The 142,379-nt window shown below is 47.2% G+C and overlaps 4 protein-coding genes across 7 annotated transcripts; 2 read left to right on the top strand and 2 right to left on the bottom strand.

Moving 5' to 3' along the window:
* Window positions 1–22,047: 22,047 nt before the first annotated feature.
* Window positions 22,048–39,567, top strand: TSEN2 (tRNA splicing endonuclease subunit 2). The gene is made up of 12 exons (XM_049766294.1): window positions 22,048–22,085; window positions 23,786–23,978; window positions 24,713–24,794; window positions 28,062–28,098; window positions 29,565–29,958; window positions 30,819–30,896; window positions 31,842–31,892; window positions 32,009–32,147; window positions 35,954–35,990; window positions 36,912–37,026; window positions 38,088–38,177; window positions 38,973–39,567. Exons 2-12 carry the CDS (start codon window positions 23,793–23,795, stop codon window positions 39,030–39,032), a joined length of 1,269 nt encoding a protein of 422 aa, XP_049622251.1. The 5' UTR covers window positions 22,048–22,085; window positions 23,786–23,792; the 3' UTR covers window positions 39,033–39,567.
* A 2,573-nt stretch (window positions 39,568–42,140) lies between these two features.
* Window positions 42,141–50,085, bottom strand: MKRN2OS (MKRN2 opposite strand). The gene is made up of 4 exons (XM_049766362.1): window positions 49,834–50,085; window positions 46,157–46,206; window positions 44,759–44,921; window positions 42,141–42,362 (listed from the first exon to the last, which is right to left on the bottom strand). Exons 1-4 carry the CDS (start codon window positions 50,049–50,051, stop codon window positions 42,149–42,151), a joined length of 645 nt encoding a protein of 214 aa, XP_049622319.1. The 5' UTR covers window positions 50,052–50,085; the 3' UTR covers window positions 42,141–42,148.
* Window positions 50,086–52,549: 2,464 nt separating this feature from the next.
* MKRN2 (makorin ring finger protein 2) lies at window positions 52,550–73,778 on the top strand. The gene is made up of 8 exons (XM_049766295.1): window positions 52,550–52,709; window positions 62,510–62,638; window positions 64,884–65,068; window positions 66,037–66,341; window positions 67,629–67,843; window positions 69,134–69,244; window positions 72,584–72,728; window positions 72,848–73,778. The coding sequence occupies exons 1-8, from the start codon at window positions 52,684–52,686 to the stop codon at window positions 72,983–72,985; spliced, it is 1,254 nt and encodes a 417-aa protein (XP_049622252.1). The 5' UTR covers window positions 52,550–52,683; the 3' UTR covers window positions 72,986–73,778.
* A 204-nt stretch (window positions 73,779–73,982) lies between these two features.
* On the bottom strand, window positions 73,983–98,586 carry RAF1 (Raf-1 proto-oncogene, serine/threonine kinase). 4 transcript variants are annotated; one of them, XM_049766271.1, is made up of 17 exons: window positions 98,357–98,586; window positions 97,038–97,150; window positions 95,104–95,206; window positions 94,323–94,480; window positions 92,187–92,285; window positions 89,348–89,501; window positions 88,502–88,561; window positions 84,594–84,621; window positions 84,364–84,491; window positions 83,973–84,090; window positions 79,112–79,196; window positions 78,588–78,764; window positions 76,727–76,773; window positions 75,493–75,611; window positions 75,209–75,340; window positions 74,988–75,122; window positions 73,983–74,894 (listed from the first exon to the last, which is right to left on the bottom strand). In XM_049766271.1, exons 1-17 carry the CDS (start codon window positions 98,561–98,563, stop codon window positions 74,751–74,753), a joined length of 2,007 nt encoding a protein of 668 aa, XP_049622228.1. In that variant the 5' UTR covers window positions 98,564–98,586; the 3' UTR covers window positions 73,983–74,750. The 4 variants fall into 4 exon arrangements, with proteins under 4 accessions (XP_049622228.1, XP_049622229.1, XP_049622230.1 ...); XM_049766272.1 differs by lacking the exon at window positions 88,502–88,561; XM_049766273.1 differs by lacking the exon at window positions 97,038–97,150 and having other exon boundaries at window positions 98,357–98,433.
* Window positions 98,587–142,379: the final 43,793 nt, after the last annotated feature.

Genomic DNA, 142,379 nt, shown 5'->3' with positions numbered 1-142,379 from the left:
TCTGTATCCTACTTGTACCCTTCTTCCACCCCTGCCTTCTTGGACTTCCGGCAGACCAGGCAGCCAAAACCAGGCCCCATAAAAGTGGGGTATCAGCAATAGTGCTTAAAATTCCTGGGCAATGCAGCCACACAACTCCATATTTGTTTGGGGTTTTTGCTTTTTGTTTTGGGGAGGTCACTCCCAGCGGTGCTCAGGGGTTATTCCTGCCTCTGTGCTCAGAAATCTCCCCTGGCAGGTACGGGGGACTATATATGGGATGCTGCGATTTGAACCATCATCTGTCTTGGATCACTGCTTGCAAGGCAAGGCAAACCCTACCGCTGTGCTATCTCTCTGCCCCATGTTTTTTTTTAATACTGTCATCCCTATAGAAAATACCAAATTAATTGCCAATGTGTATCTAAAGCCACCTAATGTTCATATATGAAATAACAAAATGACCAACTAGCAATAAGAACTTGGGGCAGGGAAGGTGGCGCTAGAGGTAAGGTGTCTGCCTTGCAAGCGCTAGCGTAGGATGGACCGCGGTTTGATCCCCCGGCGTCCCATATGGTCCCCCCAAGCCAGGAGCGATTTCTGAGAGCATAGCCAGGAGTAACCCCTGAGCATCAAACAGATGTGGCCCCCCCAAAAAAAAAAGAACTTACTAAACCCTCTGACAATGACTTAATGACCTCATTGCAAGATACAAAAATTTTCACAAATTTTCTTGTTGACGTACTCTTTTTTTCTTGTCTTCTTTTTATTTATTTTTTAATCATTTCATTTCCATTTACCTGGAAACAACTGTGTTATGACCAACTACGTCAACTATGTGATACATGATCTTTAAATAATGTTAATTATATTTCAAAGAAAACTAATGTACAGAGACAAGAAGTAAATTAGGGACAGAGAGCTCAATGGTCTGAGCAAGGCCTAGCGTTTAATCCCTGGTATCATGTGGCCATCCACCAAGTAAAGCCAAATGGGACCCCCCCCCCAAGAATGGCCATGTGTGGTTCCAAAGCAAAATAGAGTAGATTAATGACCATAGCCAGAAAAAAAGAGAGATGAAATGTGACCACTAAAATAGCAGAAATTTCTATTTGGACTTCTGGAATGTTCCCACATTGACTGTGGTGAGAATTACTGCATAAGACTGAGACTATATTTTAAAACAATCTAGTTTGGGGCCAGAGTGATAGCACAGTGGATAAATCACATGCCTTGCATGTGGCTGGCCTGGGTTCTATCCTTAGCATTCCAGCTGGTCTCCTTGAGCCTGCCAGAAGTGATTTCTGAGCACAGAGTCAGGAGTAACTCCTAAACACTGTTGGGTATGGCCCAAAAACAAACAAACAAAAAATAAATAAACTTTAAAAATAAATAAAACAGTTATATGCCTTAGTTCTTTATAAATCATCAGGTTTTTTATTTAATAATTTATTTTTGGGTTGGGGTTCCTTCCCAAGAGTACTTGGGGGAACACCTAGTACCCTCTTGCAAAGCTGGACTCTTGGTCCAGAGAACTCTAGGTCCTTTTTTTAGTGGGGGGGAAGGGTTTGGGTCACACCCAGAAATGCTCAGGGGTTTCTTCTGGCTTTAAGCTCAGGAGTTACTCCTGGCAAGTGCTTGGGGGAACCATATGTGATGCTGGGGATCAAACGTGGGTCAGTTGCATGCAAGGCAAATGCCTTACCCACTTTGCAATTGCTCCAGCCCCCATCAGTTTCTTTTTTTTTATTTGTATGTTTTGTGGTATTAGGGATCAAACCCTGGGCCTCTCTTATATGAGACATGCACTCTCTTGCTCTCTGATCCTCAACCCCCACTCCAATTGTATGTACCCTTCGAACAGGTAAACAACATATCTGTGAAGCTGTCACATGTACACAGGTGCATAGTGATGAGGAACATGGGACTCTGGTAAAGAAATCTCAGAGGTCCCCTTTAGGGTGGCAAGCCCTCAGAGTTCACAGGGTCTACTCTTTGACACTACCTGTCCAGCAGGTACCCCTGGGAGCTCATAAAGGGGAACATGGCCCTGCACTTCCCTGAGATCCCCCAGTAGCTACAGATCCTTGCATGTTCCCAAGTTATATCATGAGAGGCAGTGACACTGGTACCAGAGGCTGGTAAGGACATGTGGGAGACTATAGCTAAAGATAAGTGATCCCCCTACCCAGAGTGCAAGCACCACAGCTAAAGGGGTGACTCCAACCCAGGTTGCAATCACCAAAGCTCAGCAAATTCTAGTCATCACAATGGGAACAAAGGAAAGAGAAAAGAAAGAGATCAGATCAGCTGGGTTAACTCTCAAAGATGGCGTCACTCAGGCCCTTCCCTCCTGCAATAATTGCTCATACCCTTACTACTATGCATCTGAAATTCTCCATCACAGGTGCCCACAGGCACTCTTTGAGCTGGGTTCTGTGAGTCCTGTCTTCCTGTATCCCCATGTTTTTTGGGGGTTGGTTTTGGGGTCACACCTGGCATCGCTAAGGGGTTACTCCTGGCTCTGCACTCAGAAATTGCTCCTGGCAGGCTCGGGGGACCCTATGGGATGCCGGGATTCGAACCACCATCCTTCTGCATGCAAGGCAAACACCCTACCTCCATGCTATCTCTCCGGCCCCACATATCTCCATGTTTTCTATCTCTGTTCCATGTCACATGGGAGCCCCCCTCCCACCCTGGCATCAAACATAAGCCCACATGTAGCACTCAGCTTCTCCAGGCTCTGAGAACAAAAGCTTCCTTTGGGATCTGTCCTGTTCTTGGGATATAGCTGACCCCAAGACTTTCTATCCGAGGACCACTTTCCTGCTTGGCTCTTATAGATCTTCGGGTGGACTTAGCGTGGTCTTGTTCATTTCATCCATGTTGCAGCCTAAAAGTCAAGCACACTAGAAACTACATAAAAAGTCAGAACACAGGGCTAGAGAGATAGCATGGAGGTAGAGCGTTTGTCTTACATGCAGAAGGACAGTGGTTCGAATCCCGGCATCCCATATGGTCCCCCCAAATCTGTCAGGAGCGATTTCTGAGCATAGAGCCAGGAGTAACCCTTGAGCACTGCTGTGTGTGACCCAAAAACAAAAAACAAAAACAAGTCAAAACTCAACGGTACTGTTCAAAAGAAGTTTGTCAATGTAGGGGAGGGTGGCATACCTAACAGTGCTCTGGAATTACTCCTTTCTCTGCACTCAAAAACCACTCCTGCTGAGTTTAGGAGACAATACGGGGTGCTAGAAATTGAACCTGGGTGCACTGCATGCAAGACAAGTGCTGATATTTTTAAGACTCCAAAACTAATTTTTTATCAATTTTTTAATATTTATTTTTCCTTAATTTTTTTTCCAAAACTAATTTTTTGTTTGTTTACAGTCATTCTTTATTGTTTGCTATAGCTTACAACTTTAACCCATACCAGCAAGATTATATCATCTGTGTGTGGACTGCTTTCTTTCTTTGTTTTAACATAATTTTTATTTTGATCATAGTGGCTTACATATTGTTGACAATAATATTTTAGGTACATATTTACATAAAATCAGGGGGGATTCCCATCACCAATTTGTCCTCCCTACACCTCTGTTTTTGTCCTACCTCCCATATCCTCTTCCCTCACCCCCAGGGCTGCTAGAATATGTGGTTCCCTCTGTACCTAGCCTGCTACTTAGTAGTCTTGCAAAACTAATTTTTAATTAAATTTCTTTATTTTAAATACCTTGGTTTGCAGAGTTGCTCATAATACAGTTATTTGTGGCATTCATTCTCAAATACCAAATCCCACAACCTGCAAGATCTTCCCTCTACCATTGTCCCCAGTTTCCCAACCTACCCTCCTGTAGTTTTTCTTTTTTTTTTTAATATGTTGCCATTTTTGTTTGTTTGTTTGTTTGTTTTGGTTTTGGGGCCACACCCGGCGGTGCTCAGGGGTGACTCCTGGCTGTCTGCTCAGAAATAGCTCCTGGCAGGCACGAGAGACCATATGGGACACCGGGATTCGAACCAACCACCTTTGGTCCTGGATCGGCTGCTTGCAAGGCAAACGCCGCTGTGCTATCTCTCTGGGCCCCATATGTTGCCATTTCTTTCTCTCCTGCCTTGAGTCAGGTCAAAGGATGGACTTTACTAGACCAAGAGAACAGCTGTCCATCATTTCCTAATGGTCAGTCCACATGTTTATGGTTATCCTGCCTAGATCCAGGTATGCAGAGAAGAGTAAAACCCAAGTCATGGGGACTACCAGCTGCTTGTTCCTTAGCAGGCCCTGCCAAGTCAGAGAAAGGCTGGGATATGGTTCCGGTGAAGGGCATCTGTTTGGAGGTCTAGCAGGACTGAGGGGCACAGAGAATACACCTGAAGCCCCTCCTTTGCCCTGAGTAACTGCATGCCAGCCCCCACAATACTTTAGGTTGTGCATGCCCAACTGCTGCGCTTGCTGAGACACCCACTTCTCCTCCTTTCTGTTGAACAGATCCAAGCTCCAAGCACTTATACCATTAGCTCAAGGTCACAGAAGTTTCCAGAAAAAAGGCTTTGAGTCCAGGCCTATTGGAAGCTGGAGCTGTTTCAGACTTTCTACCCTTCCCTTTTCAAAGAACTTTAAAGTGTAGAGTGCCATCTAATTCTCACATTTGTGTGTGTGTGTGTGTGTGTGTGTGTGTGTGTGTGTGTGTGTGTGTGTGTGTGTGTGTGTTTGGCCTGGCTCTCCACTCAGGGTTCACTCTTGGCAGTGCTCAGGAAACCATATGGGATGCCGAGGATTAACTTCCGGGTCAGCTACATGCAAGGCAAGCGCACTTTCCACTGTACTATTGTTTCAGTTTTGGATCCCCCAGTTCTTGAAGTTTTTCCGTCTCATCTCATCTCCTGGCCCATTAGCACAGATGGGAACCAATTCCAATTCCAATTCCATACACACACCCCTGCCTCAGTCCTCATCCCCATTCCCCAACCCCTACAAAGATTCAGAGGCCCTGGCAGGAGTCCTTGGGGTTTCTGGAGTCTCCATTCCCCCAAACTTTTTCCAATGAAAGTTAAGGACAGTCCCACTGCCCTATCCAAGTGTAGATCCGCCATAAGAATCCTTCCCCAGATAGCTGGGCAAGCGTGAGGTAGCCAGCTGGAGTGAGGGGGTCAATGTGGCTCTAACATCAGTGCCATCCCTGACATATCTGTCACCCAACAGTGCTCAGGGATTACTCCTGGCTCTGCACTCAGGAATCACTCCTGATCATCTCTGACAACTATATGGGATGCCAAGGATAATGCCATCTGTAAGACAAGCACACTACTCAATATATTATTGCACCAGCCCTGCACAATGTACCCCTGAGACACCTGGAATGCTTTTGAAAAATTATCTGGTGAAGCCCAACCCCCTAGAATCCTTGGCTGCAAGAGTGAGCCCAGTTTGAGGTTCTGATCTACCAAGTTCTGTTGCCTCTTGGATCTGGAACTAAAGGGGGTCTGAAATATGGGGTTCACTGATTCCTAGATGACCTCACTTTCCTACCATCTCTTCATTTCTGCACACCCAGAAACTAGCCTCAGCTTTTCTCCTGGGCCAATGGGGTAGGCATCTGGGACAAGAATTCTTATATATTAGAGAAAAAAGAAGAATTTCTATATGACCCAGCCTACATGGTATCCAAGATGGTGGCCAACACTAGGTGAACAAAATCATTGACCTCATCCAGTTGCTTCTTGGGACAAATGAGGCTGCAATGATTCATTCTATGGAGTCCCAAGAACATCCTTGGGGGGACAGGGCCACCCTGCCAGCCCTCTAAAACAAGCCACCCAGTGTAGCTGGGTGGAAGGAGCATGTTCACTCTGCTGCTCAGCCTGCAATTGCATCTCTTTAATTTGGTGTGGATGCACATTCTTTTCCTATGATTATTAGTCTCTTGTGTTGCTTCTGCTGAGAAGTGTCTGTTCCCAATTTATTAATTCACAGCCAGAAATATAACTGCCAATCGGACAGGATACACATGGCCCTGCGCCCTGTAGGCACACCCCACAGAAAGCCAAACTGTAATCAGGATGCTTGGGAGCACAGAGTAAGCAAAGGGAGGAGTTTGTCCTGGGACTGCAGGGCCTGAGCTCCTTGAGCTGGGGTGGTCCAATTTCTTGGGGTTCCTGGATTCATTTCTGGACACCGCCTTCACACACACACACACACACACACACACACACACACACACACACACACACACACACACACACACATTGCCTTAGAAACTCCACTCAGGTAAACTCTAAGAATGAGATTCCTTCCCAGTGCCTTGACTGTCCCATTCTTCCAAGGACTAATCAAGGATTGTTGGTATATTTTGGGGGAGTCTCAGAATTGCCCCTCATAGTAAAGGCTACCATGGGGGTCCACCAATCCCCAGGAACACATGGTCCAATGAAAGAAGACACACTTGAGCTTTTTTCACAAATGCATGTAAAGGCTTCCATGCACAGTCCTTCCTTAGGGCAGAACTGCAACCACTGTGGACTATGAGAGTGCTCAGGAAGGTGCAAATGGCCTGTCCTAAAGAGAAAGAAGGAGCAGAACTGGAAACAGGGGTTCTGGCATGTGGCTTGGGAGGTTCCCAGAGCCAAACCTCAGAAAGGAGAATGAGACATGACAAGGCAAGGCTGAGGTATCTTGTTCCCCGATTCCACAGCAGCCTACTTTCTGATGGCCTCCAGATTCTCCTATCCCTCTGTCTCCAGAACTAGAGGGACCTTCCACAGCAAACCTAGCCCTGTCATGGCCGCTTCAACCCTTCCATGTCCCCACCCATCATCCTAAGGAAGATTCGAGAACTCTCTTTGCTAAGCCCCAGACTTTTTTACAGCTTTGCTTCCCCACCACACACACACACACACACACACACACACACACACACACACCACAATTCTCCTGCCATATCCTCTCTTGCTCAGCAGAACCCGCTGCCATGTTGTGCCCTCCCTGAATGAACCAGCTTCTCTTCCTGGTGCTTGTAGACACTGCTACAAGGTCCACTGGGGCAGGATGACTTTCCCTCCGCTCCTCCTGCAGTGGACCTTACAGCTTTGATGAGCTCGCACAATGCTCAGCATCCTCCTGGCAAGACCAAGGGAATCTGGACAACAAAGACCGAGTTTGGTTGTTTGGATCTGCTGAAGGCCAGCAGCAGGGCCTGACAGAGGAAACCAGGTGGGCACTTAAGAAAGGGTCCTATCATCTCTCCATCTCAGTTCCCTCTGTAGAGGAGGGGGAACTCAGTTCTCTACAAAGCTGACTTGCAAGGTTTGCTTGGCTTAAGGAAAGGGTCTTTGGATTGGACGATCAAGCTTGCCTGTAGCCTAGAGTTGGTCTTATGCCAGGAAACTTCAGGGGTAGGGTCTCTTTGTATCTAGGCCAAGGTTATTCCTTTCCATGCCCCTCATATTTTTGGTGGGCCTATGCAAACAACAATTGCCACTCTAACACCGTTTTACTGTGCTCCTTTGACTCTAAAAAAAAAACCACTTAAACTTTTGAGGTTAACTTAAACTAATAAGCATGTGCCTTGTGTGCTGCTAAGAAATATTATAATGTAGGGTCCGGAGAGATAGCACAGTGGCGTTTGCCTTGCAAGCAGCCAATCCAGGACCAAAGGTGGTTGGTTCGAATCCCGGTGTCCCATATGGTCCCCCGTGCCTGCCAGGAGCTATTTCTGAGCAGACAGCCAGGAGTAACCCCTGAGCAACACCGGGTGTGGCCCAAAAACCAAAAAAAAAAATTATAATGTGTTACAATCTGGGGACTTGAGGGACAAAGTAATTGTACATGGATTCTGTTTTATTTATCTTAATGTTCTTTGGCTGAAAGTTCAAAGTTAAGATATCAGCAAGGGGACTTCTTCTAAGAATTATGGTATGGGTGATTGTCCTTCCACTGTAACTTTACCTTGTCCTCTTTCTCTGCATCTTTGTTCTCATAATTAAAAATAAAAAGAACTTAAAAAAAAAAGAAAAAAAGAAAAGGGTCTAGGGGTAGGAGAGCTAGCATGGAGGTAAGGCGTTTGCCTTGCATGCAGAAGGATGGTGGTTCAAATCCCAGCATCCCATATGGTCCCCTGAGCCTGCCAGGAGTGATTTCTGAGCATAGAGCCAGGAATAACCCCTGACTGCTGCTGGGTGTGATTCTCCCACCCCCCCCCCAAAGAAAGGGTCTAAGGGCTGGCAAGATAGCACAGCAGTAGGGAGTTTGCCTTGCATGCCGCTGACCCAGGAGGGACCCAGTTCAATTCCTGGCTTCTCATATGCTACCCCAGCCTGCTGGGGGCGATTTCTGAGTGCAGAGCCAGGAGTAAACTCTGAGCACTGCTGGGTATGGCCCAAAAACCAATCAATCAATCAAGTTTAAAAAAAAAAGTCTATGGGGCCGGCATGGTGGCGCTAGAGGTAAAGTGTCTGCCTTGAGAGTGCTAGCCTAGGACGGACCGCGGTTCAATCCCCCGGCATCCCATATGGTCCCCCAAGCCAGGAGTGACTTCTGAGCGCATAGCCAGGAGTAACCCCTGAGTGTCACCGGGAGTGGCCCAAAAACCAAAAAAAAAAAAAAAAAAAAAGTCTAGAAATGAGTATTGCCACATAGTGATAGAACTGTGAAACCACCAACAGGATAAAAGTCCCATATCCTGCTTCTAGGAAGCAGACAAGCAGGAACCTGAAACTCTGGAGGGAGTTTTAAATTTAAAATGCCATCAAGGGGCCTGAGAGATAGTGCAGCTGTAAGGGCTCTTGCCTAACACATAGCTGACCTAGGTTTGATCCCCCCCAATCCCATATGGTCCCCTGAGTACCTCCAGGAGTGATTTCTGAGTGCAGAGCCAGAAGTAACCACTGAGCATTACCTGGTGTGGCAATAAAACAAACAAACAGAAAGATAAGTAAAAATACTGTCTAACTGTTCTAGGTCCCAATTAGGGATGCTTTAAAGGGAGATAGACTGAGGGAAAGTCAGGTAGGCTGCAGCTCAGACACCACATCTGCCCCCCACTTAGCTATGTGACCATTGTCAAGTCACTTGACTTCCCTAAATCTTGAAATATGAATATTGTCTAGCTATCTCAGAGACTTGCTCTAAGGTCTCAATTGAACCTAGGACTCTGTAAGTCCAGGGATCTTTGCCTGCTAGATCCAAAGGCTGAGAACTGCAAGTCTCAATATCCTCTTGATCTGTCCAGCAAAAGCAAAGTGGACACAAAATTAGATGAAGGATTCAGAATTGTCTGGATGTTGAAAGAACAGCAATGTCCCTTCTAGTCTGCCAGATACTCTATAGCCCAGGTCCATCTATCTTCTCAGCACAGAGCTTGGAAGCAGACATTCTGCCCAGAAGAGACTGACCAGAAAGCACAGCTAAGAAAAAGCCAGGGGGACCAGAGAGATAGCATGGAGATAGGGCGTTTGCCTTGCATGTAGAAGGACAGTGGTTCGAATCCTGGTATCCCATATGGTCCCCGAGCCTGCCAGGAGCGATTTCTGAGTGGAGTGCCAGGAGAAACCCTTGAGCGCTGCCAGTGTGACCGCCCCCCCCCCCCAAAAAAAAAGAGGCAGGGAAGGTTTAGGAGCAGATATGACATGAGTCCTCCCATCAGAAACTGCCCTAAAACAAACAGCAAGTTTCCTCAAGTCTGTGGAATGCAGAGGAGATTTTTTTTCCCTCCGTTTTTTGCTGATTAAGTTCCCCCAAAAGCCCCTTCAGAAATTTTAATAAGAAATGCAAAAATCAACAAAAGTCTAGCAAACCCTTTCCTGTTATTAAATAAAGGGAAAGTAAATATTGCAAATTAGACATATTTCATAAGAGGATGTTTTGTTTGGGGTGGAAAAAAATGAGAAAGAAAAGAAAAACCTATTTGCTTTTTGGGCAGCTGATTTGGGGTTTCCAATTTGATGCCTAGGACAATTATTTTTGGTTTGCCTGGAATTCAGGCCTTTTGACATTGAAGGCAAATATCACCGGGAAAGGCTTTGGGGCCAGGCGTGATGGCGTGAGGATCAGAGTCCTCATAACTCCGGCAACTCTGATGCTGAGCCCAGAGAGGGGTGTAACACAAGGCAAAAGCAAGTTGAAACAAAGAAGATTGGTCTAAGAAAGAGAGGAAGAAGACCAAACCAAACACCAAATCTTGTCTCTTCCTCTATAGGATAAGATCTGAGACCATAAAACTCAGTGTAGCAATCCATCACGGCTGTTACACAGAGGCCCAGCATGCAGGCAGGTCTAAACCAAAATGCCACCTTACTTAGCTGGGTTACCTTGAGTCGAAGAACTCTTTCAATTTCCTTTCCTCATCCTCAAAATGGGGAGAGTAACTGTCTTGCCTGATAGAGATTAGGAGAAAAAAATAAGCAGAGAAATGAGCCAAAGCCAAGAAAATAATTGTCTCTGGATATACCCTTTGTGATTTATTGTTAAGAAATAAAATATGGAGGGAAGCTAAAGAGATAGTAGGGGGGTCAAGAGCATGATTTGCATGCCCAGATATACTCCCAGAAACCCCCATAGGATCCCCCTGAGACCCACTAGGAGTGACCTCTGAGTGCAAAGCCAGGAGTAAGACCTGAGCACTGTCAGGTGTGGCTCAGAAAAAAAGAGACAGGAAAAGAAAGAGAAAAAAGAAAGGGAGGAAGGAACAAAGGGAGGGAGGAGGGAGGGAGGGAAGGAGGGAGGAAGGAAGGAAGGAAGGAAGGAAGGAAGGAAGGAAGGAAGGAAGGAAGGAAGGAAGGAAGGAAGGAAGGAAGGAAGGAAGGAAGGAAGGAAGGAAGGAAGGAAGGAAGGAAGGAAGGAAGGAAGGAAGGAAGGAAGGAAGGAAGGAAGGAAGGAAGGGAAAGAGGGCTGGGGAGTGAGCTCAAAGAGTTGAATATGGGCCTGGAGAGATAGCACAGCGGAGTTTGCTTTGCAAGCAGCCGATCCAGGACCAAAGGTGGTTGTTTGAAATCCCGGTGTCCCATATGATCCCTGTGCCTGCCAGGAGCTATTTCTGAGCAGACAGCCAGGAGTAACCCCTGAGCACCGCCAGGTGTGACCCAAAAAAACAAAATAAAACAAAAAGAGTTGAATATATATATGGTGTATGCACAGCCCTGCTTCAATAGGCCCTGTGTGGTCTATTCATTATCACCAGATATAGACCTGAGGACCCACAAAGCACCCTCCCTGAGCTCCCCCCAAAATGAAAGGAAATCAAGCATGGAGACGATGCCAAAGTTCTTCCCCACTAGCCTCAGCCCAGAGCGCTGTCACGTATTGCTGAAGGACTTTTGCATTCACAGTGGATCTGAGCTAGGGTGGCAGACCCAAGAGGCTCTGCCAGTAGCATTGGTGGCACAATAGGCTTTGTGTAATGCGGGTTTGTGTAATTGCGCTTAATGACATTTGCACAATGATGAAATCCCCAAGTGACACATTTCTCAGAACGTGCCCTGTTCTTAAACAGCGCATAGGCTGAGATCATAGTCTTCCTGTCATTTTAAAATAGTTTCGCTTAGGAATACCCACATTCAGTATTTGATATTGTCTGTATATGTTGGGACGTATACAAACCACGTCACAGCATCCAGATTGTCCACTTCTTGCTTCTATCAAGAAACACTCCTTTCAAATGGCCTCCTTGTTGATACCTGATACGAGGCAATTTGTTCCTTTTTAGTGCTGCATAATATTCCATTGTAGGCACCATCATTTATGGCTCTATTGTTTCCTTGGTCGGTAACAACCCGCCATGCTTTGATTTTTAAAACTTTGTGTGTTGGGGACATTGGTGTGGGAAATATGCACCAATGAAGGGTGTTGTATGTCTGAAATTCAATCATGAGCAACTTAGCAGTTGTGAAAAAAAAAAAAAACCAGTGGTATTATGAACAATCTTGTAACCATGATATTTAAATAAAGTAACTAATTTTAAAGATAAAAATAAATAAAAATGAAAACTCTGCATAGGTCTTTTTAGATATTTATGCCCAAGTTCCTCTAAGAAATGTATATATGACTGGTCATCTTCCCAGCAGGAATCAAGATGCACTGGGATCCAGTGCCCTCCTAGGGCTCTTACTCCCGTGATCTTTCTTTTTTGTTTGTTTGTTTGTTTGTTTTTGGGTTACACCCGGCAGCACTCAGAGGTTGCTCCTGGCTCTATGCTCATAATTCGCTCCTGGCAGGCTCGGGGGACCATATGGGATGTCTGGATTCAAACCAATGACCTTCTGCATGAAAGGCAAATACCTTACCTCCATGCTATCTCTCCGGCCCCACTCCTGTGATCTTAAGCAAGTCATTTCATCTCTTCCTATCTCTTTGTTTTCCTGAAAAGATGGGTGTGATAATGCCTCACCCAGTGCTGGGAGAGAAGTAAGCAGGTCTATTGCAGAAAAGCCCCTGCAACATCAGGAGAGATGAAGTCATGAAATTTTCCTATACATGGATGTATATGGAATCTATACTGCTGAGTGAAATAAGTCAGAGGGAGAGAGATAGATGCAGAATAGACTCACTCACCTATGGGTTTTAAGAAAAATAAAAGACATTATTGCAATAATGCCCAGAGACCATAGAAATGAGGCTGAAAGGTCCAGCTCACCATATAAAGCTCACCACAAAGAGTGGTGAGTGCAGTTAGAGAAATAACTACACTGACAACTATCATAACAATGTTAATGAGTGAGATAATTAGAATGCCTGTCTCAAATATAGGCAGGGGGAGGAGGAAAATGGGGGACATTGGTGATGGGAATGTTGCACATGTGAATGGGGATGTCCTTTATCTGACTGAAAGCCAACAACAATCATGCCTGTAGTCAAGGTGCTTAAATAAAGATATGATAAAGAGAGATCTCTCTGCAAAGGAGTGTAAACAGGGGCCGTAGAGAGAGTACAGTGGGTAAAGCACTTGCCTTGCATGCAGCTGACCTGGGTTTGATCCTTGGCATTCCAGATGGTCCACTGAGCCTGCCAGGAGAGATTTCTGAGTTGCAGAGCCAAGAGTAAACTCTGAGCACTGCTGGGTATGACTCAGAAACAAAAACAAACACCACCACCACCCAAAAAAAAAAAAAAAAAAAAAAAAACAACAATATGAGCAGGAAGAGACCAGAATCTGGGATGGGAAGGTTACCAACCATTTTGGGAAATGCTACTCTAAAGTGCTACACTTCACTGGTCCTAGTGCCATGACCTACAATCGGGGTGGGTGGGGCTATAGTTCACTCTGCACATGTATGAAGTTGTTAAAAGTGTGCATCTTAAAAAATTATCAACAGGGCCCGGAGAGATAGCACAGCGGCGTTTGCCTTGCAAGCAGCCGATCCAGGACCAAAGGTGGTTGGTTCGAATCCCGGTGTCCCATATGGTCCCCTGTGCCTGCCAGGAGCTATTTCTGAGCAGACAGCCAGGAGTAACCCCTGAGCACTGCTGGGTGTGACCCAAAAACTAAAAAAAAAAAAAAATTACCAACAGAGGGAGCCAGAGAGATAGCATGGAGGTAGTGTGTTTGCCTTGCATGAAGAAGGACGTTGGTTCGAATCCCGGCATCCCATATGGCACCCAGAGCCTGCCAGGAGCAATTTCTGAGTGTAGAGCCAGGAGTAACCTCTGAGTGCTGCTGGGTGTGACCAAAAGAAAACAAACAAACAAACAAAAATTATCAGAGTCTGGAGAGATACTATAGGGGGAAATGGGTATTTTGTTTGTTTGTTTGTTTGTTTGTTTGTCTTTGGGTCACACCTGGAAGGCTCAGGGGTTACTCCTGGCTCCGCACTTAGAAATTGCTCCTGTCAGGCTTGAGGACCATATGGGATGCCAGGAATCAAACCACCATTCGTCCTGGGTCAGCTGCATGCAAGGCAAACGCCCTACCACTGTGCTACCTTGCCTTGCAAGTTGCTGAACCCAATTCAAACCCCTAGCATCCCATTTGGCACTCCAGTACCACCAGGGGTCATCCCTAGCACAGAGCCAGAAGTACTACTGAGTGTGGAGTACAAATCCACCCCTCAAAAAAGAAATCTCATCGCAAGCATAAACATTTGTGTAACTAAGTATGAATGACAAATATCACCAGGCTTACAGTGTTGACTCTTTAGTCTGTATAAGAAGCCACTCATGACTGAAACCCAACGACAATCATGTTTGTAATCAAATTGTATAAATAAAGATATTAATAAAGAAAAAAAGAAAAAGAAAAAAAAAAGAATCCACTCATGGGGTCGTAGAGATTGCACAGAGGTAGAGCGTTTGTCTTGCATGCAGAAGGACGGTGGTTTGGTGGTTCGAATCCCGGCATCCCATATGGTCCCCCGAGCCTGCCAGGAGCAATTTCTGAGCGTGGAGCCAGGAGGAACCCCTGAGCTGTGCTGGGTGTGACCCAAAATCAAAAATACAAAACAAAAAAAAAAAATTCACTCATGAAATTCTACAACGGAAACTAAATGTTACAAGTCAATTATGTCTCAGAATAAAATAAGTGCATGAAGACAAAAGTGCATGAAGAAAGACCTGGCCCAATTATACCAGGTACCCCAAGCACATCAAAGCATTACCTTGGGGTGGGGAGTGCTTTGCAGAGAACCCCATTACCACAAGTTGTCAGTTCTTTCCCCAGGCCCACCCTGGAATAGCTCAGATAGCTTCATCACTTGCTAACATATCTAGAAAGTGGAAAACTGACTCTCAGAGGCACAGCTGAGAGACTGAAGGGGGCATAAAAATTCTGCCAGCCTTTTCTGACTCCTGCCCACCCTACACCCCTTCCCTTCGAAGCTATGATATAATAGTCACTGGGGAGCTGCCTCATCTTCATAAGCAGCATGAAGCAGAACTGTGTCCCTGATTTCACTTCTGTTTCAAATTTCAGATCACACATACACACAACATTGCATTTTTATTGAGAGTGCTGGGTGTTAACAAGGGGAATCTTGGGGGGGGGGATGCTGTCCTTGCAATTTTCCCAGGGGAGGACCCTGTCCTTGCTATTTTTCTCTGAAGAGTCTTGACCTTGCTTTTTTTTTTTCTTTGCTGGGGCCTTCAGTGCTTTTTTTTCCTTTGGGGTCCCATCTTTGCTTTTTCTTCCCAGCAGAGCCAAGTCAGCCCTAGGGCAGGATGGTTTAAATTTGTTTAAATATCTCCATCTAGTGGTCACACTGCTGTCTTGCAGGTTCCCTTTCGTCTGGGCATGACAATGCAGAGGCGTCAGCGTGTGGGAGGGGGGAATAGAGGGGGGGCCTAACTGCCCTGCCCAGGGTATCAGGCTCCCCATTGTCTGGGGGGTAAAGTCCAAACGTCGGCCTGGAACTGGGGCACCCCACAACCCACCCTGCTATCAGACCACAGACTTATCTTCCGCCTTGACCTCCTGTCCCCACAAGTCCAGCTCCTCCCCACTGCAGCCCCAAAGCCCACACCTGCCTGGCATGGGGCCTAAAGCCAAGCCACATACCTTCCTTCTAGTCTCCACTGCCTGCTGCCCTTCTCCTGATCCAGCGCAAAGTCCACCTCCTCCCAGAAGCCTCCCAGGCAGCCCAGCCAATCTTCCTTGATCTCTCTCTAACACTTGCTGGAACACTTGTCTCTTTATTTTTTTTGAAATTTGCATTTGTTTGTTTGTTTCCTGTGTTCAAAGCTGTGTTTTCTCAACCCAGTGCCCTCAAGTATCCAGCTTGATGTATTAAATTAAAAAACCCAGGGGCCGGAGAGATAGCACAGCGGCATTTGCCTTGCAAGCAGCCAATCCAGGACCAAAGGTGGTTGGTTCAAATCCCGGCGTCCCATATGGTCCCCTGTGCCTGCCAGGAGCTATTTTCAAGCAGATAGCCAGGAGTAACCCCTGACCACCACCGGGTGTGACAATAAATAAATAAATAAATAAATAAATAAATAAATACCCAGGGTCCAGACAGATAACACAGTGGTGGGGCGTTTGCCTTGCACGCAGCTGACCCAGGACAGAAGGTGGTTTGAATCCCCGCATCCCATATGGTCCCCCATACCTGCCAGGAGCGATTTCTGAGTGCAGAGCTAGGAGTAACCCCTGAAGACCACCATCTGTCCTGGGTCGGCTGCGTGCAAGGCAAATGCCCTACCGCTGTGCTATCTGTCCAGCCCCAAATATTTCCCTTGTATGCAACATTCTAAATAGGAAGCCATTTGGATTACACTCTCTAAAAGTGTGAACACTTTTTGCTGGGCTGCAAAGGACTGGCAGGGAAACCTCTAAATGCCCTGTGTCATGTTCTGGTGCTATGGGACACTGATGGCCGAAGGGGCGAGCTTCACAATGGTTGCAGTAGAAAACTAAGCCCCTAAAATCCCCCTAAAATAATATTGTAAAGTATTATTTTAATGAAAAAGAAATTTAAGAAATCTGTTTTGTGTTCCTTCTACCATAAACTCACCATTAAGAACCCCGGGGCTGGAGAGCTAGTCCAGGCAGTAAGGCACATGCTCTGTATGTGGCCGAGCCAGGGATAGATAGACCCAGGTTCTATCTATCCCTGGCTCTGCATAGAGTTTCCAATTCACTGCCAGGAGGGATTCCTAAGCAGAGCCAGGAGTAAGCACTCAAAACAGAACAGATCAGGGAAGGCTGACTTGGTGGCACAGTACAGATCTCATATGTATGAGCCCTGGCACTGGTCCCAACAGTGAACACTAAACAAGGAAGCAGAGACAGCACAGGATGTGTCAGGCTGTGTGGTGTGGAAACAGGCTAAAGAAAAGATACCCGAGCTAATAAATTAAATAATAATAATCATTTAATAAATTAAAGGCCACCTGGAATCCCAGCAGCAAACTGCAGGGAGAAAGTCCCAAGCAAAGGTATATACAAATGCCAAGAGACAAGAAAAAGTTGAGAAAAGTCTCAGCATTCAAGTTGGTCACACCTATCCCTGTGAATGTAGCATCATTGCTTTTTCCTATCCCCTCTTGGGACTCACACTTAAGAGGACATGTGAGACTTTCTCCCAGGATTTCTGGAAAATAACCAGGTCAGTAGACACTTTGGCACTGCCTGTGCTCTTTTGCTTTGTATCTGATCATCTTGGCAACCGAGATTTCAGTAGAGGAAACAGGCTTAGAAAGGTCCAAACAGGGGATCAGAGAGATAGCACAGCGGTAAGGCATTTGCCTTGCATGTGGCCCAACCAGGAGGGACCTGGTTCAGTTCCCGGCATCCCATATGGTCCCCCAAGCTTGCCAGGAGTGATTTCTGAGCACAGAGACAGGAGTAACCCCTGAGCATTTCTGGGTGTGGCCCAAAAACCAATCAATCAGTCAATCAATAAATAGAGCTAGTTCAAAAAAAGGTCCAACCATCAGACCTGGAACCACATAGACGGGCACAGGGAAGACTCAGGTGCAAGTCTTGAGTTCCAAGTATGCGGCAGGGGCTGGAGAGATAGTATAATTTGTAGGCACTTGTCTTGTACACAGACAACCCAGAATCAATTCCAGCCATCCCATGTTGTCTCTCAGCACTAGAAGGGGTGATTCCTGAGTGTAGAGTCAGGAGTAACCCCTAAGTACCACTAGCTGTAGCCCAAAACCAAAATGAAGTAAGGCACACTTCAGTTTTCAGACACTCTGAGCTGATGTTGGCTGCAGGGCCAACCACTCCCTCTTCCCAGAAGTCAAATCTCTGCAGTGATTTAAGATCTGGGACCCTGGTGTCACTTAGTCGCTGCAGGAGTGTTTGGAGAAATAAAGAACAGTCACAAGGGGCCTGAGCAATAGCACAGCGATAGGGCATTTGCCTTGCACGCAGTTGACCTAGGTTCTATCCCCGGCATCCCATATGGTCCCCCAAGCCTGCCAGGATCGATTTCTGAGTGCAGAGCCAGGAGTAATCCCTGAGTGCTGTCGGTTGTGGCCCAAAACAACAACAAAATAATAATAATAATAATAAATTTATTTATTTATTTAAAAAATAACATATAAGAAGGGGCCTCTCAGGAAGTTTGGCCACCTGGTGGACAGCACCTGGACTGTGGAGGGCAGGGTCCTCTGACACAGTTGTCTGCTCCAGACCCAGGACATGGTTGGGGGGTGAGTTGTGGCATATATGCACAATGGAATACTACGCTGCACTAACAAAGAATAAAGCCATGCAATCTGCCGCAATATGAATGGAACTAGAGGATGACATGCTGAATGCAGTCAGTCAGAAGGAAAGAGGTCTATCCCTGGCATCCCATATAGTCCCCATTGCACCACCACAAATGACCCCTGAGTCTGCAGAGCCAGCAATAACCCCTGTACATCACCAGGTGAGGCCAAACTCACTCTCTCTCTCTCTCTCTCTCTCTCTCTCTCTCTCTCTCTCTCTCTCTCTCTCTCTCACACACACACACACACACACACACACACACACACACACACACCAGCATCTACCTAATGGTGAGTCGAAACCAGAAGACATCATACACACCGCACAACCTTCAACATAGAACCTGTGCAGAAGTCAGGATCTATAATTACAGAAACCCGACAGCAACAAGAACTATTTCTGGGACCACAGAGAATGGTAGAAGAGGTCGAACAACCTAGTAGGCCTGGAGCCTGGAGTTGGTCTTATGCCAAAACACTTCAGGGGTGAGGTTTCCCTATTTTTAGGCCAAAGATTTCTCCTTCCAATTTCTCCCATATCTTGCTGTGCCTATGCAAAACAACAACTGCCACACACTCAGATACACATTTTTTTCTTTTCTTCTAGTCCATCTACTCCCTGAAAAAAAAAAGAGTATAGTAAATCTTTTGCTATTGTATGAACGACTTTATTGATGATACAATAATGGCCATGAATATATGTGCTCATGAGCACTCCTTTTCTTTTTCCAATTCTTTATTTTTTATTTTATTTTAGATCTCCTACTTTCTTTTTTTTTGGGGGGGGGGGTTTGGGCCACACCTGGCGGTGCTCAGGGGTTTCTCCTGGCTGTCTGTTCAGAAATAGCTCCTGGCAGGCACGGGGGACCATATGGGACACCGGGATTTGAACCAACTACCTTTGGTCCTGGATCGGCTGCTTGCAAGGCAAACGCCACTGTGCTATCTCTCCGGGCCCAGATCTCCTACTTTCTTTATATTTTTTGATAACTTGGCTTCCTGTCCTCCTGAAACAAATGCATTGTGATCAGGTATGTCAATTAAGATGCATTTTCGTTTAATAAATTTATTTTGAAAGAAAGAAGAAAAAGAAGAGAACACTCCGAATGCCAGGATTTCTTGGTGTGTTTGCCTGGTATGTTGGGGGCTCTGGGAAGGACAGCTAGCCATAGGACCCCTGGGCTGACCACTTAGTCCAGGGGAACAAGATTCCCCCCACACCAGGCGGGTCTTCAGGGCCACGCCTGGTTAATCGGGCCCTGGGGGGAGGGGTGAGAAATTCCTCCCTAGGCATCCAGAAACTACAGAGGCTTGGCTGGGCTCAGAACACTCCACATGCCAGGATTTCGTGGGCTTTTGACTGGTATGATGGGGGCTCTGGGCAGGACATCTAGCCATAGGACCCCTGGGCTGACCACTTAGTCCAGGCGAGCATGATTTCCCCCACACCAGGCGAGTCTTCAGGGCCACGCCTGGTTAATCGGGCCCTGGGGGGAGGGGGTGAGAAATTCCTCCCTAGGCATCCAGAAACTACAGAGGCTTGGCTGGTCTCAGAACACTCCGAATGCCAGGATTTCTTGGTGTGTTTGCCTGGTATGTTGGGGGCTCTGGGCAGGACAGCTAGCCATAGGACCCCTGGGCTGACCACTTAGTCCAGGGGAACAAGATTCCCCCCACACCAGGCGGGTCTTCAGGGCCACGCCTGGTTAATCGGGCCCTGGGGGGAGGGGGTGAGAAATTCCTCCCTAGGCATCCAGAAACTACAGAATTGCGCGGGGGCTCATGCCCCCACGCGTACTTCATGTACTTCATGTATTCAGAATATTCCTTATTCTTATGTTATGTTTTCCGTATACAGAATGTTTATTTTGTATTCTCCCCTTTCCCATACCCGTACAAAGCTCTTTTTTTACTCCTTAACTCTCTAACCCCCTCTCAAACATCACTAACCTAGTTTACTCTTTTTAACTTCAGTAGTGTACAATCCTAATCACAGTCCAAATCTGTGCATTGTGTGTGACAACCCCAAACTGTTTTAAGATACATAAAATGGACACGTATTTCTTTAGAATATTTTGTGTTTTTTCTCTGACAGATATAATTCTTACTAAATGTTGTCTTATACAGTGATGATTCTAACCACTTTTTATCTTCTCTTTTTGAGCTGTTTAACAAGGAATTTTGGTGGAAGAGTTCCCCAGTTTAATGCTTATGATTGAACAATGTCATGGGAATCATTGTAATTGGCCCCCATATGCGCCAATAACAGCATGTGGCATTGCTTCTTATTTGCATAGGCACATTAAAATGGGAAAATAGTATAAATACAAATAAGATCCTATCTAATAGAGATTGGAACACACAAATCTTGTAGTTCAAAGGGACCTTACACCCTGAACATTGACATAACGACCTGGCACAGACCTCAGAAGAAAGGACATATTCCATTCTCACCTGAACCAGGAAAGCCATCCACGAAACATCCAGGCTGGTCTATAACATCACCTGGAAGCAATCCTCTACCAAGGAAGTCCTACACTGCTCAGACTTCGACCTGCTCAAAAGAGACTTCCCTTAACACTGAGAAGACTTAACAACAACAATGACCTGCTTACAAGACAGGGCTCCCTGCATTGCCCTTTGATTGTGAGGTGAAAGGAGAGGATGCTCCACATCCTGACTTCAATGTAAGATATGCAGATTCCAGGATCTTTAATACAGAAACATGATACCAACAACAGAGACTGTGTGAAAAATAAAAGTGTGTTGGCACTACAGACAATGTCTTGGATTGGACGATCTAGCTTGCCTGGAGCCTAGACTTGGTCTTGTGCCAGGAAACTTCAGGGGTCTGGTCTCTTTGTACTTAGGCCACCGTTATTTCTTTCCATGTCCCTCATATTTTGGTGGGCCTATGCAAACAACAATTGCCACTCTAACACCAATTTTACTGTGCTCCTTTGACTCTAATCCTTAAAAAGAACTCACTTAAAATTTGAGGTTAACTTAAGCTAATATGCATGTATATGGAAATGTAAGAAAATACTATGCCTATAATGTTTAAGGAGTTACGTAAGTTTTATGGCTTTAGATTGCCATGTGTACTGTTAAGAAATATTATAATGTTGGTCCCCCGTGCCTGCCGGGAGCAATTTCAGAGCATGGAGCCAGGAGTGGCCCCTGAGCACTGCCGGGTGTGACCCAAAAACCACAAAAAAAAAAAAAAAGAAATATTATAATGTGTTACAATCTGGGGACTTGAGGGACAAAGTATTTGTACATGGATTCTGTCTTATTTATCTTAATGTTCTTTGGCTGAAATTTCAACGTTAAGATATCAGCAAGGGGACTTCTGAGAATTATGTTATGGGTGATTGTCCTTCCACTGTAACTTTACCTTGTCCTCTTTCTTTGCACCCTTGTTCTCATAATTAAAAATAAAAATTAAAAAAAAAAGAAGAAAAAGAAAAAAGAAAAAGAAAAAAGAAAGAGAAAGAAGAAAAAGAAAGAGAAAAAAGAAGGAAGGAAGAAGAATGAATGAGTGAATGAATGAATGAATGAATGAATGAATGAATGAATGAATGAATGAATGAATGAATGAATGCAAGAAGCAACCTTCACTTCCCCTCATCCTCCCCTCCCAACCCATGAGGTGTGGCGGAACACAAAGTATCCAGCCTCCAGGACACACTCTCTCACTGCGCAGGCGCACTGTCTTCGCTCTGCCCGCTTTCCACTTATGCGCCTGCGCACTCCCCGACTTTGTGCAGGGGAAACACACAAAGCACCCCTCCGCACTCGTTTACTGCGCATGCGCGCTGACTGTCGCTCCGCCTACTCTCACTTCTGCGCTTGCGCGTCTCCGGTTTTTACGACTAAGCTGCTTGACGGCAGCTAGGTTCCGCCTCTTCCGGCGGCGTTGCTGGGGTAACAGCGGGCTGTGTGTGAGGGGCGCACTAAGGTAAGAGGCCGAGCACTGTAGGTTGTGATGTCTCGGGGTACCGGAGTGTGGCGCCCCCGGTCTTACGAATAGGGTGTCGCCCAGTCTATCCCGGAATCCAGGAACCAAAGCCCTAACCCTCGAGCACATCGGGTGTGAGCTCAGCTTCTATGGTGCTGGAAACCGGAAGTAGGGAACCGGAAGTACGCTCCAACTTCCGGTTTTGCTGGCTCCAGCCCCTCCTGCACCTTCTCTGCCTTTGCTCCTGCTGCAAACACAACTTGCAGGGCCAGAGGCACCCCATTTTGTGCATGAGGGGCGCTGAGACACTTGGGGACATTAAGGCAGACTCAGCACCTTGAGGTGCAGGTGTCCCAAAGTTGCTTCCATCAAGCTAGGGAAGCCTCATGAGACACCTCCCCTTTTTTTGTGCAGTGACCCCCCTCTTTAATCTGAGCAGCCCCCCTCATATGGCCAGATCCTTTTCTTTGACTCGGGTTCTCACTTTAAAGTGCCCCAAAGGCACTATTGCACTCCTTCCTCTCGACTTGGGGGTCTCAGATCTCACTTGGGGCCTCAGAGATCTCACTGGGGGCCTCAGAGATCTCGCTTGGGGCCTCAGAGACCTCACGTGGGGCCTCAGAGATCTCGCTTGGGGGCCTCAGATCTCACTTAGGGACCCAGAGATCTCACTTGCCTTGTACAAGAGTAACCTGGGATCAATCCCCAGTACCCCAGATAGTCCCCTTAGCACACCACAAGTGGTTCCTGAGTACAGAGCCAGAAGTAACCGATGAGCACTGTCAGGTAAAGCCCAAAACACAAACCCCAAAAATTTTTGGAATCTGAACTGAAACTACATTATAGTCTTGCACACAAATGACCCCAGTTCTATCCCTGGCATCACATATGGTCCTCTAAACCCCACCAGGAGTAATTCTGAATGCAAAGCCAGGAATAAACTCTGAGCGCTGCCAAGTGTGACTTCCCCAAACAAAAAAAGATATGGGACTTGGGGAGATGGCTTGGGATCCCGGGGTGCAGAGTAGCCCCCAGAGTATGTTCAAGTGAGCCCCCCAAAATTGGCAATGACTGACCTAATGTTTGGGGCAAATCTGTAGGGTTCTTCCCTGGACTGTGAAATGCTGTCCCGGCTTAGAGTTTTGAGTTGCTCATTTTGTTTGTCTTTGGGCCACACTCGGCAATGCGCAAAGATTACTCCTGGCTCTGCACTCAGGGATCACCCTCCTGGTGGTGTTGGGGCACCATAGGAGATCCCAGGGATGGAACCTGGGTCAGCTGTGTGTAGATTGTGCTCTTGTTCTGGCCCTGAATTCCTCTCTTGGGCTGAGCATAAGGCGACTGTGATGCCATATTATCTCTGTCCCTGCAATCTGTTGCTAGAATCTAATGGCTGAGGGACCCAGGGAGAAGGGATTAGCATGGAGAGGAAGCAAGATGTCCTCGCAGACCTCCAAGTAGTGCTCCCTCAGGAGCCTTCATGTGGTTTGTAACGTCACCTTGTCACTCTTGAGTGTCAGAAATTCCCCAGGAGTTCCTTGAGGTGACCATGAAAGCCATTCTTGCAACTCTGCATTTTCATTCCCCACCTTGGGAACGTTTCCCGCAGACCACCACATGTTCTGAGTCTGGATGGAAATTAGAGTCATTTTTCTACCTATAGCTTTCACCAGATCACTTCCTTCTCCCATCTACCCTAGGAGAAAGATGGCCGAGGCAGTTTTCCACGCCCCAAAGAGGAAGAGACGAGTGTACGAGAGCTACGAAGCTCCCTTACCGCTGCCCTTCACTCAGTACCAAGGAAAGACAGAATTCCGGCCATTCCAGGCCGAACTGGTACACAACTACGTGATCGTGAGGCACACGGAGGATATGGAGCAGCTATACGGGAAGGTAAGTGCAGGCTACGACATCACCTCTGTGTTCCAGGTTAGGGAACAGTATGCGAGGAGCAGGATTGTAATCGCTCACCTCAGAATCCCATGGTCATCTCTACTTCAACCATGAAAGCAAGAAAAATGGGTAGGCTGGAGCCAAGAAGATGATCCTCCTCTACATGTGTGTGCACCTGCGTGTGGCCAGTGACTCTAAGTATCATATAGCTCTCCCAGCATCACATTGTAACTTTTGATATACAGAATGTATTCTGCATTTATTCCATCTAGGTGCTTACATCCTACATCTTTCCATCTTTCAATTTGTAAATGGAGGAAGTAGCAGGAGGGATAAGAATGACTCTGACTCTGTCCTAGTTATAGAGGAATCCAAGGGGGTGCTCCCAGCACCCATTCAAAGTAGAATCTGCTCCCTGGTCGCATAGCCCTCTGCTCCCTTGGCAGGGCCACCCACGTGAGTGAGATCATTTGGGGAAGGTGGCACGACACTTGTGTTTACTCAAATAATGTCTTGAGTGAAAACCTGATGACTTGGGGTTATGGGGGAAGGTCGAGCCATTGAGCATGTGCCTTGTATGTTCAAGGCTCCAGGTCGAGTTCCACAATCCCACTCAGCAGCACTAATTACGTCCCTGGTGACTCCCGGGCACCACCAGGAATCACACTCAGTAGTATTTAACAACTCCCAACCAAATGGGAGCAAACATTGTTTTCTCTCTTGTTTCCTCCAAGGGTTATTTTGGGAAAGGTACCCTGTCAAGAAGCCGACCCAATTTCACAATTTCAGACCCTAAGATGGCTGCTAAATGGAAAGGTAAAGTCATGTTGGCAAGCTCTCCCTCCCTCCTTCTCTCCTTCCCTCTCTCCCTTCCTGCTATTCTTTCCTTCCTTCATTTCTTCCTTCATTCCTTCCTCTTCTCTTTCCCTGCTTTTCTCATTTACTTCCCGCCATTCCCTCCCTTCCTCTTTTCTCCCTTCCTCCTTCCTTGCCTTCTCTCTTCCCCCTTTCCTTTCCTTTCCTTTCCTCCCTCCCTTCCTTCTCCCTCACACATGCAAGGCAAGTGCACTATCACTGAGTTACTTTCCAGACCCCATTTAAACTTTCTTTTCATCTTGAACCTCAAATTATAGAATAAAATTCTAGAGAATTGACATGTACACTGGCAATTTCTTTGCGAAAAAATAGTGATTCTAGGGGCCGGAGAGATAGCATGGAGGTAAGGCGTTTGCCTTTCATGCAGGAGGTCATCGGTTCGAATCCCGGCGTCCCATATGGTCCCCCGTGCCTGCCAGGAGCAAGCAATTTCTGAGCCTGGAGCCAGGAATAACCCCTGAGCGCTGCCGGGTGTGACCCAAAAACCACAAAAAAAAAAAAAAAAATAGTGATTCTAATCATTCCAATAAAGTAAGAGGGTTCTTCTGATTGGTGTAAATGAGTTTAATGCAGGGGTCTCAAACTCAATTTACCTGGGGGCCGCAGGAGGCAAAGTCGGGGTGATCCTTGAGTGCAAAGTCAGTAGTAAGCCTTGAACATTGGGGGGTGTGACCCAAACAACTAAAACAAAACAAAACAAAAGAAGATTCCTCTAGGGCAGGGCCACAAAATGTTGTACGGAGGGCCATTTGTGGAGTTTCTCTGAAAGAAATTAAAGTCGTGTCAGGCTCTCTCATTACTGAACATGGCCACACCAAGCGATGTGCAGAGGGAAGGTTCTGGCAACTCAGAACCTCATCACCTGGCTGTGAGTTTGTCCCTCTAGTTCCAGAATTAGGACTGTGAATATATATGTGTTTGGGCCACACCCAGTGATGCTCAGAGGTTACTCCTGATTCTGCACTCAGGAATTACCTGGGGACCATATGGGATGCTGAGATCAAACCGGGGCCAGCCATGTGCAAAGCAAGTGCCCCACCCGTTGTGCTGTCACTCAGGCCCCACTGATATGGTTTTTCAATCTACTAACATGCGTTCTTTTGACTTGCTGGTCCTCTACTTTCATTCACAAATCTTGCATCCAAGTATATCTCCTAGGAAGTCTCTTGGAAATTATTTAACCAATGCCAGAGATCAAAACATAATTAAAGGGTCCAAAGAGGTAACACAAGAGTTAAGGCACTTACCTTGCCTTCAGCCACCCCAGTTCAATTTCCAGTACCAGATGTGGTCCCAAGGAATGACCACTGAGCACAGAGCCAGGAATTGTCACTGAGTGTCACCACGTGTGTCTTTGTGTCTTTCTTTGGGCCTGATTGTGTTGTGTCTTTCCCTTCTCTGGTCAGATAATATCCCATCAGATAATTGTACTATGTGTATCCATTCATCCAGTGAGAAATGCGTGGGTCCCTGGGCTTAAGCCTCTTTTCCTGTGGGCCAGAATTTGAAACCACACTCAGGTCAAGGAGATGCCTGGAAGGGCTGGAGCACCCACTCTGCATGCAAGAGCCCTGAGTTTGATTCCCAGCACAGCCCCCAGTGTAGCCACAAAACAAAATAAAACTCAAATTGACGGTGAAGTGGAAGCAATTTCCGAACACCTGCAGACAGTTTCCAGGGACTGACTCTTGTCCAGAAACCATTGCTTTGAGTTGTTTTTAGTTTGGAGCTGTTTCTCTGGACATGGGCTTGCACAGTTCTCAGTGAACACACAGTTCTTACTTTCAATACCCACATCATCATACGTTGCCATCCGCAGTGTGCCTGCATCCATCTTTCTGTCTCACCAGCACTTATTGTCTCTGGTTTTCTTTTTTTTTTTTCTTAATCTTTTTTATTTATGCATTCATTTATTTGTTTATTTGGGGCCATACCTGGCAGTTATCTGGGTTTACTCCTGGCTCACATTCAGAAATCACTCCTGGGGCCCAGAGAGATAGCACATCGGCGTTTGCCTTGCAAGCAGCCGATCCAGGACCAAAGGTGGTTGGTTCGAATCCCGGTGTCCCATATTGTCCCCCGTGCCTGCCAGGAGCTATTTCTGAGCAGACAGCCAGGAGTAACCCCTGAGCACCACCGGGTGTGACCCAAAAACCAAAAAAAAAAAAAAAAAAAAAAAAGAAATCACTCCTGGCTGGCTTGGGGGACCGTATGGGATGCCAGGGAATAAACCCAGGTTCGTCCTGGGTCTGCTGTGTATAAGGCAAATCTGTGCTATCACTCCAGCCCCTCTGCTTTTCTTTTTATGGTAGTCTAATGGGTATGAGGTGGTAACGTTTAATTTATCTCTTTCCTTTGTGGGCTCTAAAATATAGTCTCAAAGACTGGAGCAACATAACAGTGGAGAGGGCACTTGCCTTGTAGGCAGTTGAATTCCCTGCACCCCATGTGGTCCCCCGAGCCTGCCAGGTGTGATCCCTGAACACAGAGCCAGGCATAAACATTGAATGTTGCCAGCTGTGGCCCTAAAATCAAAAGAAAAAAAATAAAATGAGTAATAAAATATAGTCTCATATTTTAGAAACCATTTCCAAGCTCAGACTCATATAGATTGTCCCTCTTCTCGTCTAAAACTTTTTTGGGGGAGTGGGATTTGGGCCACACTTGATGGTATTCAGGGGTTACTCCTGTCTTTGGGCTCAGGAATTACTCCTGGCTTACTTGGGGGACAGTAGGATGCTGGGATCAAACCTGGGTCAGCTACATGCAAGGCAAATGCCCTACCCTCCTAAAACTTTTATTATTTCCTTAACATTAGAATCATTTTAAATGCAATACATTTTATATTGATTGTTTGTTTGTGGTGTCAGGTACCCATTTTATCATTTTGCTTGTCTGTGTTGATGACTGGACATTGCCATGTGCACATGTTCTTCTAACCAACAGCCCTCTTCTAGGAATGTTATCCTAAAGATACACTGATAGAACTATGAAAAGAAATGTTGTATGACTGTACATTATTACACTATGACTAGTATTGAAAGACTGAAAAGAAGGAACCAGGATGGTAGCACAGCAGGCCTTGGCGACAGGATCAACTGGCTCTCTGGGTGTGGATTTTCTGATCTTGGGGTTCTCTCTCTTGATTTGTAGTGCTTTTCCCACATAAAGAAAATGTGTCTGAATAGAACGTGTTTGTTGTTACAGATCTGAAGACGAACATGCCCATCATCACATCAGAGAAGTGAGTTGCACAGGGCTTTGTCCCTGGTCAAACTGACAATTTCCATCTAATTGCTTTGAAGCTAGTCCTTCTGTTTAAGGGTGGGTTTGGGAGTGGGCGGGAGAGTGGTTTATATGCCCTTAAAAAAATTACCTTTGAGACTCACCAACAGTGAAAACATGAGCTCTAAACTGCAGCCACCGAACTGCAACGTGCTTGCCAAGGTAGCAGGTGGTGGGGTGATCAAGTATGGGAGCCCTGGTGACGGAAGTGACCCTGGGTTTGGTATTGAAATAGTATATGCCTAAAACTCAGCTATCAAAACTTTTCAAATTATGGTTCTTTAAGTAAAAGTTAACATTAAAAATACCCAAAAAATACATACTGGCCTTGCACATAGCCAACTTAGGTTTGATCCCCAATATTTCCTATGGCTCCCCAAATGACACTTCAAGTGATTCCTGAGCTTAGAGCCAGGAGTAAATCTTGAACACAGCTGCATGGGTCCCCAAAACAAAAGAAAAAATTTTATCTTAATTTCATATGAATCATATATATGATTATATATATGGATTATAGTTTTTAATCGTCTTAAAGGTTGGGGGAGTGGCTAGAGTGAGCACAGCACAGCAGAAGGGTGTTTGCCTTGCACGCGATGATTCAGAACGGACCTGAGTTCGATCCCCAGATTCCCATATGGTCCCCTGAACCAGGAGCGATTTCTGAGCACATAGCCAGGAGTAACCCCTGAGCGTCACTGGGTGTGGCCCAAAAATCCCAAATAAAATAAAATATACTATCTGTAAATTGTAAAAAGGGGAGCTGTTTCCACGTCTTGGAGAGACAAATGAATATTCTGGAAAATGTTCAAATTCTCACTTTGTTTACAGATACCTGCAAGAGGTCTCTGTATAGTAAATGGTCTCACTACTTGGGAACATTGTGATTTCCAAAATGGAAAGCATTTCAGCGAAAGCCAGGATAAAGGATGGTCATTTTTCTCCTGATGTCTCCATCTCAAGGGCCATCACTTTAAACTCTGTAAATATTTATACCTATTAAACTGGAGATCGGTTTGTTTTTTTCCAAGTTAAGCAAATGAAATCTTGGGAGGGGGCCCTCAAGTGGCAGTGCTCAGGGATTATTTCCTCGTGGCTCTGAGCTCAGAAATCACTCCTGGCAGGCTCGGGGCCATATGAGGTACCAGGGATCAAACTGAGGCTGGCCTTGTGCAAGGCAAATGCCCTACCCGCTGCTATCGCTCCAGCTCCCAACAAATAAAACGTTTTAATATTTCAAAAGAGAAACAGGGAAACATGCAGAACACAAGAAAAGTCAGGTCAAAAGACAGACATTTGCTGTTGGCCCCGAAGTCTGAAGAACCATTGCTTCCTTCCAGATCCCTGGCTTCCTGCCCACCTGTCTGCTCTGCTACATGCTCAGTGTTGAATGCCTGTGATCCTCCCGGTGCTGCTTCCATTCGGCAGGTATCGGCGTGGGCTGGAGTGGGCCTCCGAGCACCTTCGGAGGCAGGGACTAGACGAGAGTGCTGTGCAGAGCGCCCTGCAGGACCTCTCCCAGCCACTGGAGCATCCCTGGACAGAAAGTCACCCTGAGCTGCAGCGGTGTGAGGAGCCCAAGGCTGCAACGGCCAGGAGAGAAGCCCCTGCTACGAAGAACGGGGACCCCATCCAAGACTCCCAGACTCCCAACAGTTTGGCAGGAAGCAGGGAAGCAGTCCCAGCTACACCAGCCCCAGGCTTGTCCCCGGCTGGTAAAGCCAGCAGCCCACTGGCCAGTCTCCATCCCAGCTCTGAATACGTGCTCGTGGAGGAGGCCTGGGGTGATGTCTGCAAGGGCCAGGAGATCCCTGGTGAGGACGTAAGTAGAAGAAAAACTGAGTCAGCTTCCACAGCAGCCTCCTCTCCCTCTGCCCTTGGCCATGTTACCACTCAGAGTATGCAGCACCCACCACACAGACTCCACAAGGGGACCCGGGGTCCATCTCCATGAAATCCTCAAAGCCGGTACTGACTCCACTTTAGAGCAGATCCCTGTGAGTCCGCAGCCTGGCTGGAGAGGAGAGCACTGTGATCCATCACTCCAGGGCTGCAGTTTGGTGGGAAACAGGTTCCGAGCCACTTCTCTAAGGGAAGGAGGCACTTTCCTGGGTGCCAGCAGCCACAGGGACACCCGGGGGTGGGGGAGCTTCATGGTGCATGAAATACTGACTTGAGCCCCAAGGTCTGGCATCCACACAATAAGGCCACTTTGATTGTGAGATGCAGCTTGGATGTGTCGCAGATCTCACAGGGTGGCCAAAGGGGCCTCACTTGAGGGGAATACCTGAGAGAGACAGGAAGAACCCAAACCATCAGTAGGAGTTGGGAAATGAAAATGTCTTGGGGGCATCAATAATTAATAGTTTACTTTCAGGGCCGGAGAGATAGCTCAGCAGTAGGATGTTTGCCTTGCAAGCAGTTCAAATCCCGGCATCCCATATGGTCCCCTGAGTCTGCCAGGATCGATTTCTGAGCACAGAGCCAGGAATAACCCCTAAGGGCCACTAAGTGTGACCCCTCCCCCCCAAAAAAATAATAGTTTCTATTGGGAAAATGTCACAAGTGTGCCTCTGGGAAAGTGAGATGCAAGTGTCCTTGGAAGCACCCTCACAGTCTCACTCTCTTTCACCTGAGTACTTCCACTTCACTTTCCATATCTGTGGGTTTCTTTCTCTTCAGTTGGCGCCAATGAAGAGGCTCACTTGCAGACGGAATCCCTACAGGATCCTGGAATACCTGCAGCTCAGCCTGGAAGAGGTGCGTTCGCTGAATAGAACCTTTCCAGCTCATGAGCCCATGGAGGAGCCCCCTGCACCTCCCAGTTACAGCCTGTTGTAATCCAGCAGATCCTGGGAATTGTGGCAAATGCTACAAGGCCAGCTCTTCACAGACCGACCTCCACAGACTCCACTTCAGCAGTCCTAAGATCAACCGTTAGGGGAGACTTGGTGCTTCTTTCACACCAGTATTCCACATGGGGATCAGAGACAGCTCAGCAGAGAACATATGCCTTACACACATGAGGCCCTGAGGTCTGGCTCTGTACTGGCCCCAAAATTAAGGTATCAAATTGGCCAAATAATCACGTTACCAATTTTCAACAGCTTAAAAAAAAAAATGTAGGGGCCAGTGAGATAGCCCGATGAGCTGAGCACAGGCTTTGCATGCAAAAGACCTGAGTTAAGTCCCTCGTACCACATGGTCTCCAAGCACCTCTGAGAGTGACCCCTAAGCACTACCAAATGTAGCCCCAAAAATCCAAGAGCATAGGAATAACGTTACTGAACGTAGTTCATACATTGGTCTCTTTAAAGTGGACTGTCCAGTGACTGTCACTCTGGTCACAGAGTGGCCAGATCCTGCCTCCCAGATCCTTCATGGGGATAAATAGCTTCCCCCACTACATCTGGGGCTGCTCCCATAGCTACCCCATCTTCCCACTCTGGCACTGTGAACAAGAATAGGCATCCTGCTGGGCCCCAAGGACTGCAAAGTGGCAGCTGTGGGATCGCCAAACCACCCTGGTGGTCCCTGAGCATTGAACCACTCATCCTGTACACTCAGGCTGAGCGTCACCATGGTCCCGAATCCCTGAGCACTGCCTGGGAGGCTCCACCCCCTAACCCCCCCCCCCCAAATAAAGGAAACAAAAAGATCAAAGAACAGTTTTCAATGCACATTTTCTGCTTCCTCTGTTTGCAGGCCTTTTTCCTGGTGTATGCACTGGGGTGTCTAAGCATTTATCATGAGAAGGTAAGAGGTTTTATTCAGAAACGGTTCATTCAGAATGTTCCAGAGTGTGCAAACACTCAGCAAACAGCGGAGTATGAGAACCCCATGGCTGAGTGTGCCTTTTCTCTCTTCACCAGAAGCCTTTAACTATCCTGAACCTCTGGAAAGTCTTCACATCAGTGCAGCCCACATTCAGGACCACGTACATGGCGTACCATTACTTCCGGAGCAAGGGCTGGGTGCCCAAAGTGGGCCTGAAGTACGGCACCGATTTGCGTAAGTGAGTGGAGCCTAGGCTCTGGGCTCCGGCCCTCCTTGACTCAGATACAGGAAAAGCTGGATTGGTGACCTGAGCAGCTGCTTTTCTTCCCTGAGACCGAACCTGTCTCAGGCTTGAGCACAAAACGGGAACTGGGGGTAACCATGCCTATCTCATGTAGAACCACCAGGGTCCAGATCTGATGATCCCCGGATCTGGCAATATATCCCCACTGCCCCAAAGAATAAGGATTATTTGGATGGGGACATAGGAGATAATAGAAGAGAAAGGGCATCCTGCGGAAAGCCTGGGGTTAGACTCTTTTACCCCTGATAGCTTTTCCTCTAATCCTGAGCAGGTTTTCCAGGACCCTGTCTTATAACTAATGACACAATGATGCGGCTGTCCCTTACTGCACTCCACCTGACTCTGGTGGGTTAAGGGGATTGCTGCTTTTCCACACCCATCATTTAATCCTCTAACCAGCAGTTGTCTGCACAGAGACCCCACACCCTCCACTCTTTACAAGGGAGACAGATTTCAGTCTGACTGAAGAGTTCATTTGACCCCATATATTCCCCCAGGGCCAGTAACTCAACACTAGGCTGCAAAGTTGATCCCAGACCCCTGGGCCCTCCTGCCCAGTGTCACCCCCTGATCTTTCTTGGAAGTGGAGGTTCCTGAAGCAGGGGGCCCCCTCGTTCAGTGGATAACCACAGCCTGTGATTGCTGGAGAGGGATGCTGTTCGGCATCACCCCCAAAGGGGCAGAGAAGACTTGGGACTGAAGGACTGAGGAAAATTCACCCAAGTAAATAAAGGAATTCAGTCGGCTGGGTCTAAGGAAAATTACCTGTTTGTTATCTCCGCATTCTTCTTCACTTTGAGAAGTGAAACCTTCATCCAGCTTCTTTTTGGTTTTTGGGCCACACCTGATGGCACTCAGGGTTTATTCCTGGCTCTAGGCTCAGAAATCGCTCCTGGCAGGCTCAGGGGACCATATGGGACGCTAGAAATCAAACCTGGGTCCATCCCAGGTTGGCCACATGCCCTCGGCTGTGCTATCCCTCCAGCCCCGAGCTTCTCAATTATCATCAGCCGCTTCTCTTAATTAACTTCTCTTGGGCCAAAGAGAGCAGAGCAGGGGTGCTACATACCCTGAGCATGGCCCACCCGACTTGATCCCAGCATGACATTTGATCCTCTGAGCTTTTGCAGGACTGAACCCTAAGTACCACGTGGTGTAGCCTAAACTGCTTCCCCATACAAATAATTAGGCCTCTCTTTGAGCAAGTAGACAGACCCTGGAGTCTTACGTCCTTCTTCACTTGTGTTAGGGGCATTAAAATTTTATCTCGGGACCGAATTTTGTTCACACCTAGGGTAATCCTGCCTCCCCTTAACTGCAGGCTCTGATTTGCCTGCTAGGATGTTGGGATTACTGGGAACCCACAAGGAGAAATACTTGGTTTCTCCTCCTCTTGCAGATGTGAATTTCTCTGTTGGAACCACCTGTATATAAAACAAACATAAAACGGTCAAAACCCAAAATCTATGCTTAGGTTGGCAGGCCTCTGGGTCGGGTTGCGTAAGAAGAAAAGTGGAGGGTCAGTGGAGTGTAGGGAAAGGTAAGAAGATCAAATACCCTCAAATAAATGCCTTTGACCCCCCAGGGTAGGGCAAATATTCAAAGCCCTTGTCTAAGGTTGTTAGCAGCTTTGGTCTCTGGCCCCGAAGCACTATAAAAGGTGCCTGGGTCCAGCAGGACTGTCTGGGCCCACTGGTCTGGGCATCAAATTTGGGTTCTCGCACATGGACCCCAGCCCCTCTTGTCCCTCTTTTTATCTCAGGTTCATCCTTTAGCAGCCGGCGCCCGCTGGCTTTTGGGCCTACCCCTTTCATTTGGAAGGCCAGTAGCCTAGTGCCACAGGTTAAACCAGAATAGCTTCCCCTTAGTTAGCAACTGCTTGTGCTCGAGACAGGGCTCTTATGAAACCCCATCTTATCGGAAGGTTCCTCTTCTGAGCAACCATGTCAGTCATCTTTCCGGCCTGTAGCACCTGTTGGGACAGATGAGGTAATTTCAAGTCAGATGCGTGTGCCAGGCCACTGAGCATGTTGGCCCAGAGAGAAGCCTTAGGTGCTGCCTCAGGCTCCGCACGAAAGCCCAATGACCACAGTTGCCCATGGGAGCCCACACCGGCCAGGCCGGTCTGTCTCTCTTCTCTCCCTCTCCCCTTTTGTCTCCTGTCTCCTAAACCTCTTTCTCCGCTTTCATCTCTCTCTCTCTCCCCACCCTTCCCTTTCTCCTAAGTTGAAGCCACAGAGAAGTGAGAGGCCTTCCTCTTGTTGTTTCTCTTAAGGCCAGCAGTAGCCACAGACTGTCCAGAGCCAGAGGGAACCTCCTTGTCTCCAGGGGAGGCCTTTTACCAGTCCTGTCCTTGGTGTAGAACAAGGGGGAGCTTCCTTAAGGCTGCGCCATGACTGACTTTTCTAACAAACCTTTCAGGTGCTTTTGTTAGAACATTTGCTTGCAGCCATGACCCAGATGGTGCCTGGGCTTCCTAGAGAGGAGAATTCCCAGCCCTCGTTGTCTCGCATGACTCTCCAGCCCACGCTGGCCTCACCCCAGCTGTACCCAGATCTTTGTGTGGTTTTTATCTTTCACTGGAGTCCAAGTTCTGGCCCTTTCGGCTGGATCTAGAGATGCCCTCACTGCTTCCCACAGGCTCAGGGGGTGAGGGTAGGGGTCTGTTCTGTCTCTCCAACCCTTGGCTCCTGGTCATATCTCAGCCACTTCACAGAGACCCCCGAGTCCTACCCAGTTCATGCACATGGGTTCCAGGTGTAGGTGTGCCCTTGGCGACACCAACCAGGCAGACTTTTTCATCCAGGAGGGCCCTGCCTTCTTGTCTCCTTTCCCTGGGCAGATCCAGGCAAGGGAGGCACAAAGGGCAGACTGTTCTCAAATGCTGTATTTCTCTCCCCTTCAAATGAATTTCTTAAAACTAGGCACAAGTCTTGTTCATTTCTCCCTCCAGCCCCTAATTCAGCATCTAGCTAGTACTAACATTCACTTACATTGCCCTGTATTAAATCAAGAAGTGTGGGTTCTGGGCCAAAGAGATAGCATGGAGGTAAGGCATTTGCCTTTCATGCAGAAGGTCGGTGGTTCGAATCCTGGCATCCCATATGTTCCCCTGAGTCTGCCAGGAGCGATTTCTGAGCATAGATCCAGGAGTAACCCCTGAGCGTTGCCGGGTGTGACCCAAAAAACAACAAAAAAAAAGAAATGTGGGTCCCCATCATGTGAATTTAGGGATGGGGGAAAAGCCATGTTTTTCCCTTGGAGAATCTCTGAGGGACAGTCAAACCAGTGCTCGCTGTTGACCCATTTGCAGGTGGGTGGACAGGATGGGAGGGAGTCTGGGCTCTTGGCAACGAAATGGCTTCCCTGACTGCATTTATCCCTGGAAAGAAAAATTATAGACCTCAGGACACATTGCGGGTCACCTGTATCAAGTTCACTGGGTTTCTTTCCCTGTGGAGAAGAAATCAAGATGGTATGAAAGTTAAGTTTTGGGGCCGGGCGGTGGCGCTCGAGGTAAGGTGCCTGCCTTACCTGCGCTAGCCTAGGAGACGGACCGCGGTTCGATCCCCCGGCGTCCCATATGGTCCCCCAAGCCAGGAGCGACTTCTGAGCGCATAGCCAGGAGTAACCCCTGAGCGTCACCGGGTGTGGCCCAAAAACCAAAAAAAAAAAAAAAAAAAAGAAAGTTAAGTTTTGATTTTCAGATCTGAGTCTTCATTTTTTCTCTTTTCAGTGTTATATCGGAAAGGCCCTCCGTTTTACCATGCAAGGTTAGTCTGTCTTTCTGCCTGCCTGCCTGCCTGTCTGTCTCAGGATAGGGAGGCCAGAGCCTCTTGGAATGAGTTTTAAATGAGTCATTCATTGGCTTGAACGGAAAGAGGCATCTGGCCTGTGTTTCAGTTCTCAAGACCACTGAGTTGCGTTCCTCTCAGAAGAGAGGCGCTGTGTCTCTACTTGGTTATTCTGCACAGAAAATAATAAATGGGTCATGACAGTGTGGTTTTGTATTAGATACTGAGTTGTCTGGTTATTGTTCACCTTAATATTAATTTGTGTTAGTACCTAAATTTCATATTGGAAGTTGTTTGTGTTTGTTTGGTTTTGGTTTTTGGGTCACACCCAGCATGGCTCAGGGGTTACTCCTGGCTCTATGCTCAGAAATCACTCCTAACAGTCTCGGGGAACCGTATGGGATGCCGGGATTCAAACCAATGACCTTCTGCATGAAAGGCAAACACCTTACCTCCATGCTCTCTCTCCGGCCCTGGAAGTTTTTTTTCTTTTAAGACAGTGGATTGGATTTTTTTTTGGGGGGGTGGGGGGTGGGGAGAAGCACAACCTGTACTCAGGGTTTACTCCTGCTCTGCACTCAGGAATCATTGCTGGTGGATTCACTCCAAGGATTCTGTGGTGCCTGGGGTTGAACCTGAATTGGCCACATACACGGCGAATTATCTGCTATACCATTGCTCTGGCTCCTGGGAGTTTTTGTCTGAGAAAAATGATGAGAACATTCTGAAGGGTTTAGAAAAATGTGAATTGTTCATTGCTATTTTCTCAGAATCCCCCTAGGGGAGTTTAGAGTGAGATGATGTAAATTTTCCATCCTGGTTCTTTGTTCTTGGAAGGTTGGGGGGTTCACTCAGGCTGGCTTCAGGCTCCTGACTGAGAGCACCTGTCTGTCTTCCCAGCTACTCTGTCATCATCGAGATGGTTGATGACGAGCGCTTCGAGGGAGCCCTTCGCAGACCCCTCAGCTGGAAGTCGCTGGCGGCCTTGAGCAGAGTGTCCATTAATGTGTCCAAGGTAAGCTCCTGTCACTGGATGGTTTCCTTGAATGCAGCGGGCACCATCGTGGGAAGTTCACAGAGTCCCGTCCAGTCAGGTTCCAAAGTAAGGAAACTACTCTCTTGCCATTGCCCCCAACAATTGGTGCTAAACTCCCCATGCTGAGCTTCTTTGTTCCTGTTACAAGTGACTCACAGGCATGATCTTCCCACCAGGTATGCTTAAGCAAGTACAACCAGCATGTCCACCACAGCCATACCTGCTCCTCAATCCCACCTGTTCCTTATTCACACTTCACCTGCTCCTCAGCCACATTGTCTTCATTCACATCTTTCCTAGATCACACCTGGTCCGAAGTCACACCTGTCCGCAGTCACACCTTTCAGACCTATCCTTGATCACACCTGCACCTCAGCAACACCTGTCCTTGTCCACACCTGCTCCATGGTCACATCTGCATAAATGAAGCAAAACTTTCAACGTTAGCAACGTTAGGAACTCCTGTTTCCTTTTCTGTCTGTTTTTGTATTGGGCCACACCCAGTGGCGTTCAGGGGTTACTCCTGGCTCTACACTCAAGAATTACTCTTGATGGTGCCTGGGGGACCATATGGGATGCCAGGGATTGGACCCACCTGACTGCCTGATGCCACCTAAATTGGAGGGATAGTTTAGCACACAGAGACTAGGGATTTACAAGCTGAAACAAATCCTGGCTGGGTCCCAGGGCCGGGGAAGCTGCTTTAGCTTTACGTCTCCTTGTGGCAACGGATATTCCGCACCATATCTGGTGTTTATGCTCATCTGTGGACTTGTTACATATATTCACTGATGTATTTGCACATATTTACATGTTTGCATATTTTTGCATGTTTTCATTAGCATGTTGACGATTTGCATTTTCTTACTCTATCATGAATGACCTGGTGGCCTGAGCCAGCCACACCTCTAAGAAGACCTCACATACTCGGGACATACTCTGGTGTTTGTGAAAACCTGGGAGGGGTCAAGACCACTGCAGTCATGTGAGCACTACCCTTCTGGGGTGCAGAGATGGTCACCATGGTTTTCATCTCCCAGGAGCTGATGCTGTGCTACCTGATCCGACCCTCTGCCATGAGTGACACAGACATGGACTCCCCAGAGTGCATGAAGCGCATCAGAGTCCAGGTGGGTGAGGTCAGGCCCGTCTGTCCCTGAGCAAGGTGGTCTCTGGAGCCTCAGATCTCACCACTGGTTTCTGCCCCACCACCTCTGAGGCTGCAGCCTCCAGGCCACGCCAGCACTTTCCAGTAACCTCCCAGAGATGAGGAACTTCTCCCAAACTTCTCTCTGTATCAAGCTGCATCTTCTGTCTTCCTGATGGACTTTTCTGCAAGGGTACTGTCAGGTTCTTGGTTCCGCCCAACTCCAAGCGCAGGCGGATGTTCCCCACTTCTCCATCTGTCCCTCCCCAACACCCAGGGGCCTCACATCATGTGAGAAATCTCACAACATGCCCTTCCTCCTTCCCACTGTCCCCATTCTCACCACCAAGGCAAGCCTCTCATGGTCCCCAAGAGGCCAGTGAAGGTCTTCTGCATGCTCTCCCCCACCCCATGCTAAGGCTATGCCCACTTCATAGGATCACTGCTCCGGGGCGCAGTGCAGCAGAGGCCAGGTGGCCAGGGTGGCAGTTGTGCTTGGAGTGGTTCCCTCCTGCTGTTTCCTGTGGTACTGCTACCTTTGAGGGCGGAAACTCCTCTCCGTGCCCCCACAGTGTCTGTTTCGGGGGGTCACAGTCTAGGAGTTCACAGTGACAGTTACACACGTACTTCTCTCACTTCCATTTGAGAGCGGGCACCCCATTCCTGTCCCCACAGTGTCTGTTCCTGGGGTGTAGGCCACAGTCTGTCACCACACACACATAGACTCCCTCTCTCTCTCAGTTTGAACCACTCAGGGCTTTTGTCTTGCTGTTCCCAGGAAGTGATCCTGAGCCGCTGGGTCTCTTCCCGAGAGAGGAGTGATCAGGACGACCTGTAACCAGCCAGCTACCTCAGTTCTCCAGTTCCCTGCATTTTGGAGAGATACATGGAGCATGTGAGCACACGTGTGGATCGGAGTCTGGAAAGGGCTCAGTTCACCACTCTAGAAGGGTGTTTCCGGGTAGTACAGCCTATGCCTGAACTCAGATTCTATCCTGGAATGTTCGGTGGGCTTTGGGCTCCATCCTTGGCCACGGAGAGGCCATGAGGCTGCACTCAGACTCAGAAGTGAGTGGGACTGGCTATGAGGTTTTGAGCCCCCATTGGCCAGCACTCCCAGCTCACTCCCAAAAGAAAGCAAAGGGATTGGGAGGCACAGGACTCCAGGCTCCCTTCTTGGAAATGGGGAGACCAGAGACCTCATTGAATACTAGAACTTCATCCAGTTGCATATCAGAATCACTGCTTGGGAAAGACTGCTGCTCATTAGAAGAGCATCTGCCTCAGCAGGTGAGGCAGTCCATGGGTATGACCGTTGACACTGCGGACATGGGAATGGTGATCTCAATAAATGGGGCCATTGACATCTACCATTGACTTCTCCCCCACACAAAGTATTTGGTTTGGTTTTGAATCACACGCAGTGGTGTTCAGAGGTTACTCCTGGCTCTGTACTCAGGAATCACTCTTGGATGACTCTGGGGATCAGATGAGGTGCTGGGTCCGCCATGTGCAGGGCAAACACCCTGCCCACTATACTATCGTTCCTGCCTCTATCACAGAAAACATTTAAGGTATTAACTAACTATAGTTCAGGTGGGAGTGGTATGTGTGGTGCTGGGATGAAACCTAGGGCCTCACACATGTAGCATCAGAGCTTGACCACTGGGCCATCTTCCTGGCCCGAACCCTAGTTATTTATCTTCCATCCATTCACTGCTGGCACTTTTGTGCATGCTGCACAATATTGCACACTCTTAGATAAGGGTTACACGTCCCTTCAGTGAACTTCTAAAACCAAGTGCTGAGGGTCAGGGCGGGGCCAGTGGGACAGCCCCTGCCTTGTGCATGTGAGGCCCTGGGGCCCTTCCTTCCATCTCTATATCACAAAAATAAAACATGGAGAAATGAGAGCCGGAGATATAGCGTGGAGGTAGGGCATTTGCCCTACGTGCAGAAGGATGGTGGTTCGAATCCCGGCATCCCATAGGGTCCCCTGAGCCCGCCAGGAGTGATTTCTGAGTGCTGCTGGGTATGACCCCCTCCCCCCAAAATGAAGATGTGACACACAGAGATCCATAATGAGTATAGTTAACATTTAGATAAATATCAGCACAGCCTTTCCTTAGTGGATCTGGAAGCACTGAAGCATTTGCCTCTGGGTCAACCTTGGAGATAAAAGGAGGGGATCAAAGGGGTGAGGAATGTGCCAGAGGAGCCAGTGAAGGCCAAGGAGACAAATTCATTCGCTGTTGTGAATGAATGAATGAATGAATGAATGAATGAATGCATCCTGGCGCTAAGACTCCCAACAGTGATAGTGTCTTTGGGAGTGGGGAGGCCAAGCAGAGCCAACTTTGGCCATCCCCCGAGACGTGGTCTCAACCCCAGACCACCCTGTTTCTGGTCATGGCCACCTGCTGGCATACTCCAGTTCAGCATCCACCTGACATAGATGGTACATCCAGTCATCACACCCATCTCCCCCCTCTACCCCAGACCAGCCTTGACCACTGTCTGAAGACTTCCAGAAAGTTCTTTGCTCTTGCTAAGAGTTGTGCCTGCACCAGATGGGCAACACTGCTCTCTGCTGGTGGGGGAGGGCTGTGCATTTCCTATAAGGCAGTGCTTCTCAAATAGTGGGGCGTTTGACCTCAGCCAACACTGTCATAACAAGCTAAGCCCCATGTTTATGCCTCTGTAAGTCTCTGGAGCTGAGAGTTGCTGTGTCCTGCTTCAAACCCCGCTTCAAAAAGTTATCATTCCAAAACGTGCTCATTGTAGCCATTAATCCAGACATCGCCTCTGATTAAAAAAATCAGCTCACAAAAAAAAAAAAAAAAAAAAAAAAGGGCCCGGAGAGATAGCACAGCGGCGTTTGCCTTGCAAGCAGCCGATCCAGGACCAAAGGTAGTTGGTTCAAATCCCAGTGTCCCATATGGTCCCCCGTGCCTGCCAGGAGCTATTTCTGAGCAGACAGCCAGGAGTAACCCCTGAGCACTGCCGGGTGTGGCCCAAAAACCAAAAAAAAAAAAAAAAAAAAAAAATTCAGCTCAAATTATTTTATATATTTTTGTTTTGCAGGTTAAAGTATTTTTTTAATAAAGATACTATTTACAGTCGCTGGGGGGGGCACAGAAAATGTTTTCTTCTTCCTGGGGGGCATGACAGAAAATAATTGAGAAGCACTGCTATAAGGGGAGGTTGAGGAGTCAGGCAGGAAAGAACTGGCCATTTGGGTTCAACTCCTGGCTGGAGAGCCACCCACAGAAAAGGGGATGGGGGCCCCTTCTCAAACTCTCCTTGAGGACATCAAGCTGGTTCAGTGGTCCCAAGCACACACTTCGCAGGTCACCCAGAAACCAAAATCAAAGCAGTGGAAGCCAAAGAGAAAGGAAGCCCAAAAGATAGATTGGCGGTCAGCAATTGGTACCAAGATCTAGTAGTTCACTGCAACTCACTCTGCAGAAGGAGTCTCTGTTCCTGGGACATCTCTTGTTTGTAAGTAGCCTCAGCTTCTTCCATAAGTGACCTTTCTCTTTTTAAACCAGCCCATTGAGGAGAAGGTATTCATTGCTTTCTATGACATCACATGTCCCTCTCACCCGCATGAACCCCTACTGATGGATTCACCTTGAAAGGGGAATCACTTTTCCTTGGGGTTAGATATAACGTGGGTTCCAGTTCAGTCTCAAACCCCCAGGGAGTCTCAACACTCCCCAGGTGTTGCATAATAAATTGCCCAGGCAATTTTTATTAACTTTATCAGTTCTTCCACAGCAGTCAGGATAGCCAGGGCATGTTCGAAAATTTTGAAGCTTCATCCTCTCCAACCCAAGCTCCTGGGAGGCCCATAGGCCTTCAGCTGACCTATGTATCCATTCAGCAGACTTTTGCATCAGCACAAAGCCAACTCCATGAAGGGCACCCCCTGCTGACGATGCGCCCAGCAGCTCAGCAAGCAGCAGGGTTGGCCGCTGTGGCATGGAAGCCTCTCACCTCCACCGCACGGTACAGGGCAATGTACTTGGAGGTCAGCCTGGTCCTCGGGAGCACGAATTTCTCTGTGAACTCACACTTGTCCAGTGGCCCCAGGCCCTCGACCCTCAGGACCCCATTGATGAAGGCCAGCGCGAAGGTGGAGCAGTTGTGCAGGTTTTCTTCATACCTAGCAAAGCACCAGGTGCCAAGAGGAGCAGGTTGAGCTCCATGGAGGTGCAGCCTTCCCTCTATCTCTATCTCCCCCCAGGGAACCCTCCCAGAGCTGGGCCCCTGATTCCCAAGGTTCAGGCTTCCCAGTGGGGCAGTTCTGACCTATTTGCAGTCTGAGTCCTTGCTGCTGGCCATGCTCCTACAAACAGGAGCAGCTTCCTGTGCAGAGCTGAATTTCAACCCCAGATAAATCTTTCCACTCCGTTTAAAAGTGGATTCCTGGGGGCCGGAGAGGTGGCGCTAGAGGTAAGGTGTCTGCCTTGCAAGCACTAGTCAAGGAAGGACCGCGGTTCGATCCCCCGGCGTCCCATATGGTCCCCCCAAGCCAGGGGCAATTTCTGAGTGCTTAGCCAGGAATAACCCCTGAGCATCAAATGGGTGTGGCTCAAAAATACTCCCCCTCAAAAAAGTGGATTCCTGGGGCCAGAGAGAGAGCACAGCGGAAGGGGTTTGCCTTGCATGTGGCCGACTCGGAGGGACCCAGTTCGATTCCTGGCATTCCATATGGTCCCCTAGCCTGCCAAGGGCATTTTCTTAGTGCAGAGCCAGGAGTAACCCCTGAGCACCACTGGGTGTCCAAAAAACCAAACAATCAATAGATATATAAATTAAAAAATAAAAGTGGAGGGGCCAGAGAGATAGCATGGAGGTAAGGCGTTTGCCTTTCATGCAGGAGGTCATCGGTTTGAATCCCGACATCCCGTATGGTCCCCCCGTGTCTGCCAGGAGCAATTTCTGAGCCTGGAGCCAGGAATAACCCCTGAGCACTGCCGGGTGTGACCCAAAAACCACAAAAAAACAAAAATAAATAAAAAAAATAAAAGTGGAATCCTTTTAGGATTTAGGAGCATGCCCTAATATCAGAGCTTAAATCCAGGAGGCCTCACAATTCCCTCCCCCACCAAAAAAAGAAAATCAAAGCTTTTATTTACTCCATGACAATACATCTAAAGTGCTGAGGAGCAAGATGAGAAGTTTGTTTTAAAACAGTCAGTGAGGGGCCGGGTAGGTGGCGCTGGAGGTAAGGTGTCTGCCTTGCAAGCGCTAGCCAAGGAAGGACCGCGGTTCAATCCCCCGGCGTCCCATATGGTCCCCCCAAGCCAGGGGCGATTTCTGAGCGCTTAGCCAGGAGTAACCCCTGAGCGTCAAACGGGTGTGGCCCAAAAACAAAAAAAAATAAGTCAGTGGCGGGGCCGGGCGGTGACGCTAAAGGTAAGGTGCCTGCCTTGCCTGCGCTAGCCTTGGACGGACCGTGGTTCGATCCCCCGGTGTCCCATATGGTCCCCCAAACCAGGAGCAACTTCTGAGCACATAGCCAGGAGTAAACCCTGAGCATCAACGGGTGTGGCCCAAAAACCAAAAAAAAAAAAACCAAAAAAAAAAAAAACCAGTCAGTGGCACGTAAATCTCACCCTTTTGAATATCCATTTAAGATATTTTGGTTTGGGGCTGGAGAGATAGCATGGAGGTAGGGAGTTTGCCTTGCATGCAGAAAAGTGGTTGTTCAAAGGCCAGCATCCCATATGGTGTGTCCCCCCCCCCCCCCCCCGAGCCTGCCAGGAGTGATTTCTGAGCGTAGAGCCAGAAGTAATCCCTGATTGCTGCTGGGTGTGACCCAAGAAAACAAAAACAAAAAAAGATATTTTGGTTCATAGGTAGCTGGCTTTGCACACAGCTGACTTGGGTTCTGTGTATCTCATAAAGTCCCTGAAGCTCACCAGAAGTGATCCCTGAGCACAAAGCCAAGAATAAACCCTGTGCACCACTGAGGGTAGCCAAAAAAAGAGATCTTTTGGTTCATAGCAGGAGAGGCAGTTCTCTGGACTACTCTCTTTAATGCAGGACCAGGGATCAAGGCCAATTTCCGTACCACATGGGCCTCCTGAGTAACCCCCACATATACCTGCAGGGCTAGGAGTAGCCTGGAGTATCGACAGGTGTGGTTCCAAAACTCAATATTTTGATTTAAAAGGGAGAAAAGCGATGGCTCTTGTATGGTAAGTACAGATTGAGGTAAATATCCAGAATTTCTTTGTTGGGTAAATACATTCTAAGAAGGTCTGTTTTTTAGCCTTGCCACACTCAAAATGGTTTGACCTTAGCATCCGTGCAGGCAGGTTGGCCTGCAGAAAAGCCAAAATCGTTCAAGTCGACTTGAGATTCTTTTACAGGCAACCTGCCTTCACTCATCCTTCACATGAACTGCGCAGTTTATAGAGTCCCCCCTCCCAGCTGGGGTCACAACCTTACAGTCCCCCCTGTCCCAGTTGGGGTCACAATCCTTACAGCCCCTACCCCATGAACTGGAGCCAAGCTTTTGAGAGCCAAGGCCTCCTGCCCTGCTGCCCATACCTGTGAGGCAGCCAAGCATCATCAGCAGAGAAGTCTTCCAGGTACTTGTCCCACTGGTCCAGCAATGCCAACATGCCAGGCGGCAGTAAGGGGACACTCACACTCTGCTCCCAGCCCACTTGGTCCCGCTGCATACCATATGCTGTATAGTTGTACACAATCCCTGCAACTCAGATGACCACTGTCAGTCACTCGCGGTGGGGCCCTTCTGTAAGGCAGGGACCTTAACAGGCTCATTTCCAGGACACGGGGCTTAAGACTCGTGCCTTGCCAGTTCGATCTCTGCCACTCTGGGAGATCTCCCAACCCCACTTGGATTAAATCCTGAGCACCACCAGATGTGACCCAAAATCAGAAAACAGGGCACGGAGAGATAGCACAGCGGCGTTTGCCTTGCAAGCAGCCGATCCAGGACCAAAAGTGGTTGGTTCGAATCCCGGTGTCCCATATGGTCCCCCGTGCCTGCCAGGAGCTATTTCTGAGCAGACAGCCAGGAGTAACCCCTGAGCACTGCCGGGTGTGGCCCAAAAACCAAAAAAAAAAAAAAAAAAAAATTTAAAACCCAAAATCAGAAAACAAAACCATAAAATACTCTTATTTCTGACTACTGAGAAGGGCCTAGAAAGATGCTAAATTCATACAGACACACATGCAATGTTGGAATAACTAGTCTTCATTCTATCTAGGATAATTCTTTGCTGGTGCTTATCACTCATTGGATTGGAAGCACCTTTGGATAGAAGTATTTTTAGGATTTGTCCCATACCCTACCTGTTCTCTAACCCCAGGGTGTAGTCTCGCTTCCCAATAAAGATCCCCTAGACTCAGGGAGAAACTGCAGTTTCAGTTTTCCACAACTGAGGTATCTACCTTCTGGCCTTACTGTTAAGAGTGAAAAGCTTGTAGTGGAATATTCCTGGACCTATACCATTCCCTTCAACTTTGTGTGGATTATTTCCTGTGTTGGCATTTGCTCCCAGACCCGAGTGTCCCCAATCCCCTGGGATTGGGTCATGTGGCTTCTGTTTCACTGCACCAGATGGCTTCTCAGAGCTCAAGCAGGCAAGAAAGTTCCCATCAATGCCCCTGTGTCTGAAGTCCAACTGGCTCCCAGACAAACTCTTGAGCTACTGACCCTCAAATGTTGACACAGGCATCCTGAGACACTGGAAGAACCTAATGTACCTCTGAGGACCCAAATCCCTGAGAACTAACACACCTCCAGGGAGTAAATGTAGCTTTGCTATTGGGTCCAAGACTTGCCCTTGGAGGTGAGGAAAGCAGCATTAGGGATCCAGAAGACACACTGAATCCAGCCACTATCACTGACAGCTGCTCCTAACTCGTATGCACTGTGGTGGTTTTCAGACTAAGGAACCCCTGAACCCACATACTCACCATGTGTATTGCTGATGCCCACATGAAGGTCGGACTGCCCATCATAATCCCTGAAAGAAATCACATCTTGGTTTAGTCTTGTTTTGGTGCCACATCCGGGAGTGCTCTGGACTTATTTTGGCTCTGCACTCAGGAATCACTCCTGGGACAATATATGGATGCCATTGATCAAACCCTGGTCTACAGCATGCAAGGCAAATGCATTACTCCAGGGGCTAGAGCAATAGCGCAGCGGTAGTGCATTTACCTTGCACATGGCTGACCCAGGACAGACCTCGGTTCGATCCCTGGCGTCCCATATGGACCCCTAAGTCTGGAGCAATTTCTCAGCACATAGCCAGGAGTAACTCCTGAGCGTCACCAGGTGTGGCCCCAAAACAAAAGACAAACAAGGAAATGCATTACCCACTGCCCTATCACTTGGCTGGATGCTCATTCCCATTCTCATCTGCGTACTTGACACCAAGCATTGGGCCTTGAAACAGGGAAGAGCGAGTGCCTCCCCGCTCATGGCTGGTGCCAGAACTCACCACCCATGGCCAGGTGAGTGGAGCCAGGGGTACATTTCAGGCAGAAAGTGATCCTCTGCCCCACATCTGGCTTTATCTGATCTCCGAGACAGAAAATGAGCTGCACATCTAGATCAGCTGAGCTTCCAATTAAGTTCAGAGTCTTAGGACCCAGGGCCCAGTTTGACTGTTATGGAAATCCGGATCATGTTTCCTCCTTGACATGTGGTGCCACATGCTGCTCTGGTTCCCATGGAAACACCTGGATGAGTCTGCCAGAGCTTCAGCTCAGTTCTCCACCATTTCTGGAACCGGACCACCATTTCCTGGAATCAGTCTACACCCGAGACTGTGCATTCCCTGTCGAGTTCCGAATCATTCCCCTCCAGTGCATTGTCCCAGCCATCCACTGCCATCCTGAGCCTGGCTCTGCCCACCCTGAACAGATCTCTCTCCGCTGTTTTCTTATCAAAAGAAATAGGAGCCTTTTCCAAGTCTCCAAGCAACTGCCAAGAAGAATAAAATGCCTGAGCCAAGCCACATGTGGAGTGACTCAGTCAAGTGGTTTCTCAGGGAAAAAGCTCCATCGGGTGACTCCTCACTGACAGTTCTGGGCTTTCGAGTGGCCAAGGACAGAGCAAGCTGTCCCTTCCTTCTTCAGGGCAACCCAGTGCCCCAGTATCCTTGCTGCAGCCCTTTGAGTTTTTTTGTTTTTGTTTTGTTGTTGTTGTTGTTTTTGGTTTTCTGGTAACGCTCAGGTGTTACTCCTGGCTATGCATTCAGAAATCGCTCCTGGTTTGGTGGACCATATGGGACGCCCGGGAATCAAACCACTGTCTGTCCTAGGTCAACTGTGTGCAAGGCAAATGCCCTATTGCTGCGCCACCGCTCCAGCCCTTTGAGCATTCTGAGGTTGAAAATCAGTAGGAAACAGGGCCCATGAGGGTAGCTGAGGAAGGTTCTGGTCTGCTCATTCACTCCCTGGCATTTCTCACCTCCTTTCCCTTAGCTGAAGGATCTGCTGCATGTGGAAGGTTGGTATTTCTCCAGGAGGGGCCTGGCCCCAGAATATATTTGCATCAGGAGACACCCTCTCCTTTCATTCCTTTTTGTTTGTTTGTTTGTTTTGTTTTTCGGCCACACCTGTTTGATGCTCAGGGGTTACTCCTGGCTAAGTGCTCAGAAATTGCCCCTGGCTTGGGGGGACCATATGGGACGCCGGGGGAATCGAACCGCGGCCGTTCCTTGACTGGCGCTTGCAAAGCAGACACCTTACCTCTAGTGCCACCTCACCGGTCCCCTCTCCTTTCATTCTAATTCTTGTAGCCAGCAGTGCCAGAACTCCAACACAGAGTATACCCTACCACGTGGGTTCATGGCTGGCCATAGGAGGAGACTTTCCGGTTTTCCTTGAGTAAGTTTGTATTGGCTTGATGAATGCAGGAGAGGAAGGAGCAGAGAAGGTTATAGAGCATGTGACCAAGAGGCAAGGAGTAATCCCCTGTCTAGAACCCTCAGTCCAAACTAAATCTCCCCTTCTAAGAAGCAAGGTAATGAACAGGCTGTGAGAACAAACATTGGGCTCTGAAAGGAGATCTGAGGGTTTGGGGTGGAGGATAAATTGCTTAGGGGAGCACTTAAGGGATACCTTGAGGTCATTCTGCTGCTGCTTTTCTGAAGTGAGTGATGAGAAAGAAGGTTTGGAAAGTGGACGAAAGGAGAGAGAAATCACAGGGAATTTTGCCTTCAAGGTCTGAGTAGGCAGGGCGCTGCTTTGGAGTGCTTGCTGCATTAGGGGGTGTTGGGGGAACACACAGCAGCCCCAAGCTGGCTACAATCCTCGGTCTCTCACACTGAACCCTCAGCCCAATTAGCTGAGAATCACCAGTAGGATCCTCAGAACCCCTGAGCATTGGGAATTGCCCCCAAAATGGACCAGCTCCAGCCTTCAATCGAATCCACTTCATGCAAAACGAACTCTAAGCTGGCTGTTCTCTAGGCTCTGTCACAGAAACTACAATGTACACTACAAAGTAACTACAATGTACACTTCTACTACAATGTAATTTGTAGTTTGTGTGGCAGAGGTCTTATATTGATAAGAAAAATTTAAAAAAAAAGGTGTGATTTTGGGGGCTGGAGAGATAGCATGGGGATAGGGCGTTTGCCTTGCGTGCAGAAGGACAGTGGTTTGAATCCTGGCATTCCATATGGTCCCCCGAGCCTGCCAGGAGCCATTTCTGACTGTAGAGCCAGGAGGAACCCCTGAGCGCTGCTGGGTGTGACCCCAAAACAAAACAACAACAACAAAAAGTTTTTATTTTGATCATAGTTGCTGCTAGGTCAATTTTTTCCTACATTCTCTTTTATCACAAAATTTATGAGTAAAGGGTCTCCAGGTTTGGGTTAAAGAGAGTAGGGTGATTACTTTGCACATTTTTTGTTGTTTTTTTTGGGGGGTGGGGCTCACACCTAGCAGCACTCAGGGGTTCCTCCTGGCTCTATGCTCAGAAATCACTCCTGGCAGGCTCGGGGGACCTATATGGGATGCCAAGATTTGAATCACCATTCTTCTGCATGCAAGATAAATGCCCCACCTCCATGCTATCTCTCCGGCCCCTACTTTGCACATCTTGACCCAGATTCAATCCTCAGCACCCCATATGGTTCCTGAGACCCTCCAGGTGTGGTTTCTGAGAGCGGAGCCAGGAGTAAACACTAAGTACAGCTGGGTGTGACCCCTCCCCTCCCCCCCCGCCCCAAATTCCAAGCTCCAGGTTCCATTTCTCTTTCATAAAATGGTTCATGCAGGTTCAGTCTTCCTCCCTTCCTTGAGAATTTTTTGGGGAATTCCACAGAAGCATATCCTGTTTTATCAAACAAACAGGCCAGCCAGCATTAGACCCTCATGCAAAAACACTGGAAGGATCATGCTTACGGGGCTGGAGAAATTCTACAGCCTTGCATATGGCCAACCTGCTTTTGATCCTGGCCTCCATCAGATCCCTGAAGACCCCAGGAATAATCCCTGAACACAGGGCCAGAAGCAAGCCCTGGGCACTTCCGGGTGTGACCCCAAAACAAACAGATCATGCAAAAAAATTTCACACTCTAAAGGCTCATGCTAGGAAAATTCACAATTTGGGGGAGCGCAGAGAAGCACAGTACCTAAGGAAAGTCCCTTGTGTCGGCCTGAGGAGGAAAGAGCATTTCTCCTGATGCCCGTTGGTGAGGGGGCTGGCGATGCTCAGGGCTGCCTCCTCCAGTCTCCGGGCACCCAGGTCCTCCCCGCAGAGGGGGCAACGTGGGGGCAGACTGAAGCTGTAGATGACCTGCTGGCAATGCTGGAATCTCACCAGCCGCCTTCCTGTCTCAGCCCCCTGCATGGCTCTATCAGCAGGGCAACCAGGGGCCAGTGGGTCCCCCCACTTCCTTTTCCTGCTCAGGTAGCAGGTAGTAGAAAGTCCACCCCGTAACCTGACCAGCTATGATGTCACTCGATTGACAGCTGCAGTGGCCACACCAGACTGGGGTAACCTTTAACCAGGCTGCTTAAAGAGCTACATGTGGAGGCTTCCAATATCTCCCCTACGCCCTTGCTGCTTGTTGCTTCCTCGTCCTCATCCTAGAAAGTTTCCCTCACCTACCTCGAACCCCGAAATCCCCTCCCCTGAACATTTCTTAGTTCTCTCCTGCATCTGTACTTTCTTCCTCCCAGGGCTGGCCTTTCCATTCATTTGTGAGTTTGTCTGTGAAATGCCTGAAGACAGGGCCCATATATACCTTGAAGTTTCTATAATAGTTCTTCACTTTTGTTTTGGGGATTGGTTTGGTTTGGTTTGGTTGTTAGTTTAGGGGTCACACTAGCTGTGCTCAGGGCTTACTCCTGGCTCCACACACAGATTGAACCTTGATCAAGTGTCTCCTTACCCGCTGTACTATCACTCCAGTTTCTATTTCCTCTATTAAAAAATAATCTTATTGTAGAGCCAGGGCAGTAGCCGGGTGCCTGCTCACCTCACAAGTGTGAGGCCTGGGTTAGAGCCCTAGCAACAACACTTTTTTTTGCCCCCTCCCAAAATGTCCACTCATGTTCTTCACATAAATATCCAACACTTTATCCGGCCGTTAGGCTACTTCCAGTTCAAGTCAAGGGGCCTGGGAGGTGGCGCTAGAGGTAAGGTGTCTGCCTTGCAAGCGCTAGCCAAGGAAAGATTGCGACCACGGTTCAATCCCTCGGTGTCCCATATGGTCCCCCCAAGCCAGGGGCAATTTCTGAGCGCTTAGTCAGGACTAACCCCTGGGCATCAGATGGGTGTGGCCCGAAAAACCAAAAAAAAGACAAAAGAAAAAGAAAAGAAAAAAAAAGAAACTATGGTATATATACACACACCATGGAATACTATGCAGCTGTTAGAAAAAATGAAGTCATGAAGTTTATTTATACGTGGATAGATATGGAGACAACTATAAGTCAGAGGGAGAAAGATAAATACAAAATAGTCTCATATGTGGGATTTAAGAAAAATAAAAGAGAGATAGCATGGAAACATGAAGGTAGGGCATTTGCCTTGCATGCAGAAGGACGGTGGTTCGAATCCCCACATCCCATATGGTCCCCCAAGCCTGCCAGGGGCCATTTCTAAGCCTAGAGCCAGGAGGAACCCCTGAGCGCTGCCGGATGTGATCCAAAAACCAAAAAGAAAAATAGAAAGTTCTTAAATATAGAAAAATAGAAAAGCGGGGCCGGAGAGATAGCACAGCAGTGTTTGCCTTGCAAGCAGCTGATGCAAGACCTAAGGTGGTTGGTTCGAATCCCGGTGTCCCATATGGTCCCCTGTGCCTGCCAGGAGCTATTTCTGAGCAGACAGCCAGGAGTAACCCCTGAACACAGCCGGGTGTGGCCCAAAAACCAAAAACCAAAAAAAAAAAAAAAAAAAAAAAAAAAAAGAAAGGAAAAATAGAAAAGTATAGAAAAATAGAAAGTTCTTAAATATAGAAAAAGATAGAAAAATAAAAAATATAGAAAAATAGAAAGTTCTTAAGTACAGACAAATAGAAAAATATAGAAAAATAGAAACTTCTTTTTTTTTTTTTTTTGATTTTTGGGCCACACCCGGTAACACTCAGGGGTTACTCCTGGCTATGTGCTCAGAAGTTGCTCCTGGCTTGGGGGACCATATGGGACACCGGGGGATCGAACCGCTGTCCGTCCAAGGCTAGCGCAGGCAAGGCAGGCACCTTACCTTTAGCGCCACCGCCCGGCCCCGAAACTTCTTTTTTTTTTTTTTTGTTTTTTTGTTTTTGTTTTTGTTTTTGGGCCACACCTGGCAGTGCTCAGGGGTTCCTCCTGGCTGTCTGCTCAGAAATAGCTCCTGGCAGGCACGGGGACCATATGGGACACCGGGATTCGAACCAACCACCTTTGGTCCTGGATCGGCTGCTTGCAAGGCAAACGCCGCTGTGCTATCTCTCCGGGCCCGAAACTTCTTAAATATAGAAAAAAATAGAAAGTTCTCAAATATATAAAAATAGAAAATTATGGAAAAATATAACAAAACAAACAAAAAACCCTAGGATGTGGGGCTGGAAATAGTGGGTAAAAAAAAAAAGATAAACTGAGGCATCTGCTATGCTAGAGGGAGACCTCTTTTGGAAATGCCCCGCAGAGCAGCAGCAGCAGCAGCAGCAGCAGCAGCAGGTGGCAGGTGGCAGGTGGCAGGCAGGTAGACAGGCAGGTAGGTGGGCCTCTCTTTCTCCTCCCTCCTCCCTGGGGCGGAACCAATTGTGACGGGGGACTCGGTTTCCGACCGGCGCTAGAAAGGCGCCCCACGGGAAGAGGCGGGGGAGCTCCTCGTCGAGCGCATGCGTGACTCGTCCGGCGCGCATGCGCGGTGCGTCGGCGTGAAGCCGGGCCGGGCCCGGGCAGAGGCGCCAGTGGCGGCGGCGGCGGCGGCGGCGGGAGCAGAGCGGACGCGGCGGCGCCTTCCTTGGGGGCGTCCATCCAGCGCGGCCACCATGAGCACCAAGCAGGTCACTTGCAGGTCGGTGCGGGCTTAGCGTGGCGGGGTTCGGCACTCGCCCGCTGTGGGGGGCTCCTAGCCTCCTGGGGGGGAGAGAAACAGGAGCCCGGAGCTGATGGGGGAGGGGGAGGGGGAGGGGGATGGGGATGGGGAGGGAAGTGGGGGATAAGGGAGAGGGGTGGGGATGGGGAGAGGGAGGGGGATATCGATGGGGAGAAGTGGGGAGGGGTTGAGAAAGGGGGAGGGGCTAAGGGAAGGGGATGGGGGTGTGAGGAGGAGGAGGAGGAAGGGGCAGAGGTGAAGCAGGGGGAGGGGAGTCTGATGGAGAGGGGATGGGAATGGGGGGATGAGAGAGGGGGATGGAGGTGTGGGAAGGGGCAGGGGTAGGTTTATGGGGGAGGGGGATGAGGGAGGGGGGAGTGGGCAGGGGGTTGAGGGAGGAGAGGGGTAGGGGTATAGGAATGGGGAGGGGATGGGAGGTTATGGGAGTGGGGAGGGTGTGATGGAGGAGGGGGATGGGGATGGGAGTTTGGAGAGGTGAGGAAGGGGGAGAGGAATAGGAATGGGGGTAGGGAGAGGGGATGGGGGTGTGAGGAGGAGGAGGAGGAGGAGGAAGGGGCAGAGGTGAAGCAGGGGGAGGGGAGTATGATGGGGAGGGGGTGGGAATGGGGGGATGAGAGAGGGGGATGGAGGTGTGGGAAGGGGCAGGGGTGAAGCAGGGGTAGGTTTATGGGGGGAGGGGGAGTGGGGAGGGGGTTGAGGGATAGGAATGGGGAGGGGAGGGGAGGTTATGGGAGTGGGGAGGGTGTGATGGAGGAGGGGGATGGGGATGGGAGTTTGGAGAGGTGAGGAAGGGGGAGAGGGGCTGGGGAAGGGGGTGAGACGGGAGGGGTTAGGAAGGGGGAATGGGATAGGGATGTGATGGGGAGGGAGTGGATGGGAGTGGGTGGAGGGAATGAGGAAGGGGAAGGAAAAGGAAGGAGGGGTGAAGCAGGGGGAGGGTGGGGAATAGGTTTGGGGAGGGGGTGGGAGTGGGGGAGAGACATAAGGAAGGGGGTAGGAATGGGGGTGTGGAGGAGATGAGGGATAGGAATAGGGGAGGGTATAGGAGTGGGGGAGGGAGATGAAGCAGGGGGAGAGGTATGGGGGTGGGATGGGAATAGAAATTGGGAGGGGGATAGTAATGAGGGAGGGGGACAGGGAGATTGCTCAGCTGGGTTGGGTGGGGTGGTCCCAGGCTTGTTTTGGGGTTCTGGGAGGGGTGAAGCATGACCCCCCCCCTCATGGGCTGGGGCAGCAAGGAAAGGGCACCCCAGATCTTGCAGGGGCCCAGCCAGGTAAGGTGGGTCTTGAAGATCCTGCCTGGAGGGAGATGCAAGGCCTGGCTTGCAAAATCAGGGTGTCTTGTCCAGGCTGGGCCCTCCTCCCCCAAGTTTGCAACGGTCCTGAGGGGTCCCCTCAAAGGAGCCGAGATGCACAAAGCGCAGATGGGATTTGTTACACTAATCACATTATTTTATTTTTTATTTATTTTTTGATTTTTGGGGTACACCCTTCCAGCAGCCTTCAAGGATTGGTTACTCCTGGCTCAGCATGCAGAAATTGCTCCTGGCAGGCTCGGGGAAACCATATGGGATGCCAGAGAATCGAACCCAGGCCTGTCCTGGGTTGTCTGCTGCATGCAGGGCAAACGCCCAGCCCCTGTGCTGTCTATCCCTCCGGCCCCCCCAATAATGATGTTTTAAAAAGCTGGGGGGGTGGGGACTGTTACCACAGCAATATGCATCATCAGAGGCTGGAGAGGGAGCCTGGGAGCTGAGCACAATGATGGGGGAGTCCGATGAGGTGTAATCCCCCTAGCACCCGACTTGGTCCCACCCCCCCCACCCCAGACTCGATGAACCCCTTTCCCGCAAAACAACAACAATAAAATTCAATGATATCACTTTTATTATTAGTGTGAATAATTGAGATGTGATTAAAAAGTCTTGTTATGATGGATTCAAACCCCCCCTTTTTTTTGGGGGGGGGGAAGATCCAGGTGGTTCATTGTTAGCAGTTGTCAGGAACTTGCTTATTCTTGTCGTCGTCCCCCCCCCCAAAAAAAAGGACTTTTCATTGCACGAGGTAATTTGAACCAAACAGAAGGCCTTCTGTTTGGCTTTGTTTGAAAGAAGGTTCCCTGGAGCAAGCTTGCTGCCTGCCTGTGGATTATTCCAGCCTAGCCTAGCTGCGGGTCGTGAGATGCGTGTGCTCAGTTGGACACGTGTCCTGTGGTGCTTCAGAGATGACGCACATCAGATTGATTCTACAGCTGAAAAAAATCTGACGCCCTAAAAAAAAAAACAGCCTGAGCCCTGACGTCATGTCATGTTTAGCTGCAGGAGGGAAGATTTCAGTCCATTCTCCCAGGCATGGCAGGGTGAATTCTGTCCCCCTCAGTAGCTGAGTACCTACTGGTGGGTTTTTGGTTGGGGTCACACCGGCTTTGCTCAGGGCTTATTCCTGGCTCTTTTCTAAGGAACCACCACTCCTGGTGGACTAAACCAGGGATCAAATCCAGTTTGGCTGTGTGCAAGGCAAGCATCTTACCCGCCCCCCCCCCCTTGCTGATCTTTTTTATTCAGAGGTGTGACATCAGAGACTATTCTCTTTTTTGTTTGTTTGTTTGGGTTTTTTTTTAGGGGGGCACACCCAGCAGCATGCAAGAGTTAGTCCTTAATCTGCACTCAGGAATTTCTATATGGGATGCTGGGGTTGGCCACATGCAATACGAACACCCTCCCCACTATGCTACACTTTGGGCCCCCCCACCCCCAAAGTCTGTTCTTTTGTAGATTGCAAGGTCCCCAAATAAGTCTGGGCATTAAGTTTTGTGAAACTAAGCTTTGTTGTTAGTGGGGTGCTCCACACTGTTGGGGCAGGTAACCTGGGGACCACTTAGCAATCTTGGGCTGGTCAGGCTATGTGAGCCGGGGGGGGGGGGGGGGGGGGTGTCATTGTTTGTGCCATAGTGCCAGGTCAAACCCAGCCACGCCGAAGCATAAATTCAGAGCCTTTAATGCCGGAAATGTGTTCCCAATCCTTTGTGTTTTCTTCCCTGCCCTCTTCACTGCCATAATTTTATGTTCACACAAAAGGAAAATGTAGGGGCTGGAGCAAAAATACAGGAGGTGGGGCGCGCTTGGCACCACTCCACCACCATCACCACTGAGTTTAACCCCCCCTCCATGCAAAACAAACCAGAAAATAAACCAAGTTACTTGCAAATTAATGCGAGTCAGCCTATATAAAACTTGGCTAACAAAAAAAAAAAAAAAAAAAAGAAGCAACCAAACAAAAAAAGAGCCTTAAATATCAAGAAGTGCCAGGAGTTGAGTGGGGAAGCTTTCCTTTTTGGGGGGAGGTGGGGTTGTGTCTTTTTTTGTTTTTTATTTTACTTTTGGTTTTTGGGTCACACCCAGTGGTGCTCTGGGGTTTACTCTTGGCAGGCTTGGGGTGACCATATGGGATGCCAGGAATCGAACCAGGCTCCATTGGTGTTGGCTGCTTGCAAGGCAAACACCTTGGCACTGTTCTATTGCACTGGTCCCAGAAAGCTGTCTTTTATTTATTTATTTTTGGTTTTGGGGTCACACCGGCAGTGCTCAGGAGTTATTCCTGGCTTTCTGCTCAGAAATCGCTCCTGGCAGGCTCAGGGGACATATGGGATGCTGGGATTCTTCCTGGATCAGCTGCGAGCAAGGCAAATGCCCTACAACTGTGCTATCTCTCTGGCCCCAAAGCTGTCTTTTAATCTCACCACTCAAGTGTGATCCGCTACACTGGTAATCTAGGATGTGTTGAAGGTGTGATTGCAAGGTGGGAGGGCAGGGTAGGGTTCTCCTTGGAAGAGCAGAGTGTTAGAGGCTGTGACATGGGTGTGTCCCCGTCACCTTGTGTGTCCCAGGAAAGGATTAGAGGTGTTGTGCTTTCCGGGCTGTGTGGATGGCTGAGGAGGCAGGAAGGGCCCACCGTGGATCATCACTCTTTGGCCTGGCCCTGGACAGCCCTTGTGGAGCATTTGCTGACTTTTCTTGGTGTCCCTGTCTGTCTCCTAGGCCCTCTCCTCGGCAACTGTTTCTTCATCCTCCTCCTCATGTGGCGAGGCCCCTGTTTTTATCACTTCAGATATGTGGCATCACCAGTAAATGGCCAGAAGAACTTGAGTTGAAAGTCTGAATTCGGGTCTAGCAAAATCACCCCATCCGACTAAGGGGGGATCTCTTCCACCCTTTCCGTTATTCTTCCTCTCCCACCCCACTTCTCCCAGTCCCAGCCTCTCTCCCAGCTTTTCTATATAAAAATGATTCTATTTGGAGCTGGAGAGATTGTATGGCGGCAGGGCATCTGCCTTGCACGCAGCCAGTCCAGGACAGATGGTGGTTCAAATCCTGGCATCCTATGTGGTTCCCCCGTGTCTACCAGCAACAATTTCTGAGCCAGGTGTGACCCCAAAACAAAAAAATTCACTTCACTACAAAGTAAATAACAAACCTTCTGAGCCTGTTTGTGGATGTCAGATACCCCCCTCCCCCATTGCCTCTGTTGTGTCTGTTGTGACACCCATTGCCTCTGTTGTGTCTGGGCTTGTATCGTAGTAGCTTGCCAGAGTTCAGTGACTGTCATTAGATTACAAGTGGGGGAGAGTTGAGGCTTGGAGACTTAAATAACATGCTCCAGGTCAGATTACAAGTGTCCATCTCTGGTGCATTTCAGCCCTTGCTCCTCTTCGTCCCACTGTCTGAATGGATGGGAAAGAGTGAGGAAAATGACTGAAAGACCTAGTCCTACCCACGCCCCAGGAAAGTGAGCTGCAAATGCCTCTTGCTGGAGGCAGGCACCTTTGAAAAGCCAGTGAGAAACTGGAACTGATGTAGTGATGGTCCTTTCTGCAGTCGTGTTCAAACTGCCTGAGAAACAATCTTTTGTTAGGTGGGAGGTACAGACCCTTTTGGAATGGCCCTTGGAAATAATCGCTCTACTTGATTTTTTTTATTTTTTTATTTTTTATTATTTTATTTTATTTTTTTATTTTTATTTATTTTATTTTTTGGTGCTCAGGGGTTACTCCTAGCTGTCTGCTCAGAAATAGCTCCTGGCAGGCACGGGGGACCATTATGGGACACCGGGATTCGAACCAACCACCTTTGGTCCTGGATCAGCTACTTGTAAGGCAAACACCGCTGTGCTATCTCTCCTCTACTTGATTTTTTAAAACTTTATTTTTTGGGCCATACCGGCAACATTCAGGAATTACTCCTGGCTCTGCACTCAGCAATCTCCCCTGGGCACTGGGGACCATATGGGATGCCGGGATTCGAACCACCATCAGTCCTGGGTTGGCTGCGTGCAAGGCAAATGCCCTATCGCTATGCTATCTCTCTGGCCCATAATTGCTCTATTTGAACCTCCAGTTGTGGGTCTCCCTCCCCAAGTCCCTTAGTCAGTCTCAGTCCCCAGGCAGGTCACACAAGGATGACTCACCCCTAATGTGACATGAAGATTCCTGATGGAACTCCTGTTCACAGAGATGAGGGACAACCACGAGCCATGGATGGCATAGGAACCCCCTGGACAGATTGGGCGAGCTCACGTGACTCGGGGCGTTTGTTTTGGGGGATTTGGGCCACATCCAGTGGTGCCTAGGGCTCTATACTGGCTCTGCACTCTGGAATGGAATCATTCCTGGCGGTGCTCGGGAACCGTATGGGATGCTGAGGATTGAACCCTCCGTGGGCTAAGTTCAAGGCAAGCACCCTCCCTGCTGTGCTGTCGCAGCAGCCTCATTTACAAACCTCTTTATGAACCTCTGCAGATCTCAGCTCAAGTACTCAGAAAGTGAACGCCTTGCCTCAAAATTACAAGTGGCAAAACTGCTTCGAGGCTGTGCTGGTGGCTGAATGGAAAAGATGATGAGACAGTGCAGCCTGGGGACGGTGAATGTTCTGGATAGGATCCTGGAATCATTGTCCCCTTCCCCCCACCCCATCTTGCTTCCTTCCAACCCTTCAGTCTTCTGGTCTAGTTCCCCCCAAGGACTTGGCTAGTGAGTTATTTGCTAGATCTTACTTTTGTGATTAGCCTTTATTGCCTCTTTGAACTGGTTTTCCCATGTGGTTTTTTGTTTGTTTGTTTACTTGTTTTGGTTTTTGGGTCATACCTGTCTGCGCTCAGGGGTTAACTCCTGGCTTTGCGCTCAGAAATTGCCCCTGGCAGGCTCAGGGAACCATGGGGATGCCAGGATTTGAATCACCATTTGTCCTGACTCGGCTGTGTGCAAGGCAAACGCCCTACCACTGTGCTATCTCTCTGGCCCCTCCCTTGTGGTTTCTTTTTTTTTTTATAAGTTTACTTACCCTCCTACTTTTTGTCTTTCAGAGCGGTCTCTCGGCCCTGAGTTTTTATAATTTCCTGCATATGTTCAGAAATCAGTGTCTACCCCATTTGAGGGTGGTTGAAGTTGTGAGTTTCTCAGAGGCAATGATCAAACTGTCCGAAGTCTAGGATATGTCTAGGGTGCCTAGGATTGTCCCCTACATCCCCTTTTGCTCATGGGCTGGAAGGGCTCATGGCACTCAGATTTCTGGACCCAGACCAGAGCCTGGGCTTTCAGGGTTCCAGGCTCCCCAAAACTGAGCGGATGTTCAAATCAAACCATGCTATTTATACCAGGGCCGGATGGGGTCTTTTCCTGCCAAGGACCATGTGGGGATTTCTAACTTCCTTCGAAGACCATGCAGCATAGACATGTACTCCTTCACACAGCGGGGCCACACACCCCTCAGGACTTCACAGCCCTCTGCCCTGCAGATGGACTTAGGTGTCACTTGGGGAACTTGGTCTTTGCACCAAGGTGCTGAGCAGTGGCTCATTTTCTGGAGCCCTCTCCCACCTCTCCTCAGCTCCCTGGCAGTGCTGAACAGCTCCAAATGTGGTAAATTCGTATCTCAAAGCCATTTGCAAGTGGTAATCAGTGACCTCTGTTGCCATCTCCTCACAGTCTCCCCTATTCACCTGTACCTTGGGTTGGGACAGGACACCCACCTGCTCTCAGTTCCATCCTTAGATCGCTCCAGTGTCTGGATAGGTGGCTAAAATGTGCCTTAAAGGATGCCTGTCTCTTTGTGGGACATTCATTTGACTTAACACGTCTTCCTGTCTGGGGGCACAATGTTCAGTCTTGGCTCTGGTTTTTTTGCACCACTGGAGCTGGATGACAGCATTCCTGTCCAGATCAAGTTCCATCTGTCCGAGCGTGGAGGTTGTCTGCACTTCTTGGTTGCCGTGAATAAGTAGGTTCTGTATCAGGCTCTGAACAGAACTACCAAACTGACTAGCTCCGTGTGCATTCAGTGCACACACAGACACACACGACTCTGGTGCTCATACATGTGGCTGTGGCATCACATACCGGTTTGCTCACAGGCCTGATGTTGCTATAGGCAAGATGCCCTCCTTTTCCTCGGCCTTGGTAGGTTCACACTGTCAGCAGACTTGACCTTACCTCAAAGGATTTCTTTGGCCTTTTGTTTTGTTTTGGGGCCGTACTCTGTGACGCTCAGGGGTTACTCCTGGCTATGCGCTCAGAAATCGCTCCTGGCTTTGGCTTGGGAGACCATATGGGACGCCAGGGATCAAACAGCAGTCCGTTCCTAGCATAGGCAAGGCAGGCGCCTTACCATTTGCACCACAGCTCCAGCCCCATCTTTTCAGTTTCTTACCCTCCCCCTGACCTACTCTGACCCCCGAGAAGGCACAACATTTTTAGGGTTGGCTTTTGTTTTAGTTTGTGCCATACTTGGCAGTGCTCAGGGGTTACTCCTAGCTGTATACTGAGAAATCAGGCTCGGGAAACCATACCAGGTGCCGGGAGTGAGATGAACTTCAGTGAGATGCGTGCAAGTCCCCTACCCACCGTACTATCCCTCCAGCCTCAAACTATTTCAAATTGTTTGTTACAATAAAACCTAAAATGGAATTAATCAAACACTCATAATGGTATTGAAGTCATTCATGATTTACTGAACTGTTTGTTGCAAGCTGGGCTTTCTGTTACTGGTTTCACTTCTTGAGCTTAGTGGGCTTCAGTGCTACTTTCCCATCTATTTTGTGCCCCTACTGGACTGTCAGTATTGTAGAATTTGTTTTTTGGGGATTTTTTTTGGGGGGGTCACACCCGGCGATGCTCGGGTTCCTCCTGGCTCTGCTCTCAGAAATCGCTCCTGGCAGGCTCAGGGGGACCATATGGGATGCGGGGATTCGAACCACCATCTGTCCTGGGTCTGCTGCATGCAAGGCAAAGGCCTTACCACTGTGCTATCTCCCTGGACCCCAGTATTGTGGGATTTGAAGGGTTAGAACTATATGATTCAATCCAAAGACCAGTGTCCCTAGGAACTCATGAGACTTCTTTATTTTTCTCTTCAGTGACCTCACATATGCATGCAGCACATGTTCTCCACCACTGTAACCTTCCCCAGCCCATTTGCTCCATTTTTGGTGGGGGGTATTTTCCTTCCAGAAAGACTCGTTGAATTCTACTTCAATCATTGTGGCTTAGAATTCAGGAACGAAGTCTGTCTCTGGCACTTACCACAGCTTCGATCCATGCTGTTTGTCATGGATTTTACGTGCTCAGACAAGAACCTGGTGATTTTATAGCAAGACTTGCCTTTTAGATATTTTTGGGGGGTGGGGAACACCCAGCTGTGCTCAGGGCTGACTTCTGGGTCTGTTCTCAGAGATTACTCCAGGTAGGGCATAAGGAAACAATATCAGGTGCCAGGGATCAAACCTGGGCCAGCTGCATGCAAGGCAAGTGCCTACCCACCTTATTATGGCTCCGGCCCCAATGCTTTTTATTTTTATTTATTTATTTTTGTTTGTTTGTTTTTGGGTCATCATACCCAGAGGCAGCGGCGCTGAGGGGTTACTCCTGGCTCTGTGCTCAGAAATTGCTCCTGGCAGGCTCGGGGAACCATATGGGATGCCAGTATTTGAACCACCGTCCCTCCTAAAATGGCTGTGTGCAAGGCAAACGCCCTACTGCTGTGCTATCTCTCTGGCTCCGCCGATGCTTTTTTTGTTTCTTTTTTTTCTTTCTTTCTTTTTTTTTTTTTTTTTTTTTTGTGGTAGTGCTCAGGGGTTATTCCTGGCTCCAGGCTCAGAAATTGCTCCTGGCAGGCATGGGGGATCAAGTGGGACGCTGGGATTCGAACCGATGACCTCCTGCATGAAAGACAAAAACGCCTTACTTCCATGGTATCTCTCCGGCCCCTCCCCCAATGTTTTTGATTTATTTATTTTTGTTTTTGGGTCTTTTTTTTGGGGGGGGGGGTTTGGTTTTTGGGCCACACCTGGTGGTGCTCAGGAGTTATTCCTGGCTTATCTGCTCAGAAATAGTTCCTGGCAGGCACGGGGGACCATATGGGACACGGGGATTCGAACCAACCACCTTTGGTCCTGGATCGGCTGCTTGCAAGGCAAACACCGCTGTGCTACCCCCCAATGCTTTTTAAACATCACTGTCTCTAGTGGAGGGGAGCAGACCTTGGAAAAATGGAAGCAGTTTTTTTTTTCTTTTCTTTTTTTTGGGGGAGGGGGGCCCACAGCTGGTGATGCTCAGGGAAGTCTGTCTCCTGGCTTGGGGGACCATATGGGATGCCGCGGGGGGGGGGGGGGGGAGATTGAACTGCAGTCTGTCCTAGGTTAGCTCGTGCAAGGTGCCTGTGCCACCACTCCGGCCCCCAGCAGTTTCTTATCTCTTCTCATCCCTATAGGTATTTCATGCATGGCGTGTGTCGGGAAGGGAACCAGTGTCTCTTCTCACACGACTTGGCAACCAGCAAGCCCTCCACTATCTGCAAATACTACCAGAAGGGCTACTGTGCCTATGGGACTCGCTGCAGGTAGGCACGACCCCCACCCTCACTCCTACCTGGCGTGAGACCTGCTGCGGGCTGAGCCCTGCTCTGGAGTAGACCAAGAGCATTAAGCCTTTGGAGCAAGAGGGCCTGATGGAGGGAGGACTTGCTATGACAGCACATGGCATACAGTGCCCTAAAGTATGGCAGAAAATTTGGAAAACCCAGGCTTTGCACTTCCAGTGATATTTTTGTTTGCTTGTTTTTTGGGGTCACACCCGGTGGCACTCAGGGGTTACTCCTATCTCTGCACTCAGAAATCACTCTTGGCAGGCACGGGGAACCATCTATATGGGATGCATGAATTCGAACCATCATTCGTCCTGAATCGGCTACATGCAAGGCAAATGCTGTACCACTGTGCTGTATCTCTGGCCCCACTTCACAGTGATTTAAGAATTCTCAGTTCACCTTTTTTTTTTTTTTTTTTCAAATTAATCAATTGATTGGTTTTTGGATCACACCCGGCGATGCTCAGGGGTTACTCCTGGCTCTGTGCTCAGAAATCACTTCTGGCCAGCTTGGGGGACCATATGAGATGCCAGGAATCAAACCGGGTCCATCCCGGGTCAGCTGCATGCAAGGCAAATGCCTGACTGCTGTGCTATCTCTCCTGCCCCTCAGTCCACTTTTTTTTTTTGCCAGATCAGTACATAGTGATAAAAGGGGTCTTACGAGGCTGGAGGGATAACACAGCAGGTAGAGCATTTGCCTTACACATGGCTGGCCTAGATTTGATCCCCGGCATCCCCTGTGATCCTCCGAGTCTGCCAGGAGTGATTCTCTCTTTTTTTTTTTTTTTTGTGGTGGTGGTGGTTGTTTTGCTTTTTTTGGATCACACCCAGCAGAGCTGAGGGGTGTTAACTCCTAGCTCTATGCTCATAAATCACTCTTGGCAGGCACAGTGGGCCATATGGGATGCCGAGATTCGAACCACTGTCCTGGATTGACTACATGCAAGACAAATGCCCTACTGCTGTGCTATCTCTCTGACTTCCAGGAGTGATTCTTTTTGTTTGTTTGTTTTGTTTTGGGGCCACACCCGGCGATGCTCTGGGGTTACTCCTGGCTGTCTGCTCAGAAATAGCTCCTGGCAGGCACGGGGGACCATATGGGACACCGGGATTCGAACCAACCACCTTTGGTCCTGGATCGGCTGCTTGCAAGGCAAACGCTGCTGTGCTATCTCTCTGGGCCCCAGGAGTGATTCTTAAGTGCAGAGCCATGAATAAAACCTGAGTGCTACCAGGTGTGACCTAAAAAAGAAGTGAGCAAACTAAATAAATAACTGGCCTCACAGTCAACATGGTGTGATTTCCTCCTGTTGTCCTGTTGGCCTTTATCTGCTGATCGAGTCACGAGCTTTTCCTTGTGCCTCTGTGTTTCACTTGGAATTTTTGTTCATTGGCTGCTCTGCTCCATGTCAGTGCAGCCCCCAGTGTTCTGCTGGGGATATTTCTGTTCTGGCATCTTCCTCTCCCCATCGAGTCCCCTCTGCCAGTCTGGTCACCTATAAAGCCAGTCTCAGTGCTTCCCTATTCTTTTTCTTAGTTTTTTGAAATCACACCCAGCAACGCTCAGGAGTTACTCCTGGCTCTATGCTTAGAAATCGCCCCTGGCAGGCATGGGGGACCATATGGGATGCTGGGATTCGAACCACCAACCTTCTGCATGCAAGGCAAACACCGTAACTCCATGCTATCTCTCCGGCCCCTATTTTTTATTTTTAAAAAACTATTTTACTGATTGATTGATTGGTTTCTGGGCCACACCTAGTGGCGCTCAGGGTTACTCCTGGCTCTGCACTCAGAAATCGCCCCTGACAGGCTGGGGATGCCGGGAATCGAACTGGGTCCCTCCTGGGCCTGAGCATGCAAAGCAAATGCTATTCCGCCTCAAGGGTCCTATGGGCCACTTATTGCTGACCACAGGCACTGCCTTGCTGTTGCACTGACTAACAGTCTGAGAGTCCAACCCCACCACACACACACACACTTCGTTGGGTTGTCGGGCATTCAGTAGAATCTATGCTCCATGTGTCCTTGGTCAGTTTGCTGGCTACTCATGCTCCCCTCCAAGAGCCCTTTGTCTCTAAATGCAGGTACAGATGTCACCTGGAATCAGTCTCTTTCCTAATGACACAGAGAAAGACTCTCAGTCTCCATCCGGGTGCATGCATGCTTGCGGGGAACCTGACGCGGTGGCCATGATGCCTCTGTGTTCTCTTTAGATACGATCACACGAGACCCTCTGCTGCAGCTGGTGGTGCTGCGGGCACCGTGTCCCATGCCGTGCCCTCCTCCCCTGGCTTCCACAGCACCCACCCTCACGCCAGCCACACGGCACCCATCGTGAAGACGAATCTCCATGAACCCGGGAAACGGGAGAAGAGAACCTTGGTGCTGAGGGACCGAAGTGAGTAGGCAGAGTTCATGGGGAGCTTCTGGAAAGTTCAGGAGAGCCAGGGAGTGGGGGGAACGGGGACTCCCTCAGTCCTGGTAGGCTCAGGAGCCTGTACAGGCTACCAGGAATTGAACCCAGGTTGGCCACTCGCCAGGCAAGTACTTTACCCGTGTACTCTCTCTCTGACCACTACTCTCTGTGTGTGCTCACGGATCACTCTTCATGGTGCTTGGGGACCATTGGGGGCCAGGGATTGAACCTGGTTGTCACTGCTAGAAGGCCAGCACCATCCCTGCAGTCTCTCTCCAAACCTCTCTCCTTTCTCTCTTCCTTTCCACTGTGTGGTCAGAACTCCCTCTTGGGGCTGGAGAGATAACACAGCGGTAGGGCGTTTGCCTTGCACATGGCTGACCCAGCACGGACGGTGGTTCAAATCCCGGCATCCCATATGGTCCCCCAAGCCTGCCAGGAGCGATTTCTGAGCGCAGAGCCAGGAGTGACCCCTGAGCTCCACCGGATGTGGCCCAAAACCCAAAGAAAGAAAAAAGATGTATATCATAGTATTTTTCTGTCGCCCTATGTTGCTATTTATGCTTCTTTAAAAATATATATTATAAATAATGTTCTTGCATTTTTGTTTTGTTTTGTTTTTGGGCCACACCCGGCGATGCTCAGGGGTTACTCCTGGCTGTCTGCTCAGAAATAGCTCCTGGCAGGCACGGGGGACTATATGGGACACCGGGATTCAAACCAACCACCTTTGGTCCTGGATCGGTGCTTGCAAGGCAAAGGCCGCTGTGCTATCTCTCTGGGCCCGTTCTTGCATATTTTATGCTGCTCTTCTTCCCACCCCCAGATTTGTCTTTGCTTTTTCTCTCTGTGCACTCAAGAGTGGGGGTCAGCCTAATCTGCTCTTAGGCCTGGCCTCCCTGTGAACATCCGGCACTTATCACTTGGCTGTGCTTTGTTTTTGTCTTAAGATCTTTCTGGCCTGGCCGAGGAGAAGACGTGCCCTGGTGTGGTGAGCAGCGCGGGGGGCTGCAGCGACCCCCAGAGCAGCCCCGAGGTAAAGCCACACTCCTACTTGGATGCCATCCGCAGTGGCCTGGATGACGCGGAGGCCAGCAGCTCCGAGGGCAGCGATGAGCAGTTGTGTCCCTACGCGGCCGCCGGCGAGTGCCGCTTTGGGGACTCCTGTGTCTACCTGCACGGGGACATGTGTGACATCTGCAGGCTCCGGGTCCTGCACCCCTTCGACCCAGAGCAGAGGAAAACTCACGAGAAGGTAATGCCGCCTGCTTTTGTGGGAACTTGTCTTTCTTGGTGCTACCGCTGCTGGCATCATCCTGCCAAAGATGGTCAGAAGCCATCCCAGGGGCCGAAAAGATAGCACAGTGGTTTAGGGTGCTTGCCTTGCTCACTGCTGACCCAGGTTCAAGCCATGTTAATGCATATTGTCTCCTGGGTCCTGCCAGTAGTGATTCCCTGAGCGTAGTTGCATGTCACCTAAAAAAAAAGGAGGGACTGGGGCCAGAGAGATAGCATGGAGGTAAGATGTTTGCCTTGCATGCAGAAGGACGGTGGTTCAAATCCCGGCATCCCATATGTTCCCTGAGCCTGCCAGGAGTGATTTTTGAGCGTAGAACCAGGAGGAACCCCTGAGTACTGCCGGGTGTGACCCAAAGACCAAAAACCAAAAAAAAAAAATGGAGGGGCTGGAACGATAGCGCAGTGGTAGGGCGGGCGCTGGCCTTGCACTCGACCAACACAGAATGGACTGGTTTGAATCCCGGCATTCTGAATGATCCCTGGAGCCTGACAGGAGCGACTTCTGAGCACAGAGTCCGGAGTAATCCCTGAGCCTGTCACCAGGTGTGACCTAAAAACCAAAACTAAATAGAATGAGAGAGAGATCACAAGTTAGAAAACGAGCTTAGGATGGGGAAGGTAGGTTCTTGCACCTGTGCGCCTTACATATATGCGCGTATGCACACACACGCATGTACACACCCATGGGAGCAGCCCTCCCAGGCTTCTTTGCCTCTGGGACCTGCCAGGCTGAGTGTGGGGACATGATCACAGCCCCTGGATAGCTAGTTAGAGGACATGCTGCCTCACCCTGGCCTCTGTGCTTGGTTCAGGGCCCCACGATGGTGGTAGTGGTGGTAGGATGAGGGGCATCTGGGAACAGAGTACAGGGCCTGCACATGAGGGCAGCATTGACTCTGCTTACCATGCCTGTCTAGGAGAGCTTGGGCTCTACCAAGCTTAAGTGCAGGCACTTAAGTGGTTCATGTGTTGTCCCAATTTGGAGAGGAATAGACAGTGCTCAGGGATGCCTCGGGCTTTGTGAACTCTATGGTCCTAGCTTCTGGGGCCGTCTATGGTCTTGGCTGTATAGTGCAGAGGTGCAAGTCACACTAGGACAACAGGTGCCCGGTCGGGGTCGGTGGCTGAGGGCTTCTATCTGCCGTCTGAGCTCCCTGCTCCTGGAACTGCTTGGACCTGTAGGGCGCTGCTTGGCCCACGCCTGCCTCCCCGGGCCCCAGCTGCCTCCCCTCTCTGTCCGCAGATCTGCATGTCCACGTTTGAGCATGAGATGGAGAAGGCCTTCGCCTTCCAAGCCAGCCAGGACAAGGTGTGTAGCATCTGCATGGAGGTAATCCTGGAGAAGGCGTCGGCGTCCGAGCGGCGGTTCGGCATCCTCTCCAACTGCAACCACACCTACTGCCTGGCCTGTATCCGCCAGTGGCGGTGCGCCAAGCAGTTTGAGAACCCCATCATCAAGTGAGTACTGCGGGCCCGGTAGGCTCTTGCCCTCCGGAAGCAGTGGAGCCCAACCGAGGAAGGACCTCTTGCTCTGGAATTGCGGGTGGTGCTCCCAAGCACTCAAGGATTCGGGGGGGAGCAGAGCTGCAGGAGCAGGGATTGTCCAGAGCCCAAGCTCATTTGGTTTCTGCTGCCTCTTCCTGGCCTGTTTAGACATCAGCTCTCTCCCTTGGTGACTGGTCATCACTCCTGGCAGGCCCCCGAGTGCAGCCTTGAGAAGTCAGTTACTCTGAGGAGCATCTTGGGAATGCACGGTTCTCTGGCCACGTTCCTAGGAGAAAACAGTCAGGATCTAAGGCTGGGCACCCGACCCCTATCAGTGGTTAGTCAGCTGCAGCTATGGCGGAGGGGTGGTTCCAGGAGCTGAGCTCAGACTGGGTGTGCTGAAGGCCTGGGTGTGATCCCTGGCATGGGGGATGAGGGAACCTGCACTACACTCAGAGTAGCCCATGAGGTAAGAGTACCCCTAAGGGTAACACAAAGCTAAAGTGTATAAAATTTGTGCCAGGGTGTGGCTCAGTGGTGGGGATCCTGCCTCATTGTTTGAGGGCCCAGATTTGATCCTCAACATACACACACTGTATTTTGTTGGTTGGTTTCTGGGCCACACCTGGCAGTCCTCTGGTTTCTCCTGGCTCTTCTCAGAAATCACTCCTGGCAGGCTTGGGGGACCATACAGGATGCTTAGGGCCGGATCCAGTTTGGCCTCATGCTAGACAAATGCCCTTCCCACTGTGCTATTGCTTAGCCCATCCACACAGTGTTGTAATTCATATACAGTCATGGCTCCAGCCGATTTGAGTTTTTTCCTTTAACCCAGAAAGGCAGCTTTAATTTTATTCCCTTCCTGTCCCTGCTGTGGTGTTGACAGCTGCTAACCAGAGGGTCCACTCCTCGAGCTTCGCACACCAGTAGACTTCTGTGTCCGTCTGGAACTTTGACTTCTTTGTGTGGAAGACCATGGGGACTAATTGGGTTCTTGTGCCCTGCCTGTCCCGCTGTCCCTTCTGTGCTGTCTCATCAGCCCTTTTTTTTTTTTTTTGGTTTTTGGGCCACACCTACCTAAGCTGTCTCCCTTGGGCAGGGCCCCTAGAAGTGTTCCACTTGGTGAGAGAGCAGATGTTCAGGATAAAAAGTTTCTGGTGCCAATGACTGTCCCTGCAGTGCCCATACGCCACGCAGAATGTTCAGGTGGCTTGTGTGTGCAGGGTTTTCCATTTCCCCTCTTCCAGCCGATTTTTATTTCAGGTCTTGTCCGGAATGCCGTGTGATATCCGAGTTCGTGATTCCAAGCGTGTACTGGGTGGAAGATCAGAATAAAAAGAATGAGCTGATCGAAGCCTTTAAGCAAGGGATGGGGTGAGTACTCGGGGCTTCATTCCCCACCTGGCTCTTCGGGCCCTGATGCTATCTGCACAAACCCCCCTCGGCCCCAGTAGTAGCAGTTATAACCCGTGAACATAGACTCTCACCAGTCAGGGAGCTGGCTTGGAGGGCAAGAATGCATACTTTGCTTAGCCCCTCTGACCATGCCTGGAACGGCCCCCAAGAACTGCCAGGAAGGGGCTGGAGTGGTGGCTCAAGTGGTAGGACGTTTGCTTTGCACACACTAACCTAGGATGGACTGTGGTTCGATTTCCCCGGTGTCCCATATGGTCCCCCAAGCCAGGAGCAATTTCTAAGTGCATAGCTAGGAGTAAATAACTCCTGACCATCACTGGGTGTGGCCCAAAAACCAAAAAAAAAAGGAAAGAACTGTGCCAGGAATAGCCCCAAGCATAGTCAAATGTGAAACAGCCCCCCCCCCCAAGAATTCATTTTCTCTCTCTCTCTTTTTTTTTTTTTTTGGTTTTTGGGTCACACCCCGCAGCACTCGAGTTTCTCCTGACTCTACACTCACAAATTGCTCCTGGCAGGCTCGGGGGACCATAAGGGATGCCGGGATTCGAACCACTGTCCTTCTGCATGCAAGGCAAACTCCCTACCTCCATTGCTATCTCTCCATCCCCTATTTTCTCTTTTTTCCAGTTTAGATTACACAGCTTATCTGTGATGTACAAGGTCATCATAACACCTTCTGTTTATAGACCTCATTCACCTCTTTGGTTCACCTCTTTGCTTAATTAAGGAGAATTCTGGGGAATTTTCTTCCTCTGGTAATTACTTGCCGAGGTATAGAAAAGTGGCTGATCTGTTTTTGTCTTTCCTGCATTTTTACTGTTTTATATGGATATGACATTTTGTGCACATTTCTGCAAGGACAGTTTATTTTTTAGAAATAAAAAAGATTTTTATTTCAATTTCTAGTCTGTCAGTTGGACTTTTTTTTTAGTAGGTATGATTTCTCTTCGGCTTCAACATTTTGTTAATATGCTGGTGACTCATGCTTCTGACTCTTTACCAGAAATAATGTACTTGATGGATTGTTATTAAATACATTAGGCAGTCTAGACTGGGCCACTGTCCGCTTTGTTTCTTACAATGAATAGAAATCCAAGATGACGATGAAGTTGTTTTCTTTCAGCACTCAGCACTTTATTTTGTTTATTTGGTTTGGGTTTGAGTTTGGGGCCACACACACCTGGCGGCTGCTCCTGGGTTACATCTGGCTCTGCGCTAAGAAATTACTCCTGATGGTACTGGGGAGACCATATTGGGTGCCAGGAATTGAACCCAGGTCATCCACATACAAGGCAAATGCCCTCCCTGCTGTGCTATGTCTGCCCCCTTTCAGCACTTTGGCTGAACCACTTTCAGTGTTCTGCTATAATTTGGCCTCTGATCATTTCTGATAATTAAAATGTCAGTGCATCATTTCTTATGTCAGCATCAAGATTTTCTCCATCTCCTAGTTTCCAGTTTTCTTAGGATAGACTTGAGGTATTCCATGGCTTTCAGACTGTTGGCTTTCTTTATGCTTTGGGCCTCTTTAAGTGTTTGAAATCCTCACTCCCTCAGCATTGATCTCTGTTGGTGGTGTTACCCCCAAGGGGTGTTTTCACTTGATTTTGTGTTGAGCCACTTTGGATCGCTTGGATCAGTTGTTTCAGTGCAGCCGTTGGCCGTCGATGGTTCTTATGGTCTGTCTGTCTGTCTGTAAAGGATTGGTACTTTCTTGGCGAGGGGAGAGAAGTCCCAAGATAAGTATGAAACTCTCAGGGAACATTTAAATGGTTTACTTTTTGTTTTTGTTTGTTTTGTTTTTGTGTCACACCCAGCAGTGTCTGGAGTTACTCCTGGCAGGCTCAGGGGACTATATGGGATGCCAGGATTTGAACCAGGGTCTGTCCTGTGTTGGCTGCATGCACGGCAAACACCTTGCCGCTGTGCTGTCCAGCTCCAGCCCAAATGGTTTCCTTTTTGAGGCCCCCTACAGGTGGTGCTCAGAAGGTATGGGGGGGCCCAATAGCAAGTCACGCTAGTGAGGGAGGATCCAGTAAAAAGGACCTAAGAACGCTGTGATGCAGGCCCTGTTAGGTAAGTACTGCACTCCAGGCCTGCATCTGCCAGAGCTCAGGATCATGCATATGCCAGGCACGCACCTAACTGCCTGCCCTTCAGCTTCTTGGTCATAATCCTCAGTTGAGCTCCCTGGGTTCGTGGGGGTGGCAGCATACCGCCTCCTTTTTAGACAAAAACCCTCCCACATCTGTAAATCCACCTTCTTTAGGAACCAGTGACTCCCATTTGCATCTGAGGTCACCACTCACCACCTGGATTCTTCTGGTGCACTCAGTTTCACCTGCTTTTGATAGTCTGGTTCAGGCATGCACAGCCAGTCACTGGCTCTGATGGGCCATGAGGTCTCCTTCCTCTCCAGCCATGGCTGGTTCCCTCCACCTCTTCTGACAAAGGCAGAGGATATATCACAGCCTTTTGCCACAGACCACAGGGCTCTGGCAGAAAGCCGTTTCTTCTCAGAGTGACCTTACAAATGACTTGAATCTTCCTGTTTTGGGCCCTTTCCCAAAAGTGCCTTCTCACCTTTTAAAAGTCTGGTACTTGGGCCAGAGCCATAGCACAGCAGTAGGGTGTTTGCCTTGCACACGGCCAACCCAGGACAGACCTCAGTTCGATTTCTGGCATCCCTATGATAACCCGAGCACCGTCCCCCCCCCCAAAAAAATCTGATGCTTATCTTCAGGAGAGTGTATCAGTGGAAGTGAACTCACCTGTATTGGGAGCAAAGCTGTTACCTTTTTATAAACGGTTCCTATAAATTGTTTGTCCATGCCCAACGCTTCTCCATTTTCCTTTCGCCTTCCCGTGGTGGATCATGTGTCTACCACCAGGCGGCAGGAGTGAGTCTGGAGCCCAGTGTCCTGCCACTGTTCTTGGTGTCCGCTGTTAGCAGTGATGTTCACCTCCATTGACTGTTCCTGACCTGGGCTGTGGGCCTGGCTTCTTCCACGGGAGACGGAAGGAAAGACTAGAAAAGACTGTCCATGGGAAGATGCAAAGGCCCAATTATGATACAGGTTTCCTGGTGACGTTCTTTGTTTCCCCCATCCCCGGGCCAGATGTCAAGACGTGACAGAAGGGACACACGGACACCTCAAGTGTCTAGGGAAGAAGTGGAGGGTCCTGAGCCCGTGCTGCCTGGGGAGGGGGAGCAGAGGGTGGTGGCAGCCTCTGGCATTCTAGGCAAGAGAATTCTTCTCTTAGGGCCCTCTCAATTTTTTTTTTTCTGCCTTACAGGAAAAAGGCTTGTAAATACTTTGAGCAGGGCAAGGGAACCTGCCCGTTCGGAAGCAAATGCCTTTACCTCCACGCGTACCCTGATGGGCGGCTCGCGGAGCCCGAGAAGCCACGCAAACAGCTCAGCTCCGAAGGCACCGTGCGGGTAAGGACATGGCCCAGAACGGGGGCTAGGGGGGTACGAAGCAGCTAGTGAGTCCCCCACCCCAGAGGTCTCCTATGCCTCAAATGCTGACTCGGCTTGCCCGCCATCTATTTTCACAGTTCTTTAACAACGTGCGGCTCTGGGACTTCATCGAGAATCGGGAAAGCCGGCACATCCCCAGCTCCGAGGATGTCGACATGACAGAGCTCGGCGACCTCTTCATGCACCTGTCGGGAGTGGAGCAGTCTGAGTCCTGAGTGGCCCAGCCCCCCAGATGAGGGTGGCAGGGAAACTTCCTACTGCAGCCCTGGGAGGTGCCCCAGCATTGGTGTCCTCACCTCTCAGTTGCACAGGAAGTGAAGGCTATAAAGGACGGAATGAGTAGGTGGAATCAGTTGATGTCTGCGTTCACCTTATGCTACCTGACGGGGCAGCGCAGCAGCGAGTTAGGGTCTCTTAAACCTGACCCGGCTCCAGCCCTTCTTGAGTTCTAGCTCCCTAGAAAAGTCAGTGTGCAGGTGTCCCCGAAACAGTACGTTCATTTTCCTACCAAAGGCCTTGGTGCCCTGAAAGAACCCTCCATAGTGAGTCTCCCCAGTGTAACTAGTGCATGGTCAGCAACTTGGCTTTCCAAGTGGGTGCCGCACCCCTCACAAAGCTTTCCTTGATGTGTACCAGTGGCCCCAGTGGCCCCCAGTGTTCCCTTGTCCAGGAGAGGGGCCAGAGTGCAGCCCCTCGTTTCCAGTTGGGGCCACCAATTGGAGGAAGCCTTGTAATGTACCTTCGTCGTGTGTGCAGCTCAAACTAGCTCTTCTCATCTGTAAAGCCCGACTTTGGTCCCAAGTTGTGCAAAAGTCAGAAGCATCCAGAAACTGTCTGGTTCTGGCCCAGGCAAGGTCCAGAAGAAACAGAACCCATGTCTTCTGCCATCAATTGTGATTTCGTTTGAAAGAACATCACCTTGTGAATCAGAACACACATCCGCTCTATTTTTGTACACAGCTGTAGATACCAAATGTGTGATAAAGTGTGTTCGCGTGTGAGTAGGAAGTCTGTCTTGCCTGTTGTTTTCAATGGATTTTTATGCAATTTTAGTCATTAGTGCGGAGTGGCAACAGTAAGGTTAAGGTTAAATTCAGCCCCTGCCTTGGTACAGGGGCCCATTTCTTGGACCTCAATGGAGTAATAGAAAAAAAGAGGAAAGTTTGAGAAGTTCATGCTGTACAGCAGTCGCAGTAAAGGAGGAAACAGCCATTAACCTACATTTAATTTATTTTATTAAAATAACATAATCGAGGAACCATTGAATAACTGTATTTTGTCAGGCGCAATAAAAACAATTAAAATCCAATTTATCTGGGAAACCTGTCCTCTTGGCTTCCTTGCACAAACATAACTGGCCCCATCAGGGGCAGTTTCTGGAAGCCCAAATTCAGCAGAGAGACAGCCTCTCCCTGAGGGCAGGGTGGGATGAGGGGGAGTGGCAGGACACCTCCTGGTGATAGAAATGCCCCCTAAAGTCAAGTTCCATAGTACCAAAGCAGGGCCCAGCAGGCAGCCAGTGTGGACAGTCCTGGGCTGTTTGGTGCGTTCTGTGCAAAACCCCTGTCTGGCACCAACCGCTGTCTGCAGTGAAGTCCTGGGACAAGTGTCCCTCCAAGGAGCAGATTGCCAAAATCCTCATGTCTGGGTCACCTGTCCACGTCCCTCCACTGTCCCTCCAAGTGCTTCCCTCCCTGCACCCCCTCCTCCAAAACACACATTTGCCAACAGCTGGGGCCTAGATCATATCTTGCCTTCAGCAGCCACTGGTGCCCCGGGAGAAGGCTCATAGCTCAGGAGCACAGGGAGGAGCAGGCCGAAGCAGCATGGTGAATGGCTTCCTTCTCCCAGGGCCAGACGGGGAGAAGAAAAAGGCATCGTGAAGTTAAGGCCCTGTGAGTTGTCAGGAGGTCCTTAGCAGCAGCGAGTGGCGCCTGCTGAGCCCTATCTCCCCGTGGCTGAGTGCAGGGGTGCAGTCAGCTAGAAGATGGGCAGTCTCGGGGATGTGGTCAGCGTGCAGGCATTGATATCCTCAGTATGGGCCGCCCGGTGCAGGGATGGCTCGGAGGCGCTCCGGTTGATTTTGGGCAGAGAGTGCTGGAGCAGCTCGATGGAGGACAGGATCTGAAACAAGGACCCCAGCCCTGATGAGTGCCCTGGAGGATGGCTGCCCGGCCGTACCCTTTTTTGATCCGAGGGGCCACGCCAAAGGCTCACCTGGGGGAAGAGCGGCCTCTCCTCCTTCACCTTCTTCACACAGTCGGCCACAAGTCTCTTCATGGCTTTGGGGCAGTTCTTGTAGAGCTTACTAAGATCGGGGGAGGCGTAACCTCGACCCACCATGAAGATGATCTGGGGCAGACACACAGCAGTGAATAGCCCAGGCCCTTGTGCCCAGGCCCCACCGCCACCGCCTCAGCAGCAGCAGCCGCACATACCTGGTCACGGTTGTTGATGTGTGAGTAGGGCAGCTCCCCCGTCATGAGCTCGTACAGGACAATGCCGTAAGAATAGACATCGGACTGAAAGCTGAAGGGATTGTTGTCCTGCATCCGTATCACCTCTGGAGCCTACAAGGAAGGACAGAAGGTGCTGAAGGGTCCGAAGCCCAGTGGTGGGGGAGGTCCCACCCCGTCTGGAGGATCTAAAGCTGCCCAGACCAACACTAGGCAAGGCATCCCCGGCACTTGTGCGAACAGGTTGCCATGAAGCTCGTGCTCACCATCCACAGGACAGAGCCAGTGGGTTGTTCAACCTGCTGGGAGCCACTCCAGCGGGACTTGACCGTTGCCAGGCCGAAATCTCCGATTTTCACCGTCAGGCCTTCGTGGAGAAATATGTCTCGATGCTTGTTAAGGACTCTGGTATCAGGGAGTGGCCACATGCATTCCAGTCAGCAGCAGAGTAGTCCAGAAACCACCCACCCACCACAAAACATGCAAGGTGTAGGGGTCCTAGATTTTTCAGTCAGAGGCACTTTCTCTTTTTTTTTTTTTTGTGGTTTTTGGGCCACACCCGGCAGTGCTCAGGGGTTATTCCTGGCTCCAGGCTCAGAAATTGCTCCTGGCAGGCACGGGGGACCATATGGGGTGCTGGGATTCGAACCGATGACCTCCTGCATAAAAGGCAAACGCCTTACCTCCATGCTATCTCTCCAGCCCCGGCACTTTCTCTTTCAATGCTGTCCCCAACCCACCACCACCACCACAATGGCAAACCGTCCTATCGCTGCAAGTAGAAGGCTGCCCCTTTATTTCCTTTAGTCAGAAACTTCAGGTCAGTGTGTAAGCTTATGTCTCATGGTTGTACCTCTTTAAAACTTGTGAGGCCAAAACCTCACAATTAAGAGAGGACCACATGCCTCAGACATGTACCGCAAATAGGCCGTGTCTCACAATCTAAGACCCTATATGTCTCAGCAGCTAAGGCGGACTGTAGAGCAGCTGAGGGAGAGAGAACATAAAATGGCCACACTGCTGGGCTGAAGCAAGTAGAAAGTGCTTTTCTTACATGCAGCCAACCAGGTTCCATCCTTAGCACCACAAACGGTCCACAGAGAACCGCCAAGAATAATTCCTGAGCGTAGAGCCAGAAGTAACCTCAGCCATCACAACATAAAGCATGCACGCACGCACGCCATGACCCTGCCACTTTTGTCCTGCTCCTCACCAAGATCAGTTTCCAGAGTATTGCAGGGCCTTTTGGAACAATGAAAGGAGACTGAATCTGAAAATCTTGTGGACTTTGCTTTGCATCTACTCAGACCAAATCATTGTAAAGAAACTAGAAATACATATAAACAAACGAACCCTCCCAACCCTGCAGTTAAGTCTCCTACTGAACAGCACACTACAAAGAAACCTATTTTAAGCACAACCAAAAGTCCTGTGGGGGTGTTTCCAGGGCCTAGTCTCAGCTCATTCTCCAGATGTTTTTCACCAGTGGCCAAAGGATACTGTTGGATTTCATGTCTCTGTGGATGATGTTCTTTGCATGCAAATAGCTGTGAAGGGAGAATAAATATATGTCAAGTACTCAGGAGACAAAGGGATATGGATAGAAAGTTATTTTTTTGGTTTTTTTTTTTTTTTGGTCACACCCAACAATATTTAGGGGTTACTCCTGGCTCTACGCTCATAAATCGCTCCTGGCAGGCTCGGGGGACCATATGGAATGCCAGAATTCAAACCACGTCCTTCTGCATGAAAGGCCTTGCCTCCATGCTCTCTCTCCAGCCCCAGAAAGTTATTCTTTTTTTTTTTTTTTTTTTAATTTTTTTTTCGAAGGACAGGAATTTGACCCCACCCCAGGCCAGTGTCCGGGCCTGGCCTGGGAGTGGGGAAAACCCAGGGTGCCCCGTCAACTCCTTCCAGGAACCCACCTGGAGATCTGGAGGAATGGGGGAGAGGGGGGTCGGGTGACCCAGGTCCGGGCCCCCCTGACCCTAGGCCGGACCAAAAGGCCGCTGGCACATGGGGAGGCCTGCCAGCTGCCCGTCCGTGCCGGCTAAAAATCCTGCTCCCAGAAAGTTATTCTTAAGCAAAGCAAAGAGGTGGAGCACCCGATGTCCCAGCTCTCGAGCTGGGTCTGCTCTGCCTTGGCTTTGCTAGTGCTGGCTGGCCCATACCATCTTACCCTGAGGTGAGGTGAGCAAGTAAGAGATCACACCTTTTTTTTTTTGGGGGGGGTTTTGGGCCACACCCGGCGGTGCTCAGGGGTTACTCCTGGCTGTCTGCTCAAAAATAGCTCCTGGCAGGCACTGGGGACCATATGGGACAGTGGGATTCGAACCAACCACCTTAGGTCTTGCATGGCAAACACCACTGTGCTATCTCTCCGGGCCCGAGATCACACTTCTAAAGGGGTGACCAACTGTAAGTACAAATTTCCACCAAAAACAGCTATCAACTGATTAAAAAAAAACAATTGAATATTTGAACTCGGTTATAGAGAGCTGAAGCACCAAACATCTCAACCTGAACATGTGTCAGAAAAGGCTGAGTAGAAGCGCCAGATACACAGACACTAATTCATCTTGAATCTTGAAAATGGTCTAAATTTAGGGTGATCCCGTTGTACATGGCCAAGCTGGATTCAATTTTGGTGCCCTATATGGTTCTTGAGCCCCACTAGTAGTTATCCCTTGGCACAGAGCCAGGAATAAACCCCAAGCACCACTGGGCTGGCCCCCACCCCCAAAAATCTAAATCTAGACTAGTAGTTGCACAAGTCTCTGAATATACTCCATTCACTGGCACATATTATATATACAAGGGCTGAATGTCATGTGAATCATTAATTTTCTTAACATTTGAGCTAGTAATTAACTTATGGAATTAAAGAAAATTTAGATTCCATACAAATTGGCATGGTAGCTGTGAGATTTCTGAGGCATTTTCTGCCTTAGCTCTCTGACATCTGTAGTCTGAGAGCTCCTCCCCCTACATAGAAGGGGAAGCTTAAGAGGAAAAGCTTGAGCAGAAAGAATGGCACTAGACACATGTAGATAGCCCACACGGAGACACAAAGATATATGCAGACACAGAGATACAGGCACAGACATGCAAGCAGAGATGCAGACACACATGCAAGCACACACGAGCACTCTTCATGTATAAGCAGGGTCCTCAATGGAGGACTAAGGGAGACCAGGAAATAGCAGCAGCAGCAAGGTGCCTGCAGGAATCTGATCCCTGGCCTCCTACCCCATCCCCACAGCACAACCAGCAACCAGTGTGTGCAGTCCTGGCCAGGGCAGCGGGAGGAAGGACGGAACAAGGCGGACCTTGCAGTGTCTGCTCGGGACCCCGTACTCACTCCATGCCCTGGGCTGTCTGCCGGGCGATGTCGATCAGCTGGAACATCTGGAACTTGGTCTCCTGGACGTGCAAGTGTTTGTAGAGGCTGCTGCCCTCGCACCACTGTGTCACGATCGCCAGGTTGTCCTTGGTCATGTAGCCCATGAAGAGCAGGATGTTCACGTGCCGCGTTTTGCTGGGGGAGGCAAAGAGAGCAAAGAAAAGGTTCGTCACAGCTTGGGGCTCAGGGCCAATGTGTGGACAGGTGCGATGCTGTCCATTCAGTTCAGTCTATGGGGTTCCAGACACTCCCCTCGTCTAGGGACACTGGCGCAACTTCTCCAAGTCTAAACACTACTAACTCCCACACAGCCTTGAGTGAAAGAAAGATTCTCAAGTACAACAGGTCCCTCCTACTGAGGAAGAGTTCTCAAAAGCATTGTGATGAAGAAGCTGATTTGGGGGGTCAAGCACGTGCTGAGCCCTGGTGCTATGGCAGAGGCAGGGCTCGTCACTGGAAGGAGCTCAGCACCACGTACTTACCGAAGCACGGCCACCTCATTCCTGAAGGCCTGGAACTGCTCTGGCGTGGGGTCGACCACCTTCAGGATCTTCACTGCAACGTCTCCTGCAATGAGAGTGTGATCAGTGCCATCAGGCAAGTGACCTAACCTGCTGCTTTTCAAAATATACTAGAAATCACCCAGTGGTATACTTACATAGATGGGACAAATACATTTCTAAATTATTCACGTGGCAAAGAAAGTGAACAGGCTGTACTACTAACATTAAAATACCGCCCACAAGAGCCAGAGAGATAGCACAGCAGGTAGGATGTTTGGCTTGCCAGACCAACCGAGGTTCAATCCCCAGCATCCCATAATATGGTCCCCTGTGCCCCAAGAGGAGTGCTCCCTGAGCACAGAGCACGGAGAAAACAAGGAGCCATACCAGATGTGGCCCCTTACAAAGAAAAAATTTAAAACACTACCCACATCCCTGAACAAGCTTAGTCTGAATTTTCCCATCTTGTACATGGAGGGAAGAGAGGTAAAGAAGATGTGTACATCAACACTGGCTATGAAAAACTTAAGGACATTTTGCTATTTGCTCCATAATGGGAAGGAGCACAAAGGGGACCAACTGCAAAGCAGTGTACCAGAAGCAAAAGGACAGGCAATGAATGTTCTGCCCATATGCACCACTTCTCGGCTGTCAATTTTATTAAATTCCACCTTCCTATGAACGAAGCTGGAGCTACCAATGGTTCCTGGAAGGTCACTCAGTTCTTCCATGCACAGAACCTCCTTTTAGAGTTTCCCCTAGAAGCGTATGGAAACTTCTCATTTCAATTTTGGGACACATTAATTGCTGAAATTATTCCAGTGACAGGGCCTGAGCTGTTGCCCTGTGGTCCTTGTTTTAACATGTAAAGTCTGTATTTAGCAGCTTCCAATGGGAGGAGGCACCTAATTCTACCGAGACCGTGGGAGACCAGGCTGGAGAATCCCTGGGGGCCCCCAGAGAAACAGGTCCCGCCCCCCGCCCCCACATCCCAGGGCTCAGGAGGCAGACAGTCTCGCCTCCCTTCTCACTTTAGATCTCAGCCAGGAAAGGAGTGGAAAGGCAATAGTGAATCTCAACACAGGGAGGAGGCAGTAAGCGTTCCTGAAGCCAACACAAAGAATTCACCAGACAAAGGCATCCAGAGCAGCAATGTGGACCCCAAAATAGGCAAAAGTACCGCCTATCTTGCCAGAAGGAAGGTGGGGCAGGAGAAACCTGAAAGGAGAGGGTACACATGGTTTGCCTGAGGGTGAACCCATCAGCAGACAAGGAACATAGTAGCAATGCCTATGGCCCAGCCACCAGGCCGGCCAGAAAAGGGGAGAACAGAGCTGAGGGAGACAAGAAGCAGATTCTGGGAGAGCATCGCTTTCCAGTGGTCACTGAACTAAGCCTCAGAGCCCCAGTCTGAAGCTGACCATTAAGCAACCTCCTAGTTCACACAGCAGGTTCACGGCAAAGTTAATTCAAAGTTATGTTAAGGTGACTCATTCTGATCTAGAGTCAGTTGAGTTTTCTCCACCTCAGGTTTCTCCTTTTTGCTGCCACCACCAGATCAGATCGTTCCTGTAAAAGTTCATCTTTCCCCGGAGTGGTGGCACAAGAGGCAAGGTATTTGCCTTGCCAGAGCTAGCCTAGGATAGACCACAGTTCGATCCCCCGGTGGCCCATATGGTCCTTCAAGCCAGGGACGATTACTGAGCGCATAGCCGGGAGTAACCCCTGAGCGTCACTGGTTGTGGCCAAAAAAAGAAGAAAAAAGTTCATCTTTCCTTTGTTCCAGCAACAGGGCAATTCATATCCACTCAATCTTACTTAATCCTATTATACAAATTCGCACACACGTCTGTACAACTCACTGATAGGAACAAGATGAAACCAAATCCAGCCATGGTCCACCAGAGCCCTCTGTAGCAAGCTCTCAGAATCACCAGTGTGCAGGAGATGCAGCACAACCACCAGCAAGCTGGCCAGGAGAGGCCTGACAGAAGCCAGGCTGCAACCCCAGAGCCAAGCAGAGTCTACACCTGCCGAGAGAGGACCAGACAACACGGGAAATCTAGATACTGCACTCTCTAGCAGGACCCCCTCATTCAGATGGGAACTCTGTTCATACAGGAACACTTTAACCACGGGAATGTTACAACAAGGACTGAAACTTCAATGAGCCGGTACGACACAGAGAAGAGGCTTGTCACTCGCAGCCACGCACTCAGGCAACACTACTGGAGGCGCTTAGGCTCTCTCCCGCAGTACCAGGGACGGAACTGGGAGTGCCATAGAGAACCATTTTCTACTGGCCTGAGTCGGAATAAAGAGCCGGTGGCAATAAGCAGCTCCCCAGCACTCTGGTGTGTGAGAGAAGGATGTCCTGGCTGAAGCTCAGGAGCCAAACAATTCACATCCTGCAAGTCTCACCTTCACCCAAATAATCTTCAGGGCCTTCATCTGACCCCACTGCTACTGGCCTCCCCAACTGCTCACATTAAAGCCACCCAGAATCCTTTAGTATCGGGTCAATGGAACAACCTTCACCCACAACTGCTGCCTCCCCAAGTATGTGGCACAAGGTGGAGCCACCAAGCCTGTTATTCCATTCTAGTCTCCATTTTCCCTCTCTGCAGGATGAAGGGGGGTATTTTTTTTTTGGGCCACACCCGGTAACGCTCAGGGGTTACTCCTGGCTATGTGCTCAGAGGTTGCTCCTGGCTTGGGGGACCATATGGGACACCGGGGGATCGAACTGCGGTCCGTCCAAGGCTAGCGCAGGCAAGGCAGGCACCTTACCTTTAGCGCCACCGCCCGGCCCCAGAAGGGGGGTATTGACATGGGAGAGGGCAGAGGATGGGGACAACTCTCAAGCAGTGCTTAGGAGGCCAGGAGATACTAGGTCATCCCAGCGGAGGTGGGGTTCTCCAGGGCTGAACCCAGTGATGCTTGGGAACTGTGTGGTGCCAGGAATTAAACCCAGGATGGCTGCAGGCTAGACAGGCACCTGGAATGCTCCCCTAGCCTCTGTTTTTCTGTCACTCATAGCACACTGTAACTGCTTCTCAATTACTCTCCCCACAGAACCATTAATGCCCTAAGAGAAAGAATTTTTTCATCTGTTTCGTTCACTGCTTCAATCTTAGTCCGCAGAAACAAAAAAGAGTGAAACGGGCTAGAGAGATAGCATAGAAAGACAGCATTTGGGGCCCGAAGAGATAGCACAGGACCAAAGGTGGTTGGTTCGAATCCCGGTGACCCATATGGTCCCCTGTGCCTGCCAGGAGCTACTTCTGAGCAGACAGCCAGGAGTAACCCCTGAGCACCGCCGGGTGTGGCCCAAAAACAAAAACAAAAACAAAAACAAAAACAAAAGAAAGACAGCATTTGCTTTCAAAAAGCTGACCTGAACTCCATCCCCGAAACCCCATCTGTCTGAGGCCCTCCTTGATATCCTGATACTGAGCATGGAACCAGGAGTGGAAGCCCAAGCATCACCAGGTATGACCCCAAAATAAAACAGAACAAAATTCGCACAGCTAAGGGAAAAAACAAACTCTCAAGCAGCAAAAGTAACTGATGCCATAAAAATTTACAATTCCCCACATAAAACGTTTCACACAAAACTTAATTTTGGGCAAAACTTGAACTGAATTTCTTACAATCTGAACTGAGATTTTTATAAGTGTACTATTAAAAAAAGACAAAGAAGGGCTAGACTGATAGCGCAGTGGTAGGGCATTTGCCTTGCATGCGGCTGATCCAGGACGGACACCTTGATGTCCCCCAAGCCAAGCCAGGAGTGACTTATGAGCACATAGCCAGAAGTAACCCCTGAACATCACCGGGTGTGGCCTCCCCCCAAAAAAAAGACAAAGTATGTCCAAGGCCGAGAAAACAATATGAAGCTCAGTGCCCACAAGATTGCCCAGTGGCTGCCTCTATTTGCAATCCACCAAGGGAGAATCCAAGTGCCACAAAGAAGTGTGCATGCTCCAGCACCCACAATTAAGTGTGTAAGCTCCACAAAGGAGTATGACACCCACTTTCTGCAATATCAATAAAGGAAATGGGAGAGGGAGAAAGAGAATAAGTGCAAGAAGAATAAATGGGGAAGAAAGAAAGGAGGAATGGCTGAGTGAATAAGCCAAAGTACCTGAATGCTGATGGAGAAAACACTGCTAATGGAAGCATTAGACATTGTTCCACCTCCTACTACCAGATGCAGATACAAAATGATGTCTTCAAAGAACTTTGCATGCCTGAGCCACATGAGAGGTCTCCCACCCCTGAAACAGAGTAGTTTCTTCCTAATAACAAGTGCTTCCATTAAAATAAAAACCCAAGACCAGTGCAATAGCATGTTGGGTATTTGCCGCATGCAGAAAATGAAGGTTTGACCCCTGACATTCTATATGGTCCCCCGAGGCTGCCAGGAGTAATTTCCAAGCACAGAGCCAGGAGTAAACCCTGAACACCTGTGTGTGTGGCCCTAAAACATTAAAAACAAAACAAAACAAAAGCCCAAGAGCAAAGATGAGCTCTTCTCATTTAGGGTCTTCCAAGCTGTTCCATATGCAGCTTGCATTTCATCTGCTTACGAGAGACCCTGACATCTGAGTTTCAGGTTCAACCATGTCTAAATTCTGAACACTTTTTATCACATAACACAGCACTGTTTCGCCTCAGAAGGATGCTCTGAAAAGGGCATTAACTGTCCCTCCCCTACAGAGTCAAGGACCCCTGGAGAATGCAGCTGTGAGCGTGCGGCACGATAAATTGCCTGCTATCCCCGGCCCTCTCCTCACTGACAGCGGAGGACTGCCCCCCTACGCAGGCCTGAACTCACCGTGCCATTTGCCCTTATAAACCGTTCCGAAGGAGCCTGATCCAATCCGAGTCGACAGCATCACTTCACTGGCTTCTATTTCCCAATAATAGCTTGAGTCTCTCTGACCACGAGGCCTCTGAAACGAAGAGATGGTCATTGCCACGCCACACGAGACCTTTGCAGCCCAATTCTATCCACCCCATCCTCCCTCTCTCTAAGAAAGATGATTCCCCGTTGTGTCTTCTGCTGCTGACAGGCTAAGAATGGCTGAAATGTCTAAGGTTCTTTGTGAGACAGCCCTAAGAATCCTCACTTCTCCACCCCAACTCCAAGTATTTAAATTTCCGGCTAGTTTTTCCTCCTGCTCTTCTCCCCAAGGACCCCCAGCCTTGGGCAGACCACTACTCACGATCTTGTTCTTCTCCTGACTCCCGGGTCCTGGCGCCCGCTCTCTCTGCGCTGGCACCGGCGCTTTGGGCTGCGACCAGCCTGTGGGGCTGAGGTTGTTGGGACTGCTGGACAAGGCTGAAGGCGAGGCTGAATGGATGAGACAAACAGAATCCACACGGGGATGAGCCAACAGGAGATACACAGAGAAAAAAAGCCCATTAACAAGTGCTCAAAGACTCGCACCAGTACCTGATTCACTGTGACTCCGGATTGCATCCTGAAATAGAAAAGAAAGCCGGTCAGCTTCTACCCTAAGAAGCACATTCTCAGGGCAGGGGAAGAGGAATTGCAGAAACAAAGCAGAATATAATCTCTAAAATACAAAGGATCTGAAGCTGCATTCTGATTTTCTTGGATTAATTCACCAAATTTCAGTGGCCTGTCACTGTAAATTCTGTCACCAAATATTAGGAGGATTGATGTCAATTTTATACATACAATGGGAACCATGTTCCCTATCTCAACATCAGCAATAGTATACTGACACTCTGAGGAGGGGAGGGAAAATCACTCTCCACTGTGAGGAAGGGAAGTGGAACCTGGTTCCACTGAGACTCCAAAAAGGGAGATTCAGTGACCAGTTTTCACTCATTTCACCTGGAATTCAAGGACAAAGTGGCTAGAAATTGGATTTGATTGGATAAGCACCATTATTACATACTTATATTCTAAAACCATGGACTGCTGGAGCATCATAAGTTCTCTAGTGCTAAAACTACATCTTACATTAAAAAATTTTTGAAAAGAGATCTTAGCCAGGGGCCGGAGAGATAGCACAGCGGTGTCTGCCTAGCAAGCAGCAGATCTAGGACCCAAGGTGGTTGGTTCGAATCCCAGCGTTCCATATGGCCCCCTGTGCCTGCCAGGAGCTATTTCTGAGCAGATAAGCCAGGAGTAACCCCTGAGCACCACCAGGTGTGGCCCAAAACCTCCCCCCCAAAAAAAGATCTTAGCCAGTATCACACAGCCTGGAAGTAGCAGAAAACATGACCTACAGATCTCAGCCCTGAACTCTTACCACAAAATGCTCTTCAACCTTATGGGAAAACTCTAAAATTAGTTCCACTCTGCTCAGGTAAAAAACTGAAGGCTGTCTTTTTAGAACATATTAGAAACTGGTGAAATTTAAATCACAGTGACTGGAATAAGTCTAAAACTGTCATTTTGTAAATTCTCTATATAAACACCAGTAGCTATAAAACTGTGTGGCCCCTATGTAATCCTCAAAAAAGTATTTGTCTGGGAGGTCTTATGCTGTTTCTGTGTCGCCCCAGTAAAGAGACTCTGCACAGAATTCTTACTACTTTGGTCCCACTCCACGTCTGTTTACAAGATAAAAATCAGCATAACCCAATTTGTACCTTCCAGCAGCCCTAGAGTCCCCAAATCCGGCCAATCTCTAGAATCACCTTAAGAAGTTCCTAAAACCCATGCCTACATCCTCCGTAGGTCTACATGCTGGAGAGACAACAGAGATACAAGAATATGGATATTTTGAAGTTTAATCAGACAGCAGCCAAGTGGGCAGTATTGTTCATTATTGGAATTTCAATAGACTACTTGGCAGCTACAGCTTTATAAGATAAGTGTTCTTTCTTTGGGATTTTACTGCCAAGCTTTGGGCACTTTTTTGATGATTTGGGGGCCATATTTTGCAATGCTTCAGGGCTCCCTCCTGGTGCTGCTCAGGGACCATATGTGGTGGTTCGTTTGTTCAGACTTGGGTTTACATGTTTGAGGCAAACTCCCTACCTTACCCACTCAACTACTTTTCTAGCCCTAATTTTGGGGGGGGGGGGGGAAACGACACCCAGAAGCACTCAGGGGTTACTCCTGGCTCTGCCCTCAGTAATTGCTTTTGGCAGGCTTGGGGGACCATATGGGATGCCAGGGATTGAACCCTGGTCTGTCCCGGGTTGTCTGTATGCAAGGCAAATGCTCTACCACTGTGCTATCATCGGCCCCATCTTTTCTTTCTTTTCCTCCTCCTCCTCCTCCTCCTCCTCCTCCTCCTCCCCTTCCTTCCTCCCTCCCTCTCTTCCTTCCTTCCTTCTTTCTTTCTTTTTTTTTTTTTTTTTTTTTTTTTGGTTTTTGGGCCATACCCGATGATGCTCAGGGATAACTTCTGACTCTGCACTTAGAAATTGCCCCTGGCTTGGGGAGCATATGGGACACTGGGGGATCAAACCACAGTCCGTCCTAGGTCAGGGCATGCAAGGCAAACGCCCTACCACTTGTGCCACCACTCTGGCCCCCCAAAAAGTAGGGTTTCTTTTTTTTGGTTTTTGCTTTCTTTTTTTTTTTTTTTTTTTTTTTGGTTTTTGGGCCACACCCGTTTGACGCTCAGGGGTTACTCCTGGCTATGTGCTCAGAAATCGCCCCTGGCTTGGGGGGACCATATGGGACGCCGGGGGATCGGGGGATCGAACCGCGGTCCGTTCCTTGGTGGCGCTTACAAGGCAGACACCTTATCTCTAACGCCACCTTCCCGGCCCCTTGCTTTCTTATTTAAATTAAAATATGACACAAAGTTTTCATTGGCTAGGTTGATATCTCAATGCACTAGGATTTTTTTTTCCTTTCTCTTTCTTTTTGGAGAGGTATTTTGGGTCACACCTGAAGTATGTACTCAGGGGCTGCACTATTCCTGGCTCTGTTGCTGTTGGGTCACTCAGGACAGTGCTGCTTAACCATATATGAATCAAACTAGGATAGGCAGAAGCAAAGCAATCACTTGAAGTCCTGTACTATGTTTCTAGTCTCGTGCTTTTTAATTATTATTTTTATTTATTTATTTTTATTTTTATTTATTTATTTATTTATTATTATTATTTTTATTTTTAATTATTATCATAGCAATGTCAGTTTTCCAGCCCCTATATGCGAATTTTTAAAAATGAAAATCCGAATTTACATTAATCTGCCTCTAGAGTAGAGTTATGCTGGTCTGTAAGAAAAATCCAAGATGCTTCACTTTCAATGACTCCTTAAGTAGTATTAGAAGAGTTTTACAGGAGGGGCCAGAGCGGTGGTGCAAGGTGCAAGCGGTAAGGCGTCTGTCTGCCTTGCCCGAGCTAGCCTAAGACAGACCGTGGTTCGATTGCCAGGTGCCCCATATGGTCCCCCAAGCCAGGAGCGATTTCTGAGCACATAGCCAGGAGGAACCCCTGAGCGTCACCGTGTGTGCCCCCCCCCCCAAAAAAAAAGTTTTACAGGGGAACGTAATCCTATACTAATTTCCACTGAGTTAGGGAGTTTCTCTTCCCTTCTACTTCACAAGAAACCTTTCTTTTTCTTTTTTAAGAAAACTTTCTTTTAAAAAATAAAGTTATACAGGAGAATAAATCAAATAGAAGTGAAATATCATCACTGTCTTATTGTTTATAGGGGAACAGATCAGATAGCAGAAATGGCCCCCATCACTGCATTATTATTAGGGCTCTTTAGGCTAAGACGGAGAAACAAGACCCACTCGCCAACCTTAGCATGCTGGTGAAGAATGAGCTTACAGGCCCCCTTCAAAACCAAGTTGCTGTCGAGACTCTGTCATCGACTGGCAGGACAAGTATACACTGAGAAGGTCCACGTGACTGGGGTTTGAGTAGAGCCAGTGGGCCTGAGCCAGCAGGTTATCCTTGAGGTTTGTCAAGGAACAACTCGCATCATAGCAAGAACGTTACACTGTTACACTGGTAAGTTTTTCACAAAAGACTTTTAGTTGTATCAACCAAAATAACATATTTAGTCTTTAATGGAGTATAAATAAAATGGTGGTGCTATGAGCACAAACTCATTAAATCTAATATTAAGTTTGGTTGTAATTTTTTATTTTATTTAATGCCCTGGGCCTCAAAATCTCACCTAAGACATTTATTTCATTAATCAGCAATAGCACGTAACTAATTTTTTTATTCCTGCATTGTCTTTTGCAAAAAAAAAAAAAAAAAAGAGCAAACATGAAACAGGCCTGACAAGAAATAAGAAATACAACTATGAACTAATAACAAGTGATTTATTTTTGACTGTCTACTGTCTGGCAGTTTTAGCAATCCTGTTAACGTGTGTAAGAAGGCAAAGGCATGAAGAGAAATACCTACTCTTCCCCTCAAACAAAATCGTCTGGACCACGCCCTGGGAGAAGCATCCAGGCTGTTATTCTAGTCCAAAGCAATGAGAAATAAAGAAGAATAAAGAACAAAGGAAGTATTGTAAGCGTATTCAGTTGTTATCAAAGATGAAACTTTTAGAAAGCAAACCAAACAAACAGCAGATACCAGAAAGTCAAGAAAACAGTTTGAAAACACAAGCTCTGGACACTTTCGTCTCTCTTAAAACTTGCTTAGTAAGTCTTAATTAGTCTTACGGCACTACCCACTTCTTTCTAAGTAAAAGCACTGAAAGTCTTCCAGAGAGTGAATGTTCTCTATCTCGTTATTACCCCCAGACAGATAAAGCTATTCCTGGTTTTTTGGCTGCTTTGTTATTTTGTTTGTTTGGGGGCCACAACATGCAATGCTCAGGAGTTATTCCTGGCTCTGCACTCAGGAATCACTCCTGGCAGTTCTTGGGCAACCTCTGGGGATCAACCTGGGTCAGCACCATGCAAGGCAAAAGCCCTACCCGCTGTTCTATTATCTCCAGCCCCAATAAAGTTACCCTTTACCCACTTTATTAGCTAGCTCGCTACAATCCTATCAGGCTTAACATCAAACAAACAGATTCAAATGTTAACATTTCTTCAGGGGGTAATTTTAGATCCCCATTTGAAGAATGTGCCGACTGGGTTACTTAGTGCATCTAGAGATGCAGGAGGTAAAAAGAACCCGCAGAAGCTCAAGGGCCCAAGAAAGTACTGTTGCACTTCACCACGCTGGAAAAAAGCAAACCTCTGACCAAGCCTATGGTGAAGACTCCTACTGCCTGGTCCCGAGGGGCCCCATTACCTCGATCAGCCTGCAGTCCACAGGCAAAGTAGTGCTGACCATGTGGACATTTGGCGTGGAAGTTGACCTCTGCCTTTGAGAGAGGGAGCCTTCGGAAGAGGGGCTGGCCGTGTTGAACGTGAAGGCGTGGGGTGTGGAGTACCGGTGCTGGGAACTAGAGGGGAAAAAACATATTTTGATACTCAGAATACCCCTGGGTAATGACTTTCCACTACCTGCTTTATCAAGACTCTTAAGGGCAAACCACGCACAGCATATCCTCTTGCAAAACCTTCCATTCCACTATGAACCATTTAACAAGAGGACGAACGCTGGCATGGACCACTTGTAGCTCACACTTGAATGTGATTTCCTTAATACAAAAACTGCAGTGCCCACATCAACGTGTTGGAATTCTTTCTGTCCGGGTGATTTTGCCTGCATGTTTTTCTCTGCTCAGTGCCAGGGATCACACTCGAGGCCTCCTACAGAGTGGCATGTGCTCTGCTCGGTCCCTTGAACTCACTCCCCACCCCTACTTCCTTGAAATGAGAGTAATTATGTACTTGAATTTACATGGAAAGAGCAATATAGTTTTAGTTCTGCTTTTTAAGTCAATACCCTGTATAGAACTTACATTATCTGATGAGAGAGAACAAATCACCTGCTAAGCTTGTTGAAACATGCTCGTAAGTAAGAGCATTTCAAGAACCATTTACTTAAGAGACAGACCAGTGTTTCTCAACTTTTTCCAGATCATGACCCCCTTCTGATCCTGTCTTTCTTCCCTACTTCTCTATCCTATTCCTTTGGCTCTCTAGTCAGATGCTCCATCCCTCCCCTCATTTACAGTTTCCCCTGTGGCCCACGTAGCATATCCTGAGACTCCTATTAAGAAACAAAGATGAGGGGCCGGGCGGTGGCGCTCGAGGTAAGGTGCCTGCCTTACCTGCGCTAGCCTAGGAGACGGACCGCGGTTCGATCCCCCGGCGTCCCATATGGTCCCCCAAGCCAGGAGCGACTTCTGAGCGCATAGCCAGGAGTAACCCCTGAGCGTCACCGGGTGTGGCCCAAAAACCAAAAAAAAAAAAAAAAAAAAAAAGAAACAAAGATGGGCCCGGAGAGATAGCACAGAGGCATTTGCCTTGCAAGCAGCCGATCCAGGATCTAAGGTGGTTGGTTCGAATCCCAGTGTCCCATAAGGTTCCCCGTGCCTGCCAGGAGCTATTTCTGAGCAGACAGCCAGGAGTAACCCCTGAGCACCGCCGGGTGTGGCCCAAAAACCAAAAGAAAAGAAACAAAGGAGTCAGCCAGCTGGATCCAAAACAGAGTGAACACCTTCTCCACTCCTCTCCCTCATAACTAGCTCCAAGCCAATGAAAGTGGTAATTTTCCAGTTGTAGCACCCAACTGTGAAATCAATAACTCACCTGTTTTAGTCCCCTCCTTACTAGCATGAAATGCAATGTATTAAAAGTACAAGGATTTTCTAATTTGCTTTGAAGATTACTGCGTTTTGTTCAGATTTACTAATGCCAGACATGAATTGGAATGATGGAATTTTCTGGGGCTAGAGCAATAGTATAACAGGTAGGATGTTTGCCTTGCATGTGGATGACCTGGGTTCAATCCCCTGTATCCATACTGTCCCCAGCACTCTAAGAAATAATTCCTGAATGCAGATCCAGGAGTAACCCCCGTGTATCCATGGATAACTGTTGCTTTTCAAACAAACAAACAAACAAACAAACCATAATACGTATAAAACAATGGAAATGTAGCTTCAAAAAAAATAAATCCTTCCTCTAAGATAATGTTTTCGGTCTTTATCAATTTCCATTTATTTTACTTTTTCTTTTGCTTTCTGTTTTGTCTAGTGCCACACTAAGTGGATAGCAGAACTAATTCCTGGCTCTGGTTTTATGGATTATTTCTGGCCATGCTGGGGATCAAATGCAATGCTGGGGTCAAAGCCAGGTCAGCAGCAGGCAAGGTCAATGTCTCATGACTATCTTAAGTGTCCTATGGACTATCCTTCAAGCCATCTAGTTAGACAAATGGTAATTCGTTTGTAATTAATACATAAACATTAAAGTCAGCTATTTTGAATAAATACGTAAATTTTATATCAGGTTTCAAATTCGTATGTACTACCCAATAAATATAAATCCAATAAATCTTTAGTCTTTTTAAATGTATCAGTCTATAGAATTCACTTGGAGATGCCGAGGGTTAACTTCCAGCTCTATGCTCAGGGATCACTCCTGGCAGGGCTTGAGAGACATGGGCTGCTGGGGATCAAATCCAGATTGGTGACACACAAGGTTAAGTGCTCTACTCTCTGTTCTATCTCTAGTGTGCTAATAAGTATTTTAGACCTTAAGGCTGGAAAACAAACATGTGAAAATTCATTGGCTTTAGCAATATAAGACCATAAAAAGCATTTCAAATTTAAAGGCTTCAGTTCTATTTCACCATATCCATATATCTCTCTCTATTTTTGTTTGTTTGTTTTGGGGCCACATCATATATTTTTTTTTCTTAAGGCCTTTCTTTCCCCTGAAACTGAACATGCTCACAAGGCAAAAATGTCAAGTTCTTTCAAAGGTGATGAAATATGAAAAAAAAAAAAAAAAAAAAGACAACAGAAGGAAATCTGTGATTAAGGTCACCTTCCAGAATGTAACTACAGATTACAAAGAGAAAGTTGTACAGTTTGCACTAAAACATATGTTAAATTCCACAGGAGCAGGAAGGGGTCTACACAGATAAAGGGCAAGGAAAGCCTTGTATTTTCTATTTAATCCTATCTGTGCCATTACCATTTTTCCCAAAACAAAAGTCGTGGATAAAAAGTTACCTAGCAGGCATCCTAGAAACAGATTCTCGCATTCGACGCATCGTCAGAGAAGGAAGTGCTGGGACGCCAGGATCGCCAACAGTGGAATTGGGAAATAATCTGAATGCAATCAGAGAAAGCTTAGATTGTCAACCTGATATAAGCTTACAGTCGCCTATCTTGGATATAATTATGCAACTGAGTTTTCTCTAGTCACAGTTCTTCATCCATTTTCATCTGCCCAGATCACCAACTAAAATGACAACATTCATTCATACATACATACATACATTCAATGACTACAATGACAGCAGTGACCTGCCAATGAATACACAGGATCTTGGGTACATTTATATACAATGTCTGATCAATGAAGAGCTTTAAAAAAAAAAAAAAACCTCTTTAAGAAATACAGAAGAACATGTTTTACCCAAATCATTTTTTTCTGGAAACATTCTGGTTTGGAAACATACAGATGGAAATACTAAAATAAGAATTTCTTTTAAAAATATTAATTGTGGTAGGGAGAGGGCAGATTCAAGACTGCTCAGGCTTTTACTCCTGGCTCTGCACTCATGGATCATTCCCAGCATCCCATATGGTCCCCCAAGGCTGCCAGGAGTGATTTCTGAGTGTAGAGCCAGGAGGAACCCCTGAGCGCTGCTGAGTGTGACTCAAAACCAAATAATAATAATAATAATAATAATAATAATAATAATAATAATAATAATAATAATAATAATAATAGGGACCAGAAATGGAGTACAGTGGGGAGGACACTTGCTTGCATTTGGTCGATCTGGGCTCAGTCCCCCACACTCCATATTGTCACCCTGAATATCACCAGAAATACCTGAGCATAGCTAGGTGTCTCACTAAAAGCAAAGGCAAAAGCAACCCATAAAGTAAGTTATCATTAAACTATGGTGGGTGTGTCCATGACAGCAATGTGTATCTCATAATGATTCAATTTATTTTTGGGGGGTGAGGTCACACCCGGCAGCGCTCAGGGGCTCCCCTGGCTCTACGCTCAGAAATCGCTCCTGGCAGCCTTGGGGGACCATATGGGATGCCGGGATTCGAACTACTGTCTTTCTGCATGCAAGGCATGCTATCTCTCTGCCCCCATATCTCCATGCTATCTCTCTGGCCCCATATCCCACTTATTTTTTAAGCACCTCCCCACACACACAAAAGGGTAACTGAGGAGCTTAAGCAATAGTACAACAGGCAGGGCACTTGTCTTACATGCAGACAACCTGGGTTCATTCCTGTGCACCCCATATGGTCCTAAGCCCCACTAGGAATGATCCCTGAGCGTGATCCAAAAATAATATAAACAAAATGGTGAGGGAGAGGCTTGTGAAACTTTTAACTTAATGTCCCTGTCAGCAGTTGTTAGAAGCCTGGAATATGTGCCCTAAATTAAAACCTTCTTAAATACTACTTTGTATAGATGAAGAATATTTTGATAGCTGATTTGTCTCCTGAGAGAGAAAACTGGCTAACATTTTACTTTAAGGGCATTTAAATGTTTTCTCCAGTGAGGTGAAGAAAGTGGTACCAAGCCTGCTTTCTATTCCTTCTCAGGATCAGATCCGTGCACGGCACCTGAACAAATACAGGGCACCCTCTACAGACTAACAACCTCACAGATGAACCAACTGTTCAGAGAGGAAAGCCCCTGGTGTCTCTCCTTTTCATGTTGCCTTTCTTCATTTCCATACTGAATCACGTGTGACAATCCACATCTGACAGTCCTAGCTGCTGGAGAGAACGTTATCACACACCTCCCCCCAAAATAATTTTGAGTGAGCTTGTGTCATACACGGCAGCACTCAGAGCTTACTCTAGACTCTGCACTCAAGGATCACCCCTGACACAGGATTCCATGGAACTTATAGGGTGCCAGGGACCAAATTCATGTTGGCTGTACACTGGCAAGAGCACTTCCCACTTTATTATCGTTTTAGTTCCTATCGCAATAAAATCTGCTAGTTTCACAGCTGCCATGTTTCTAAAATAAATCATTTTTGAAACCCCAAAATAAATGACTAAAACCCCAACCTACCTACCAGTCATACATAAACACTCTATCAAAAAAGTTTAGACACTTCCTGCCCCTTTACATTCTTTGAAGAAAGAAGGACGCCTCACAAGAGCTGCCTGATGTTACTCCAGTCCACACACATGGTAGGGACTTTGGTGCTACAGTGCTCGTGAAACTTGTAGCCACAAGTCTGACACCGAAATCCATTTAGCAGAAACTTCTGACAGATGTCGCAGAAGGCAAGCTTCAGGAAGGTCTTCCGTACCTGGGACAAGAACACAAGCATAAATTGAGTAAATGAAAGGTGACCAAAGACGATATCATTTCCTTGTTCAAGGCCCTGAAAGGTTTTACTTACAGAATTAAAAATATGGGACCAGGGCCAGAGAGATAATAGAGCAGGTAGGCCACCACTTGCCTTGAATGCAGTCAGCCAGGGTTGGATCCCCAGGACCCGAGCACTACCGGGAGTGATCCTTGACTGCAGACTTAGGAGTAAGCCTGAGCACCAGGGGTGGGGTGGAGTGGGGGGCAGCACTCCAAATAATCCATGTTGTTTGACATGCTGTCAACCCAGGTTTGATCCCTGGCACCACATAGGATGCCCAGGCCCCACCAAGAGTAACCCCTAAATGCAAAGCCATGAATCTCCCTGAGCATAGCCAGGAGTAGCCCCAGAACAAAAACAGTTAACAATAACAAAGAATACTTCCAGTACTTATGAAACTTGTAACCAGAAATTCAAGTTAATCCATGACTAATGAAACCAAAATAGCCTTGCTATAATACAGTAGCTTCACTAAAACTTAAGCGATCTAACAAATATATACATGTTACGTCTTAAAACTTATGGTCAAAGCACCCAACATATCATAATACCCAACTTACAAAGTTGTGTGTTGTGAGGGGAACGTGGTCCAGAAAATCTACTTGAAGCTCCTCTCCAATTAATGAAGCTGCATCTGTATTCCAATCCAAACGTGCTTTTTTACTAAAGGGGATTTTTAAAAATAATATGAGAGGAGTTTAGATAAGAGTTCATTATCAATAATAACAAGAACTATAATTTATCGCTTACTATCTAGTCCAATTTATTGATACCACATACTTACTTCTTTAATTTATACAAAATACCTAAGTAAGAATTACTACCTTTTGGGACAATTGTGAGAGAAGCGCTTCCATGCATGCTTAGGGGGTCCAGAGGCAACAGTCAGCAAATGATTCAAACAGTTAATACCTATGGGGCCATAGCAATAGCACAGGTGTTTGTTTGCCTTGCACACAGCTGACCCGGGTTTTATCCCCCTGAGCCTGCCAGGAGTGATTTCTGATCACAGAGCCAGGGTGTGGCTCCAAAACAAAAACAAAACAAAAAAGTTAATGCCCAGGACCTGAGGTACCAGGAACTACCAAGGACACTCTGGTGCTGGTCTGGGGTACTCAGGGCAAATTATGCAGTGCCAGGGATTCAACACTTCACTTGTCCCAAAAATCATCTCAAAACAGAAAAGATTTGAGGCTCTAAAAAGGTGACTTCTGGGGTCATAGCGGTGGCACAAGCAGTAGGGCGTTTGCCTTGCACGAGTGAACCTAATACAGACCATGGTTTGATCTCCTGGTGTCCCATATGGTCCCCCAAGCCAGGGACTATTTCTGAGTGCATAGCCAGGAGTAACCCTGAGTGTCACCACGTGTGACCCCAAAAGAAAACAAAAAGGTAAAAAGGTGACTTCTCTAGAACTACAGTCAAAGAGAGGGTCTGTGTTAGAGCCAGGTTTGCTAGACTCCAAAGCATATGCTCTCAAAATAAAGCTTTCCTGAAAACAATGAAATAAAACAGTCTCATGATAATATCTAATTGAATGACACTGTAAAATTAAATTCCTATAAAATAGTAAAACCAGAGCCAGAGTGATAGCACAATGGTGGGTATTTGCCTTGTACGCAGCCAACCCAAACGTACCAGGGTTTGATCCCCGGTACCCCCATATGGTCCCCCAAGGCTACCAAGAGCAATTTCTGAGCACAGAGCTAGGAGTAATCCCTGAGCACCACTGAGTGTGGCCCAAAAACCAAAATCACAATAATAATAATAATAATAATAATAATAATAGTAAAGTAAAATAGTAAAACCTTCTAGGATTAAATTTATCAACAAAATTTAATCTTCACTAACCTATTTTGATTTTAGGAAGATGCCAGAGAGGTAACTAGGGGGTTAAGGCACTTGCTAGGCATGGAATGGACTCTGGTTTGAGCTTGGACATGAATACGGACCCCAGGAGGCCCTGAGTACCACCAGCTGTGGCCCAAATCTCAGCTCTCTGACCCTCTCAAAGGCAGCACAAATGAATACACATTCCAGTAGTCTCAAATCTATAAAGTGGTTTTTTTTGATCTATAAATAGAAGCTGATGCAAAAATGGACTGTTTCGAATCTACTTTGGGGCAGAGGGGAACTGTGGGGGTGTGGCTCAGTTGTTACAGCCCCTACACTGTGATGACTATGAGTTCAATCACTGGTTCAAGTCCTGTTGCACGGTGTGCATGTGTCCATACTGTGTATGTTTTCGATCACCAGGCCAATCCCTGGTGTGTGGTGTGTATATGTGTGTACGAACATGTGCACACACTCGGAGCTATGGGGAAGTATCTAAAGTCCCAGCACTGCAAGAAGGCAGTGAATTCAATCCATCCCAAGAACTAAGCACAATCCTGGCAGCTCTGCAGACCATGATAACTGGCGCAAGTACTTTCTCAGCATCACTAATACAAACATGCTTTTCTATGAAATCACTAAACACAGAAAGTCGCCGTACCCTTTGTGCTCATGGAGAAGCCGGAAGACGGCGCAGCACTCGGGCTGCAGGCCCCTCACCTTCAGTGCCTTCATCAGACAGTCATGCAAGCTCATCCCATTGCGCACATTGACCTGCAAACAAGAGACTGCCCTTAGCAAAGCCGACTGCACATTCTTAGGGGGAAGCAGGGAAAAGGGGACCAGACTGTAAAGGCGTATTGAGATCTATGACAGTACTGCTTATGCTGGTCCAAGTACTCACAAGCTGGAACAGAACAGGAAGTACAGAAATAGGCAAATACATCACCAGTAAAGCATAGAACACCCACGTGTGTCACATGTTGCTGCTACTATGTTACTTACAATACCTGGAGAGTGGAGTGCCTATAATGTTAGTCAGGGGAAAATACATTTCAAATGAATTTTTATTACAAAGGTAAGATTTAAGAGTATCTAAATTACACATCTGTTTATGTTGCGTGTGAAAGATATACATGTAGTTGCTACCATCCAGAATAGGCTAAGAGCAGCGATCAACTGCGCCTTTATCCACACCTCTAACTTATTCCACTCACTGAAATGTACATATAAGCATGAAGATCCACCAGGAAGAAAAATAAATGAATCTATAAACAAACACCAGAGGTTTATTTCTGTTTGTTCTTAAGCCACACCCAGTGGTGCTTAGGGCTTACAGCTCTGCACCCAGATTACCACTCCAGCAGGTTCAGGGGACCATATGGAGAGCTACTGATCAAAACTGGGTCAGGGGGTCAGAGAAAGCCTTGCATGCAGAAGGACGGTGGTCCTGGCGTCCCATACGGTCCCCTGAGCCTGCCAGGAGTGATTTCAGAGTGTTAGAGCCAGGAGTAACCACTGAGCGCTACTGGGTGTGACCCAAAAACGAAACCAAACCAAACCGAAACGAAACAAAAAATTGAGTCAGCTGTGTGCAAGACAAACTCCCTACCTACTAGACTATCACTATAGCTCCACAAATAAATTTTAATGGGATATTTTGCTTTATATTAAAAGAAGTTGAAGCAAATTTCTCAATAAATAAGCCTATAAAATAAATCCCCTATGAATGCACTTTGTTTGAGGCAGCAGAACAGACAAGATTCCAAGTGAGTGTAGTAATAGAAGACCAAGAAATGAGGGAAAGATGGGGGGTGTGGAAGAAATTTAACCACAGAAAGCAATAAATTCTGTAGTGAGAAAGTCAATAAAGACTCAAAGTGACAATAAAGATCGTGCCTATCTAAAATATACCCATATGATCCATAATGTTTTTCTTCAAGCAATTAAACTACTGGACTTTGAGATATGTTTACATACCACTGTCCTTTGCTTGTTCGGCAAGAAAACACGGATAGTATTGCTTGTCTTAGAAGAATCCGTAAGTTTGCCATCATCTGATGCCCGACGCTGATAACCAAACTGCTGCACTATTGTAGGAGAAATGCAGCTGGGGCCATCAAACACTGTGTCTTTAAATCCGAAACCATTGCTGATCGTCTTCCAGGCCCCCTGTATGTGCTCCATTGATGCAGCTTACACAGTACTGAGACCTGGTAAGGGAGACAAAAAAACAATGCAATATAGTCAAACACACCACACGAAAAGAAATCAAGAAAATAGCTGTACGTGGCTTTTCTTGTTATACCTTCTGCTTAAATAAGAAAACTTCTGGGTTTTTTTTTTTAGGTCACACCCAGCGGCGCTCAGGGGTTACCCTGGCTCTGCGCACAGAAATCACTCCTGGCTCGGGGGACCATATGGATGATGGGGACAGAACCAAGGTCTGTACTGGGTCGGCTGCATGCAAGACAAACTGTGCTACCACTCCAGCCCAAATTCTGTATTTTATTTCCATAGAATAGTTCATAGACAAATTAAAATGAGCAAATTGGGGACCAGAGAGGACTAAACTCATTGACGTTAAACCATCAGTTAAAAGTATCTGGGGGGAAGAAGTATCTGAAACATGCTGGAATGAGAGTACAGTGGGCAAAACACTTGCCTTGCACATGACCAATCCACGCTCAATCCTCAGCATCCCGTATGGCCCCCTGAGCACTTCCAGGAGTGACTCCTCTAAGTGCAGAGCCAGGAGTAAGCCCTGCCCATTACTGGATATTACCCCAAAACCAAAATACTAATAGTAATAATAATAAAAAGAATTGAAACATGAGCCTCAGCCTACTGACTTAGTTTAACATTTTCTCAGTCCCATTTCTCTACTTTGGTTCTTGTCTATTAATGTATATGTGAGCAACTATCCCTGAATATGACAATCATGTTAGTACTATGAGGAATAGAATTTTTCCCATAGGACTGGATTGACAGTACAGCAGGGAAGGTGCTTGCTAATTTGGATTTGATTCTTGGCGTGCTATATGGTGTCCCTAAATGGGAGTGATTCCTGAGCTCAGAGGCAGAGTTGTGCACTGGAAGATGTGGCCCAAAATCAACAACAAAAATTTTTGCCATAATTTTCTGTCTTCATGAAAGGAAATCTGGACCGGATAGATAGTACAAGGGATACTGCACTTGCCATGCTCAGGCATGTACCACAAATAGGCTGTGCCCCACAATCCAGGCCCCTGTTATGTCTCAGCAGCTAAGGTAGACTGTAAATCAGTGAGAAAGATGGGACATAAAACTGTCACACTGCTGCACCGGAGAGATTGTACAACAGGTAGGACATTTGCCTTTCATACGGCCGACAAGAGTTCTCTCTCTAGCTGCCCATTTGGTCCCCGGCGCACCACTAGATGTAATTCTGTACAGAGCCAGGAATAACCCCTGTGCATCACCAGGTAACTATCCACACCAAAAAAGGAATATTTAGTGCAGCATTGCTTGTCCTATCAATAACCTATAAATGTCCTCAGATCCAAAGTCATAAAATTAAAACAGGTATAACTGGAGGCCAGAGTGATAGTACAGCAAGTAAAATGCTTGCCTGTACCATGTTAATCAACACTTCATCCCCAGTATTCCATATGGTTCCCCGAGCAATGACATAAGCGATTACGAGTGCAAAACCAGGAATAAGTTCTGAGCAGCTCCAGTGTGGCCCAAAAACCAAAAGGGAAAAAAAGTGAAATTAAAAAAAAAAAACACCTTTGTTTTGTCTGAGAAGCTTGCAGGGGCTGAGAGAGTATTTCAGACATGCCTCGACTGCATGCCTGTGATTGCAGAACTGACACATAAAAAATAAGTTGTGGTGCTAGGCAGGCGTCACCACTCACACACATCTGGTGATGTGCCAGGGAGTGTCCACTGTGTGGCAGCACAGGAATGCTGTATAACAAAATCATCAGCATCATGCTCAGTGTGTTTGGCCCTCAAAGTGAACTTGAGGATTGAATTTGCAGTCTAAACTTGCACAGCAGGAGGTTTTAGCCACTGTATCAGCCCCTGGCCTCCAAAAAGAGAATAATTTCTACTTTTACTGTGTTTCATTTAAAAAAACCATTGGACTTTACTACTAAAATTGCAGGGGCTGAAGAAAGCACAGCAGGTAGAACACATTTGCCTTGAATATAATGAACCAAGTTCAAATTCTTGGCACAACGTATGACCCCCTGAACTCTGCTAGGAGTAACCCCTACACACCAAAGGGTCTGTGCCCGGAGAGATGGCACAGCGGAGTTTGCCTTGCAAGCAGCCGATCCAGGACCAAAGGTGGTTGGTTCGAATCCCGGTGTCCCATATGGTCCCTCATGCCTGCCAGGAGCTATTTCTGAGCAGACAGCCAGGAGTAACCTCTGAGCACCGCCGGGTGTGCCCCCCCCCCAAAAAAAAAAAAAAACTAAAAAAAAAACCCAAAGGGTCTGGCCTAAAAATAAAAAATTAAATACAAAGTTTATATGTAGGGGCTGGAGCAATAACACAACAGTAGGGCATTTGTCTTGCATGTAACCAACCTAGGTTTGATCCCTAGCGTCCCATTTGGTCCCCAGAGCCTGCCAGGAGCAAACCTGAGTGCTGCCAGGTGAGGTCCAGAAACCAAAAAAAAGTAAAAAAGTAAAAAGAATAAATTTCAAATTATTCTTCATAATATAAAAGACATAAATATATAACTGCCATGCCTGTCATCACTTGCTTTTTAAACTCGGACATCAAGACACCAATTCACTTTAAAATACTATACGGAGGTCAGCATGCAGCCCTGGATTCAGTTCAGTTTCCCATATGGTCCCAAAAGTCCGCCAGGAGTGATTTCTGATGCACAGTCAGGAGTAAGCACCGAGCATTGCCAGGTATATAGCACAAAATCCAAAAATAAAATAAAATACTATAGAGTACTGGGGACAAAATTCCAATAGTTGGGAGCATATCCTTCCCTGCTCCCATGTGCCGTATGGTCCCCCTGAGCATCACCAGGAGCCACATCAAACACCAAGACAGGAATAACTCCCAACACACACTTCTGGAATACTTAATAAAGATTGTCTATACTAAACCTCAGAAGAAAATCGAGTATCTTTTTCAAAGATAAATGTCTGTGTTAGTGAATATTTCTTGATATTTACCTAACCTTTTCAATCCTTTGTGAAGTGTACTTAGGCTGGAGACCCAGATAATGGTAGACACTTATGAAGTGTGACATTGAAAGATATCTGATAACAACAATGTAAACTTAAACTCCTTCCAGCCAATACTTTAAAACATTTTAGATAATTCTCTCTATATAATTTTATTATCACGGAAGTTCCCTGTCCTTCCCTTAAGGAGACAACCTGAAAACTTATATTCTACAAACTAAAAAAGATATTCAATTTACTGTGATACCTGAATAGCATACATTCAGAAGCCTACAATTAATAAGGATTCTTCAGCCAATTCTAGAACTCGTCAGGTTCAAATGGTTCTAAGTCACTCACTACTTTAAGCATTTTAGATGACCCCACTTTTTCTATCCTCTTATCAGCACCCCAGAATACCTCAGAAATCAAAACGCCTTTATTTCCTACTCTTCCATTACAAAAATGCCATAATGTGCCTAAGCCCAAAGCCAATCTTTGAAAAAATAAATAAAATAAAGAGATCTAATAAAAAAGAGAGAACTTAACTGCTGTTAGAAGTTAGCTTTCTATGCCACTACTCTGTATCTGTCAATCATTTGTCTGAATTTCTCCAGATTTTATCTCTAGCAGATATTACCCTCTGAGTGGGGTTGGAGCCATGGTGCGGACTGTGGTTTGATCTCCTGGCATACCATATGGTCCCTCAAGCCAGAAGCAATTTCTGAGCACATAGCCAGGAGTAACCCCTGAGTGTCAATGGGTGAGGCCCAAAAACAAAAACAAAAACAATTCGGAATGGCCCACTGTTCGGGCACCAGCCAAACTCACCAGGCAATGAGAGCTATCCACCAAGAGTGCTCAGAATTCTGTACTAAGCAACAATAATGATAAGAAATTGATTTGTTGAGTTCTTTATATTTCGGTATGTAGGTAATAAGCATCGTTCTTTACACACAATATTTCACTTAATCTTCCCAACAACTCTAGGAGTCTATTATAATTGAGGATTGAGATATCTACTATAATTGAGGGTGTAGGAATGAGGAAACAGAAAGCCATCAAAGTATTCCAATAAAATTACCCAAGATTACTGACAGAAGATCTAAGTTTGTTAGAACCACAAGTTTTACCAGGGCTTTTTCACATCCTTCTTTGTTCCTAATGCAACAGGAATAGCGTATTTGTGGGACAATCTATGCCTCAGATATGGTACCTTAGCCTCCTACTGTACACTTCCTGCTAGCTTAGCTGCCTCTTCCTTTCCAACTCCTTATTCTTCTTTCTTGGTAGTGCCAATAACTGAGTCCAAGACCTAATGCATGCAAGTGTTCCACACTGAGCTAGCTACATCATTGCCTCCACCCACACCCCGCACACTTAAAATATAAGAGCAAGAGGAACCAGCTCAATAGCACAGGAGGTAGGGAGCTTGCCTTGCACGGGCTGACCTGGGTTGGATCCCCAGCATCCCATATGGTCCTCAGAGCCTACCAGGAGTGAGTTCTGAGCCCAGAGCCAAGAAGTAAGGCCTGAGCACCACAGGATGTGCCCAAAAAACAGCCAAAAAAGAGATATACAGATATAGATGAGTCAGGGGAATACTACATGCAGAGCTGGGACAAGTCCCACCTTGGTACCACACCACATAGAGCACTCAAGAACATGGCCCTGCTAGGATCTCTGCTTATTAGACAACGGTGCTTAAGGAACTGGAGCGATCCTAATGACGGCCCATACATATGGACCAGTGCAGTCTCAACCAACTGCTCTCCTATCAGTTTAATTTTAAATACTTGATCTTTATTTAACTAATTACATTCTTAACCATGCTGGATGGTTTTGTTTTGGGATTTTATTTCGCTGGTACAGATGATTGAATCCAGGGCTTCAAGATATGCAAGACAGTTTACCACTAAGCTACAGCCCCCACTTCTTTGAAGCATGAGTTTATTCTTAGCTCTTTTTAAGAAAGTAACACATTTCTTTCAAATTTTAAAAAAATCTTTAAAATAAAGTGTGGGGGGGGGGGGGCTGGAGTGACAGCACAGCAGGTTGGGCTGTGTTGCCTGCCTTGCATGTGGCTGACCCACGTTCGATCCCCAGCATCCCATATAGTCCCCCGAGCCTTCCAGGAGTTCTTTCTGAGCATAGAGCCAGAAGTAACCTGAGCACTGCCAGGTATGGCCCAAAACAAAAAAAGCAAACAGGGGCCAGAGTTATAGTATATTGAATAGGATGCCTGCCTGCATACAACCCATCCAGATTCAACCCCCAGCATCCTATATGGCCTCTTGAACCTACCCGGAGTGATCCCTGAGCTCAGTCAGGAGTAAGCCCCGTGCACCACTGTGTGTGGCTTAACAACAAAATCAAACAACAATGTGCTTTATTTCCTCTAATAAAGAAAAAAACACCTTCAGGTATACATTTTACTTGATTCATCTAGGTGTGAGATTACTGGGTCAAGTACTGGTAAGAAATATGTATGAGTGCCATCATTTGAAAAATATTTTAAAACTGGATTTTCAAAATAGTGGTTCATCTTATTTATTTTCCACAACAGTTGGTTGCTATCTCCTCTTCCCCCAGCGTTGGTAGAAATTGGTTAGACTGAACCAGGAAAAGGAGGGTTCTGCGATTACTTCATCTTCTGAGAAATGGCAAAGGCTTCTGAGAGTTCAGAGAGGGACCGATAAAGGCAGATACAGACAGATAAAGACAGCACCTGTAACTTTTACAAGAATTTCATATTAGGTCAGTTTTCCATTCAGCAAATTAAATACTGGTGGATGTGTTTGTTTGGTTTTTTAATTTTAAAACATTCTCTTTTAGCATGGGTTGGAGCAACTGTTCAGTGAGTAGGGCCTTTGCCTTGCACATGGCCCACAGCATATAACCCTTTTGACAAGAAGTTCAGGCCTTTATTCCTATAAAAGGTATAAAAAAGGTAAAGCAGTACAAGGATAGTGTGAAAGCCATTCTGAAAACAATGTCAACTCAATGTTCAAATGCCCTCTTCCATAACTGGGCAACCAAGCAGGCTCAATAAAACAAACAAAAACTATCGAAGATGATAGCTGGGGCTGGAGAGATAGCATGGAGGTAGGGTGTTTGCCTTGCATGCAGAAGAACATTGGTTAGAATCCTGGCACTCCATCTGGTCCCCCGAGCCTGCCAGGAGCGATTTCTGAGCATAGAACCAGGAGTAATCCCCGAGCATTGCTGGGTGTGACCCAAAAAACAAACAAAAGAAGAATGATAGCTGACATTCATAATTTCAAAAATTTCAAAAATGTTATCCTTCATAGGAAGCTTGCCACAAAGTGGCAATTAGGGTAGTGAACGGCCCACTGTGACAGTCATAGCTGGAACTGATCACTCTGGACAAGAACTAGGTGCTGAAAGGGAATGTAAAGTGATATGACTGTACCTTCATCAGCAATAGAGCAAACCACAGTGTCAAAAAAGGGGAGAGGGAGAGAGAAAAAGAGAGAGAAGTAAAAATGCCCCACAGGCAAGTGGGGATAGGTGGGTAGAAGGGAAACTGGGGACACTGGAAGCAGGAAATGTGTAGAGGTGATGATGGGTGGTGTACATTCTATGACCGAAACTCAACCATTTACAGTTTTGTAAATGCGGTGCTTAAATAAAGTACATTGAAAAAATTTTAATTAAATAAAAGTTACCCTTCAAGGTTGCTTTCTCAAGAAATTTGTTACATGAATAAATCAATATAGAGGATGCCTTGGAACCCTGGAAACAAAACCAACACAGTTGTGCAGTGAAATTCCCAGGAGGCAGCACAAGAAAATCCCTCAAGAACTGTACCTCAGGGGCTAGTAAGTTGGTATCACTAGTACAATACCTGAGCACCAGCCAGATATACCGCCCCCCCAAATTTTTATTTTTTTATTTTTGGGCCACACACCCAGTGACACTCAGGGGTTACTCCTGGCTATGTGCTCAGAAATCGTTCCTGGCTTGAGGGACTATATGGAACACCGGAGGATCGAACCATGGTCCATCCTAGGTCAGTGTGTGCAAAGCAAATGCCCTACCACTTGCGCCATCGCTCCGGCCCCCTTTTTCTTTTGGCCCCAAAATTAATTGTTCTGGGCTCTGAAAGAGATATAGCATATAAAGGCACTTGCCTTACACACAGAAACCTGGGTTCAATCCCAGCTGTTTTATTCGATCCAGCACCTGCCAGAAATGACTGATCCCTGAGCTCAGAGACAGGAATAAACCCAGAGCAACACAACCTCCCCTCAAAACAAAACAAAACAAAAAGCCACACAACACATAACAAACTAGGCCACTACAAACCCTGTTCATAGAATCATATGGTTTTACCTTGTAAAAAGATTCAGAGCTACAGAAACAGCTGTCGAGCTGAACATACAACATACATACAAAAACCCCAAATCAAATCTCAAGCATTACATGTCCCCACTACCCCAGCACCATTGTAAACAATCCCCAACCAGATCAAGGAGTAGCACCTAAGTGTGGTCCAAAAACCCAAACAAAACCTAAAGAGAGAGATAGCACGGCGGTGTTTGCCTTGCAAGCAGCCGATCCAGGACCAAAGGTGGTTGGTTCGAATCCCGGTGTCCCATAGGGTCCCCCGTGCCTGCCAGGAGCTATTTCTGAGCAGACAGCCAGGAGTAACCCCTGAGCACCGATGGGTGTGGCCCAAAAAAACAAAACAAACAAAAAACCAAAAAACCTAAAGACTCAACAAGTCACTGGCAGATTATATGCATGAAAACTAATGCTGGTGGGAAGTCTGAAGGGCTGGGGCGCATGTTTTGCAAGTTACATGTCAGGGCCCATCGATGAACACTGATGGCTGTAGCCCCCAAATGAAAAAAAAAAAAATTAATGCTGAGCCTGAGAGAGCACAAAGGCTAATGCCTGTGCCTTGCATTCCCGACACTACATGATCCCTCGAGGACCACTGGTTATGGCACTAATGGCCCCTGGAACATCACTGGGATGGCACCAGTGGTTCCCAACACCTCTGGGCCAAGTATTAATAGGAGTGGCTCCCAGGGCTGCTGAGCATTGTTTGGAAGGCCTCCCAAAGATAAATAAAAGTGAGTGCTGGCTTTATTAAAGCAATAGCAATAGTTCTGTGTTTCCTATTCTGGTAGCTGACGTCATTCTGATTGTGTATTTGGAAGTTTCCCTATGCTTTTGTGCAAAAAAAATCAGCATGCATCCACCTTCAACACATCACTTTTTTATTTGTTTGGGGGCTACACCTGGTAGAGCTCAGGGGACTACATGGGACTGGGGAGAAAATAAAGTTTAGGTCAGTCATGTGCAAGGAAAGCTGCTCTACTTACACATCCCATTTTCAGCCAAGTTCGCAGCTGTTTTGTCCCTGCAATTTAGCATGATGCTGTCATTTGGTCCTATCTCTACAATCAACAGCCTCAAACAAGTTTCATCTCTAAAATCTGTATTTATTATGATTCCATATAGGAATTAAGAATTTAAAGTATGGCAGAGGAGAGGGCCCACACACAAGACACCAGATCAATGCAGCACTGTAAGACCCCCAAGCACCACCAGTAGATTCGGCCCAAGTGTTGTTGTATGAAGATAGCCAAGAAATACATAAGTTCAGAGAGAGGAGTTGATAGGTCGAGGAGAGTGGCAGAAAGCGATGAGTTAAGGACTCTTCATTTAAATTACCTGGATGCAGACATCAGCAAAGAAGCTTTGATGATGAGGATATTGTGTTCACCCTTTTGTCTACCTTCTCTCCCAGAAGACAATCCAGAGACTTTGCCCTAGCACTCACTTAGGCTTGATCAGCACGAGATAGGTATTTTTGTCTGTTAACAACATCTGCCCTTCCTCCCACGTTGAACACTGAACAATAAATATCATAGGTGGAGGACAGCTGGTGTGCTCAGTCCACGGGGCTGGGAGCCCCGACCGCATGCTTTTTCTATTCTGTCCGTCTTCTTTTCTCTGATTGCTTGGGGCTCCAACCTGAGCTCCGGTACCTGAGCAAGGCAGGGATGGTTGTTGGCCATGTTACTACCGAGCCAAGAAATACCACATCCCTGGACCCTCCCATTCAGCCGTCCAATCCGGGTTGCACCTGAGGGGACTCAAGCTACCAGAGCTGTGCTTGGGAAGCCCAGCTCCTCAAAATGAGGAATAATTTCAAATATTTTGAAAATGTTTAAATGTCTTTTATTTTTTTTTTTTTTTGGTTTTTGGGCCACACCCTGTGAGGCTCAGGGGTTACTCCTGGCTATGCGCTCAGAAGTTGCTCCTGGCTTCTTGGGGGACCCTATGGGACGCCGGGGGATCGAACCGCGGTCCGTCCTAGGTTAGCGCAGGCAAGGCAGGCACCTTACCTCCAGCGCCACCGCCCGGCCCCGTTTAAATGTCTTTTAAATTATGTTAATATAATATCTGAATTTATATTATAGTGCTAGAACGGAACTAGCTAAATAATGAATAAATGAACTAGCTAAATGATTTGTCTCCATTTTGCTCATAAGCTTATTCCAATTTTTGTTGTAGTACTTGGATGATTTGAGTTGATTTTCAGAAACGTCTACCATCATGGCAAATAGTCCTATGTTGGTTTCCCCATGTGTGGTAATGATTTAACGCATTCATCCCTTTACAAAAACTAAATAAAGTCCATGTTTTTACCGATTTATTTCAAGAGAAAGTTAAATAAGCAATACGTGGTTCTTTGTTCTAGTCAAAAATAACAAAAAAGCTAAAACTTAGATGCCTAAAATTGGCAAAACACTAGAGACAATAAATGGTTTAATTACTGCTACTTTGCCTTACGCAGCCATCACGCTTTTAAGCAACCTCATCAACAATAAAATCCCTATAATCAAAACTAATGTTCATCTCATTCAGCCTAATGTTTCTTCTCTTTCCTCCTAAAGAAACACATCATATGGGTCCATAAAGCTAGTACAACGGGGTGAAGGTGCCTTGCACACAGCCCATGCAGGTTCAGCCCCCAGCTTGACAGGTGGTCCAGAGCACAGAACCAGAAACATTCCCTTAGTATGAGCCAAACAAACTTTATAAAAAAAGAACATCACATAACATGAGAGGTTCTCTCTCCAACTGCTTTCCTTCCTCTATTATACTATTTCTAATCTTCCTGTCCTAATCATGGGATATACCTAAACACTGTTTTTTATCTCTCCAATGTTTTGCGTTTTGAGGGTAGTAGGGAGACATCTAGTGATGTTCAGGAGTTACTTGTTTCTGCACTCAGGAATCACTCTGGCATTGCTCGGGAGAACATACGGGATGCCAGGGATCAAATCCAGTTGGCCATGTACAAGACAAGCACCTTACTCACTATAGCCCTGCTCTGCAATTTTTCTATCTTGAATTATTTATTGCCAGTGAAAAGTGTGGTTGGACAACTCTATGTCATCCCTCAAACCACAATTTCCTTCCTTTGCCCACAGTTATAAATAAACCCCCCAGCAGAGATGTTAATTTATATCTATGGTCTCTTTACATATAAATAAAGCAAGGATCTGTGCTGGAAACTAGATCTGAAACTGATTACAGTATTGTCCCCTTTGACTGCGGGAAAATAAACTGAAAAGCTTTAAGAATTTTGTTTTGAGGGCCCGAGAGAGATAGCACAGCGGCGTTTGCCTTGCAAGTAGCCGATCCAGGACCAAAGGTGGTTGGTTCGAATCCCGGTGTCCCATATGGTCCCCCGTGCCTGCCAGGAGCTATTTCTGAGCAGACAGCCAGGAGTAACCCCTGAGCAACGCCGGGTGTGGCCCAAAAACCAAAATCGGTGGTTCGAATCCCAGCATCCCATATGGTCCCCCGAGTGCTGCCGGGTGTGACCCCCCCCACACACACACACAAAAGAATTTTACTTTGAGAGCCGGAGAGATAGCATGGAGGTAAGGCATTTGCCTTGCATGCAGAAAGTCAGTGGTTGGAATCTCGGCATCCCATATGGTCCCCTGAGCCTGCCAAGAGCGATTTCTGAACATGGAGCCAGGAATAACCCCTGAGCGCTGCCGGGTGTGACCCAAAAACCAGAAGAAAAAAAAAAAAAAGAATTTTGCTTTAGAGCCAAAGATAGTATAGCTGGTACACTTTACTTATATATAGCCAACCTGGGTTCAATCCCTGACCCTGCCTATGGTTTCCAAAGCACCACCAGGAGTGGTTCCTGAGCTCAGAGCAAGGAGTAAACACAGAATAAAATTGGGCATGGCCCAAAAAGCAGATCGATCCCTGCTCCCACCCAACCAAAAAAAAAATTTTTTTTGAAACTGATCCATAGATTCTATACAATCCCAATCAGATCTCCAGTTGGTGTGTTTTCTGTTTTGTTTTATTGCTACAGCTGGAGATGTGGTTACTCCTAGTTCTGCATTCAGGTATTACTCCTAGTGATACTTAGGGGACGGACCACATGAGATGCAGGGGACTGAACCCAAGTCGGCCATGTGCAAGGCAAGCGTCCTACCCACTATACTATCACCCTAGCCCCTGCAAATGATTCTGAGAGTAGAAGACCGGGTTTGATCCCCAACCTCCCAAAGCACCATCGGCAGAGTCCTGCATGCAGAGCTGAAAATAGCCTCCAAACAGTGTGAGTTGTGGCCCCAAAATCACACAAAGAAAAAAAAGCCTAAAAAGATTTTATTCTACAGGGGACCAGAGAGACAGCACACAGCTGACCCAGGACAGATGGTGGTTCGAATTCTAGCATCTCATACGGTCCCCCCCCAAGTCTGCCAGGAGTGATTTCTGAGCACAGAGCCAGGAATAACCCCAGAGCACCGCTGGTTGTGACCCAAAAAAAAACAAAAAACAAAAACAAAACAGAAAGATTATATACTATGGGCATGGTAGGGGTCCAAGTTCTACCCCTAAATTGCACCGTGCCTCAGTAAACAAATCGGCACCTATGACTCGACTGTCTGGCACCAGTAGAAGTCACGTTCTGTTGGCTAAGGCAAAGGCTGACTCTTATTTCCAGACCTACATGTCTCCTAACACTGCTACTATCCAATTCTCGTGTCTCAACCACCCAAAGCACCATGAGACTGAAAAACTGGGCGTAAGCCTAGTAAGTAGGAATACTCTGGTGCGCAAAAAATGTTAAAGGCTGAACAAAGTCAGAGGGTAGCATAGGGGTCATATTATGTGAAAACTGACATTAAAAAAATGTAAATTGGGGGCCAGAGAGATAGCACAGCGGTAGAGCGTTTGCCTTAGACACAGGAGACTGGTTCAAATCACGGCATCCCATAAGGTCCCCTGAGCCTGCCAGGAGCGATTTCTGAGGGTAGAGCCAGGAGTAACACCCCTGAATGCTGCCGGGTGTGGCCCAAAAACAACAAAAAATATGTAAATGACATGTTACAATTTCTACTGCAATTTCTAATAAACTATGAAGAACATTTGTACACTTTACTCTGATGTTCATAAAACAAGAAAATTAAACTCAGCATTTTCATTTAGTCTTCTAAATCGATCTGACCCTAGCAATACTTTGTTACTTTCTTCATTCAGACGCATCACTAAAAATGAATAAATAGTGCCGAATTCACAAGGTATAATATGTGAGGATTTCCCTGTTTGGCTTTATGAGTTGAACCAAATGCTAATATTTTAGAAAATGTTTCTGAAAGCTTTACTAAGTTTAAGATGCAAAGTTATTAGGGGCAACACACCACCAGCAAGCACTATTAAGCAGCCTCGGGACAAGTAAAAATCTGATAAGACTACAATTATGAAAATGTAACTACCAGCACTTAGGGTGTAATTTGAAGTGATTTGCATCCATTTTTAGGTCCATCTCCCACATGAACACCTCTCTGAGGGATAAACATTCAAACTTGAAACTGCTTTCCCAAGTTACAGAGGCACACACCCACTACTTGGGCACTCACCCACAGACACTGGTCTCTCTCATCAGAGCATCTCTCCTGAGAGATGGAGTCACAGACCTCTGAACAATGTTAAGAAAAACCAGTTATAACAACCTTGATAAATCCAGAAAGCTTTGGGGCTATTAAAGTGATTAAGCAAAAGAAAAAAAAAAAAAAACATGGTAATTGCCAACACCTAGTTTTTTTTTTAATGAGCTTTAAAGAAAGTCAGATAATCCACCTTAAATCCAATTTCTGGAGAACAAAAACAATTTCTAAAAATACAGTAATGTGGGGCCGGAGAGTTAGCATGGAGGTAGGGCATTTGCCTTGCACGCAGAAGGCCGGTGGTTCAAATCCCGGCATCCCTACGGTCCCCCGAACCTGCCAGGAGCGATTTCTGAGCATAGAGCCAGGAGTAACCCTGAGCGCTGTCGGGTGTGACACCCCCCCCCCAAATTATATATAGAAATGCATTTAAAGCATTCTGTATGATTAGGGTTAAAGTTTAGTTCAGACCATGAGGAGAATAAGAAAGAAGTTTTCTTTAGTCAAGAGAATTTAGACTTGTCAGTGCACTCTCTCCATTATTTCACAGGACTGTTAGGTATTGTTTAAATCTTTTTTAAGTAAAATAGTTCTATTTAAGGAAATAGGTGGAGGCTGATAAAGAAAGGGAAAGGAGGAAGAAGAAAAGGAGGAAGAGAAAGAAAGAGGAGAAAGCTAAAGGCAACATCTCAGGGTAAGAGACAAAGCCAAGAGTGGGAATGTGCCTCTAGCGCTTTTTTATTTTATTTTATTTTATTATTTTTCTTTTGTTTGGGGCTACACCTGACAGTGTTCAGGGGTTACTCCTGGCTCTGCACTCAGGAATCACTCCTGGCGGGCTCAGGGGACCCATGGGATGCCAGGATCAAACTCTGGTCAGCTATGTGCAAGACAAGTGCCCTACCCACTGTACTATAGCTCTAGCCCTCTCTTTTTTTTTTTATATGAGGAAAAATGTGAAGTTGGGGGCTGAAGAAATAGTACAGCAGGTAAGTACTTGCATATAGTCGAACAGAGTTCAATCCGCAGCACAGCATACGGTCTTGAGCCACTAACAGTGATCTCTGAGCAAAAGGCCAGGAGTAAGCCCTGAGCACTACCAGGTGTGACCCAAAAACGGAAGGAAGGAAAGAAAGAAAAAAAGTGAGGTTAATATAAAAAGGGTTTAGTGACAATTTGTAAGAAAAGTCAGGGCCACAGAGATAGAGCGCTGTGTAGGGCAATCTCCTAGAACGAAGCTGACTTAGGTTTGCTCCCCAGCATCTCATAGGGTTCCCCCTCAAGAAGAAATTCCTGAGTTCAGACAGAACCAGAGCCAAGAATAACCCCTGACCATATAGGATGTGGCCCAAAACCCAAAAGAAAGAGATAAGAAAATCCAGATCCTCACATTCTAAATCATAAATCTATAAGAAACTGGTTTAAAACAAACAAAAACTTGTTATTTAAAGTTGTCATTGCTGCTTTGCAATGTCTGTATAATTGGTGCGTTAAACCAGTCTGTGGAAAAATAAATGTCATAACTAAAAATTTTCTTGTGGGCTAGATACAGTAGAATAAGGAGCAGACAACTCAGGTTCAAGCCCTTGCACCCCATATTGTCCCCCTGGGCCCCTCCTCTGGAATGATCCTGGAGATAGAGCCAGAAGTAAACCCTGAGCACAGCACGGTATGACACCCCCCCCAAAAAAAAATTACAATAAATATTTGTGAAAGGTTCTTGCTATTTAGAAAGTTTTACTTCAGTCTTAACAAATGATTCAGTATAAAATCATTCTCCATCTGGGGAGATGGCTCAAAGGGCAAGAGCACATGCTTTGCATTAGGGAACCAGGTTCCATCCCTGCCACAGCATCATCTAAGTACTGCCAGAAGAACTCCCAAACACGGAACTGGGAGTGACCCTGAACTTACATGTAGATGTTGATAAAGTCATGTAATATTATGTAATATAATGTAATGTAAACAAACTCTACAACAATCCTGTAATACTTTTTCTTTTTTGGTTTTTGGGCCACACCCAGTGACGTTCAAGGGTTACTCCTGGCTATGCGCTCAGAAATTGCTCCTGGCTCGGGGAACCACATGGGACGCCAGGAATTGAACGGAGATCCGTCCTAGATGGGCCTTGTACAAGGCAAACGCCCTACAGATGCGCCACCGCTTCAGTCCCTTCTAATACTTTTTTTTTAATTTTTTATTTTTAATTATGAGAACAAAGATGCAAAGAAAAAGGACAAGTAAAGTTACAGTGGAAGGACAATCACCATAAACAGAGTTCTCAGAAGTCCCCTTGCTAATTTTGAACTTTCAGCCAAAGAACATTAAGAAAAATAAAACAGAATCCATGTACAAATACTGTCCCTCAAGCCCCCCAGATCATAGTATATTATATTTCTTTGCAGTACACAAAGCAATCTAAAGCCATAAAACTTATGTAACTCCTTAAACATTGAAGGCATAGGGTCCGGAGAGATAGCACAGCTGCGTTTGCCTTGCAAGCAGCCAATCCTGGACCAAAGGTGGTTGGTTCGAATCCCGGTGTCCCATATGGTCCCCTGTGCCTGCCAGGAACTATTTCTGAGCAGACAACCAGGAGTAACCCCTGAAAAAAAACATTGAAGGCATAGTATTTTTTCTAAGACTTTTTTTTTTTTTTTGGTTTTTGGGCCACACCCAGAGGTGCTCAGGGGTTACTCCTGGCTGTCTGCTCAGAAATAGCTCCTGGCAGGCACAGGGGACCATATGGGACACCGGGATTCGAACCAACCACCTTTGGTCCTGGATCGGCTGCTTGCAAGGCAAACGCCGCTGTGCTATCTCTCCGGGCCCCTCTAAGACTTTTTTAACTTGTCCTTTCTTCCTAGTCACCAATTAAATAACAGAGAATAAAATGTATGTCAAGTATAAAACCTTTTATTAGAAAGCTAACTCATATTCTGCAGTATATAAATAAGAATTTTTGACAAATACAATGAAAAAAATACAACGAAGATTCAATACATCTGTTAAAATCTTCAAGATTAAAAATCTTAATAATCTTAAAATCTTCAAGAGGACCTGAAAGTACAGTAAGGAGGGTGCTATCCTCCGGCATCCCGGCTATGCAAGATTTCTGAGTGCACAGCCAGGAGGAACTACCCCCTGAGCGTCACCAAGTGTGGTCCAAAAACCAAGAAAAGAATTTCTCCTGATGGGGTTCATCAATCATATGGGGTGCCAAGAATGGAACCTAGATCAGTCCCGTGCAAGGCCAATGGCCTATCTGCTAAACTACCACTCTTGTATTTATTTTTCCTCTACTTGGCATGTTTAAATCTTCATACATGAGGATTTTAATGATATATGATTAGTAGTGGGAAATGTGCACTCGCAGAAGAAGGGATGGGTGTTGGAAATGTATGACTGAAAAGCAACCATGAGCACTTAAACTTTATCTCGGCAGCGCTCGGGTTACTCCTGACTCTACGCTCAGAATTCACTCCTGGCAGGCTCAGGAACCATATGGGATGCTGGGGTTTGAACCACTGTCCTGCATGCAAGGCAAATGCCCTACCTCCACGCTATCTCTCTGGCCCATAATGACCCAATTTTTAAAAAAGTAAAATCAAAACACAGCTATATATATGGGAAGCACATTATAAGCCTAAGATAGTGTCTCCTGTTGTCACTTATAAAATGTTTCTGGGCCAGAGTGAGAGCACAGTAGGTTAAGGCATTTTTGCCTTGCACAGGGCCAACCCAAATTTGATTCCCAACATCTCATACGGTCCCCTGAGCACTGCCAGGAGTGACTCCTGAGAGCAGAGCCAGAGTTAGTTAGGTGTAACCCCTGCGCGCCATCAGATGTGCACCAAAAATCAAAAGGATGATGCTTCCATTGGTGACAATGCAGAACTCTTCCAGATGTCCCTGAACTCCAGCCTGGTTTTCGCTTAAGTTCAACTGGGCTCTTAATCACTATACCAGGATCCAAAAATGAAGTCCCAGATCAATGAAATGCTCTGCTTGGTTCTAACGTTACTTGACAGACTAAATAACTAAATAACGGTGCCTATCCACTCTCCTACATTTGTCCTTTGTAAACTGCCCTTACTGTCAAAGACAACAATGAGGGCCTGCCCGAAATTCCTTGAAACCCTATGAACAGCATCAGCGCACTTCTTTTTTTTTTTTTTTTTGGTTTTTGGGCCACACCCAGAGGTGCTCAGGGGTTACTCCTGGCTGTCTGCTCAGAAATAGCTCCTGGCAGGCACGGGGGACCATATGGGACACCGGGATTCGGACCAACCACCTTTGGTCCTGGATCGGCTGCTTGCAAGGCAAACGCCGCTGTGCTATCTCTCCGGGCCCATCAGCGCACTTCTAAACGACCTACATTGATGTGCCTGCCTGGTTTTATCATTTCCCTAGGAAGCTTGAGTTGGGGGCTAAGGAGCATGCACATGACTGGCCCAGATTCTATCCCAGTCAACTAATCTGGTTCCCCTAGCCCAGCCCATCTAGGAGTAAGCCAGGAGTAAGCCCTGAGCACACACCATGGAAAAAAAGGAGGCGCATGGGCTGGAGAGAAAATACCAGGGTTAAAGTGCTTGTCTTACATGCTGCCCACTCCCAAAGGGTTTAATCCCTGGCACCATAAAGGTCCCCTGAGTGCTGCTAGGAGTGACCCCACGAGTAAAGCTGGGTGGGTGGGGTCCAACACCCAAAAATAAATAGGTAAAAAAAAATCCTTTAGAACATTTGCTATTTAAACAGCAAACATCATCCCATTCAAACTTAGAAAACAATGCCTGATTTAGAAAAAAGGCTCAGGCTACAGTTTCCCAACCAGTTCAAAAGGGCGCTCTGATGAACTGACTGCAAGGTAGTGAGTGTCGATTTGGAGTTTCCTCACTCCTCTTTCTCAATTTCTGACCACAAACTGGCAACTTCATCAGATGACTGGCCAACATAAATGCACATGAAGAAATGTGATGCTCCAGCCCTCTAAGTTAGCAAGCAAGCTGCTCAAGTTTAAGAAAGATTTCAACTTTTTTTTTTTTTGGTTTCTTGGCCACACCCGGTGACATTCAGGGGTTACTCCTGGCTATGAGCTAAGAAATCCCTCCTGGCTTGGGGGACCATACGGGACGCAGGGGGATCGAACCGTGGTCTGTCCTAAGCTGGTGCGCACAAGGCTGACGCTCCAGCCCAAACATTTCAACTTTAAAAAAACAAAAAGAGTAATTAATTTTAGAAGACAAGTTAAAAATCAAAGTAATTACCAAAAGGTGGTCTGGTCCACTGACTCCAGAAAGATGACTGGAGCCAGTTTCACTTACAATTCTTGCCACAAAATTTGTTTCGTTATTTTCATTTTAAGTCAGCCTGAACTTTTTTTAAGTTTTACTTTTCATCACTTCATGTAGGCAGCAACTACTACTTTTTAAATGAATAGACCCGTTACAAAGTGTAGCATTAACACAGATATCAAAATATACAAGTAAGGTTCAGGATCATTCTGATGACCAAGTAACAATGGGGCTTTTTTAAAAACTGGCAACAGAATAAAAAGAAAAGGCAAAAAAATAAAATCAACAGATATTTCACTCATTAATGCCTGAAAACAAAGACTTAAGTTTTACCAATATAAGTGGCATAAACTACCAAGTGACTAAAACAAAGAATTAATCTTCCTAGAAAACAATGACTTGAAATAAGAGAATCCATTACTCTTGTAAGGTGGCATCTCCCATTTGGGAAGAAATTGAGATCCGTCCCCCAGGTATTATAAAAAGATTTGCTAATATCATTAACCAAAGAAAAGCACTATATGTGCAGAACTTGGAATAACCACACTAAAGTACTTGCAAATTAAAACTATACTCTTTTTCAGAAGTTCCTTCAAACTAACTTTCTGAGAAAAGTTTTCTTTCAGGGATTTTGGGGTTGGGGGTTGACTGGAGCCACACCTGGCAGTGCCGGGGCTTTCCCGGCTGAGTCACTGCACCATCAGGGCACTTTAAGAACTCCAGTCAAGTCATCTGCCAGCCCAAGAGTAATGCTCTTTTCTTTCTATTTTTTGGGGGAGATGGGGCTGCAGGTAGGGGGAGGGGTTTGTCTTGTTGGGCCATGTCTAGTGGTGCTCAGGGCTATTCCTGATTGTTCTTATGAGTGAACCCCTGTTGTGTGTGTGTGTGGGGGTGGGGGACGACGACCATATGTGGTGCCAGCAACTCAAACCTGGGTTAGCCATCTGCAAGACAAGCACCTTATCTCCCTCCTGTACTATTCCCCCTGTACTCTCTTCTTCAACATCCCAAGAATAATTGTAGAAAACAAGGGCATGTGGCCCAGATGCTGCCCTAATCAACTCCACCTTGTACTTGGACATCACCGTCAAGGTGAGCCTTTGGGCTGTGTCTCCATTTCGCTGTCTGTAGGGCAAACTTCCAAAAACAGCAGACAACTGTCATGCTCTGAGCACTGAGAACAACGTATGTGGCTATCAAAATTCCAGCTAACACAGATTTACCCCGGGGATTTATGTGTGAGAGTAATGGTTCTGCTCACCACAACGGCACCTGCAGCAAGTTCACCTATGGTAGGAGAGTTCAAGCAGAAGCAAACTCTGGTCCCTATCCAACTGTGATTCCAAGTTTCATCAGCACTACCATGTTTCTGCATGGTGAAAGACATCATGAATATCATACAAGCCACGGAGTGCTCTGTGCCCAGATATGGCAAGACCAGCAAATAGATAACAATTTCCAACTGTGAACAAATTAATAATAAGTGATCTTTTAACCACCAGACAATTCCTTTTATTCGCTCAGGAGAGCAACCCTTCATCTCAGGTGTTAAAAATACCTTTTGGGGCCCGGAGAGATAGCACAGCAGCGTTTGCCTTGCAAGCAGCCAATCCAGGACCAAAGGTGGTTGGTTCGAATACTGGTGTCCCATATGGTCCCCCGTGCCTGCCAGGAGCTATTTCTGAGCAGACAGCCAGGAGTAACCCCTGAGCGCTGCCGGGTGTGGCCCAAAAACCAAAAACCAAAAAAAAAAAAAAAATACCTTTTAATTCTTTTTTTTTTTTTTTTTTTTTGGTTTTGGGGCCACACCCGTTTGACGCTCAGAGGTTACTCCTGGCTATGCGCTCAGAAATCGCCCCTGGCTTGGGGTGACCATATGGGATGCCGGGGGATCGAACCGCGGTCCGTCCTATGCTAGCGCTTGCAAGGCAGACACCTTACCTCTAGCGCCACCTTCCCGGCCCCTCCTTTTAATTCTTATGCTCTTCCTGAAGTTCTTTAGGGCCTCTCCCTTTCTAGCCACAGTCTAAGTCTAGCTGAATTATAGTTGCTTATAACTATAAAATAAAAAAATTAACTTAAGGGGCCAGAGTGGTGGCGCAAGTGATAAAGCGTCTGCCTTGCCCATGCTAGCCTAGGACGGACCACAGTTGGATCCCCTGGCATTCCATATGGTCCCCCAAGCCAGGAGTGATTTCTGAGGACATAATCAGGTGTAACCCCTGAGTGTCACCAGGTATGACCCCCAAAAACAAAACAAAACAAAATTAACTTAAGACACAAGGACATATGTAGTTTCTTCTATAAATTTTACCATAAATTTGGGGCCGAAGAGATAGCATGGAGGTAGAGCATTTGCCTTACATGCAGAAGGACAGTGGTTCAAATCCTGGCATCCCATATGGTACCCCAAGCCTGCCAGGAGCGATTTCTGAGTGTAGAGAGCCAGGGAACCCCTGAACGCTGCTGGGTGTGACCCAAAATCCCCCTCCAAAAGTTTTTTTCCATAAATGTATAAATTTCTCAATTATCCAAGCCACTAGGCCACAAGATTTTTTAAAAATGAGAATGTGGGGCTGGAGTATAGTGGCTAGGATATTATCCTTGTACATGGCGGAACCGGCTTCAATCTCTCAGTATCCCATATGGTCCCCCAAGTACCACCAGGAATAATTCCTGAGTGCAGACCCAAGAGTAAGCCCTAAGCATCAGCAAGTATAGGCCCTCAGAAAGGAAAGAAACATAACCTCTAATTATATATCGAAGTATGAAGGAAGAGTGTGTATGGCCTACAATTTTATATTGTGTCACCATATATCACCTAAACAATATTAAGTACTCAATCATCTGCCTTATAAAATACAACTGTAAGGCTAGAGAGCTACACAGGATGAAGACATACTTTTTTTTTTTTTTGGTTTTGGGGCCACACCCGGTGACACTCAGGGGTTACTCCTGGCTATGAGCTCAGAAATAACTCCTGGCTTGGGGAACCATATAGGGCACTGGGGAATTGAACCGCAGTCTGTACTAGGTTAGCCGCATGCAAGGCAAACGCCCTACTTCTTGCGCCACCACTCCAGCCCCTGAGTGAAGACATACTTTGCATGCAGGAAGCCTGAGTTCAATCAGAAGGACTACCAGATCCAGATGCACCACAAGGAGCATCCCAGAGTACAAAGGTAGGTGTAGTCCAAGCACTGCTGGGTGTAACCTTCCCCCAAAAACATAGTATAGCAGAGTGATCAGGAGCAGTCAGGGCTGGCAGTCAAAGGCTGGCCTACATGATGGCATGTAAGAGGCTGAAATGGCTCTCTAGCGTTCTATGCCCTCCTCCCTGCCAACCAGTGTGGTCCTCCAGGGCCACCCCCCAGAACCACCAAGCCAGAGATACAAAACCATCAGGTCAGCACTGCAAAACTTAGTATTGTCAGGAGTTGTTCCCTGTACACAGAGCACTTCTAATAGACTTTTTTCCTTTTTTTTTTTTTTGGGGGGGGGGGGGTTTTGGGTCACACCCGGCAGCGCTCAGGGGTTATTCCTGGCTCTATGCTCAGAAAATCGCCCCTGGCAGGCACAGGGGACCATATGGGATGCCAGGATTCGAACCACTGTCCTTCTGCATGAAAGGCAAATGCCTTCCCTCCATGCTATCTCTCCGGCCCGTGCCCAGGATTTTTACAGAAGGCTCTGCACTCAGTAATCACACTCCTGGTGATACTCCAGTGACTATCTAGGATCCCAAGGATCAAACCTGGGTTGGCCTCATGGTAGACAAAAACACCTTCCTCACTGTTCTACTACTCCAGCCACCTTACCCCAGAGCACTTATAAGGAAGTCCTATTCTCAAAACAATTACTACTGGAGAAAAGACCTATTTATAGTATTTACCCTAAATCTTTTTTAGGGGGAGCCACAACTGGCAGCGCTCAAGGGTTAGTCCTGGCTCTGTGTTCAGAAATCACTCCTGGCAGGTGCAGGAGATCGTATGGGATGCTGGAATGAATCAGGTTGGTGGTGTGCAAGATCCAGTCCATGACGTGCTTTACTTACTGTGCTATTGCTTCAGATCCCGAAATCACTTTTATGGATACTAAATCACCCATCTGTCACATAACAATAATAATGATACAAAATCTAGCCACGCTTCTCAACATAGACACATGGCTTCAGTTGTTTTTTGAGTACCTACTTTCAACTGCTCAATGCTCTGAATTTTGTTCATAAAGACCTGGCCTTGCTCAGGAGTTACTCCTGGCAGGCTCAGGGGACTATTTGGGATGCCGGGATTTGAACTGGGTTCCGTACTGTATTGGCCACGTGCAAGGCAAACGCCTTACCTCTGTGCTATAGCTCTGGCCCCCTTCTAGGAGTTTTCCTCAAGCACCCCCAGGAGTGACTCACCAAGAACAAAGCTAGAAATAGCCCCAAGCATCACTATGTATGGCTCAAACCCTTCCCCATAAAACATTTACGCTTGATCCTGAAATGCACTCCTACGTATAAACTGAAAGCAAAGACTCAAATACCTGCAGATCAATGTTCACAGTTCTGTTATTCACAAAAGCACAAAAGTGGGAACAACCCAAGACTTGACATCAACAATGAATGGATAAACAGAAAGTGATATAATGTACATAGATTATATGCACAGATGATTTATGACTGAACATTATTCAGTCATGAAACTAAAGAAATTTTGATACATGTTGTAACATGAGCCTTGAAAATGTGTTAAATGAAATAAGCCAGACATAAAATTACAAGTATTGTGAGAGTTCTCTTGCAAGAAGTATCTGGAATAGCAAGTTCATAAAAAGCAGAACAGTTTGCTAGAGCTGGGAGGCTGGAGGTATGAAGTTCTGGAAAACAAAAAAGTTCTGGAAATGGCCCATGGTGATGATTGCACAACCCTATCAATTCATTTAATGACTGTAAATAGAATACTTTTTTAAAAAGTGACCAAGTTGTAAATTTTGTTATAGTTTATTATGCTCCCCTGCAGAAAAATAGAAAAAATAACCCTAGGAACCCTTTTTTTTTTTTTTTGTTTTTGTTTTTGGGTCACACCCCGCAGTGCTCAGGGGTTACTCCTGGCTCTACACTCAGAAATCGCTCCTGGCAGGCTCAGGGGACCATGTGGGACGAAGGGATTCGAACCACTGACCTTCTGCATGAGAGGCAAACGCTTTGCCTCCGGTACTATATCTCCAGCCCCTCTAGGAACCCATTTTATATTGTCAGCTGGTCTAGGTCAGAGCTGGGAAACGGCATGAAGAAAGAACTGAATCATTTGCTCTGCAAGAAGCAGGCCAGGATATAAATCCAACATTCCACGATCACACTCTAATCCATATCACACTAATGTCAAAGAGGCGTATCATTGATCCTCCTCGCTCGCTTTGGTTAAAAATTTTGGAGCCGGATAGCATCGTGGGGAGGGCATTTGCCTTGCACATGGCTGACCCAGGTTCAATTCCCAGCATCCCATATGACCTCCCCCCTCAGCCTGCCAGGAGTAGCCCTGGAGCACTAGATGTGACCCCAAAACAAAACAATCCTTATACACACAAAGAACTTTCTTCCACGTATAAAGCCTATGAATTCAGGAGGAAATAACCAGCATGGCCAGAGTAGCTTTTAGTCAGTGAGTCAGCAAACTGCAAAAGCAGCCAAAAGTCCTCAAGAAGCCAGCAGAGAAGAGCCAGAACCTTCGCATCTATTGCCCACCAGAGGGAATAGCTAAGCCAAGGCTGAGTCCAAGGCACTGCAGTGGTACAAAATAATGGTCTTTGTATATCAAAAATATAAACTCAAATTATCTATCATAACCATAAATGTAAATTTAATGGGAAAAACATGATGGGGCTGGAGTGGTGGCACAGTGGTAGGGTGTTTGCCTTGCATGCAGCTGACCTAGGATGGACCGCAGTTCGATTCCCCAGCATCTCATATGGTCCCCCAAGCCAGGAGTGATTTCTGAGTGCATTGCCAGGAGTAACCCCTGAGCATCACAGGGTAATGGCCTCTCCCCCCCTCCAAAAAATAGGCAGAACACATGATCTAAGTATCAAGCTGTGATTTTCCATTTTTAGGGGTGTGTGGAAGATGGGGGGAAGGGTCAGTGCCATGGATCAAACCCAAGGTCTCACATAGTTGAGATAAGCTCTACCATTAAGCCATATCCTATTCCAGTAAATTTTTTCACTTCCCTGTGGAGTGACTGTGCGCCAGACAGTACAGCAAGAAGGGCACCTGCTCTGCACATGACCAACTCAGGTTCAATTCCTGGAATCCTAATGCACCCTCCCCCACACCCTCTACCAGTCAGGAGTAATTCCTAAGTGCAGAGTTGCGAGTAATCCCTGAGCATCGCTAGATGTGGTTCAAAAATAAAGCTAAACAAAAGAGTATGCGTGAGAGGCAAAAGGGACTACAAGTATACAGGAAGTCAAATATAAGACTGCACAGTGGGTAGTGCCTTGCAGGCAGCCAACCAGGATTTGATCCCTAAGTATAGTTTGGGGTTAGGCCTGAGCAAAGTGAGGTGTGGATCCCCGCTCTGTGTCACAAATACACACACAAAATTCTTTTTGTTTTGGTTTTTGGGCCACACACGTTTGACGGCTCAGGGGTTACTCCTGGCTATGCGCTTAGAAATCGCCCCTGGCTTGGGGGGACCATTTGGGGGGACCATATGGGACGCCGGGGGATCGAACCGCGGTCCGTCCTACGCTAGTGCTTGCAAGGTAGATACCTTACCTCTAGCGCCACCTTCCCGGCCCCACACACAAAATTCTTAAGTAACCGGGGCCAGAGCAATATAGCACAGCAGTAAGGTGTTTGCCTTGCACATGGCCAACACAGAATGGACCCCAGTTTGAATCCCAGCATCCCATATGGTTCCCTGAGCCTGCAAGGAGTGACTTCTGAGCACACAGAGCCAACAAAAGAAGATTTATACCAGTAAGCATGTGCAAGGCTAGTTCAGTGTCAAAAGAAATAAATAACACCTGTCTTGCAAGCTTAAAAGTTCAACCCCCAGTATCACCTACAAATGCCAAGCAGAGTATCTGCAATTTGGAAGTACCATCCTCCTACAGGACCACAAAGTATTTGACTCCAGATGAGCAGAGTAACCAGATGTGTGACCTCTGGGATGCACAACAAACAAGTATGCAAGACCTTCCCCACCCTGCTCCCCACAAACAAGGTTAACAGGGCTCCAGGAGTGAGCTCAAATAGCTAGAGTACTGTTTTGCATATAATAGCCTGAAAGTTAAGCCCTAACAATGTGAAGCTCTGGGGCCGGAGCCACAGCACAGTGGTAGGGCGTTGGCCTTGCACGCAGCCAACCCAGAGACAGAAACCCGGGGTGGACCCAGGTTCAATTCCTGGCATCCCCTGAGCCTGCTAGGGGGCGATTTCTGAGTGCAGCACCAGGAGCAACCTAAGCACCACCAGGTGTGGCCCAAAAACAAAACAAAACAAAACAAAAGTAAGTCCTGAGCACCACTGGTTGTGACTACCCAACAAAACAAAGAAGAATATATCATCATTAAAAAATTAAAAACTTGGGGCCGGGAAGGTGGCGCTAGAGGTAAGGTGTCTACCTTGCAAGCGCTAGCATAGGACGGACTGCAGTTCGATCCCCCGGCGTCCCATATGGTCCCCCCAAGTCAGGGGCAATTTCTGAGCGCATAGCCAGGAGTAACCCCTGAGCGTCAAATGGGTGTGGCTCAAAAGCAAACAAAAAAAAAAATTAAAAACTTTAAGTGATTGGAGGCCAAGATGGTGGCACAAGCAGTAGGGCGTTTGTCTTACACGCACTAACCTAGGACAGACCTTGGTTCGACATTCCCCCATCCCATATAAATCCCCAAGCCAAGAGCTATTTCTGCACACATATGCAGGAGTAACCCCTGAGCGTCACAGAGTGTGGCCCAAAAAAACAAAACAAAACAAAACAAAAAAATTCAAACTTTAAGTGATCAAGATAAAGACTGGAAATTTAGAAGATGGTGTACAAAACGCCTCTGAAAAGAGGAACTAGATCAAAGTGAAGAAATCCTGTCAGTCTATTCTCCTTAGATAAGTTTGTTGATGGCAAGGACTTGACTTAACCACCCTATAGCAAGCACAGAAGTCTGTCTAGCGGGATGTGAGGTGTGGGTTTGTTTTTTTTCTTCAATGTTTTCAGAGGTCAGAGCAATAGTACAGAGGGTAAAGCGCTTACCTGGGATGAACTGGGTTCAATCCCTGGCACCCCATATGGTCCCCAGAGTCCTGTGCCAGGAGTTACCCTAGACAGTGCTGGGCAAGGGGGTTGGGAGGAGGGAGAAGAAAAAGAAAATCGGTATAGAGCTACTAACAAAGTATGAGAAAATAGTTAGAATATAAACTAATCTGGAAGAGATAATAAAAACACTCACTAATATAGGTAGCAGAGACTCCTTGGGTTCAACCCCTAGCCCACACACACAGTGTATGGGCCCCAGATCACTGCCAGGTACGACAACTCTACAAAAAGGGGAATACAGGGAATCTGCAAAGTATAAAAATATACAGGGGTCCAGAGAGAACAAGCAGCTAAGAAATGCCTGGAACTTGCCTTACAAGCAGCCAACTGACACAGGCTTGATCCCAACACTCTATCAGGAGTGATCCCTGAGCAGAGCCAGGTGTGACCAAAACAAAAAACAAACAAAAGGAAAAACAAAACCTCTATGAAGAGGAACATTATTTTGTACGTACCAATCTTTACTGCATGTATTTTCTTCCCATGTGTAGAAGTGTTTAAGGTCTTGAGATATAATTCACACATCACTGAACTCACTCAAATAAATCAATTTCAGAACATCTTCACTACCCCAACAAAGAAATCCCTATCACAATCACTATCTATTCCCTCCTCATGACAGACCCTGGAAAACTTTTTTTTTTTAATTCCTTGGTAGTTTCCCAGCCATGATGTGACTCCAGGAACCTATTCTTTTATTTTTGGCTTCTGGGCCACCCCTGGTGTTCAAAAGCACTCTCGATGTTCAGGAGGCTGCTTTCAATGTGGGCCCCCAACGTAAATTGCTGTTCTGCTCTCTCGCCCTGAGCCATTCCTCCCACCCCACCCTCGAAAGCCAACTCTTTCGTGAACACTTCGTATAGAGGGAACGAACCCTAACACGTGCTGTCTTCCCAGGGCCTGGATACGGCAACAGGCTGAATACATGCTGTGTTACAAGAGGTCCAGACTGGAGCACCTGCACTGCATGGTCCCTGAGTACCCCAACAGCTAACCCAAAGCACAGTCAGGTGTCTCACCCCAGCCCCAAATAAATACAACTTGCTTTCCTTTTGTGTAATGTCTGCCAGGATCATATACATTGGAAAATGTCCCATACACCGTTTCTTTTTATTACTACATAATATCTCATTGTGTGGATTTTAATACAACTTATCATTCATAGATATAAATTTTTTTTTTGGTTTTTTTGTTTTGTTTTTTTTGTTTTTTGGCTTTTGGGCCACACCCATTTGACGCTCAGGGGTTACTCCTGGCTATGCACTCAGAAATTGCCCCTGGCTTGGGGGGACCATATGGGACACCGGGGGATCGAACTGCGGTCCGTCCTACGCTAGCACTTGCAAGGCAGACACCTTACCTCTAGCGCCACCTTCCCGGCCCCTCAGATATAATTTTGTGCTCAGTATTTTCCAGGTCATTACCGCTTCACACATACCATAATGAAAAGCACAGTGTCCCATTAAACGACTACGCTAGTTTACTTAATCATTTCTTTTTGTTTTTGTTTTTGTTTTTGGGCCACACCGGCGATGCTCAGGAGTTACTCCTGGCTGTCTGCTCAGAAATAGCTCCTGGCAGGCACGGGGGACCATATGGGACACCGGGATTCAAACCAACCACCTTTGGTCCTGGATCGGCTGCTTGCCAGGCAAACGACGCTGTGCTATCTCTCCGGGCCCACTTAATCATTTTATTGTTAAACATTTGAACTCATTCCAGTTTCTATGATTGTCGAACTTTCTGACATGCAAAAGGAAGCTTTATTTGAATCATCTATCTGAATAAAGGGTATGCCCCTCAAAAACTCTGAGCTCCCAACCGGGATTTACTGCAGAGGATGAGTCATGTTTTTGTGTCACATTCTTCTGTCACATTTTTTCCAGGGAAAAAACACAAGATTTCATCAATTCCAAACCCAAGAGATGCTAAGAGCTCAGTGAAGGGCTTGGGGTAGAGCTCAGTAGCTCAGTGCATGCCCTGAATGTATGAGGCCCTCATTCTGACCCCACCACCACCACACACAGGAAAAGAGCTACCCAAAATTGAAAGGAGTAATTCCAAAACATCCAAATTAAAAATGAAAACTCAGGCGCAAGAGACAATCTTAATTCAATCTCCAGTACCATGTGGTCCCCAGCATCTGCAGGAGCGACATCCCCAAATCCACACAAGTAGTCCAAACACTAAAAAAACAAAAAAGCATCAATCTTGGGCCAGAACAGTGGTGCAAGTGGTAGGCGTCTGCCTTGCACATGCTCACCTAGGAAGGACCTCGGCCTGCTCCCCGGGAGGTCCCATGTGGTCCCCCAAGTCAGGAGCCATTTCTCAGTGCATAGCCAGGAGAAACCCCTGAGCATCACTGGGTGTGGCCAATCTCAAAAAACATATTAACACTCAGCAGCCTGACTCTCCCATCAGAAATGATCATGAGATGGGCCGGGGAGAGAACATGGAGGCAGGACGTTTGCCTTGCAAGCAGAAGGACGGTGATTCGAATTCCAGCATCCCATATGGTCCCCTGAGACTGCCAGGAGCCGTTTCTGAGTGTAAAGCTAGGAGTCACCCCTGAGCGCTGCCTGGTCCAAACCCCCCCCCCAAAAAAAAAGAAAAAAAAATGATCATGAGGGGAGACAAAGCAATAGCAAAGTGGATAGTGATTGCCTTGCACAAAACCAGCCAACCCAGGTTCAATCCTGACATCCCATATGGTCCCCCTAGCCTGCCAGGCAGGATTCCTCAGAGCCAGGAGTAACTCCTGAGCATCACTGGGTGTGACCCCCAAAACCAAAAAAAGAGAGATCATGGAGTGGGAGAAGACTACCTACCTCTCAGGTATGAGGCCTAATACCTCCTAATGGTCCTTTCAGCATTATGAGAGGAACTGGACCGAGAACTGGACCCCACACATAGCAAAACTCAAACAGTGGAATACACCCAGGGCCTGGAGCGATAGTAGAGTGGGTAGGGTGTTTGCCTTGCATGTGGTTGACCAGAATTCAATCGACAGCATTCCATATGATACCCTGAGTGTAGAGCAAGGAGTTACTGAGCAGTCGGGTGTGCCCGGGTCCCCCAAAAAATAAAGATACATTCAGTTGAAGAAAGGGAAACAGTTGGGGGCTATCAATGAGGCTCAGAGATCACTTGGTACCCCAAAACTCCCAGAAGCAAATACCAGTACCACAACAGGAATAAGAGAGCCCCCCTACCACTGCCAGGCATGATCCCACATAAACACTAAATAAATAAAGAGAACATCTTCCCTGAGAGCGCATGAAATCCAACAAGTAAAAAAACAGAGGAAGGTGAGGCCCCAATGGTCCTCTAGCACCATCAGACAGAAGGTTTGTTCTCTATTTAGTAACCAAACATGTAAACAACCTGACAATCACAGAGATTTTTAAAAAGTTCTAAACTCCTTCTTGTGGGTTATTAATCCCCACCCAGTTTTGAGTCCTTAGAATCTCTTCTAAAAATAAAAGTATGTGTCAAATGTTCCTTAAGAAATGCTATGTACACTGATTGGAATGCGAAGTAATTAACACACTTTGCATGGGATCTTGCCAAGAAGTCTTCAGATAGCGCAGGCCAAAACCAATAACAAAGAAACACCCCCTTGACATTTTCCTAGGTCAAGTAGGAGTAATTTTAGAAAATCTGACATTAACTGCTAAAGAACCATCGAGAGTTACCCAAGTCACAGGATAAATGAAGGGAACAAGATGATTCAACCACTAACCAAACCCAACATGAAATCTTTAATAGGATTTTTTTTTTAACTCACAACTTTACAAGGAGATATCCAACCTCTACTACTATCAGGAATTTCACAGGCAAAGTAGTTTAGCCCTATATCAGAAATACTAAGCTATAACACAAATATCAAGCAATACACTTTAAACAATAGTTTAGAACAAGATTGCTTTGTTGTGGGTTTTTTGTTTTGTTTTGGGAAAAGGGATTGAGCCAAGGTTGTGAAGTGTGCCCTAGTCAGGCAGGTCACAGACCAGTCCCATAAATAGGAAATCTCGGGGCCAGAGCTATATAGTACAGTTCGAGAGACAGTGGGAAGGGTGCTTGCCTTAAATGTGCTACAGCCTGGATGGATCCCCAGAAGCCCACATGGTCCCCTGCACCCACTAGCAGTGATCCCTGAGCACAAAGCAGAAGTAGCCAGGTGTGGACCAAAAATAATAATAATAAACTTAAGAAGAAATCAACTGAAAAAGTTTTACAAGTATTTTTTCAGCCATCTTAGTGGTTTCACTAACCTTTCCCACCTCCGTGCCATGAGGCCAGTGCCTTGCAGAAGCAATATTTGGAATTCTCTTCTCTAAGTCAACATTAAGGCATGCTGTTTGGCTACAAACTCCACCCAGGCCCAGATTATGTATGGCCTATTATGTTCCTAAAATACAAACAAATGCACTCCCTCCAGTAAGTTCTCTCAATGTTGTAGGAAGCAAAGTATCATGAACGTTTTGACTGAGTTTTAAATGCAACAAACTCAAACATTACTACAAACTACTTGAAATCCATTATATTTTCATTTCATAGGTAATTCATTCAGCGCTTCTGGAAAAGTTCGTTTTGATTTCTAAGCTATCTAATCTTCCAAATAAAGGTCTTACTTTGTATTTCACACGTGAAACGCTTAAGGCTGAGATTCACTCACAAGCCTTGGATATACAACCATTCCCATTTTCCTTCGAGATGCTTTTTGATCATAAACGGCCGGCTTAATGTAGTTTTCTTCTACTAAATGGAATTCCACAAAATGTTCTACCACATTTTACTCAAGTCGCCTACACTTTCTCAACTACTGACGAGTCTTACGAGAGGAAAACAACCCACTACAATTTACGATCACAAACACTACCTACCGAAAAGATAAGCTTTTTTTTTTTTTTTTTTTTACCACGGAAACAGTAACAGGTTTAGTTTCCCAAGTACCCAGTGTTCAACTGGGTCAAATGTTTTAAACAGCTTAGCCCTTGAAGTGATAAAGGCAAAAGAAAAAAGAAAAGAGAAAAAGGCAAGCTAAATTAATCTTTCGTTTTTTTCAGCAGTAGAGATAGAATCAACACTGGCCAGCATTGCATTTATGAACTGCCGACTGAAGCTTGGTCACAGTATGAGAAGCGCTTTAGCAAAAATGATCCGTCAAAATCAAGCAGCTATTTCAGGAAAATCATGTTTACGGAGCTAAAGACCTTAGAACATTAACTTGGGGTCCAGGGAATCAATCCAAATACCTTACTGTATTAAAAAAAAACTGTCATATGGCTGGGAATGTGAAATATATGGTCAACATATGGATCATAATATAGCATCAGCATATGGTACACTTCTAAAATGGACATTTTTGGGACGAGATATAAAGATCCGTCTCAAAAACGTTCTAAACTAGGTTTTAACGAAGTCAAGGTCTTGCCCATTACAATCAGTTTCATCATCCTCTATAACACACACACACACACACACAAAACCAGCTGAGTGCCAGATGCCCCCCCAAAAAAGAGCAATTTAGAAAAGCTCAAAATAAAATCAAAATTGGCTCCCCATCTCCCACAATCTCAGATTCTCATCTCACCTTTTTTTTTTTTTCCCTCCAAGACACCCAGGATTATCTGCTGCTTGCAGTTCCTCCAAGGCATCCATCCATCCCCATGACTGCCGGCCTGGGGACTCTGCGAGGTCTAGAGTAACCCAGCAAAGAAACGCCTACCCCCACTTCTGCAAACAGGGAAGCAGCAATGCAAAAAAAAAAAAAAAAAAAAAAAAAACAAAACAAAAACAAAAACAAAAAAACAGGGGCAACCCTCCCCCCAAAAAAGAAGAAAAGCTGCTGCTCCAAGAGTTATAGCTCTCTCCACTCCCTGGAACAAAACTAACTGTACCCTATATTCCACCCCAAAACACTCCAGCTCAAATGCAATCTTGGGGTGCACCGCATTGTTTGCAAAGAGCGCAGAACTCCCAGCCTGGAGAGCACTGGGCGGGCTACAGGGTTCAAGCTCAGCACCCGGGTGCGGGGTTCTCAGCTCTGTTCCATGCAGAGGAGGCACCCCACTTCTCCCCCACCCCTCCCTTGAAGCCTGGCCCCAATGCAGCAGCAGCTGGAGGAGGCCGGTGCAATCAGAGAGCCTGATTGCCCCAGCAGAGAAGGAACCAGGCAGCTGTGGACACACCACTGCCTTGGAAAAATAAAAATAATAATCAATTAATTGCAATAAAGAAAGAGCAATAAATAAGCACCCCCCCTTTTGCCTCCTTGCAAAGAATCCCCAGGAGCGGGAGTGAGCTTTTGCAGAGAGCCTTTGCAAGCTGCAAAGCAAAGCAACGCAGAGCAGAGGCGGCCCAGCACCCCAAAAGCCTTTCCTTTAGGGACTCAACGGAGAGATCCCGAACTCCAAGAGAGATGGGGGGTGACACCCGCAAAAGAGAGGGTGTCAAAGGGTGCAGAGGGGAACCCGGAGCAGGAGCTGCAAGGTTGGGGGGGGTGTCCCTCCAGGCGGACGAGGGATGACGCTGGATGGGGCCGGGCCACTCATTCGCCCTGCAAGGGAGGAACCCGGGGACCAGGCCGGGAGGGAAATCTCGCGAGAGGGGGAGAGAGATCACGCGAGACAATGGCGCGCGGGGAGGGGAGAGTGTAAAAAAAAAAAAAAAAAAAAAGAGGCGAGTGGGGAAATCTCGCGCGACTTTGCGAGAATCCCGTTACACCTGACCTCCTAAGCCACCGCCCTAAAAAAAGGAAGTCTCGCAAGACTTTGCGAAACTCCCGTTTCGATGCTTACGCCGCCGACCCGGAAGTGAAATCTCGCGAGACTTTGCGAGAATCCCGCTCGGCCGCCATGACACCCGGCCCAGCCCCCTCAGCCGCTGTGGCCGCGAGCGCCCCTCGAACCCGGAAACCGCCGCCGCCGACTCGGCTGTGCTTTTACCTGACAGAGCCGGGCCGCCTCCGTATCCGTCGTCGTGCGGCGTCGTCGCCGCCTCCTCAGACGTCCGGAGCGCCTCTTCCCCGCGGCGGGTGAGGGAGCGGGAGGCGGTCAGCTTCGACGCGTGTCCCCAAGCCGGGGGACGGGGCCCCGGGCAGCCCCCGCATCGTCTTCACGCGCGCACGCGCTCGCCCTCCAGCCAGGGCCGCCTCACGCGCGCCTCACGCCCGCCATCCAAGATGGCGGCGGCGGCGGCGTCCGCGAGAGGCGCCTCCGAAGCCCGATCGCTCGCTCGCTCGCTCGGCGCTCGACCTCGCGGCCTGCGGCGGCTCTGGCCACGCCCACCGGGCCCGGGCATCGATTGGTCGCGCCTGGGATGACCACGCCCCCGCGTCGTCTACGACACGCCCCTTCTCCTTTTGGGGCTGAGGTGGGCGTGGCCTCGCTGGCGCCGGCTGCCCACCCGCTGGACTCGGGCATAGAGCGGTCCTGCGTGGGTAAACCACGCCCTTGGCACGCCCCTTCTCCTTTTTTGGACGAGGTGGGCGTGGCCTCCCCTACGGACACGCCTCTTGCCCAGCTGCATTTCTGGACCTTCCTGGGCCCAAGCTCAGCTGATCCAGAATGGACGGGCCTCTCGGGTTCGAATCCTGGCATCCCCTATGGTTCCCTCCCTGCTCTCCGAGCCTGCCAGGAGCGATTTCTGAGCAGCGATATCTTGAGCACAGAGCCAGGAGTAAGCCTTGAGCATGCCGGGTGTGGCCAATAAAGCCAATAAAAAGAATTCATTTCTTTGTGGGGTCGCAGTCCCCAAAAGACTTTTCCTTCTGGTTACCCCCAAGTTCTGGAAAGCCCCAACTTTTGCCAAATGCAGGTCCCACGTCTGCAAACTGGGTTTTTCTTTCTTCACTCACAAACACACTGCAAACTTGGAACACAGACACACTGCAAAACACACTGCAAACTGGGGGAACAACACACTGCAGACTGGGGGACTGCAAACTGGTGACACTGCAAACCAGGGGAACGACACACACTGCAAACTGGGTCTTTGTTTCCTCTCTCACACACACACACACACACACACACACACACACACATCCTCATCATCAACTAGAGAGACCCTTGTGAAAGGGCAGGTATGAGGAGAAAGTTTGGTCCAAAAAAGATTGAAAAAAAGGATGAGACATTTGGCATTAGCCAGCGACATGGCCAGTGGACGTGCTCTGTCGCAGCCATTCAACTTGGGCCACTGATGTTGGAGAAACTCGGCTACAAAGAGGCCTGTACCCCTAAGTCTGCATTTAGGAACTAGAGGGCTAGCACTGGGAGCAAGGTAGCTGGCCCTATTCGCCAGCCAACCAGTTTGATCCCCTATTGCAAAATGAGTGACCCCCCCCCCAACAGAGTTTAGAGGCGCCCCCTGCGTCACCCGGTATGGCCCCCACCAAAAAAAATAAATATTTGCATTAGAGAAGCACGGGGAGAGATGTGGATTAAACAGGAAATGGGTTACGTAAACACCACACCATTCACAGTATAGGAAGCCATCTGTTGAAATGAACTAGATGTGCGTACTGATTTTTTGTTTTTCTTAACCAAGAAGAACATGATGTACAGTGAGGTTTTTACTCAGTGCCAGGCCCACCAAACTACCTGAAAGCTTGTTCTACTCAGATGTTCACCACCTCACCCAGGATCTAATTGCTTACATTTTCTCTGGGTCTAGGGAAGTCAGCTATAGTCAAGATGAGCTTCTGGGCCCGGAGAGATAGCACAGCGGTGTTTGCCTTGCAAGCAGCCGATCCAGAACCTAAGGTGGTTGGTTCGAATCCCTGTGTCCCATATGGTCCCCCATGCCTGCCAGGAGTATTTCTGAGCAGATAGCCAGGAGTAACCCCTGAGCACCGCCGGGTGTGGCCCCCCCCAAAAAAAAAAGATGAGCTTCTGGAAAAGAGACGAAGTACAATCAAGTATCACATGCAAGAGATTGCAGTTAAAACGGGCTAGAGAGACAGAACACAATGAGGAAGGCTGCAAGGGGCAGGCCCAATTTCATCCTGGGTATTAATAGATAGTCGTGTCCCCTCAACCCCAGTCTGTCAGAAGTGGTCCCCTAAGCACAGAGCCTTTCGTAACTCCTGAGCATAGCCGGGTATGGCCCAAAGTCCAAAAAAATGAAAAGGAAAAATGGAAACAAAACCAAATGAGATCATGGCAAAGACCATGTGAACTCGGGGAGAACTAGTACAGCTTGCCTTGCACACATCAGACCCAATTGTGATACCCAGCAACTTATATAGTTCCCTGAGCACCACAAGGAGTGATTCCTGAATGCAGAGCTAAGAATAACCTGTGAGCACCCCAGCTGTGGCCCCAAAACGTAAGACTATGTAAAATAAATTACTAGGGAGGACTGTAAGGCAAGGAATATGTATGTACCATGAAGGAAATTTTTTAGGCAGTTTTTTTTTCTTTTGGTTTTTTTCGGGCCACACCCGTTTGATGCTCAGGGATGGAGCACATGCTTTTCAGCACGTGGAAAACCAATATACAGGAAGACCAGGATTTCCCTCCAAACCCCAGATCTGGGAGGAACCCTGAATACCTCCAGATATGTTCTATGCCACACACACACACTCCATAACAATGACATCTACATATGGGTTAAATTAGTTTAAAACAGAGGCCTGAAGATAGCAGGTAGGGTCCCCAAGCCCTGCCAGGACTGATGCCAGTTGTGCATCCCCCAGGAAGAATTGGCTAAAATAGCTTTGGGGTACAGGCACTGGGAGCTAGAATCAGTAAACGGAGTCTCCACCAAGACTCAAGATCACTACGCACCTGTGTATTGGACAGCGTCCTCAGTGTCTCTTCATCTGTAATTAGGATCTGATCACCCTCTTTGATGGTGTCAAGGACTTTGTGAATTGAAGGACAAGGCACTTGCAGCACTGGCTACTATTAAACATTTCAAGAAGTGTTAGCTATAATTATTCATATCTCCTCATCTTCATATCATTACTTAGGGCAGAGCAGCGAAACCACAGTTGCTGACCTCCGGGACATTCTCTACTTTGGTGGCCCCCAGCTAGTATTTATCCAGCACTTCACAGCTTAGAATTTGGGCACTGGAGAGAGAGAGAGTACAGTATGTAAGACACGCCCTGCAAGCAGCTCACCTGGGTTTGATCCCCAGCATCTCATATGGTACCTCAACACTGCCAAGAGTAATTCCTGAGGGGCCGGAGAGATAGCTTGGAGGTAAGGGATTTGCCTTGCATGCACAAGGTCAGTGGTTTGAATCCCGGCATCCCATATGGTCCCCCGTGCCTGCCAGGAGCGATTTCTGAGCATAGAGCCAGGAGTAATCCCTGAGCGCTGCCAGGTGTGACCCAAAAACTAATAATAATAATAATAAAGGTAACTCCTGAGTACAGAGCCTGGAGTAACCCTTGAGCACTGATGGGTGTGGTTACAAAATAAAACCCCAAAAAAGGAACTTAAAGGATAAAGAAGACTCAACCCTCTCCACCCACCATCAAGTGACTGTTGCATTTAAAAATACATATAATGGGAAAAATTACATATAATGTATTGAGGTGAAATTCACAGCGCATGAAAGTAATATGTTAGAGTGAACAGCTTGGATGAAAGCTAGTACAGGGGTTAGAGGAGAGAGAATAGGGCTGCAATGATAGTACAGTTGGTAGGGTTCTAGCTTTGCACAGTTTCATCCCAAGTCTGGTGCCCACATCCCATATAGTCCCCCAGAACCCTCCAGAAGTAACTCCGAAGTGCAGAGCCAGGGGTTAGTCCTGAGCACCACTGGGTGTGCCCTCCTAAAAAGATAATGATAGAGGCTAAAGAAGAGATAGGGCAGAGAATAAAGCTCTTCCCTTTCTCACAAACAACCCTGACTGGATCTCTGGCACCCTGATCGTCAACTTCCTGATTTGATCCCTGAAGATAGAGCCAAGTGTAAACCCTGAGCACCATGGTTTGTAGCCCAAAAAAAAAAAAAAAAAAAAAAAAAAAAAAAAACTTAAAAAAAAAGTGAACAAACTGATGGTATTCATACATTTTATGCCATACAATCAACATCTCTGGTCTCATACATTTCCAGCCCTCCAATAGAAGGGGGAAGGAGAGGTATGGCCTTTGGATTCTGAAACCAAGGGCAACTCTCTCTGGAGGTTCTAGGGATTCCAGAGGCTGGTGGATGGAAGGAGGTGGAAGAAGGAATCAGCTAGTGGGTCACCCATAGCAGTGGCCTCTTCCTGCCAACCAGCCACTTCTGCGGTATTAACTTCAATCCCAGGAATTATGAAATGTGGGGCCCTGTCTGGGTGGGTGCTTGGAGAGCAGAACCACTTCAGCATTTACCCCACCGAGTCATCCAAACACGCTCTGGGGGAGCAGGGCATCCTGAGTTCTGAGGGATGGCACCAAGTTGGGAAAGGGAGGGACCGGTTCTACCAGGGAGGGTCAGAGAAGCTGCCACAGAAACAACATTTTAGCTGTCTTAAAGGAGGAGTCAGAATTTTCCAGAAGAGAAGGAGGGCAGGGCGGGAGGTGGGACAATAGGCAATGGCACAGAAGCGTGACTTAGCAAAAAGTAGTTATGCCAGGCTAGAGAGGCCTCTACAGGACCTGGAAACACTAGTACATCAGGCAGGGTATTAGGCCTTGCACACAGACAACTCGGTGCTCAAGCCCCAGCATCCTATATGGGTCCTATGAGCCATTCCAGCAGTGATCCCTGAACACAGAGCCAGGTGTAAGCCCTGAGCACAGCCTGGTATGCCCCCCCCCCAAAAAAAAAAAAAAACAAAGAACAAAAGGACACACACAAATGAAAACCTGAGCAGACAAAAGGGATATAGGTACATATCCTATAGGAGTTTAGACATGTGCCTTACATACCTGCAGTCCCCAAGCCCTGCCAGGAGTGATCAGTGAGTATAGAACTTCTGGGTGCATCCACAAAATTTTAAAATGTAAATACCTGGGGCGAGAGCAGTGGCACAAACAGTAGGGTGTTTGCCTTGCATGCGCTAACCTAGGTTGAACCCCTGTTTGATCCCCTGGCATCCCCTACGGTCCCCCAAGCCAGGAGCAGGAGCATAGCCAGGAGTAACCCCTGAGCATTACCGGCTGTGGCAAAAAAAAATGTAAATACCTGGGCTGTCTCATTAATCACGTGAGCTGTATAAGTAGAAACAATTTCTAATATCAGTTTACCATATCAAAGTGGCAGATGCATATTTCTTTTTTTTTTTTTTTTTTTTTTTTGGTTTTTGGGCCACACCCTGTGACGCTCAGGGGTTACTCCTGGCTATGCGCTCAGAAGTTGCTCCTGGCTTCTTGGGGGACCATATGGGACGCCGGGGGATCGAACCGCGGTCCGTCCGGTCCGTCCTAGGCTAGCGCAGGCAAGGCAGGCACCTTACCTCCAGCGCCACCGCCCGGCCCCAGATGCATATTTCTTAATTCCTCAGATATACTCGAAAAGATATGAAATGATGTCTATGCGCCCTGTTATTTTTGCTGCATTGCTTGTCATCTAAAAAAAGAAATACGCCACTATAACAAAGGATGAACTCTCAGTGCACTGATCAGGAAAGATGTCCGAGAGAAAATGAAAACCAAGGGACAAAGAGATCTAAGTATTATGCTGTTTTGTGTAAAGGACAAAAAACATTTGCTTCAGGCATCAGAGTAAGAGCGCAGAACTTTAAAGCAGTGGGTTTCAGTCGACCATCTCGGCATCTCAATTGGTGATCCAGTCACTGACCATCCATTCCAGTATTTTCTCGTGTCTTCTTAGGATCCAGGGCAGGGACTTAGCTCTAGCTGGAGGATCAAAGGTCACAGAAACCCTTGAGAGATAGAGGTTATTGTTGTCACCATTTGTGAACAACATAATCAGTCAAAACTGTGAATTGTGTTTTTGTCTGTTGTCTGGGGGTCCAGGGCCACACCCAACAATGTTCAAGGGCTACACCAGTGTTACTAAGTGTGGTTCTCAGTAGTACTTGAGGAACCATGAGAAATGGGGAGAATTAACCCAGTACTCCTGCATGCTAAATGCCTGCACTAGCCCTTTGAACTCTCTTCCTGAGACAGCAATACTAGGTAGTGCTTAGGAGTTACTCCTGACTCTGTAAGCAGGACTGACCCTTGGCAGTGCTCATATGTGGTAGAAGAGAATTAACCAGGGTCCGCTGCATGCAATGATGCAATGCAAGTACCTGACATCCTATATACTATTCTCTCCAGTCTGTCTTATTCAGTCTTTTACACTGAAAACTATGGCATTCATTGTTCCTATCACTTTTAACAGTCCTAATAGACAACCAGACAATTACCAGTTTGGTTCACTTTTGCCAATATGGTATTTGCTTCAGGACACTTCTTTTTGTTGGGTTTGGGCGACAGATGCCACCTGCAGGGTGCTCAAGGAACCCAGTGATGATGCCAGGGATGAACAAGGACTCCTACGTGAATGCATACATTCACTCCTGTCCTTCGAGCAACCTCCCCCAGCCAGTTCAAACCATTTCTTTTTACCCATTTTGGAACTGAAGTTTTCTGGCCCCAGGACCACAAGGCAGCGTCAGGGAGGAGTCTCCCCCAGTGTCTTTCAACCTCCTGCAGCTCGGGGTCTTCGTCAGACCTGTCCCTGTAGCACCAGTAGGTCCCCAAATTTTGTGTATAAAAGATCTGCTGCTTCAGAGGCCACTCTCCAGATCAGCCAGCTTGAACACATGAGGATTTGGGAAATAGTATTATTCACAATATTTGCATCCTTTGGTTTGAAGAAGGCAAAAACAGGTCAATGGAGTTGTTCGTGCTGGGCTTCATGCAAACTTAATACCTAACTTAAGAGCTATTTCAGCCTCTCCCAGGGCTGTAATCTTAAACCAATTAATCCAAATTCCCAGTTAGTTCAAATGATGCCAACAGCAAGATAAGGCTCGCCAACTTCCCCGGAGGGAAGGTGGCTTGGCTTTACCAGAAATAATCTCTCCTTTTGCTAATAACCTTGTCCCACCCTCTTTCAGCCTATATAAACCCTCCATTTTGCCCCAACCTTGGCTATGCCTTTCCCACTTGCATATATATATATACAGATTCATGAATCTTGTTTGGAAATTGCACCCAGTGTTGCTCAGGCCACTCTCTGGCAACTCATGGATAGAGGTGACTCCCAACAGTATTTTAGGGGACCATGTGGTTCCCTAGACCAATCCAGACATGCTGCATGCAAAAAGCAGGGACTCAATTCTATGGATAAGGTCGGGAATTCCACACACACCCCTCTAATGACTCCAAGAGGCAGAGACCATGCAAAAGCAAGGGGCTTTATTTATTTACAAGCATGCCAGGGCTCCCCCAGAGGATGAGAGAGAGAGAGCCTCGAACCAGATCTAACAAGCCTTTGTATAGCTTATAGTAGGATGGTTCATTCCAGGGAGTACTGACATTTGACATTTGCTCAGTTATATTTTTGCAAGATTTAGATAACCACAAGTAAGGTTTGCAACAGTTAAAAACAGTTAAAAGTCAAAGGCAAGTCCTTGGAATTTAGGAAGGGGTGGGGTCTTCGTGAAGCTCAACAGTTAAAATATATCTTTTGGTCAAGGGCAAGGTTTTTAGGATTTAGGAAGAGATGGGTCTAGGGCATTAAGGGCGAGTCCTCAGGAAGCTGCAGAGAAAATTTTATTTTCTTTCTTTTACCTTTCACTTTGAGCTACCTCATGGATCATTTAATCAAACATTAAGATTTCTAAACTCCTCAGGGATTTTTGTTTGTCTGGGAGCCATACCCCACAATGCTTGTGCTTACACCCCTCTCTGCACTCAGGAATTATTCATGGGATCATAAGCAGTACCAGAATATCAAACCAGAATCAGGGTAGTGCAAGGCAAGTTCCTTCATCCGGTACTATCTCGCCACTTCTGAGATTTGATTTGGTTTGGTTTTTAGGCTACACCTGGCTGTTCCCAGGGCTTATTCATGGCTTTACACTCAGGGATCACTCTTGGCAGAATTCAGGAGATCATATGGTATACCCATGTCAGCTGTGTGAAAGACAAGAGCCTTACCCATTGTACTATTGTTTTGACCCCTGAGTTTTGTTCAACACTTAGCAAGTAGACTTTGATTCCATAACTTTGAAGAGATGAGAAGAAAGGAACTTGTTCTCTGGGTGGGGATGGTATACACTAGTATGTATCTTAAAATTCTACCCTGTAAGGGGCCAGAGAGATAATACAGCAGGTAGGGTGCTTGCCTTATACTTGGCCAGCCCAGGTTCCATCATGGCACCACATGTGATCCCCAGAGCACAGGAGTAATTCCTGACCACCACGGAGGGTGGTCCCAAAACAAAGCAAATAAAAAAACTGTCCCCTTTTATCCATGTATAGAGATGGGAGACTTAGATAACACCAGAAGTCAACTTTAGCCCAAGGCTTCTGACACAAGGTTAATATAATATTAATTTCATTAATTAGGCGATCTTCGGCTTTTGTGTTCCAACATGACTTGCCATTTAGAAGGCATTTTTCTCTAAATTTCCATGTTTAGCTAGTTGCTCTGTCTTCTAACATCCCTTTAAACGAGGATAATGCCCCTCTATATAGTTTCATCACAAAAGTCTGGGGCTTTTTTGTTGTTGTTGTTGTTGTTGTTGTTCTTTTTAATGCTTTTGTTTTTTGGGCCACACCCAATGACACTCAGAGGTTACTCCTGGCTATGTGCTCAGAAATTGTTCCTGACTTGGGGGGCCATATGGGATGCCAGGGGATCGAACCGTGGCCTGTCCTAGGTTAGCATGTGCAAGGCAAATGCCCTACTGCGTTCGCCACAGCTCTGGCCCCCTGTTTTCCTTTTTTGTACAGATTACCTGGCAGTACTTGATGGTGGTCGGAGGAGGGGACTCCTGACCATGCTCAGAGATCAGACCTATACCTACTTAGTGAACTGCGTGATGCTAGGGATCACACCAGGGTCTATTGTTTGCACAGTATGAACTCAGCCCAGTGAGCTAATTCTCTGGCCCAGAGTGTTTATTTTTTTAATGATATAAAAACAATAATTTCCAAAGGGAATTACCTCAAAGCATACAAGATAGAAAGGAAATGAATATAACAAAAACAGTTAACAAGGGCTGAAAGTTAACTATAGAGCAGGCATAGTGCCCAGTGATAATGAATCATTATTGGTCTCATAACAACACTTTGAAATCTGGATCCCTGGGGCCGGAGAGATAGCTTGGAGGTAAGGTGTTTGCCTCTCATGCAGAAGATCGGTGGTTCAAATCTCGGCATCTCATATGGTCCCCCGAGCCTGCCAGGAGCAATTTCTGAGCATAGAGCCAGGAGTAACTCCTGAGCACTGCCAGGTGTGACCCAAAAACCAAAAGAAAAAAGAAAAGAAATCTGAATTCCTGTTAATTCATTTTACACATAAGAGAACTGAATCCAGGATGCAAATATAACTGTTGTTGAGCTTTCCATCTAATTCTATTCCAACTTCACCCTCACTCTGTACTTTCCATCTTAAAAATAACTTTATATGGGGCCGGAGAGATAGCACAGCGGTGTTTGCCTTGCAAGCAGCAGATCCAGGACCTAAAGTGGTTGGTTCGAATCCCGGCGTCCCATATGGTCCCCCGTGCCTGCCAGGAGCTATTTCTGAGCAGACAGCCAGGAGTAACCCCTGAGCACCTTCGGGTGTGACCCAAAAACCAAAAAAATTAAATTAAATTAAATTAATAAAATAAAATAAAATAAATAACTTTATGGGCCAGATCCATCATACAGTAGGTATGGTGCTTCCCTTCTATGTGGCTGACCCAGGTTTTATCCTAATTCTACATATGGTCCCTCAAGCCCCACCAGGAGTGATTTTAGAACACAGAACCAGAAGTAAGCCCTGAGTACCACCAATTGTGGCCTGAAAACCAACCAACCAACTAAATAAATAAATCCCTTAATTTTTATATAATTGCAAAATGAACAATATGCTATAAAGGAAGTTTAATATATGCATTTATAATCATAATAAATTTGCTCACGAAGATTCATTGTAAAATGAACAATATGCTACAAAGGAAGTTTAATATATGCATTTATAATCATAATAAATTTGCTCACGAAGATTCAGTTTACCCAGCCCAGAGGTATAGAACAGGAGATCACAGCTCTGCCTTGCAACTGTGCAAGCTCTGGTTCATGGTTGCAGGCACCCAGCATGATCTGATCTTGGCAACTCTGCAGTGTCAGCCTGGCAGCCTGCTGTCTGCGATC

This window comes from Suncus etruscus, chromosome 20, assembly GCF_024139225.1.
Source record: "Suncus etruscus isolate mSunEtr1 chromosome 20, mSunEtr1.pri.cur, whole genome shotgun sequence".
Lineage (NCBI taxonomy): Eukaryota > Metazoa > Chordata > Mammalia > Eulipotyphla > Soricidae > Suncus > Suncus etruscus.
This window is presented reverse-complemented; position numbering and strand designations above follow the sequence as displayed.

What these genes read in the sequence shown, in the direction of transcription:
- TSEN2 (XM_049766294.1), top strand. Translation starts at nt 23,793, where the DNA reads ATGGCCGAGGCAGTTTTCCACGCCCCAAAGAGGAAGAGACGAGTGTAC. An exon ending in CCCATCATCACATCAGAGAA is followed by an intron (nt 28,099 to 29,564) that starts GTGAGTTGCACA and finishes TCCATTCGGCAG; the next exon opens with GTATCGGCGTGGGCTGGAGT. An exon ending in CCTCCGTTTTACCATGCAAG is followed by an intron (nt 35,991 to 36,911) that starts GTTAGTCTGTCT and finishes CTGTCTTCCCAG; the next exon opens with CTACTCTGTCATCATCGAGA.
- RAF1 (XM_049766271.1), bottom strand. Translation starts at nt 98,563, where the DNA reads ATGGAGCACATACAGGGGGCCTGGAAGACGATCAGCAATGGTTTCGGA. An exon ending in CGAACAAGCAAAGGACAGTG is followed by an intron (nt 97,151 to 98,356) that starts GTATGTAAACAT and finishes TCTTGTTTGCAG; the next exon opens with GTCAATGTGCGCAATGGGAT. An exon ending in AGTAACATCAGGCAGCTCTT is followed by an intron (nt 92,286 to 94,322) that starts GTGAGGCGTCCT and finishes GATTGCATTCAG; the next exon opens with ATTATTTCCCAATTCCACTG.
- MKRN2OS (XM_049766362.1), bottom strand. Translation starts at nt 50,051, where the DNA reads ATGCAGGGGGCTGAGACAGGAAGGCGGCTGGTGAGATTCCAGCATTGC. An exon ending in ACACAAGGGACTTTCCTTAG is followed by an intron (nt 46,207 to 49,833) that starts GTACTGTGCTTC and finishes GATTTCTTTCAG; the next exon opens with GGATTATGATGGGCAGTCCG. An exon ending in GATGCTTGGCTGCCTCACAG is followed by an intron (nt 42,363 to 44,758) that starts GTATGGGCAGCA and finishes GTGCTTTGCTAG; the next exon opens with GTATGAAGAAAACCTGCACA.
- MKRN2 (XM_049766295.1), top strand. Translation starts at nt 52,684, where the DNA reads ATGAGCACCAAGCAGGTCACTTGCAG. An exon ending in AGAGGAAAACTCACGAGAAG is followed by an intron (nt 66,342 to 67,628) that starts GTAATGCCGCCT and finishes CTCTGTCCGCAG; the next exon opens with ATCTGCATGTCCACGTTTGA. An exon ending in GCTCCGAAGGCACCGTGCGG is followed by an intron (nt 72,729 to 72,847) that starts GTAAGGACATGG and finishes CTATTTTCACAG; the next exon opens with TTCTTTAACAACGTGCGGCT.